Genomic DNA, 144,179 nt, shown 5'->3' with positions numbered 1-144,179 from the left:
ATCTCGACTCTTCCATGGCAGATCTTAAGCAGACCGGAGAAGAAGATCAAGGTGTGGCTTCGTTCATCTTGAAGACAGGAGAACGTTGATCCACTCCAACACGGGTTGAATCCATGCCTCTTCAGTTTTTATTAAAAAACCATAAGTGTTTGATAACAATCGTCCTTCTCTTTGCTTTGGTTCTTGAGTAAGAAAAGCCCATTAATAAATATGGATTAAAATTTTGAATTTAAATTATCCATTTCTTCTGTTTCACCTCTTGATTCTTCGATTTTACCCGGAACCGAACCAGGAACTATTTAATGCAAAAACTAAGAACCAAAAATCGTAACGAAACCTACTTTGACGGTTTTGGTACACCAGTTCGATGATAGTTTCTTGGTTCCATAGTGTTTCTTGCTCACATATAGAATTATATATATAGGTACGCAAGTGGAGTTTTGACAAATAAAATGTGCATTTGTGCAAGTGGTGCAAAAAGTGGCTAAGTTGGTTGAAATTAATGTTTCTAAACTAAATAATATGAAATTTAAACATATATATAAACAATAATTAAAGATCAAGGAGATCAGCTACTACCTAAAAGTTTTAGCAACACGAAAGTGTCGATTTTTGAAGGACTTAACACCAGGAGACTTGATACATATCGTCACGGGTGTAAAGACCATATCCGATCCTATCAAGAAAACAAATATGAGTATATATTAATGATGATCAAAAGAATGATGATGATCATCATTGAAAGGAGAAAAAGAAAGAAGAAAAAGATAAAGTTGATGATGTGAAACTTAAGAGACGATACGCAGCCATTAAAAATTCAGGTTTGAAAGTTGTTGGCGAAGCCTTAGGAAAACGTCTTATGGAAGTGGCAGATTGGGTCGGTCAAAAATCGGAGGAGGTTTTGGAACTAATCAAGGAGATTTTTTGATGATGGACAAGACTAGAACATACGGTTCAGTTAGGATACGGTTCAGTTAAGTACGTTGTTTGTGTTTGGATCCTTTGGCGTTAGTATATCTGTATATGAGTTTGTTTGATGAAATCTGCATTAAAACTATATCATGTTGGCTGCGTTTTTAAATGTTCTGTAATAGATAGATAGCATGTCCTTTTCATGGTGGTATAGTGGTAGGAAGCATGAGTGTTTCAATGGAGATCCAAGTTTAAGGATGATAGAGCATTCCCAACCTAATTCCACCGTATATCCATATATATCATACTAGCTTTAGAAACCCGTATATTACACGGGATAAGTTAATGTATGTCACACCCCGACTTAGGGCCTAGGTGTGACACCCGTTAGTTGGTATCTGTTTTGAAAATATATCAGAGTTGTGGGTTATTTAGCGGAAGTATTTAAAATATAATATTCATTTAATAAAATAATGGGTTCATATACCCATTTTCAATATTTGACAAAATATGAGCGGAAGCCTTTTTAATAAAATATTCATAAAATGTCAAGTCAAAATACCCTTTTGATATTTCAAATACCTATCTTAAAAATATAATTCATTAATAATATTCCCAATAAAATAACTGAGTCATTAGATCACCTCTAATGACTATATCTCCAATCTTCTATCAGTCTTGTCTGTCAGTTCTATTCTTTATGGTTCTTTGAAATATGGGGAAAAATACGTCAGTACACAGCCGGTGAATGACGCTGACTCAATAATACCATTGTGAATATCAATAATAATGCCTTTGTGACAATACTCATTAGGCACCCAACTCAATTGGGTTAAAATTACCCTAAGTACATGTACAATTAATCATATACACAATATCATTTCTCTGAACAGTCCTGTAGACTTCCAGAGGCATGTTTGATGATATGCATGGCCTCGGGGAACTCCGAGTCACCATGTATGAATGGATCCAGACACATGTATACTCTTAATTTGAGTAAGCCCGTTTCTTATTATTGCAACACAAAGTTTTAAGGATTCGTAAATCCTATGTAAACAGTTCAGACTCTAAAAGAGTTATAAAAGTTTAGGGCGTATTCACCTGTTATGGTTGTAATCAGTTTCTGACACTGATTCCTGTATATTAATCAGTTTCGGTTACTGACCCCTGTCTGTAAATCAGTTTCTGTTACTGATTCCTGTTTCTGTTTTCAGTTCTCTGATTGATTGACTGTTATCTCGAACCTATAGTACGAGATTAACATTTGTATAAATATCTAGATCTACGATCTATCTTCAGACCATGTAGTCTGTTTTGTATAGTTGTAACCTTGACAAATCCTTTGTTTATATAAAACATTTGGACCTTTAGTCCTTTTGTTTATTTATCAATTATATGTCAGGTTTCTTCTTCGGGAAGAAACATTTATATCAGGTTTCTTCTTCAAGAAAAAATATTACTTTATCTATAATCTGTGTGAATGAATAGTATATTTCTTAATCACTAAGAAACACTATTTAACTATACTTTTTGCATGTAAACGATTATGTTTCTTAACAATGAAGAAACAATATTTAACTATAATCCTTGTTTATGAAAAGCTATATTATGTTTAACAGTGATCAAGGTTCGGGCTATACCCCCGACTATGGTGTAAGCTATTATAATAATAATAAAATAATAACTTAATCAGAACTCCTACCTCGTACGTGTGTTTGAGTTGGTTATCTAAGATTGTTCGGGTGACACTTCTATTTTATATCGCGTACTACACCTTAAACCGTCAGAGTTTCGGAGCTTGGCACGTTCCACAAAGTCGGCACGTAAACCGAGGCTAGTTTGTGAAATTGTGTGTTGATGTGTGAGTTGTGAAGTGCCGATCACCTCCCCTTTTATAGCTGAAATTGGGATCCATCGCGTAGCGCGATGGTCCCTTGCTTTAAGCCATCGCGTAGTGCGATGTCAGGGGATTGACGCGTGGCTACTGACTCAGCACTAGCGTCTGCCACGTGTCCCCCTGACGCGACACGTGTTGCTGCGTCATCATGGACCGTCACGTAGCGTGATGGTCTTGCTTCTGGGCTCATCACGTAGCGCGATGGGTTCCAGAATTCAAATTTTTATTTTTAGTCCCTCGTCTTCGATAACTTGTCATTTCTTGATCATACTTCCATTTTCCAAAAATACTAAAGCGGCCCTTATGCGGCTCATGGCGATGCAAGCATGCGAAGTGCAAAGTGACCATCAAAACGCCACGATCACGCCCATCGCCCGAGTCCGATTCCGAGTCCAAACGCGTGCGCATCGGGTGCTTCGCACCCTCCGCTAGGACTATGGAGAGTGATAGCTATGTTAAAACATTTATATGGAAACATGCTTCTTTATAAAGAGCTTCTATTTCTTTTCTTGTTTTCATGTGGTATGAAAGTTATCTTCTTTATTTATATCCATATGGAATGCTTCCATTTTCTTCCATCTTTCCATGTGGGATGGAATTTTCTCATTTCCTTAGCATAAGAATACTTAATTTTTCTCATTTCATTTTTCCCATGACTTACCTTAAGAATATTTTTAATCCTTCAACTTTTAAAATTGACAACTTTAACCCAAAATAAATATGGGTTTTTCCTAGATGTTACAATGTATAAATTAGAATGAATAATTTAATACAAATACAAACAAAGATAATCAAGTCTTTTTGTATTATAAATATAGTCGCTTTATATCATCAAATATATTTGAATATGAAATCGAGAATGGGCTGTTCTACCATCGATATACAATAATGAAGCAATGTCACTGGAAGCAACATTTAAATCAATAAGGCCTTTAGATCTGAAAGACGTAGCTAAAGTCTTTCACAAAAATGTTGTACACTCCCATATCTTGCCATTAGGCCTGTAAACAATCCGATCGATCACGACCATGGGCATGTTCGTGTTCGTTCGTTTAACTTTAGACGAACACGAACCGAACTCGAACACTTAAACGAACATAAAATATATGTTCGTGTTCGTTTGTTTAAAATGTGGGCCTATTCGTGTTCGTTCATTTAAAACCTCAACGAACAGTTCGTGAACGTAAACGAACATAAACAAGCACTTATACGAACATAAATGAACATATATGAACACTAAATGAACATATATGAATACTAAATGAACACAAACGAACACTAAATGAACACAAACAAACACAAAAGAACAATCATTAACAGCAGTCATTAACAGCATCTGATCATCCAAAAATTACATCCAAATTGTTTTTTATGAGTACATGAAAAGAATCCATCAAGATTCTATCAAAAAGTTCATCATTCCAACAGAAAAATCAACCGTTCATCCTTGTTTCATCCAAAACGTGTTATCCAAAGTCTTCTATGCTAACCTATAATAAAAAGAGATATATGCTATTAGTGGTCCTAATGTACATATTATATTTACGAAACCAATAACACAATAATTTTATACTTCACTGTGTTTTTCATTCAAGCATGATGTATGCAATATCGCCATTTTCCTACAGTTAGCAATGAAAAAATATGTTAGTTGTTGAATAGTAATGAGATTATAATTGAAAGAATAAGCAAATCACCTTGGTTTTCTTTTTATGTAATCCATAATAATGACGATACCAATCAGCTCCACAAACAAGTGTATCTACCATCTTCGTTCCTAAACATGAACGATGCGGGTCGATAACCCTCCCACCAGCGCTAAAAGCTTATTCAGAAGCAACAGTTGTTATCGGAACGGATAAGATATCAGCCGCCATTTTAGACAAAATTCTATACTTATGCCTATTCTCCTTCCACCATTTTAATGCATCAAAATTTGTATCAGCCTCACACAAGTATATTCCTTCATCCAAATAAGTGGCTAACTCTGACTTCGCGCGTTCAACAGTATTAACACTTCTAATATGTTGGGAGAACTTGGCACTACCTGTGTTCATACTAAATCGAGAAGTAGTGAAGCTAGAGCTGTTAGAAGTACTAGCTCTGATCCCGGTTCCACTGTTGGATTGAACAGTATTGGATTCTTTATGCTCCTCAATATATTCTTCAAACAAATCATCTAAAGCATCACGAACAAGTTGAGCTTCTACTTCCCACAAACCTTCAGAATATATTATCTTGAAAGAAAAATTAATTAACTCCATTTTATATCTAGGGTCCAAAATAGCACCAAAAGAAATCAACAGATTAGAAGAACCCCAATACTTATCAAATTTTCCTTTCATCTTAAGGGCCATTGAATTCATGCAATCACCCTCCTTTAAAGCTACTTTATCCAATGCTTCCTTTATAACATATAACTCGCTGATAAATAAATTAGAAGTTAGATACTCAGAACCTACAATATTAAAGAATAATTAAAATAAAATATCTAGATTAAATATTGATTAACCATCACATCAGTCATTATATCGACATGTTAAAAAAATGATGATATTATCTGTAATTGAGAACGCTTACCTAAAATTATTTTGGTAGCCTCATTGAAGAGTGAAAGGAACGAGCACACACTTTCGACTTTATCCCAGTCATCACTACTTGGCAATGTCTTGTGTGTACTTTCTCGGTCAGCATAATTAACAAAAACTTTTTTAAATTCCAAGGTCGTGGATAACATAGCATAAGTTGCATTCCACCGAGTAGTAACATCCAAGATAAGATGCTTTTTTTTCAATTGCAATTGTTTGGTGAGCTAAGTAAAGAGATGCAATCGTCCCGGAGAGGCACCCATATGTTTCACGCTCTCACGAACTTTGTGAATTATATGCTGAATTTCTGATTGACCGTCTTGAACTAACAAGTTGAGAATGTGCGCACAACAACGAACGTGGAACAATTTCCCATCGAGAGGAAGTTTCTTTTGAAGATTTAAATTTTCCAACAACATTCGAGCTACCACATCATTAGTCTTGGCATTGTCAACAGTCAACGTAGCCACCTTCATCTCAATATTCCAATCTTTTAAACACTTAAATAAGCAATCATAGATGTTTACTCCGGTATACGGCAGAGGCACATCTACAAAACTTAATATGTATTTGTGAAGCTCAAAATCCGAGTCTACAAAATGGCATGTAACTACCATGTAATGTATATTCTGAAGAGATGTCCACGTGTCAGTTGTGATACTCACACGCTTGGCATTGTTCAACAATTTTTGAATTCTTTTCTTTCCAAGATCGTAACTAGAAATACAATCTTGTCGAGATGCTGCACGTGAGATCTTTTCAAATTCTGGATTAGCTTCCTTCATCAACACGTTAAAAACTCATACTCAGCAAAATTAAATGGTAGTTCATGCACCATAACCATATGGGATGATATCTCCCGTATCTTAGCATTGCTAAATTTCCAGTTTTGGACCATTGATGAAGAACCCGATGCATTTCCAGAAGATGCATTTAACTTTAACTGTCCTTTAACATCAGCTTTAAATTTCGGACAATTATTGTCCATGTGCCTAATTAACGGTGTAGTGGAGCTATCCTTAGGCACCTTCAGTTTCTCATTACAATGCATACATTGAAGGAGTTTAGTTCCATCAGCAGCAGTTATTTTACGAAAATGATCCCAAGCGCGTGATGTCAACTTTCTTTTCTGTTTAGTGTAATGCACTTCATCTTTATCATTGTTTCCTTCCTCTTCTACCACGTTATTTTCTTCAGTGTCATTCGCCTTCTCATCTTCATCATTAACTATTATGACACCATCGCTACTAGGTGCCTTTTCCAACAATGGAGTATCCGCACTTGCTTGAAATTCTGTATCATTTGAACCAAGTCTAGACATCACTCAAGTCTCAATTGATAACCTAAAACATAAAAAAAAATAACAAAGTCAGATTATGATTCAAATAAGCATAGTTCTTTTAATATACAAAGTCATTTCAATACTATAGAATAAATTAACAGTTTAGGACAGGAACAAGATACTAGTCATCTTACCAATCATCGGTTAAATCATGTGACAACTTAAATAGTTTAAACATTTTAAAGTTGCAAATTAAAACAAAATATATAGTATTTTGTCTATTAATATGTGTGATTGCAAAGTTAGTATCAAAATAGATCAGATATTAAAACCTATTGCAGCATTTAGACGAAACCTAATGCAGCATTTAGATGATGCATTTTATGACAGTGAGCATGTTTGTGTTCACATTAGGAAGAATATTCTCATCTAGTTTGTGAGATAAATGTCAAAAACTTACTTTATGGCGCTGGATCTGGAGAATCGGATGTGCGAGAGCGGATCCGGATCTGGAGAATCAGTTGAGATACATGTGGAGAATCGGAGAATCGGCGCATCAACTGGAGAATCGGATTGGAATTTTTGAGTTGTGGCTTGTGTTTGTGAGAGAAAGGTGGAGAGCAGAAGCCAAAAGCGGCGCAAGTAGGAAATTAGGTTTATTGCCTTACTGGTTTAGATTTACTCTATTAGGGTTATTTAGATATTATAAAGATACACATATTTAAGTAATATAATTTATATTTATAAAATGCAAATGTGTAAAGGTTTAATGTTATGCATTGATGCTATAATTTATATTTCATATTTTTTCTATAGCATATGTTATAAATGAACATAAACAACATAAATAAACGAACATAAACGAACAATTAAATGAACATAAACGAACGTTCACGAACATAAATGAACGAACGAAAGGTGTGTTCATGTTTGTTCGTTTAATTAAACGAACACAACTTTTTGTTCATTTTCGTTCGTTTAATAAATAAACGAACATAAACGAACTTCCCGCCGAACGGTTCACGAATATTTCACGAACGTTCGGTTCGTTTACAGGCCTACTAGCCATAGACAAAAAAGACACCAGATTTTTTTTAAACAACTTTCATGATGTCCTTATAAAACACTGTTGTTCAATTGTCACAGTAGTCTTATACTAAATGTAAAAAATAGAAAATTTGTCTATGATTTTTAAGACTTATTAAACATTGAATATTTGTAAAAAGAATTATTATAGTTTTCTTCAATATGAAGATGTCTAATAAATTGAATGTTAGTGTACTCTTTAAACATAAACACTTTTATATACATTTTAATTTTAAAGAAAATATTTTTATGACACGTAATTATTATATTAATATTTTTTTTATATTAAGTATGTTTACAATATAATTTATGACATTAATAATTCAATCAATTGAGATTGACCAATTAATATGGTATGCTAAATTTATAACCAATACTATATGATGAATCAAGACATTTTTTTTTCTTTTCCATCAATAGAAGAAAAATGATTTAGGAGGGAAATTGATAATACATTAACCTCATAGTGTCATGTGTTTAGAATTATTTTCTTTTATTAGTATAGGTAGATAATTACATTAAAAGTCACTGTTTTTTCTTTCTCCTATTTAATTAAATAATACTTTTTATATATTTATCATTATCTATTCACTTTCCTCCACACAACCACTTTTAAAAAAATATTAAAAAATTATACGGTATGAACAGTAAAACCTCAAATTTAACTTTCTCATATAACATTTTCTCTCTCCTCTACTCATAACTATGCCATATAATTTACGAATCTCTCTCACATATTTTTAGGAAACCATAACATATAATTTACAAATCTCCCTCATATATTTTTAAAGAACAGGTTGAGAATGGTGACATCATCATCAAAAGTGAAACCGGAAAGCAAAGGCTCCATGCCATTTTCATCCATGGCCAATTGTTGACTCATTGGCTTGTTTTAAACAATTGTGCTTAAAGCCTTATCAGCTTTGGCTCGTATGTTAGCGTGCGAGTTGCTCAAATATTTAGATAAAGGGGTAAACCACCTATAGAATCAAGATATGCAAGTGCATACAAAAATAAACTACATTAGTGACTACACACATTATTAGCGGTGCATTCTTAATTGTATGCGTAAACAACTAAAACAAATCATTACATAATATAAAATGGAAAAACGATTAAAAACAAAAACCAAAATAAACCCCATAAATAAGGAACTCAAACTAGTAATTTATAATTTAGGATGCAATGTGTGTTTTGAAATTCTATGGTTCTAAAAAAAATAAAAAAGAAGTTTATGAATGCAAATAAAAATGGTACAACTACAAATAGTCTCAAGTATTGTTGAATTTGGGATTTCAATTTCAAAGTCTTAGGTTTTCATTCATGCTCACAAGTAGCAATCAATCAATCGATGTGGTATGATTTTCAGACGAATTCACGCCTTATTATTTCTTGATCCTCTCACTCTACCTTCACAAGACCACGAGTGGGTAATCTAGACACCACTTTCTCGCTTGCACTTGTCGTATAATCAATCACCAATACTAATATTAATAATATTATTAATTTAATGGAGGCTATGCTGTCATTAAAGATTTAGGGTTGATGGTCGTCGATGAAGCCGTTGAGAAGCGTGCTCTAAAAGTAGTTGATTGAGCCGGTAAAAAGTCGGTCGTAGTTCGAGAACTGATCAAGGAGGTTTTTACAAAGGAGACTATTGATACTTTGATAGTATGGTCCATTTAGGTTTCCACACATTACAAAAGTAATTCAATGAAATTTAGAGCATCTTTGGGATTGAGTTTGAAACATGCTTATTGGCTTATTGGTTTTTTCAAAAAGCCATTTTGAAAAGCCAGAATTTGAGGCTTTTGAAAAACTGTTTTTTAACCTTTTTAAAAAGCTAAAATAAGAACGTTTTTCATGATTACCAAACACATTTTATCTTAGTGGCTTTTTGAAAACCCTAATAAGTCAATAAGCATTTTTCAAACTCAATCCCAAACATGCTCTTAGTTTTTGATAAATAGTCCATGTGCTTCTTCTAAGTCTATATGAGCGTTGTTTGATGCGTACCTGCATTCTTCACGTTATTTCTCAAAACTAGATTAATGACATCATGTTGGTTGCCTTTTATAAATGTTTTGAAATAAATAATCTAATAAAGTGATGTTCGGGTATTTTTTACATATATTAGTGTGTTAATTATGTAGTATTGTTTAGTATATTGTTAGAACTTTGGTACTTAATACGTGCTTTTGTGTTTCAGGTCATTGATCGTTAAAGATGCTAAATTGGAGACTTTTACGAGCATGGAATGATATCTCGGAAAGACCGGAGCATAAATTGAAGTCTTAGGAAGTGTTAGAAGGATTCGGGAGGAGTTTGGATGAGAAATCTAAAGCCGATGCTAAAACTGAACAAGATGGGTTCACAAAAAGCGACCAGGAAGTAAAACGAGCATATCCTGGGCTAGAAAATGAGTTACGGAATCCATAAGATATGAATTTCGGGTTTCTCGACGAGAGGAATCCAAAAATGAGGTTACCTAGCGCGATGGTATGGTCATATGACCAACGCGCTACGCAATGGTCCGCACAGACGGGAAATTTAGGGTTTTATGTTATATTCGTTTTGACGACCCTAGACGCCATTCTTCACCTTCCAGGAGATTTCCAGAGCAGAAGAGCAAGTCCCGATCATCCCCAATCATCTCTAAGTGTCCTACATGGCCTACCAGATCATAACCAAGGCCCGAGAGATGCCGATGCGCGGCTAGTTTCTTCGAGTTATACCCGGGATGTAGAGTATTGTATCTTTCAGTTTTTCTCATGTATTTAGAATGAATTGATTGTAATGATCTTTGATTAATCTATGAGTATTGATGTCTAGTATTATTGTGCACTCAGTCGGTTTAGGTTTATTTCGATCAGAACGATTATTGTGCCAGTTGCTATGATAATCGCTTATAGGATTGTTTTGACTAGTTGAATGTGATGAAGCATACGCTTTCCCTTAGTTGAGTCACACTAACAGAGACTGTTTGATAACCAGTGCCGTGTGTTAGTAAGCGTAGATGCCTAAGGTTTGTCTAGTTAGTCAATCGGTGTTAATCAGTGATTGTTAATCTGTTAAGTTGCATGAGTTTGCTGTTAGGTTAATTACTTGGATTCCCGGGTGTGATTTGTCTTTGTTAATTGATTGAACACGTGATTACTTGCTTGCTTGTTACAACATATAAACCATTTGCTAGTGTAATCAGCACTTTAATTGAATTACTTCATAAGTTTAGAAATTGATTTCACTTCACACTGACCACATACTCCTGGTGGATACGATACCTGACTTACTCTAGCTGTGTAGGTTAATTAGGTTTTTGCATGACTCAAACGACGGTCATCATAAAGTGCTTCAAGTTTTAAGAACATATTTTAAAACACAAGTGGTAGGGATGGCAATAAAACCCAAACCCGATGGGAAAACCCGAAACCCGATACAATTGGGACGGGTAATACCCGACCCATTAGGGTTTGGGACGGGTTTGGGATTGTGTTTGAAAATTTTCATGGGTTGGGACGGGTTTGGGATTTGTAATATACCCGATTACCCGACCCGATTACCTGATAACATTGACCTATTTACCCAATTATATACCTGACATAGCTTTATATATTTTTATTTAATATATATTAATATAATAAAATATTATATTTGTATAGATGATTAAGATAATAGTCTCTTAAAGTTTTCAAATCCTAAATGTCTTTATTCTCTTCGTCTCGGTTCACACCACATTCCATCAATTATTCTAATTTCCGATTAACAGTTCGTAACCTTTTTGGTTAAATATAGTTTGCTTCTTTCTTGTTTCTTTTAAGGATTCTTTTTTGTTTACTTCTTTCCTTTTTGTTATGAAAATTTGAAGAAATACTGTTTGTTGAAACTTATTTATAGTAATTATTTGAAACATTTATTTTTTTGGTAATCGATTAGTTATATTTTGTCGAAATCCGATAGAAAATCGACGGGTTTTTTGGTTTTTTTGTCAAAATCTGATAAGAAACCCGAAACCCCGATGGGTATCCCCGATACCCGATGGGTAATTACCCGATAAATACCCGACGGGTTTGGGACGGGGTTCTTTAATCGGGTCCGGGTCTGGGAATGCCTAGACCCGTCCCAAACCCGACCCATTGCCATCCCTAACAAGTGGAGATGCTTGTTGGGTTGGGATCTAATCCCGACCCACCTGTTACAAGTTCGTTAACCAGGTTGGGTTCAATTCCTTAGTTTGCAAGTCTTGATGAATTAGGGGTACTGTGGAAATTATTGATTTTAAGATAAGTGATTTTTAGTTGAAATTATTTAAAGTATTAGAATTAATTTTGATGAAAATCCAAGGTTAGGCTTTAATTATATGATGGAATGACAATGCGATTATGTGAAAAAGAAAAACTCAAACGCCCTTTTCTCAAGTAGCTATATGTTCTTTTAATTAGGTTTAATATTCATTTAGAGGTATAATGTATCACATTCCCCCATCATATTTTACCCCATAACAACATCATACTTTTTAAAACATTTTCTTTCATTTTAAACTCTCCATATCTCGTTCATTATTTTTTATCTTTATTTTACTTACATTACATTACATTACGCTTATTATATTATTATTCTCGTTTTTATACAGTCACGTAAAATATTAATTCAACGACTATGAACAATGGCGGGTTTGACCCGCTTGATAAAAAACCCGTTTTAATTAGTGACGGATATTACCAAACCCGGTTGACAGGTATTTGTGCTTGTGCCACTAAACTAGCAAAATCTTTTTCATCTTTCAAAAATTTCGTACAAATAGCAGCAGCTATTTTGAGCAATCATCTCAACTCAAGCTTTGTTGAATTTGGGATTTCAATTTGAATTAGGTTTTCATTCAATCTCAATCCATGTGGTATGATTTTCAATCGAGTGAGTATAATAATTTTGTAATCACCAATATTAATCTTACTTATTAATATTATTGTTATTACGGCTAGTTGTTGCAGAATAATGTTCGACGAGGTTTGATTTCTTCAACCGAATCATCAGCAGCAAACGGTTATGATGCCGGATCAGCAGGACTACTTGACATCAATGGGTACCAAGACGCAGCAGATTGTTAACCCTACAACATGTGGTGCTTCTCCTCAACTTAATTATCTTTCCAAAAACCTAGGCTTATCAAGGCTCTTTTGCAATCACGCTCCAAAGAATAATAACAAGAGTAAGGGAATCTAAAGACTGAGCTCTTTTTCAAGCTCGGGGTTGACTCATTTGTTATTTATAAATTAATCAAAACTATATACGTTTTTAATTGTTTTGACCTAAGCTCAGCTCGGACTCAGCTTTGCAGTGTGAAATTAATACATTGAAGTCCAAATTCCAAAAGAGGTCAAACTTAAAAAAAAATTGCACAAGGCTTGAGCTCGGGCTCAATAACTAAAAGAGCTTTATTTGAGGCTTGGCTCAATTCAAGCCTTTTATCCGAGCTCAAGTAGCTCACGAGTAGCTTGGCTTTTTGCACCTCTAAAATTATCTATTGCTACTTGGTTTTATCACACATTTACTAAAACAGAATTTGAGTTGATTTAAAGATGATTTTACTTAACAAGTTGAAGCAGCATAGGATTTTTGTTTCCTATCAATCTTAATTTTAGCTGCATCTATACATGGATTTGGTTTTAGCATGTGCTTGTAGTCATGCAGACTGTAGACTATATACTGAAAATTGAAGTCTAAAATTGGTGTGATTAACTATTTTATTGTTTTGATTATCATCATTTAATACTGAAATGGAATTGTGTAGACTATAAAAACTATCACCCAAAGGGGAAAAAAGAGGTGCCAAAAGAGGAGGGTCAGAAATCAGACTCTAAAGGTATGATGCTAACTTGTTTTTGGAACTTAAGGAGTTTATATACTAGTTAATAAAAGTTTTCTTTATATGTTACAAATAAAGATTGGTGTTTATTGCTATTCATGAATAATTTGAGAACATTATCCATGATGTTTATTAAATTGTAGGTTCTTTTAGTATATGATTTGCCTTACTGCTTTACATATATTCTCTTTGGTTTCTAATGTATATATAACATTCAATAATGATGTAATGATGTATCGCTAGGGGACTCTGGTAAAAATGACGAAGGAGAGAGCTTTGCGAAGAATTATCAAAGTTTAATCCAACCTTTAATGTTTTTCGCTTTTGTATTGGCATCAATATTTTTGACTCCTCAGGAACAACAACAGGTATTGGTTCTTATGAGTTTTCATCACAAATACAAATACCATTTGCTCAATTGCTTAATTAAAATTTGTGATCTTTGCTGTTTGCTCGCCATTTATGACAATGCATTTGTTGAACTTTGTTTTTCAGATTAGTTTTCAAGAGTTCAGAAATGAGCTTCTGGAACGTGGTTTCGTGGACCACATTTTTGTCAGCAATAAATCCATTGCTAAAGTGTATGTAAAGGCTTCAAACGCCAACACAATTCAAACCGGTGATGAAGTTATTCAGGGTCCAAAAGATGGGAACGGGTCAAAAGGACATTCAGGCTATTATAAATATTATTTTAATATTGGAAGTGTAGAAACATTTGAGGAAAAGCTTGAAGAAGCTCAGGAGGCATTGGGAATTGGGAATAGATCCACATAATTATATTCCTGTCACTTATTCTTCTGAAACAAATTGGGTCGAAGAGATAATAAAGTTTACTCCAGCATTATTGCTTTTAGGAACTTTATATTTTATGGCTAAAAGAATGCAGATCAATGTTGGCGGGGGTGGAACAGGAGGGCGTGGAATTTTCAATATGGGCAAAGCACAAGTCACAAAATTAGATAAAAATTCCAAAAACAAGGCAAGCTTTCTTTTCGGTTACCTGTTTTCAATGATTTTAATTGTCTATGAAGCTCAATGTGGAAACCAGTTAACAGTTTTATTTGAATGGTTTTGAGGATCTTTTTATCATAGCTTTTAAACGTATGAGGCTTTATATCAAAATGCTTGATAGTTCTAGGTTTTACCATCCTCTTTCAAATCATGATGGTCAATCAGAAATTTTGAAGGTCTGATGGTTTTTTAATTTAAGTTTCTGTAAATTTAATTGCTTTCATTAAAAGTTTTGGAAGTTTGATGTTTTTTTATAGGGCAAAAAAGCTGTAACCTCAAGAGGATTAAAGAAGTAATTGAAATTAGTCAAATTTTTATCATAATTAACTAACTTTTTATGCTTTTGAAAAAGGCATCAAACTTTCAAATGATGTATGGTTTTTCTACAGAAAGAAAGTTGGTTACCAGAAATAAATATTTGACCAAACTTGATTACCTTTTTATGCGGTTAACCATTTTTATTGTTATCATGCTTTTTTTAAATGTGTTGATTAGGTATACTTTAAAGATGTAGCTGGTTGTGATGAAGCAAAGCAAGAAATCATGGAATTTGTGCATTTTCTAAAAAACCCTAAAAAATACGAGGAGTTAGGGGCCAAAATTCCTAAAGGGGCTCTTCTTGTGGGCCCACCAGGGACCGGAAAAACCCTCCTTGCTAAAGCAACGGCTGGTGAATCTGATGTACCGTTTCTATCAATATCAGGTTCTGATTTTCTGGAAATGTTTGTTGGTGTGGGACCCGCGAGAGTTCGAAGTCTGTTTCAAGAAGCAAGACAATGTGCGCCTAGTATAATATTTATTGATGAAATTGATGCAATTGGGCGGGCCCGAGGTCGTGGTGGATTTGCTGGCGGGAGTGATGAGCGGGAAAGTACATTGAACCAGTTATTAGTTGAAATGGACGGTTTTGCAACGACTTCTGGTGTTGTTGTACTTGCGGGTACAAACCGACCGGATATTTTAGACAAAGCTTTATTAAGGCCCGGTCGTTTTGACCGTCAAATTTCAATTGATAAACCGGACATTAAAGGGCGTGAACAAATATTTAGAATATATTTGAAAAAGTTGAAGCTTGATAAAGAGCCGTCACATTATTCTCAAAGGCTTGCTGGACTGACACCTGGATTTGCGGGAGCAGATAGTGCGAATGTCTGTAATGAGGCTGCATTAGTTGCTGCTAGGCGTGAGAGTGATGTGATTACAATGGAACATTTCGAAGCTGCTATCGATAGGGTTATTGGTGGTTTGGAGAAGAAAAATAAGGTATCTACTTTATTAGTGATCTTTCTTTGCATATGTTTTTCTGAATTTGATTTATTGACTTTGTTTTTGAATGATTAAGTCCCGATACTTTTAAAACCTAATGAGGAAGTCCTTTTGTTAAAGTTAGGGGTCATGCAAGACCTTTTTGTTAGTTTTTCAAAAGTGTAGGCATACATACGTTTGTACACATATTTATACATACGCATGCATATGTACACACACAGTCGCATACGTTCATTTACACACAGTCACGCATGTTCATATACACATATACATATACAAACGTTCGTCTACACATATTTGTACACATACGTTCATGTACTATATATACATACGTATATTTACCCATTCAAAAGGCTCAAATTATCATCTACTAATTCCATATTAAATGTTGTTACAACTAGCTACTTATAACAGTTTGTTTCACTGACAAAGAGATCGTGTTCTGAGGTGACACGCTGTTTTCCTATCCGTTTATTCAATTGTTGTAACTTGTAAGTTGCTGGATTATATTTTATTTACTTTGTGTTTGATAAGGGTAATATGATATAATGTAATGCCTTTTGCAATATCTTTGATGCACATGTTCTTTTACTAGTTGAAGAAATGTTGGAGCAAAAAATTTTGTTTGATAAGCAATTTGATTGATAGGTGATAAGCAAACTTGAAAGGAGGACTGTTGCTTATCATGAATCGGGTCATGCGGTTGCTGGTTGGTTTTTGGAACACGCAGAACCGTTGCTAAAAGTGACAATTGTACCGCGAGGTAGTGCTGCACTTGGGTTTGTGCAATATGTCCCAAATGAGAACTTATTGATGACCAAAGAGCAGCTTTTTGATTTGACTTGCATGACACTTGGTGGCCGAGCAGCTGAACAGGTGAATTCATTAAACGTATCGTAAAGATGTGATTTTGCATGATTAAGTACTAAATTTAAAAGAACTGTTTTTTTTGGACTAGGTTTTGATTGGTAAAATTTCAACGGGGGCTCAAAACGACTTGGAGAAAGTGACACAAATGACATATGCACAAATAGCAGTTTACGGCTTCAGTGAAAAAGTGGGTCTTTTATCTTTTCCCAAAAACGACGGCGCCTTTGAGGTAACGAAACCCTACAGCAGTAAAACCGCTGCAATAATTGACAATGAAGTGAGGGAATGGGTTGCAAAAGCATATAAACACACACTGCAATTAATAGAAGAACATAAAGAGCAAGTAGCCCAACTTGCAGAGCAGTTACTTGAGAAAGAAGTCTTACATCAAGAAGACTTGGTCAACGCCCTTTTGCGTATAGTGAACCCACAAATTATGACAAGTTTAAGGAAGGGTTTGCACAGAATGATGATGAAAAATGATTATTTCCCGCGTCTACTAACTACCTACTATTGACTTGAGATACTTGGACGGAAATCGTATTTTGAGGTGATCTGTTTATTCCTAAATTATGACCTTTTGCAGCAATAGTCTTTTAGAAGAATGCTAATTTTATTAAGTCTGTTCATATAGATCCTTCTAGTTTCCACCTATGATAGCTCTGTGTCTAACGTGTCATAAAATAGCTTAAAACGACAGGTACTGAAACATGTCATTGAAATAAGATAATATTTGACGCTAATTATGTATTAGAAAACTGAGCATTATAAAAGTAAAAAGCTTGTAGCCATAGCTGATATTAATTATGTATTAGAAAACCGAACACCTGGTAAAAGTGCGAACGGGTAATTTTTTGAATCGTAACACATTTGTACTAGTTAGGTGTAATGAACATTAATCATTTGAACTTGTTAGGTGTACAAAACATACATACTTTTTGAATAGTTAAGTGATTTCTTATATATTATTCCTAAACAATATTTCTGAAGGTATGAGCTACACAAAAACAACTAACGCGTTGTCTAGACACCACTTATGTGACATACAGGTGGGGTTGTATGACCCGTACGACATAGACAAAATGGTCATACGAACTGTATGAAAGGGAAAAAATATATGGATTTTATGAGGGAAAGTCATACGACTTGTATGATGTTTTTTTTACTGTTAAAGAAATGACAATGTGATGCCAAGTCATACTATTATATGACCATTTTTCATCATATCATACCACCAATATGATATGACAAACTTTGGTTATCTATTTATATTTATATTTATATGATCGATTTTTGTAATTGAGGGTATGATACGTGACATTTTCCCGTCAACATGCATAATCATATGTATGTGTATTCAAATAAGCAAGTAAATTGAAACCAAAACTATGCTATAGGAAATATTCATTCATAGAAACATCTCTTACAGCATTCACAAAACATAAACATAAACAATAATAGTAGAAAAAGAATGGCGTACATTGATTGATTGCAATTTATGGCTGGGAAAACTAGTTGGAAGAATGTTAAAAACAAATTAATATAAAGAAATTGTGGAATAATCTGCCTGCTGAAGCTCGTGGAAGAAAAACTCATATTGTTCTGAACCTCAAAAGGCACACTTCAAAATCAACTATTTTCCTTTTTCTTTCTTGTCGCATTTAGAAACATTTCCTGTGGACGATCGACGGCCCAGATTCATCGTATTCAGCCTTCGCGATCCACATCTACATTAATCATATCCAGTCTCACATATATTATTACAGGAGTGAGCAATAACCGGAACGAAACTTGATGAAACCAAAATTAACCAAAAATCTGTTATCGTTTTTTTTTGGCATCCTCGGTTAACCGAATAAAACATAACCGAACCACTCATATTTTCATATGTATCTAGCTTTTATACATCCATTTTATGCGATTCATGTATTTATACCTTCATTTAATGTATTTCCAACTAAACCAAGTTTGGTTTTGGTTATTAACTGAACCGAAAATCGATAAACCACCCGAAAAACTTTATGCCAAGTTTGGTTTTGGTTATCAACTTAACCAAAAATCGACAAACTAACCGAATAAAGTCATAAACCAAACCCATTATTGATGACTTCGGTTTAGGCTAATAACCAAACCAAACCAAACCAAACCAAACCAACCGTGTAAACTGTATATACAATTAAAAGACTGACAGACAAACAAACAAACAAACAAATAATAAGCATGAGAGTGACCTGTTGGAAGGTGCTGAGAGATGCCAAAATGGAGCCACCAATCCAGACACTATACTTCCTTTCAGGTGGAGCAACAACCTTAATCTTCATGCTACTAGGAGCCAAAGCAGTAATCTCCTTACTCATTCTATCAGCAATACCTGGAAACATGGTGGTCCCACCGCTCAGCACAATGTTACCATACAAGTCCTTCCTAATATCCACGTCACACTTCATGATACTATTATAAGTAGTCTCATGAATCCCCGCAGCTTCCATCCCGATCATCGATGGCTGGAACAGAACTTCGGGGCACCTGAACCGCTCTGCCCCAATGGTGATCACCTGCCCGTCGGGCAGCTCGAAGCTCTTTTCCACCGAGGAGCTTGTTTTGGAAGTTTCGAGCTCTTGCTCGAAGTCAAGGGCGATATATGCCAGTTTTTCTTTCATGTCTCGGACAATTTCTCGTTCAGCGGATGTGGTGAAAGAGTAGCCTCGTTCGGTGAGGATTTTCATGAGGGCGTCGGTGAGGTCACGCCCTGCCAGGTCCAACCGGAGGATTGCGTGTGGGAGGGCGTAACCTTCGTAAATTGGGACGGTGTGACTCACACCGTCACCAGAGTCCAGAACAATACCTGAAAATTGAAGAAAATAGCATTGCAAGATCATTGGTTTTTTGATTAATGGGTTGATTTGGACAAAAATAAACTGTATACAGGTTAAAATTTTAAATAGTCAAGGGGTCTATTCAAATTAGTTAACATGTCAAAATGACAAGTATTAGTAAACTTGTTAATTCGAAAAGGATTAACATCACTCATGACCATTTTTTGTTTCTAACAAACATAAAAATATATAGCATGTGAACATGTTTTAGTACATTTTTTATAAAACGACTCTTTTCAAGCCTGACTCTATTTTGATTAGAACCCATACTTTTTGACCTGAACAAGATTGATACTTTTTTAAAAGGTCCCCTGCATGGTCAAGTCACTAGAACCTGTCTGACCCGCCTACCTTGTTGGGCTTGGTTGGTTATCAAACTGAACATATTATCAGGCAACAGATTGAAAAAGCCTGATGATAATTTAAAAATTAAAAATATTATAGCTGGTTTAAAACAAAATACACTACTAGTTTGAATTAGTAATGTTAAATAGTCTTAAATATATAAAATATAGACCATGAAGTGATACATTAATCATTAAATGAGATTTTGTAACAAAAAAACAGACTGGCTATGTACCCAATTCCCCATCTGACCGGTCTGGTTCTGAGAACATTGATTAAAAACAACAAAAGAGCCGAAGATAGTTACCAGTTGTACGACCACTGGCATACAAGGAAAGAACAGCTTGAATAGCAACATACATAGCAGGAGAATTAAATGTCTCAAACATAATTTGAGTCATTTTCTCCCTATTAGCTTTCGGATTAAGAGGTGCTTCGGTTAGGAGAACCGGGTGTTCCTCGGGTGCCACACGTAGTTCATTGTAAAATGTGTGATGCCAGATCTTTTCCATGTCATCCCAGTTGTTGACAATACCATGTTCAATCGGGTATTTTAAGGTTAAAATACCACGTTTGGATTGTGCCTCGTCACCAACATATGCATCTTTTTGTCCCATCCCAACCATCACTCCGGTGTGACGTGGACGTCCAACAATGCTAGGAAATACTGCTCTTGGCGCGTCATCTCCAGCAAAGCCAGCCTTAGTTATCATTGTCATTTTCAGTCAGTGACGGACTCAAAATTAAAAAAAAAAATCTATTGTTACATATATTATTAAAATTTAATTGACTATGGGTTTTTATATATGATGTATTTTGTTCTATAAGGGGATTAAAAAAATTTTTTATCATAAAATGAGCAAATTAAGAAATATATATCTATACGATTTAATAAATTAAATAAAAAGCATTCATGTCATATTTCGCCTCCATATTCATCAAATTGAGGTCAAGGGCTCAAGACCTGTTGACGGCGGATTTGATGTGATTAAGTTATTAAATGTATATAATATATTTTCCACCTATAAGATATGCGCAAAAGTTTAGAGAATTTTATGTATTGAAATTTTCCACCGGATGACAGGTTCTAGGCTAGTTAAACTATGAAGCCATACCTTGACCATTCCAGTTCCATTATCACAGACTAGAGGCTGAATATCTTCTCCATCGGCCATTTTTTAGGACCTTATATTGCAACAACAAATAACAATTAAATTAAATCAATAATTGATAGGCCTATCATATGGATTTTAGGCATGATTAACCTCAACCGAGAAAATAAATATCGATCGTAGTAATTATTAAATATTTAGATACCTGTTGTGGTTTAACTAAAAAGTGCATAGCCCTGTCACATAGATGATGGGGTTTAACTAACTCATTATTTAACTGTCACGCTGCGGTTTAACTAATATTCAAAGAAAAGAAATAAGAAAAAATGTAAATAAATGTCTGTGTTTATATGTGATTAGTGAAGAGAAATTAACCCCACCCATCAAAGTGATAGCGGCCGTTAATGGGTTCAAACGCGTTAACGGCCGATATGACTAGGGACGTTAGCCCACAACGAATATAGAGAAACAAAATGAAAAGAAAATTTACCTGTTAGATTGGATTGTGGAATTGAAGGTGGATTGGAAATGAATGAAGTAAAACAAGGACTGATGAATTGTTGGGTTAAATCATAAATGTAGATGAAAAATGGGACGTACGTTTCCCATGAAATTCTGTTTCCACAAATGGATGGTTACACGCCCAATCAGGAACACCATTCAATTTCATTTATTTATTTTTTTGTGTATCCTTTTCAAATGCAATTTATATATTTCTTTTACAAAAGATTAGCTAACCTTTTCACATAAGTTTACTATTCGCTTTCACGACCCAACCCAATCCAAAAATAAAGTATACGGTCACAATCGAAAAATAGAATAATCAGTGACGACGGACCCAAGGGTAAGTCCGCCCCTTATTAAGTTGTACTAAACCGAGTCATAGATGTGTACTAGTCAACTAGTCTTAGATTATAGAAAATATTAGTCATGTTTCCATCTACAAGTATTGGCACATCTTTTGTACATTTTAATAAAAACATCCTCTCTATTCTCTACACAATATCTCACATATTTCACCAAACTAACGCCCGGAGCAAGTAATCGAGTTGGTGATTGGCGATGACACTGTATTATACTGTATCTGCGAAAAATAAGCACTTGCTGATGCATCACCAAGTCGACCCGAATAATCCTCCGATATATCCAACACGCTGTCAAAATCCTCTGGCAACGGTTCCATTTTTTTAAGAAACTTCAAAACTTGCGACATGCTCGGTCTCACGGCCGGTACGCTATGCGAACACAACAACCCAATCTTAAAAACCAACCTCACTTCATCGATATCAAAAGCGGTTGACCCGAGTTTTGGGTCAACCGCTTTCAGTAATTCGTTCTTAAACCAACAGTCCAATACCCACTCAACCAAAATAACCGACTCTTGTCGCCCTTGCAACTCCACGGGGCGCCGCCCACAAACAACCTCCAAACAAAAAGCCCCAAAGGCGAAAACATCCGTTGCGGTCGTGGCTTTCCCTTTTCTAGCTAATTCCGGTGCAATGTACCCTAAAGTTCCTGCCAAATGTGTCGTTTTTGCTTCGTTACCATTGCTGCTAAATCTTGCGAGCCCAAAATCGCCTAGTTTGGCATTTAACTCGGCGTCTAGAAGCACATTGCTTGCTTTGATGTCGCGGTGGATGATAACTTCGACCCATTCTTCGTGCAAATAGGTCAATGCCTCGGCTACGTCGATAATAATCTTAACCCTTTGTTTCCATGTCAGTATTAAATCAGATTTCGAATTGAACAATAAGCTATCTAAGCTCAAGTTGGGCATGTAATCGTAAACTAAAAACAATTCGCCTTTACGTCGACAATATCCAAGAAGCCTTACCAAATTCGGGTGACGCAACCTCCCAATTGTAGCGATCTCCGCCACAAATTCCTTCATTCCTCTCCCGGATTCATGCCATACCTTTTTCACCGCCACTTGAGTACCTGTCAGACACAATGTAATTAGTAGCACGTCCAATGGCAAAGCTTAGTGAGGGCCTGGGCCGGCCCCCCTGGTTTTTTTTTTTTTTTTTTTTTTTTTGCATTAGTGTAAATTAACCAGTTTTCGACTGAAGATTCCAAGCTTCTCCACTGAGAACGTCAGTGGTAACATTATGTAAATATGAGTTAAGTATATAACCGTACCTAATTCCGGCAAAGTCCCTTTATAAACCTGACCAAACCCGCCTTTCCCAAGAAGTTCACTTTCTTTGAACCCTCTAGTTGCTTTGTACAAATCTTTGTAACAAAACCGGTGAGGTCCATACTGAATCTCCCAGCTTTCAAGAACTTCTGCGAATTTACGCTTTCGTCTTCGATACAAACGAATTCGAATAACTAAAACCGAAGAAACGATCAATAACACAACTAAAGCTAACCCAACTGCTAGAACCATGTGTTTCCTTTTGTTTGATCCTGTTATGACCGGTAAAGGAGGGATCTTCGAAACATCGAATTCTTGAGCTTTTCCATTAACCCAAAAGCTCCAAGCGAGAACGTAAAACCTTTGGAGAAGCACCCCAGTTGCCGAAGTAAAACCGACGAACATTTCATCGAATAAATACGGAGATAAATCTTTTCGTATAGAAGCAAGTGGTTTTATAGGCTTTTTAATATGTAACGGGGCAAGTGTGACATTTAATTGTTTGTTGACACCATCATATTCAATCCAGGCTCGAATTTCCTTCGAGCCTGAAAGAATTATGGTTTTAAAACGCCCGTCTTTATCGTCGTAATACCCTGCCGTCGTAGCGAAAACCGACACAACACTATTGATATCTAGACCAACGTGATTGCTATCTATGTCAGCTAGCTCAACATTTTTAAACGTGTCGAGTTCTAGTGCGACAACATGGTTCGACACGTTTCCATCGTTGGTCCGGTTAAAAAGTCCTAAATGTTCTGAAGATGAGGCATCGATGACTGCTTTGGACGGGGCGATAGCGAACGTCATGCCGTGGAACGTGTAACGTGAGTTTGACGGTATGATACCGAATACGAAGGATGTGGAGAAGGAATAAGCGACTCCAGAGGTGGAGTTTTTGAAAGCGAAAGGGCGGGAGTAGAAGGTGTGACCGACGCCGGCATTTGGGTTTCGTTGGTGTGGATTACTTGACCGGTTGGTGTGATTTGTCGGACGCCAACGAGCTGTGAGTCGTTGAAAATGAAGGAGAAACCGTTATTATGTTGTGCAGAGACGCAGGATATTACTAGTAATAATCCTGTGAGTAGAATCAGCAACATAGTTGGAAGTTGGAAGTTGGAAGTATGAGTTTGGAGTTTGATTTGGGATTTCTGGGTTTTGATTGATGGGTTGTGATTTTGGTATTGGGGAGATCGAAAACAGTGAACTCATCCAGTTTGACCCGTCTATGCTTTGCAGCTGCCAATAGGATTATTTGCTTGTAATTTCAAAACAACAAATCTCTTGGAATTTAAAATTCTGTTCATGGGTATAGCTTTTGAATAATGTCAAATTACACATGATTTGTCAAATAATAAAATAAATAAGGTTCGTTGTTTGAAAGAAATAAACAAAATTAAAGATGAAAAGAAAATAAAATATATAGTATAGATAATAAGAAGTCTATAATCTTAAATTTATAAATTAGAAAAAATCTCTTCATATACAACATTTGTCAAAATTATTTTGACTTATTACCCGTGGATAATTATGATGAATGAGATAAGAGTTAGAGAATTAAAAGATAAATTATAACTCATTTGTTAAAATTGTTTTGACCCATAACCCATGGATATGTAGGATAAATAAGATGAGAAATTAGATAATTATAAAGAAAATTATAACTCATTTGTCAAAATTATTTTGACCCATAACCCATGAAAAGATAGGATGAATGAGATGAAAGATTAGAAAGGAAATTATAACCCATTTGTCAAAATGGTTTTGTCCCATAACCCATGGATATGTAGAATGAATGAGAAGGGAGATTAGACCAAAAATGAATGTGAGATTGCCACATCATCTTCATTATTTTCTTTTATTAGTATTGTTAGATTAGATGTTAGATATGAAAAAGTTTGAGCATTCTCATTCTAACAATAATCAAATTTTACGAGTAGAGTTTTTAAATTTAAAAAGTGGTTTAAGTTATTGTAAGTAAATTAAAGAGAACATACACTAACTTTTTTGTATATTTGAAAAGGTACAGTCTATCCCTTATAATTTTTTAATATTTGTTAAAAGTATTTGTGATTGAAAAAAGAGATAAAGAGTTATGATAAAGCCATAAAGGTATAAAAAATATTATTTAATTAAAAGATGAGAGAAAATATAATTTTTTTAGTGTAATTTTGAATTTAAAAATATTGGAGGGAATGTGAATGTCCTTAAAACACAAGAAAGATAAAAATGAAAAATGTGAGAATGATTTGTGGTAAAAAAATATTTTAAAAATCATAACTTAACATATAAAAAAAAAGCTAAAAAAATTAAAATGTTTATCCCGTCATTTACGTTAAAAAAATGGCGAAAAGACACAATGGAAAAATAAACAAAAAACAAAATTATAAATAAAAAAAAGACACAATAGATCACAAAATATGACACAATGCCAAACAAAATATAATGCAATGTTGAGTAATATAACACAGTAAAAAAATACAGAATGTTAAGGAAAAAAGCATAATCAATAACGAAAATAAGCACGAAACACAATGATAAATACAAAGACATAATGATTTTTTCCTCAACATTGTGTTTTTTTAAAACGAGGAAGACGGTGAAAACATTTTTATGTTTTAACGTTTTCGTTTTTTTATTAAATTTGATGTATGATTTTTTTATTATTTTTTTTGTCCCCATTTATAGAATAACTTGAGACGTGACCCTTGCTATTTATTGTGGGTTTATAAATTTGAAACCTAAAATATTTGAGACAAGTAATCAGTATCAAACTTTGTATGAGATTACTTTTAGATTTTGGTTACATGTATTGTATTAGGTGATACACAACCCAATTATTCAAAACATGCATACCTCTATTAGAAATGTACCTGTAAAATATTATTTTAATTTCAATTTTATGTGTCTTTATGTAATAATAATCTATAGTGGCATTTACATATTTTCCCTTCCTAAACTTTGAAATACATATCTCCTCAAACCATGCTTAAAGAGTATTGTACATTTTGCATTAAAAACTTGCATTTTGGGGAAATATGTAATTTCCCTTGTTTAGGAAGGGAAAATATGTAAAAATCCCTAATCTATAAATTCATCAATTTTTTAAGTTTTGTAGTTCTCTTTTTTTTTTTTGAACGACTAATTTGAATCACTCACGGACCACTGGAGTATTATCGCGCCACCAGTGGTACCACGCGATCATATCCACCACCAAGCCACTAATTCAGGAGGAAACTTAATATTTGAGAAAAACCCCCTCTTGTGAGATTCAAACCTAGGACCTTATGGTCACTAAGTCTTATCCCACTACCAATATACTATTTGACTAGAAGTCCTTTGGTAGTTTTATATCTCTAATATTTTGTTGGTAATATAACACCCGATACCCCTAGGTAACAATCCAGCATATACCAGTTGGGTATTGAATTACGTATAAAACATGGTTTTACGATTGGATATTTGTTAGGGATGACTATTAGTGGTATCATTGTGAATTTGTGATTCTATATTAGTGTGCTTTTGTGTGCGTGCTACGAAAAATATCGGAAACTAGTTTTTAACCCGGCGCGTTGCGCCGGGCAGGTTGGTAAATCCGAATGTTGGTAAAACACAAGCATTACCGGTCCTAAGTGTTGAGGCGGTAAGTTGATATGAATTCGGTCAGTTTTTGTTACATGTGTTATTGTACAGAAACTAAAACAAAAAAAAGTTACAAAATTTGAGATGGAACATTGGGATAGCGTTGGTCGGTGAAACTCGAGCGTTGGTAAAACCCGAGCGTTGTTGGTTCCTGGCGGTGAGTCTATGCAAATTTGGTTGGGTTTTTCACGTTCGTTATAAAACCGGACTTAAAAAAAAGAATTGTCATTCGGTCAGTTTTGTTACGGTACTATAACTAAAACAAAATGCGTTAAGTCTACGCAAATTATGTCAGTTTTTATCACATCCGTTACGGCATATTGGTATTGGAACTAAACTAATAAAAAACAAACATAACAAAGATAATTAGAAATATAATTATCAAAGTTTAAAAAAAAAAAAAAAACTTGGTCCAATGAAATGTTGTCAAATGGACCAATTATATTCCAGCGTCGCTAAACTTCTCTTTTATATATATTAGTAATGTTTATTGCTAGAGCAATGTCTTCTTTTTGTCTTGATGTGCTGATTAAATGAAAATGAATCAATTGATTTGATTTGATTTGTTTTATTTTGTAGTAAGAAAACATGAAATTACGTTTAAAATTGGCAATCAAAATAATAATGGGGGTGGCGGCTTTATCTAAGTCGTACTTTCTTGATTTACAAAAAAAAGGACTCGAAAATATCATTAATCACGTGTTTTACCAAATTTTTGGAAGTGGTTATCAAGACGACTCAAATTGTTGGATAAGGTTTATCATTTTTATTAAACGACCAACAAGCTGGTGTTTTTTAAACGACTCAAACTGGTGTTTTACCGATAAGACGACTTAAATGGTGTAACCTACAAGATGGTGTTTTAACCAACCAACTCAACCGAAATTCTCGGCGACACAAGACAAGACGGTGTCGGAGACGCAACCCGATTTGGTGTTTCAAGACGAGACAGAGAAGACACAACTCGGATTGAGCAAAGCCAAACGAGGGCGGTCCACACAAAAAGAAAGATGTGAGCGCGCCTCGGACTAAAAAACAACTATGCTATGGACCCCTGAGGTGTATTTGAACCTTGCACGGGCGTGGACTGCGGTCTCGAAAGATCTCGAATGCTGTAAGTGTTTTAATATATATTTTTTATTTTTGTATTAGTTTTTCCATAAACAAAATATCAACGGTTACTAATTTATTTGATATCTAACTATAACAAAATATCTCAAAATTTTCATATATTTTTTTTTATAATATGTTTTCCATTTAGGGTGATTGCGAAGTTGATTCCAACGATTCATGTAGATAAAGTGTTAGGATTTGTGAAGGCCTTTGGGTCGGGTTTGTTAATTGACAATTAGAAGACTAAAGGGGGCGGCGAGTTTAATTATTGAGCAAGGCCTATTGGAGTTTTCTTGGTCCCTACTCTACTAAACCTAATTGTTCTTTATATATATCATGGTCATGTATTGTAGTCTTTTGTACCGTGCTTAATAAAAAATACCCTAGTTGCAGCTCGTAGACGCAGGTCGCCTTGACCGAACCACGTAAAATCTCGTGTCTCTTATTTATTGCTTTCGTTTGTGCGTGTGTGTTTGTATTTCCGCTGCGTACCGACTCTGTTTAATACCTAACATAAAGGTCCTCAAGTACTTTGGCTCTTAGCCAATGCCATCGCAATGATATCCGCATTACCTACACCATTACTCTACGAGTTAAAAAGCCTGTTGTAAACCTCCTGAAAGAGTTGACATTTGGCGTTTATATTAGACCATTTTTCCAATATAAAATCGGGCTTTCGGTATTCTTCCCCTTTAGCCATTATCTTGAAAAAAAGTTCTCGGTCTATTGTTTTTATAGTCACCCTAAATGGAACGTCGTGCTTCCTGTATGATCTAGAAGTAGCTGACGACCAAAAAGGTTCAAAACCTCGTCCTCAATTGATCAAAAAATGCACGGTTTGATGCTCGAAACATCGACTTAAACGATGACGAAGTCGATGATAACAAGGATGAGTATACGGAGTTGCCTCGACTGGGCGCTAGAAGAAGTCGTGGAAAGGGGAAACCGGCGGGTGCGAGTGTGAAAATGAGAGAGGAATTCAACGAAATGAACTACCTGCCGATATACACAACCTTAGGAGTCAACGTTTTCAGGTAATGCAACAAAATTCTAAATCCAACAAGGTGCTCGCCGAGATATTGAACGAGAGGCAAATTGACAAAGATCTCGCTTTCCTTTTGCAGAAACCTTACCGAACATGTTCGGAGGCTTGCCGAAATAAAAAGGGATAAAATTATTAAATAATATAATCTTGATCAGAAATATTTATTTTTAGTACTAGTCATGTTTTTAATTATTATTTTAATGTATTGTTTTAATTTTATTGTAGTTTTTTAATTTATTTTTATTTAATGGAATTTAATTTGTTTCGTTTTTAATAATAATAATAATGGGTCAATGATTGAAACGAGCTACATCTACTACACGCATTTTAGCTCAAAAAAAAAAAGAATATATGGTAACGTGACGTCATATGACACAAAACGCCTTTAAAGACTCCATACACTACACACAATAACAAGTTTTTAGAGTGTGTTTTTGGTATGCCAAACGGCACCTGCAAACCAATAATCGATCTTTCTTTCTCTTTTCCTAATCACATCCTCTTAAAACACAACTTCTCTCACCATCCTCCTCTCTCCTAATCCCTCTCACATTCTTGTTTTTATGTATGAACTAGGAGCATCTACAAGTCTACAACGGTGCCAATGTGGGACCGTCTGGATCTAGCTTGAAAAAAGCAGACTGAAGTTTGTCAAACTATGGTATTGCTTTTTGGCTGCAAGTTGGAGATAAAGTTTGCAGATACAAACGAGAGACGAACTTCACGTGGTCACTATTCTTCTTTTTCTATAATAAACCGAATATGACAGCTTTCTTGCTATATCCACTAACCAAGAAATATTATATTTAAATATTATGCTAGTGAAAAACAATTTGTATATATAACCATTTCTATAATGATTGGGGCCTATTTAGTTTACTACAAAAATAATTTATTATATACAAACTACATAATTTTCAAAAAATACAAGTATTAACGAATAGGTTAAAGAAACTGTTTGGGTTATCCATTAAGAATACAAGAATATTATTTATTTCTATAATTTAATTCGATACATACGAAATATTAAAAAATATTATAAAAGTAATTTGATTTATGTTAAATAATTGTAAAAGTAGATGATGATGTGGATAGTTAAGTGGAAGTTTGTTCTTGTGAAGAAAGTGTGAGTTTATATGAAAAGTTTAGAATATTATGTGACGTTAATGTAACGGTTTTATAAAAGTTTTTGTTGTGAATGCTCTAATTCTCACTCTCTCCTCCATATCACTCTTTTTCAGTCTTTCATCCACATCATTTTCTCTCTTCTTAAAAGCAACCTCAAATACATCTTTCGTGGATGCTCTAATACACGTTTTTTAGTAGTGTCACACCTAGAGGTACACAAACCAGGTATTTTTAGGAACCAGAACAGGGTCTGGGCATGGTCAACAATGTCAAAACCGAGTCGGGTATGAACTGATTCTGGGGATAGTTGGCTATTTGACCGGGTTTTATAGGGTTTCGGGTAGGGTCTGGTCGGGTTTTGACAAGGTAAAGGTGGAACCGGTTCCTGCAGGTCCGGGCTCGTTCCAATTTCGGGTACAGGTATGGGGATAAACCTAATACTAGGTCATACCCACAAATCGGATTAGGTAGAAACCGATTAGTGGGTCGGGTACACCGGGTCAGGGCCGGAACCAGGAATTATGTGCACCTCTAGCTGCACACTCGCACCTCTCATACCAACCTAAATTTGCCCTAATACTGCGGCCTGCTACCATCCTTCCAAAAGAAAAGAAATACTCAATTACTAGGTTAGAGCCCGTGTTCTACACAGATGAAAAATATAATAAAAATAAAAAATTGTTATATATAATACATTAATTATAAATGAACTAACAATATATCATTTAGAAGTTAAGAAATTTAACACAATAACTACTTAAATGGAGTTGGTAAGCATCTTTAGTTTGAAACATGAGGTCTTGGGTTCGAGACTTGTATCACACAATAATTTATTTTTCAAAATTTTATAAAATGTTATCTTCATATGAAGATGGTTGTATTTGAAGAGAAACTGGGTCATGAGTTATAACATAACTAAATGGGTTCATGCTCCATTTTGTGTTTGGAAGAAGAGATGATAAAATAGGAAACTACTCACATGGCATCTATGTGGCATCCTATGTGGAAGGCCTAAAATGATACCATGTGAAAAAATCATGTTGCTTTAATATATAGTTAGATTAGATTAGATTAGATTAGGTTGTTTAGGATTGATCAAATAAATGTTCTTTGTTTAAATCGCATAAAAAAATTAATAAAAAGGACTCTTATTTAAGTCGAACAATTGTTTAAATGCTGCTAAAAAATTTGTTTGAACATATTTTTCCCATATAAAATTTTCATTAATAAATGTCTTACCTTCAACACTCAAATGTCAAACCGGAGTGAGTGGAGGCCTGTAACTATGGGCCGGGCTTGTTGTTAAATTAACCGATCCAGTCCAATTACAGAGATTTGGTAACTTTATAGTAGTATTTTCAGGCACACCTTAAAATTTTGACAAAATGAATATATATGCTACAAAGTACACACAAAGTTCGAATATAAACTAAATTCTAGATAACGTTATATACTTCAAGAAAAAACGGTCTAACATACTTATACACACACGCAGTCATTTAACCAAACACGAGCACATGATACATAAAAAGTTATTTATATATATGTAATGACATATAATAATCCATTGGATCCATACGATTGGATATTATACATGGTTTCATGGTGTGGCCAACCATGACATCTAGCCAATTCTCGGCGCCTTAACCACATTTTGTGACGAGTCGACAAATAACCTAACTCGAGTTGACACAAAATCCATTGTAACAAAACTGTCATGAGGAATCACATGAACCTTAACCCTTGGCATCTCTTCCTTTATTTTCTTTTCCGCATCTTCGGCTTTCATCCCCAAAAGTTCCGGCCAGCTGGTCTTCCTTGCTGCAATTTATTCATTTGGCAGTGTCATTATACACAATTACGTTTAATTAAACACATGTTGTCGAATGGATGAAGGGAAACTACAATAAATTAACTTACTTGGGAGGGTTTGTTGTGGTTCCACAACGGGTGTAATTTCCTCTGCCATCGCAATGTCACTTTTGAAGACTATAGAGGTCTAACATACTTCTATATATAGTGTTGTAGCTATAAACAATGCCAAAAAATGTAATCTACTTATGTTCGGTGAAACTTCCGAGAAAAAAAAAGTTATATTTTTTAACTAGTTACATGAAAACATCTTAATCTAAAATATATTACATTGGTATTCTTGAATATGTATAACTTTTGATGAGATGATGTTGCAAGTATGCTAAAATAGGTGAGGGTTTTCCCTTTGATCGATGTGCTGAATTTAGCTATCGTTGGTCGTTCAAAAAAAAAAAAAATGTATGCTAAAATGATGAGGTGGATATATAAACTCTTTATTTAATACAATCAATTTATACGAGACGAAGTTTTACGTAAACGGATGATGATTTCATTGATTTGTATGACATCAACATCGATACAAAAATTGTTAAATAAACTTGTATATGGTGATTGTGTAAAAACCAAAGTTTATAATTGAGTGGATGAAATTTTTTATTTCATATGAGGGGGGGTTCTAGATTAATTAATTGGTATATGGAAAAATAAAATCAAATAAGGTTAGTTAGCCAATTATTAAACAATATAATATATATAATATAATAAATATAATAAAAGGAACCGATGGTGAAATCAGAATTGCCGGCCAAGAATATGATTATGGACACGAGGGAAAAAACAAACTCTAAGGATAACGTTTAAAATATAAAATGAAAACAAGATAAAACTAACCACGTAATTTGCAACAAGTTTATTCATTACTCTCAACTACTTATTCACATCTCCCCTTCCTCCTTTCATTCCGGCTCCTCTAATATCTGAGCTAAATATATAAAGCTAAGCTTGTTAACTGTGAAAGAGAGAAAGATAAAGAAACATCAAAGTACTTCTCTCTATAAATAGGGAAACATGAAAACATGATAAGTGCTCACTCCACATTATAACTTTATCTTTAGCTCTTTAAAAAAATGGAAAATTCATTGTAATGTAGCTACTGAACTAAAAAGTCTCAAAGTGCTACATACTATGTCCTAGTGTCATTTTTTTATTGTATCTGTAAACACTTTTTATTTTTAATAAATTAACAGAACCACTTTTATTGCATAAGTTAATTTTTAATTTTATTATTATTATTATTATTTTTAAATTAACAGAACCACTATTTATTGTATTAAGTTAATTTTTAATTTTATTATTATTACTATTTTTATTAAACTAATATACATGAGCCATTGGAATTGGAGGTATTTGTTATTAATTTGGGCTGGAATTGGAGGTTATGGACACGGTTACCTAGGGCTTACAGCCCATTCAGCAAGAGCATCCAAAGTCCAAACAGGAAAAAAAAAACAAAAACAAAAGCATAACAGTGTTCCCAAAAATTTCCGACCAGGAGTCGACTAATTCTTGATTAATCGTTAGTCTTCACTTTACCGAATAATTTTGGGCTAATCGGCCAATAAATCGGTCAATGGTCAAATCTGGCCGAAATCAGGATTAATCGGACTTAATCGGCTTTTCTCATGAATACGGTTTCTATTTATCCTAGCTATATGCTAATTATGGTTTTGCATTGTGTATATATCTATATTGATTAAATTTTGGTGCTCAATATGAGGTGATTAAAGCTTGCTGTTTATAAATAGAAAACTTGATCATACTATGCTAAAACTACAATTTAGTTGTTTCATGGGATGCTCTCCTACGAAATTGTAAGAATCTAAATTCAATATATTACTTTTAACATACACAGAATTAATGGATATCTACCCATATTTAACATGATTGCGGCGCATTTCTATTGCGTTTGCATATAACATACATAAGCCTTTAATTTTCTAAACCTTATACGCACAGCTTCCATCATCGCTCCGAGCCGTTGGATCAAAGTTTTCAGCAGAAGGATCAGTGCAACCTTCGCAAACAGGAACATGAACTTGTTGAGCAGCTTTGCCTGTATAATTCTCATACTTAGTGACCAAATCCGAAAACATGTATACCATATGTAGTTTTCTATAATTCTAATGACATATATAATGAGAAAATTTTCCCATAAGTGTTCAGAAAAATTTAAAAACTCTAACCATAAAAGGCTCCATTTTTAATGGCATCCTCATTAGCATCTCCAAGTGCAGCTTCATTTAAGTACTTGTCTGCTAACTGGACTCTTTTCACATTTTCTTGTTCCTTAACAAGCATGTTTCCATACTCAAGAAGCTTGTCAAGAGTCATCTTTGGTTGTTCAAAAGTAGGAGGTGCTTCCCTTGAGTTCACAAGTCTTTTTCCAATATTTTCTATCCCGATGCCTGAAATCCATTTCCTAACTTCATCGTCGTACACTCTTGCTCTCAAAGCGCCAAAGAAGTCTGCAAACACACATTGGTTGATGCTCGGTTGTAGAAAAGTTTGAAACCGTTTTTAATAGGTTTCGTAGTGTTACGAAGACATTCTTGATGCACTAGCTAAACAGGGCGCCTCCGAGAATTTAAATGTCTCGGCTGAGTCGAAATAAAAACTCAAATCGGCTATGGGTAAAAAAAGATTAGGCTCAATATCTAATAAGAGGATTAAGATTTTTAAATATTTTATAAAAAAAGTTTAAAATAATATATAAAAATATATGTAAAAAAATTTTGTGCCCCAGAAAATTAAATGTCCCAACTAGTCGCCTGGGTTGCCCAACCCAGCAGCCGACCCTGTTGCTAAATAACCAAGTCTAGAGGTCCAATTCATACGATATATAAACAGAGCATGCAAATCATTTATCGAAGAAAAATGGATAAATGATAGAATTTTACCTAAATCTGTTAATTCAAAAGAATGATAGAATTTATTTTAATTATATACTTCTTGAATCATACTTATATTTTTTATAAAAATAAAGGAGAGAAATTGAACAAGTGTTGTGAATCGGACCAGCCCAATCACCACAACCCAAACCCTTTTAAAATTATTTATTTTGATCGGGTCTTTTCTTTGTGACTGGTGGCCCACTCATTGCACCATCTAAGGTGTGGTCGGTGGAGCAGACTAATTATCAAAAATAGACAAAAGGAAATCTTGGTGAGGTCGGCCCAACTGATTTGACCCGTTACCCACTACATTTGACTACCTCCGTTTACGACTAGGGATGATAATAAAACGGGTATTAATAATGTTAGGCTCTTTGTAAAACAATGTTCTATACCCGGCTTAATACCCATTGGACATCGCATATACCATTTAGTTGTTATACATCTTACTCTTTTAGTTATATAAGCTTATTACCGGGAAAACTAAAACTATAAAACAAAAATGTGTTAAATAGTAGTATTTTGTTCCCAAGGAATAAAAATAAAAAAAATAAATAAATTGTTTATAGCCATGGTTTGGATAAATGGGCACATGATTTTTGGGTTTTCAGGTTGGGTATCAGTTAATATCGTATCTTTCACATACGCATGAAAAATTAACACTATACCCGAACGCGACCCCTATTCGATGTCATTTGCCCTCCATTTTATAAGACATTTGGCTTACCTATGGATTGTCCGGGGAAGGTGTCAACAAGCTTGACAACATCCTCCTTAGGAACATTATCAGTTCGGAATATACCCATGCAAACACCAATCCGATCTTCGCGAGTAGGGGCCCAATAAAACTTCTCCATACGCCCATCACGAATTAGAGGTGCGTATAATGTTGAAAAGTCGTTACCAGTGACGATAATTGGGACTCGAGGGTTTTCTTGCTTGTTGTACATGCCTGGAAGCTGAACATTAGTCGGGTTATCGGCTATGTTCATAAGCGTGGCATTTACCATTTGGTTGTTAACGGTGTATTGTGTAGTTCCACCCATTCGGCCCGCACCCGCATCAAGATCATTGATGAATAGCACACACATTTTCCCTTTAGCGATCATGTCTGCAGCCTCACGGTATCTTTGCCTGATTAGCTTTGCGGGTTCTCCTGCATTTCCGCTTTCTAATTCACCCGCACTCATCATAATCGGGCTGGATTGGGTCAGATAGGTGACACAAATATTAGTCTAGAGATAATGAAGTTGCATGATAAAAAAGGTGACAAATTGACTCATTTACAAATTCAAAGTATTAGAAGGATGAAAACCTACTTGATACCCATCTTGGCGAATACAAGCTCACATTGGAATGATTTTCCTTGACCTTTGCCTCCCCAAATGCCTAAAATCAATGGAACCTGCGGTTGAAATTTTGTACATTGTTTCACTTTCAGTACTTTCCGTGACACAATTATACCTTTTTTTTTCCGGGATCATCATAAAACATTCTATTCTCTACTGGTTACAAACTTGAGGTTCAACTATGATTTTATTAAAAAAACATATTTTATATAAAGATCCAACAAATGTTGGGAACAGAAGGTTAGCAGACCCTCTTGCCCATTGGTTCCGTCCCAACTTATTTTTAGCTTATATATGTTTTAATTGGAATTACTTTTGTCTAGAGGTGACGATTATGACTCATTAATTACTTATTATAAATCAGGGGCGGATTCAGTGTTGAGTCAGGGGGCATATGCTTCCCCTCAAATTCGTATTTTCTTCAATAAACTTTTAATTTATTAGGTTCAAAGATCCCAAGTATCTCATTCATGTTTTTTAAGTGCCCCAAACACCACTTTTCAATGCCAAATTTTCAAAGGCAAGTTTAATTTTGCTTTCAAAAAATAACAATTAGGCTTAGATTGTTTGATTGTCTGTATCAATTAGTTATTAATATAGTGATATATTCTTGAGTTTAATTGAACTGCTATAAAAATAGACCAAAATATGATAGTATTCAGAGTATCATTTTTTTTTTATAATTCTACACTATTTAACTTTTAATTTTTTTTTACATACGAGCTTTGAGTTATGACAAGTTGACAACTATGAAAAAGTTTTTATCAATTGTAATATGTATTTTGTTTATTGTATTTTGATGAAATTTATTGCTTGCATGCATGTCTATATATGGTTTATTTAATGTAATTTCTTTTGACCTGACTCATTTTTGTTTGATTTGACCCATTCTAGGTTGACCATTTTGGCACCCACTAACAAAAATTTCTGCTTAGACCATCTCCGACGATTTCTTGTTCAAACTAGCCACATCACTACTACATCAGCTTTCTTAAAAACCACTTTTTTACTCCAACAATACACCTTCTCAAACCATCATTTCCACATCATCACTTGCTTTTACATTTATTTTAACTAAGAATTTTACAATACTATAAAATCCTTAATTTTTATAATTTCTATTTAAATAAATAGCAATATAATAAAAATGGAGTAAAAAATTTAACCGTTAAACAAGCTGTTACGTAAAAAATAAACAAACAAAAAAAATAAAAAAATTTGAAATAAATATAAAAAATATTTATATAGGTATTTTTAACATATTTTATAAAAATAAATATGGGTATATATATATATATATACGTGTGTGTGTAGGGTGTAAGATGTGATGCCCGGGACCCACATTAGATGGTTTTTGATGGTTTGAAAAACCAAACCTCAAGCCTTGGTTTTTTATTTAAACCAATACTCCAATGGTCTAGTTGTTTTTGGGTTTGTTTGAACCAAACAAAAACCACCAATATAGATGGTCTTATAAATATACTGATGTTGGTAACTTTGTCGAGTCAGATGAGTTGAATGTAGGAGAAAGAAAGTATACTTTAGCTCTATTAGAACTTCGTATATTGTGTTCACAAAAAGAGAATATTATTGTGTAGTAATATATAGTTTTGTACTAAGGTTAAAACCTTAATACTTAAAAAGGAAAATTTAGAAAAAAATGTGTTTAGGGCTAGCCAAATAGATTAGTCAGCCGACGGTATCAGTTAAATTACAGATCTTGTTGTTTTGAGGACACGTGATAATTCTTGTTCGTTCCATAACTTACTGGATGATAGATTTTAAACGGCCGGTCAGACCGTTCTTAGAAAGGCCATTTTAGGCATTTGTAAATTTGGAGAGCAATTTAAGTAATCTGGTTGGTCAAATGGCTCTTATGGCAAACCCCACCCATATAATCTACTCATTTTCCAAATCTTGGTTACCTTAATATTTGGCAATGTCATAAAGTTCTTAGTGATATGAACGACAAGCTTGTCCATAAAAGCCGGTGCAATGTAGAACCCATCCATTGTATTATCCAAATTATATCTGCAGTTCATGTATACAAGATTAATAACACTTTCAATTATAATTAAAATATATGCATAAAAATAATAATTAAATCTGTGGCACTTTTAAGTTTATCAGAAGGGGAAAGTTAACGTATAAATTAATTAATGTGTTAATAGTGAGAATCAAATAGTATAAGTATTATATATACATGTAGTGTAATTATGTAATTACATCATAATGTAATTGCAGTAATGTACTGTAATTACACCATACTATAATTACAATATGTTGTGTATATAATTATACTACTTGATTTTCACACTTAGTACGTTAATTTAATTTGTATTTGATCCAAACCTTTATTAGAAATACTTACTGTCGAAGACCAGCACTTAGGTACTCATAGGAGCTCAAGACAGGGTAATGGGTGCCACTATCCATGGGGGCTTGGAAAAGAGAATCAACCATTCCTTTGCCACGTGTAATGTCTTGTTGATCATCGGATTCATCGAAGGCGAGTCCTCTCCATCGATCCTTGTTGGTCTGCTTCTCTTCATCAACCTCAGCCGCAACAACATTAAATTTCCCACTTGAAACCTTTGTCTTCTTCGGTTTAAAACTCGCTTTCTTTATATCTCCACCAAAGAAAGCTGATGTTAGATGCAGTGTTCTTCCAGCACCGTACCCGTTCAAGTTCAACTGCAATAAAGATGCCATTACAAATTTAGTTTTAGGTTTACCAAGTTAAATGTATAACTTTCTATAGAAATGGGTTGAGAAAGTCTCGTATTATTTGTGAAATTGTGACAGATTAGACGAAAGTACGTTGGGAACAAGAGAAATATGCAATTTAAGTATAGAACAAGTTAGAAAATAGTAGATTAAACCAAAGAAAGGTTAAACAATATTGGAAAATGGAGGTTGAAACCATAATTTCTAGGGAATAAAGCTGGCCAACAAATCATGATTTACACAACATTTACATTTAAAATTGATACACCATGAAAATTGCTATATTAGACGAGAGAAATTAATAGACATAAATGATCTTAATTATCAATTTGATTTATATTTTTGTTTATTTCGTTTATGGAAATTAATTAAAATGCGTAGTTTTTAAAATGAGATATAAATTAGAGACGATTTATCGTTTTTGTAGGGTCAAGACGATAGATATAGAGAGATATAACAAACTCTATAGGTACGAGATTGAAGGTAATAGGCATGCCACTAATAGAGACGCATACATGACTTAACGTATGAACATCACACATTTTTTAAAATCTTTTTTAAACTTATTTTAAACCATTATTTTTGTTATATGTTAATTTTTGTTTTTTATATATTTATTGTATATATTTAATATTTACTATAGCAATTAAAACAACAAATTAAAAATAAAAAACCCAAAGTCATTGAAAAGTCAAAGGATAAAAAATGATAATTTGGTGAAGACATTTTACTTTCAAACTAAGAAAAGTCAAATGATAATTTAGTAAATAAAAAATACAACAGATATTTTTCTAATTAAGCGTGCATATTAGTTGGTTTTTTTGGCATGTGTAGAGAATTTTTTTAAATATATCATCACTATGCTAATACAAATCTAGTATCACAAAGTTAACAGATTTAGTTAACGTGTTGGAGTATGGTATTCAGTTAAACCCTTTATTTTAAAGTGTGTAACTTTGTCCAAATATATATATATATATATATATATATATATAAAAAGCATAAATCATTTAAACGTGTACGTACGGATGTACGAACATACATATACTCGACACTAAGACACTTAAGAAAAGGTGGTAATTATTACCGGTGTTTGGATCACAGCTCCGGCAGTGGTAGCCATTGGCAGTAGTTTTAAGAATTAAGCAGCAAGAAAAAAAGTAGTCTTTTTTATGTTTATTAATAATAAGAAAAAATGATTGCTTTTGAAGATCGAGTTGGTTGGGTTGATCATAAACGATGAAGGTGAGTTACTATTTATAGTAAGAAACCACGATGAAGATACGAGCTTTTGATTCTTCCAGAAATAGAAAACATGTGGTTTGGGTTTGCAGAACTCTAACAACCACACGATTTGGGCCAGATATTGTGTAACGAAAGTAAAGTAAGCTTGACAAATATACGTCGGTGTTGGTATTCATCACATCCGTCATTTCGATCAATGATCGTTTGGTTTTGATGATCATTTCATTTTAACAAACGTTTGGTTTTATTGTTAAACCATTCCAGTTAATTAAATGGATGGTTAGTCTTGGAGATTCCTGTTCTTGGGTTTTACCTTTAACAATGTATGTAACATCATATCAAAATAGTGTGTTCCTTACAAATCGTTAAAAGAAGTTACAGTTTTGTTTAATAGATTTTTTTAACTTTGTTTAACTCTTAACACAAAACGGAAGCTAGCAACATGCATTGTATGGTTGCTAAGATTTTAATACGAGCTAGTCTTGTGATTTTTGCAATTTTATTTAGCATAATGTTTTAACCTTGTCAAGAATATATATATAGTCATATGATCTTGCATAGATTCATGCATGATTTTGACTGTGCAATCATAATATATATTAATATAAGTTTAACTTTAGTTAGCGAATTAAAAGGCTACAATTATATTATAAGAACACTTATTTTTGACAATGGAGTCATGATCCTTCTCTCTTTCCTTAACCGAATTATGAAGATAATATGAAAAGTAGGCTCAAAATACTTGTGTATTTGATAATTATATCATGTGAAAACTAGATATAGTTAATTTGGATGTTTTAAACTATTATTATAAAATGATAATTAAATAATTTTTAACAGGCCGGCCCAAACATATAGAATAATTATTTCTCTTTAAATTATATTTTCAAAAAATATTAACTGTTCAACACTCCTACTAATCATAGCTAAACTATTTTCCTTTCATTGTCTTCATTCATTTTATTTTGGTAAAAAGAAATGAATATCAAGAAGCTTCACGCACATGTGTAGCATGGATATAAATCTCTACATTTTGTCAAAAACAGATTTGTCTGTTTGCCAAATTTTTGTTGTCCCACCTCATCCATATCCGGCTTCTACTATATTCTAGTTTCTCCTGTAAATTCATTTTTAATTTTTACAATATATATTATCAAATATATAGTAAGATAGTTAATATTTTTGTAAAGGCATTTATTATATGGTATAAAAAATAATTTATGTAAAAGATGATGATAATGGGAAAATATAAGGTTTAGGAAAATGTATATAGGGATGACAAGAAAACAAGTACTTTTGAAAAGTTAATAAAAACCGATTTAACAGTTATTTGCATATAATCAAAATAATTTTATGTATGTTTGTTGCTCTGATTATATAATACCCTTTATAATTTTATATAAAGCGGAAACGGTGACTTCTAACTATACAACAAGGGACGATATATATCCGGCGATATATAAAGTTATAATGTAAGTGACACATGGCACATGAAGGTTTAATGGACTGCCATTCGCTGGATTTTATTCATTTGCATGCCGGTGAAGGCTGCATGAGTAAGAAAGCATGCTTCTAATAAATGTATAAATATAACTATAAATAATAATTAAATAAATAATCTTTCAATCTTTCTTATGTAGCACTTGATCACGTCATCGTACCATGCTAGATCCTTAAGGTGCCACGCCATGTTTGCCGATTATACCTCATCTCGTTTTCGGAACTAATAATAAATGATGTCTAGCTACTCTTTTAGGAAATTCTTAAAATAGGTAGGTATGAAAACAAAATTTAAATTTTAGATATTATTTTCAAAGAATTTCAAAAATAGATCTTATAAACTAGTCGTGACGAGTAGATTATGTTAACACATGATCAGTTTGCAGAACCAATTAAAACATGCTACGTGGCCATAAAACTAACCGTGACGAACACATTCACTAATCATTTAGTCACCACAACTAAAGAAGTTGCATGCCTCATAATCAACGCCCACGAGTACTGCATAAACGTTTAGTCACGACGAGTACATTACAACTTCCGAGACACGAGTAGTTTACTAAACTAACAATGACGAGTTGTTTTGTTTACCAAATACACCGAACCGGTTAGTTTTACAAGAAACTAACTGGACCGGTTAGTTTGAAAGGTCAATTAGTCATTTCGAGTAGATCTTGGTCAACGACTAGTTCTTCCGGTATATATTTCCGATGCAAGTAGTTTATTACCACTTAACTCGTCGTGACTAGTTTGATCTTACAATCTACTAGTGGCTACTCGTGTCACACCTCAACTTAAGACGGAAATTCCGGGGTATGAGCCGATTGTTCACAGCTCAAAGGTACTATCATAAATAAAATGACAATATCTATTAAATTAATTATTTCATATTAAAGTGCACACATTATCCAAACATAACAAATAATCCAAAACAAGTAAAAATAATCCCAAACAAAATTTAAATAGTAATAGTCTTCATTAAGTTCCCTAAAGTCTTTTCTAGATGTATTTCACGTCAAGCTTCAAGTCACACGATAACCTGCATATACGTAGAAAATGAAATAGAGTTTGTCAACAACACATGTTGAGTGAGATGATCACCAGTTTTCATGAAAAATAATAGTATATATATATATAATATGATAAATGTTAAATGCGCAAACAAACATATGTGAGTAATAGTCAATCAAACCATAAACAAACAATGTGTCAATTGGCCGTTGCCTTGCGAATTAAGCATTGGCTACTATGACTAGTATACAAAAGTGATTGTCGGTTTACCATAGTCTTGCGAATTGGGCATTGGCTACTATTAAAAAAGTAAAGTGGTACAAAAACGGGTAACGCACCGAAATACCCGTACTGATACTAGTACCCGTACCATACCCAAAAATTTGGTACGGGTATTGGCACACATTTTTTAAAATCAATTTTTGGTACGAATGTATGTACGTGTACATATACAGATACTTATCAAACTCGTTCCTTGTCCAAATCCATGAAGTGAAGGGCTCAACTTTAAAGGCGAATAGTAATGTAAATTATTATGCAATTTATTCAACCTTAATACTTCCTAGCATAAAATATACATAACACAGTTGTTCTAGCTCTTAAGCATGCTAACGTTCTTTTTCAATGTTGTTGTCAGTTGTTTATATAGCTTCTGATTAAGTTCTTGTTCAATGTGGTCAATTATTTGCTGGTTATTCGACTGGCTTGCTTCATATTGATGGTTATCATACAATTTTAGTTAGGGTGAAAAAGTCCTACTAGGACTTTAAGATTTGTTGTCGATTAGGCAACTGGCCGGGCAAGTGAATAATTCAAATGGTCTAATGGTTGCGACTATTTGTATGGTGCTTATGTCCTTCATATAAGATGGTCATATTTAGGCTAATATTCGATCTTTCAACGTAATGTGTGCATGTATGTTCATTCTATGTCAAATTATACATCTTGCTATATAATGGTTTATGTAGCTACTTGTGATGGGTGCTGTGGTTTTATAAACATCTAAACTTTTTCTAGAAAAGAGGACCACACAATCTTAAAATTATCTTTGTGTTCTTTGGGTTTTGGAAAAGGTTGAGCTAACCTTGATCCATATAACATGACTATTGCCAATTTTTAATGCCTATATATTTTATATCTTTTTATTTAGTTGATCTTTAAAGTTCACAAATGACGCTCTTAATTCGTGACCTGATGAGTTTACAAATATTAAATTTAACAGTCATACTTAATTCTAAAGATTTAACTTTTCAACTAACAAAATATGACTTTTAAGACATTAATATTTTATGATACTAAATAAGCCATGTATCTATAAGTTAATTATACCCTTGTCCATATCGTTATCTATTGAGACATATTTTTGAGACATAGTTTTTTGCGTTTTAAATTTTGGGTTCCTTTGCCGGGCAAAGTACAAGAATAAAAAACTCAACGTGGCTACTAACCTCATGTTTGAAAGAGATATGGCTTTTCCTTTCCGATGACTACCATATCACAACATGCTTATTCACTATTCAAATACACTTAAAATTATTTAGTTCTAATACTTTTTAATAACCGTTTATATTAAAATTTGGCCGACAAAAGTTATATTTATTGAATAGATTATGGTATCGTATAACTTGTATATATCTAAAAGGAATTTAGAGTGTAATTTATTTAAAAAAACACCAAGATGGTAATGAAATAATTAATGAAACCATGCGCATGCAAGTGTCCCAATAAGCAGCCATCTATGACTACCATGTCCCTTGCATTTTAATACTAAAAGTCCACCATTTCTACACTCTGATTCAGAGCACTTGGATATTTGATCAACCTCTCTCTCTCTCTTTGGAAATTTGGTATGGAAATTAAAAACCTTGAAAATACAAGACCTTCACAAGATTTAGCAAGCTCCAACAATGGTGATTTTGTGCAAGAAAGTAGGTCTTATTCATGCACTTTCTGCAAAAGAGGGTTTTCAAATGCACAAGCACTAGGTGGTCACATGAATGTTCATAGAAGAGACAGGGCTAGGTTACAAGAATTAATCCAGGAAACCCTAGTTACTACAAATGCTATGAACATGGATTCAGTTGATCAAGTTGAAGTCAGTGAAGCAAATAGTCATGAACATCCTAGAAAGAAAGATGATCATGGTGTTAACAGTGATCAGAGACCACTATTGCAACTATCTTTGTGTACGGAGTCTTTATCTACAAGTGATAATTCTAGCATCAGATCGAATAAGGTTTCTTCTTTACCGTCGTCACCAAAAGAAGTTGACCTCGAGCTTCGGCTAGGGATCGAATCTAACAAAACGTCTAGAGATCGTGTTATGCGAGACTAAGGATGGTGAAATGATATGATAAGAGCTTTAAATTAAACAGGTTCAGCACACTCTTGTTAAAGACTCCCTTTTCTTCATATATAACCTAAATGCTATTTGATCAAGTATACTTAATATTTATTTGCTACTCCCTTTTGTAATTCTTTAGTTTCTTGTCTTACATGTTCTCATGCATGTTGATCATGGAGAAAATCATGATCATATTATAAATGAATAATAAAAGATAATTGAAACACTAATATTATTGATCGATGAATGATATTTTCTTGAGGTTACAATCAGATAATTCTAATTATGAAAGTCTTGTAAACATAATAATGTAATAATATCCAAGCTAAATTATCTATTATATAAGTTTTCATAATCCAATTTTTGGTAGATCAAGCTAGTAACGGTCATGATCATCATGTTCATTCATTTGACTAATAAAACAAGATCTCCGGTCTTCATTTATGTACATGCACCTTTCTCAAAAGACATTGAGCCTTTCATAGTAAAGACACAATGACAACCCCATCCGGGTCGAACGGATGTTCTCTCCGGTTTTGAACACGAACGAAGCCACACCTTGATCTTCTTCTCCGAGTGCTCGAGACCTGCCATGGAAAAACGAGGGAGTGAAGGTGACTGCTAAGAATTTTCTCTTTTTTACAGACACAAAAATTATGGTGGAGGCCAAAAGTCCAAGAGAGGATCCCTTAAATGAGAGATGAAGATCCCTTATATAAAGGACTCCATGACTACCATCATGAAATCCTAGCCTTAATTGGCCAAGTCCGGTTAGGGGTTACCTCCACAACCCCCGTCCCATTTGGCCTTGGTTAGTAAATAATACTAATGTAACAAATATAACATGTAATGTAATAAATAAAGGTTGTACCAGGGGTTTAGGACCCTATCTCCACGAATCCCCCCAGTTCAATGCTTCACCTGGGCGTGCAAGCGTTTAGGTGGAGCTCTGGACTTATTAGGAGTACTTGGGGGGGGGGGGTGAAGATTAACGGTTTTTCCGACCCAGTGCCTCCCGCGTGTACTCTTTTGCATGCAAGTTTACTTTGCTTTGGGTTTATGTGAGAGGAACAAACTTATATTTGTCTTTGGGTTTAAGAGGTTTTAAATCATGATGGTAAGTTTGGGGTGTTGCGGAGCATGTCCTGTCACACCCCGACCAAAGGCGGAACATGTCGGGGCGTAACGTATTGATTGGACAGTAGCTTGAAAGACACTAATTAAAGCAACAATAATTATTTAACTTTATTAACATTAAATAAGTACAAAAATTCAATAAGTAAATACATCATAACTAGTAATTTGAATAAATATCCTAAGGTCAACTAACTATCTTCGATCTTGAATATATCAAATACTTGAACCTGTAACAAGTATAAAAATAGAGTTTGTCAATACGAATGCCGGTGAGAATACATAAATTTTAGTTGTATATATATAGGGTTTGGATCAAATACAAATGAAATTAACGTGTTAAACGTGAGATTCAAGTAGAGTAATTATATATACAAGTAGAGTAATTATGTAATTACATCATAGAGTAATTACGTAATTACTCTATGGTGTAATTACATAATTACTCTACTTGTATATATAATTACTCTACTTGATTATTATGTTTAGCACGTTAATTTCATATGTACGTTAACCCTCCCTTATATATATATATATATATATATATATATATAGGTAAATCACAATTTCAATTTATACATTAACCCTCTCCTATATATATATATATATATATATATATATATATATATATATATATATAGGTAAATCACAATTCATTGTAAATGGTGAGCATTACAACACTTATGAAAATGTAAACAACTAAATAGATGTGGACTCATTCCTATTGATACAAAATCAATGTACTTGGATAAATGTATGATCATACTAGATGAGAATAGATGAGGATGAGATACCAACCATCAAACATAAAATAAACACTTAAGCACATAAAGCATAATCATAAGGCATGCAAGAATCCCAGATAAACATAAATTGAATTGTGTTTTGAATAGATGAGGAAATAAAACATGAGTAAGTTAATAAGGTATACATGCTACCCCAAAATATAAAAAGATGGAAAGGGGGGGGGGGGTATGTAAACCCACCTTAACGAGTGGATTAATGAAGACGAGATAACGATAAATTTAGATAAACGCGGTTGAGCTCCTCGGGATATGTCAACAAATGTTCCTAGTTGTTAACGATAATATTAATTAATTAATGAAATAATTATAAGAACAACACTTATGACGGATTTGGATTCGATAGGGTTCTAAGTACAAGTTTGTTATTAGACAATTTATTAGTTTAGTTTTCAATATTGCGGTTTATAATTGGGTTGAAAGATTTAGACCTTTTAGGGTTTAGATTATTTTATTTATTAATTATTTACTTAATAATATTATTACGTTTACTATTTGTAAAAATATAACTAGAGAGTATAAAAAAAATGCAACGTGATGAAACGGATGCCAATCGGTTTAAAAGGAGTTTGGAGACTTTATTATTATTATTATTATTATTATTACGTTATATTTTATCCGTATTTATATTTTCAAGTTTCTTTTAAAAAAAATGAATAAGAGCCCCGGTATTATATATGTAACTATTTATATATTAGATTATCTATATGATAAGCGAGCTCTCGCTTGAAAAATTAGTGGTGATTGTTTGGCTAGACGAGTAAGAATTATTCTTTTTCATATAGTTAGCTTTTATTAGGCTTTTAAATTGAGGAAACATAAATTTATAATTATAATATATATATATATATACACAAATATACATGTACGGAAAATGTTAGTCGGTAACTTATTTTGCAAGTTTGACGGGGTTTCATTCGTTAAAACGAGTGAGAAATAATATCAAATTTCGATATGGTAAAAGAATATTTATTTAAGGAAAATGATTTAAACAAGAAATAAAAAAAAATATCTTACAAAAGTAATATTTAACAAGCTATCCGAATTTACCCCAAACCCTAAGAACCCTAATTCATTCAAACCCCAGTTGAAGCGTGTATGCCCTCTGTCATTCAAAATTGACAGAGGGCTTTTAATAGACGCCCTAATCCGACCAAGAAACATGTTTCAATTACCTTAGGGAATAACGAATTGATGGAGAACGAGACCTAGGTTTATCCGCAAAGAACACGAGATCAAAAGGGTTCTAGACGGCTTCTTTATGATGCAATTAGATTAGGGGTTTGGGTTGCGCTACTATGAGGATGGTGTGGGCGAGTTTAATTTCATTTTGATCACGTATTTATAGTGTTTTTGGGCCGAATTAGATCCGCGGTTAGTTAAACAAAATTAGCTGTTAATAAGTTGTCTTTTACTATGATTAGTACGTCGGTGGAATCGCGTTTTAATGGAGAATCATTTTTGTATAGTCAATTTCATGATTTACGGCAGATTAAGCGAGTTACCATTTGAGGGGGGGGGGGTGTCGGCTGGATGTGAAGGAGAGGAGGGAAAAGAGAAAAATATTTACAATAAAGTCCTTGATATTTGAGGTTGGGTACATAAATGGTTAAAGTAATAGTAGAGGTTGTTTTTGGCATATCTTTGTTAGTTAGATTAAAAAAATAAACTATAACCGAAACTAATTTGAGCGTCGTGAAATGAAATGAATGATCGATAATAAATTTATTACTTTGATTTAATAAACGATCAACAATAGACCGAATAATAAAATTTTAAACGGGTCGGGTTTTTGAATAAAAAAATCCGAAATGTTACAGCATTCACAACTTTTTAGAAATTTCGTCCCGAAATTAAAGAAAACCATAATATAAGGAAGGAAAATAAGCGTCAAGAGAAAATTCATCATTTTTTTTAAATAGCACAGATTTTCAAGTGACTCGAATAACGCTACAAACGAAAAATATGATAAGGACACTTATATATAGGATGTACCAGCGGCGTATCTACCATGCCCTTATCACATCGATATTTGTACCGTTTCCCAAAATCATCCTAGGTTCTGGGTGATGACACACAACCGTATTCACTATGAGTCTCATGCGAGGATTTTGATAATTATGCATGCACTCATAATTATTTAGGTCGTCGCATGATTCACATAGCTCGTCTCGTCGTGTGGGTTCGAAAACAAGGTAAGAATTTTTTTTTTTATTATTATTTTTAAATCAAAATTTAAATAGCATTAATTGTTCAAGAGAAATGAAACTAAATAAATACGTGAAATTTTGATGATCATGAATAACGATTAAAAATAAATAAATAAATAAAATATAACGAAATTGTTGAAGCTAACCATTGAAAATAATAATAATAACAAAAGGGAAACAAATTAGATGGAGGAAATTTTGAAATTAGATAAGTAATTTACACATTCGATGTATATAATACTTGCGAAGATAATCATATTCACGAATATGTATTCACATAGATAGGTTCACACAACAAACAAATCACATGGTTAAAGAAATATAATAATAGATGAGGCTTGAGGTCAAGATTATAAAAAAGGATGAGAAAATAGTACCATGAGAATGAAGTGAGTTTGGGGAATTTGGGTAGTCATGTATTAAAGTATCAAAATAAAATTTGTACATATGAGTCCTATTAGATAACTATGCACAACACATGTTCATAGTCCCAATTTCCCAAAACAAAATGTTTGTAGGAAATCGGTCATAGGTAGTTAATGATGCAAATAGGGTACTATTAGATAACCATGCACATCCATGCACATAGTCCCGGTAAATAACCGGTCATAGACCACTTGAAATGTGATAATAAATTGCGTAACAATGTAATAAACGATATAATGGGAATAGATGAGAAAGTGAATTGTAAATAACCATGATTCTCATTCATAGCAAAACTTTATTTAATTATTTATAACAAAACTTGAGATTAAGTCATTACATTAGGTTTTAAACAAAAAGAACTCGATAAACGTCTCTTGTGTAGCATGTATTCTTGAAAGGTGAGGCTTAGACTTGGTAACCGTTGATGTAACACACTTGTCCTTGGCTTCCTTGTGCAACTTGGTGAACTTGAGGTTGGTTGGGTGGGTTTTGGTTGGCTTGAGTATTGGGAATAGGTTGGGCTTGAATTGCTTGAATGGGTTGGGCTTGGATTGGTTAAGGTTGATTCACTTGGGCATGGTTGAATTGGCTTGGGTAGAATGGGTTGAATAAACTTGCGCTTGATAAGCTTGATAATGAGTTGCTTGGGCTGGGTAGGATTGGATTTGGTTCCTGTGTGCAAGTTTTGGGTATGCATTACGATAATGGCTTGGATCTCCACAATTGTAACAAGCCCTAATAGTTGAGGGTGCTTGGGTAAACGGTTGAGCATGAGGTGAAACTTGGAGTTGGATTAGAGGTGAGGTAAATGGTTGAATCATGGGTTGATTGAGTTCACGACATGTGGTAAAAAGGTGACAAAAACGACCGCAATGAGTGCATTGACGACACTTGAGGTTAGGCGAATGGTGGAATTTACACGTATCACATAAAGGGTGGGGTCCTGTGTAAGGCTTCTTGGTGGGTTAGGCTTGCTGGGTTTGCGATTGGGCCAAGACGTAGTTTTGGGAATTTGACTTTCTTTTGTTGTTGCGGTAATGGGGTGAGTTGTTGTTGTGTTTGGAAGATTTGGGCTTAGAGGATTCGGTCTTGGATTCTTTGGTGGGCTCGGATTCGGGCCTATCGTTGGGCTTCTAGAAATTCTTTCGCGTCAAGATCCCGGCCTTAACGTTGTTCTCGGTGAGGGTGACGGTGTAACGCCCGTTAATTCCGGTTTCAAGAACTAAAGCTTGTAGGGTATGTATAACTCTCGAGACTTAACCGACGTTTCTCGGAAGCCTTTACGTCATCCCAGTACGTTAAATAACCTAACTATTCCTTCCGTTTTGCCTTACACCTCAATCTGGAGGGACTAGAGTGTAATATCTTATGTTACAACACAACAAACCCTAGCCCCCTTGTGCTGTTTGCGATCGGCAGAAACAACAAGGCCAAGACCCGCGATTTTTCTTTTTTGCAGCCAATTCTAAACCTTAGAACTTCAATTCAAGGTATGTACTACGATTCCCCAAGTCTTTTTCACGTTAATTGATCCTCATATTGCGCGTATTGATCGAAAAACGTCTTGTTGTAGGCTAACCTGGTGGCTGCCAATTGAGCGTTTCCGGGGCTGTTTTGAGTGAGGTTTTCGCATCAAAATCCCACTAGGTATGACATGTACATCATATTATAATTTCATGGCCAATGGAGGTGTTTAGGTCGGTCAATCGATTTTAGTTCGAAAACTAGGGTTTATCGAGTGTAGAATTGCAAATTGTTGAGTTTGATGCGTTAATTGATCGGGTGACCGACCGAATCAGGTTGTACAGCCCTAGGGGGGTTTAAGGGCTGTGGAAAAATTATTTTTTTGATGCTTGGGGCTGTTGTGGTTAGTGCTTCGTTAATCGAGTCGGCGGTGCGCGAATTTTCGTTTAAATGTTAAAGTAAGAGTTGTAAAAAGGAACCGTCAACCCTATCAACTCGGGTGACATAATCTTGATGAATGAAAAGATTTAAAATGGAATTTGGTCCATTTGGGGCTGATTCGTTTAACAAATGGTTTTAAGGTTTATTACACGCGCATTCGACCCGATTTGATTATCCTTGGGCCTTGGGTCAAGCTGTTGGGCCTTGGGCCAAAGCGTTGGGCTTGAACGGCCCATTAGGCAAGAGTGTTCTTACGGTCTAGGTTAGTAACGTGTTGTGTATAATTTACAGGCCCTTGCTTGTGATCGTGCACTTAGGAATTTCCTAGCTCGTTGCAGGTGTTCGATTGATTTCAGGTGAGTTCATGATGCCCCTTTTTAACTCTTTAACTTTTGGGCTAGCATGCACACCTAAGTGTTTTCCTACTTGATTAAATGTTTTAAACGATTTATATAGGCTTGCTAGCATATGGTAGGCCTTGGGATGTTAAATATATATATATATATATATATATATATATATATGTATATACATTATTGCTTGGCCTATATCTGGCGATGTTGTAGTCGTCTCGACTATTGATGTTGTGTATGCCTACTTTGTGTTTGCATGCACTGATGTTACGTGTTTGGGTTGTACGTTTGCTCGACCCTGATGTTATACGTGGATGTTATATATATATATTGTGATATATATAGAGATGTAATTGAAAGGATGTTTACATATACATTTTGTATATGTATGTATGAGGATGTTTAGTTCTCGGTAATGAAGATTTGATGGATGTACCCTTTTACTTTTTAAAACTTTTGGTTTGATTATCTTAACTATTACTACTGATGTTATTTACTTAAAACTTGATCTCACTCAGCTCAAGCTGACTTTGTGTGCATATTAGTGTGAGTTTCAGGTTAGGAAGAGGATGCCTTATCGCTTGGACGTGCACGGAGCTACTTGGACGGTGAAGGGCATACGGGAACTGAAGTTTTACTATTAAACATTTATTATTAAAAGTTTTTATTTAAAGATAACTATGTTGATTTTGGGCAAAATTCCCGGGTTTTGGGAACTTATTTTATTATTTATGTTTTCCACTGAATTATACTCTGAGATATTTGTTTTAATGGAAGAAACCGTTTTCGTGTTTAATTATTTTCTTAAGTGTTTTTTATGATTACCAACTGTGGGGTTCCCGGGGTTCGGGGCCTTATAGACGGCTAGGGTAATGGCATCATCAAGATCCTTCGGGTCACGAATTAAGACGGAATCTTGGATTTGTATTGGCAACCCCGTGATGTACTTGTCAATGGTACGCTCCAAGGGAGTGACCATGTGCGGGATGAGGAGACTCAATTTGTGGAATCAGTCGTTATAAGACACATTGTCACCACCTTCTTGTTTTAAATTCCAAAACTCTTCTTCCAACTTTTGGAGCTCATATTTCGGGCAAAATTCCTTGAGCATGAGTTCCTTAAGTTCATCCCATAGCAAGGCCATGGCAACCTCAGCCCCAAGGGCTTTCTTTTTGTTATTCCACCAAGTAAGGGCACTCAATTTGAAAATGCTTGAGGCGTATGTGGTCTTCTTCTCTTCCGGGCACGCACAATGGAGGAACACGCTTTCCATGTGCTCAAACCATTGGAGGAGGGTGGTAGCACCCTTGGTCCTGAAGTAGTCGGTCGGGTTAGCATTCTTAAATTGCTTGAATGAGCAAACAATTGGGTTTGGGTTTACGGAAGCATTCACGGTTTGGAGTTGAGAGATGAGTATTGCGAGGGCTTCTACGATTCCTTTCGTAATACGGGACGACATGCTGCGGCCAGAGTTGCCGGTGCGACGGTTACGGTTGATGGGCGGGAAGAAGACATGCTACAAGGACGAAATTTTGAAAATTTATTAGAATTTGGGATAAATTGTATAACTATGCAAACTTTCTAGTTTTTATGAAAATTCATGAGGGTACAAAATAAAATTTTTTTTATTAGCCTTAACTTGGAGTATAGATAAAATTGATAATTAAATGAAATGGTAAAATTTAAACGGTGGGATCATATGTACATGAAAATAATCAAAAACTAACAAGGGCTATATTTAATTTGAGATATGTCATTTTGGCGGATCACCTATAAATCATCACCAACTTCCCTCTCTCCCAGAAACCATTTCACCCTTAACTATTTTTTCATTTCAAAAATTTTTTCAGTAAAAGTCTGTTAGGCCCCTTTTTGTATAATTAAGTCTTTTGTATTAAAATATTTATGTATTTGGGTTTTAGTGTTTATTTTTGTATTTTGTAGCCCAAGGGAAAAGGCCCAAGGGAAATTATGTAATGAAGCCCATTGGGCACTTGGAAACAAACTATTTCTCATGCATGCTCCTCTATAAATAGGGAGCATGCAATGAGAGAAACAACCTTTTGCCATAATTCTCTAACACTCACATACTTACTTTCTAGCACTCTCTCTCTCTCTCTATAAAACCCGAAATAATATCTCAAGATCCGAGACCTCTTAGGTGGCTTAGTGTGATTTCCGCTAGCACTAAGCTCGGTTGATCCAAGAACGTTGTTAGATCCACCCGCGACGGGACCTACAATTGGTATCAGAGTTTCGGCTCACTAGTTGAGGGTTTTTGGATCACAACCTTGGGTTTTGATCTTGGGAAAAGAAAAGAAGTGTTCTTGACAAGAAAATTCACAAAAACAAGAAAAATACAAAAAGATTCTGCCTTGAAGTTCATAAAATGTCTTAAAATGTGTTCTTGATAAAAAGCAGCAAGTGTACTCGTTCCAGATCTAAAGGTTTGGGTTTAAAAGTGTTAAAATTTGGTGTTACGGGTTTTTAAAATTGTTAAAATAGATAAGGTAAAATTTCGCTTCGCATGGCATAAAAATCAGTGTACCAACCTTTGACCAGAACTGACAAGATTAGGTGGACAGATCCCAAGAAAGATTGCTTTTAGAAACTGAACTTTTTCGCATAAGAAAACTTTTTCGCTTCGCATAAGCTTTTCGCATCGCCTGGCATTTCGCTTCGCATAAGATTTTCGCTTCGCTCAAGATTTTCGCTTCGCATAAGATTTTTGCTTCGTATCACTGTTCACAGTGTCACTTCGCATCACTGTTCATCAGAGTTTTTTGCTTCGCTTGGAAAAACTTTTTCGCTTCACATAAGCCTTTTTCGCGTGAAATTCTTATCTGTGTCAGAATTTTGAGCTTTTTAAGAATTATTAAGTTTTTGAGACCATGGTTAGCACTGATTCTGAGTTGTTGAAGGGGTATTTGCTGTTAGAAAACCAAGTGGGAACTCCTACAAAGCCTCCAAAGTACATGACCTTAGATGATAACTTTGCCGATTTTAAATAGAGGTTCATGAACTATATCTCGTTGACTGAATATGACTTAATGAGAAGTTTTGAACAAGGTCCTCATGTTCCCATGACTGTTACACAAGCTGGGGAACAACTAAAGACTCCTGAAAATTATGATCAAAATGATAGGGACCTGTTAGCACAAGACAAGAAAGCATTTCTCATATTAACCGTTTGTCTTTCAAATGAGATTACTGAGACTCTACGTGAGCACAGAAGTGCCAAGGGTTTGTGGGATGCTCTTGTTGAAAAGGTTGGCGGAAATGCTGAGATTAGGGAAAACAAGAAAGCCCTATTGAAAGAAGAATTCAATTTGTTCAACCATCGTCAAGGTGAAGCTGTGTTGGACTTGGTTAAAAGGTTTGAGAAGCTGATGGTAAGAGTCAGAGCTGCTGATGTCAACATCACCAACTCTGAGGTTAATCACAAGTTAATGAACTCTTTGCCGTACAGTTGGAGCACCAACACTGTGACAATCAAAAGAACCAATAATCTGAATGCCATGCCAAACACTGATTTGATTTCCACTATCAAGTCGTTTGAAATGGACGAGCAAATGAGGATGAACAATCATCTGAGCTCTCTGAATCAAGCTGGGATGAGTACTGCATCTTCTATGCCAACTGCTTTATTAGCAAAACTTAGCAAAATGTTTACCCTGTGACTACTCCAAAGTACTCATCATCTGTTGCTCCACAAGAAACTGCATTTATCTCAACCGGTAATCAATTTGCTTCATCTGGTTCCAGTTCATTTTAAAGGCAGTCGATAGTGAGGTTGAACAAGCATTGAAGGCACATGGGATCACCTCATCCTCAAAACCTCAGCCAAATAGAAGCTCAAGTTATTGTGAAGCTCTCCTAATGCTGAGTGATTCCAATGTCTCACTAGTTCATGCTTTTCTGTCAAGTCATGAAGAGTTGATGCAAGGAAATCTATTGCCACCACAATTTAAGATTGGGGATATGAGAGACATAAATCAAAAGGATCTAGACAAGATGGATATTAAGTACCAAATGGTAATGGCAGTGCAAAGAGCTACAAACTTCATGAAGATGTATGGGAAAGACAGCTTCAAGTATTCTGACAGGAAGAGGATTGGTTTCGACAAGTCAAAGCTACGATGTTACAACTGCGGTGAGATGGGTCACTTTTCCCGAGAATGCACGAATCTATCAAAGCCAGCCAATGATATTCGTGTGACTGAGGAGGAAAATAGTAAAGCTGCTGGAAAGAAGCACGAGGTGCAGAAGCTAAACAGCTCAGCTCCGAGAATTGGAGGTCATCCACACAAGGGCAGTTCGAGCTCAAACACAAGAGCCCTTGTCTCCCAAACGGAGGTCCAAACTGGTATGGATTGGGATGATCAATTTCAAGAGCTGCAGAATCCTCTCAACATGGCAGGCATGGCTTTCACGTCAAACAATGAAGCGTCCACATCCTCAGCTGCAAGTTCCGATGCATCACCCATCGATGAGGTAAATCACAATCTTTGCACTCAAGCTTGTATAAACAAGGTGACATATTATAGATATCTTCAGGATGAAGTTTTGAAAGAAAATGCAAAACTTCGTCATTTAAATGTTGAATATGTAAAAGCTGATAAGATTTACGTTGAGAAGATTGAAACTCATCGTGATGATGTGGCAAATCTTAAACTTAAAATCTTTCAAAAGGAGCATGACGTTATATATTATAAAAAACATAATTAATGAATTAAAAGATGAAATTTAAAAGTTAAAAATTGATGCTTCTGATAAAAAGGAAAAAGAAAAACAAGTTGAAAGATTTGAAGCATTATCTGAGAAATTAGATGATCTTATTGGAGTCCAGAGAAGTACTAAAGTTAAAGTGGGGCTGGGATATGATTATTCAGCAGTACCTCCACCGATGAATGATAATTACACTAGCTTGCCCCACTTTTGCTATAATACTTCTATCGAGTAAGAAATGGCATATGGAATTGGTAGAATACCAAAACCAGTTAATTTTGTTCCTGCAACATCAAAAACTGCTGCTCCAATTCAATCATTTAATAAGTCTAATGTCAACGTATCTTGTGGAGCAGGTGATATAATCTATGGTGATTTTGGGAAGGTTAAACAGGGTTGTAAGCAAAATGGAGAGTTAGAACCCCATTTTGAGTCTTGTGTGGGTCTAACAAAGTCAATTAAAAATCCTGTTTGTAATAAAGTTTGTGAATCTATGTTGGGAAGTCTAATGTCAGGATCAAAAGCTGTATTTTGTGAAACTTCTAGTGATGACAGTTGTAAAAATGTTTGTTATGAAAGTGAATGTTCCTCTTCTGATTCAGAATGTGAAACTGTTTTTGACGAAACCATTGAAGCCAAGGTTGATGAACAGACTAGTCCTAGTTGCTCATCAATTGATCATGATATTGAAAACTTGAGAAAACAAGAATCAAATTTTGAAAAAGAAAAACCAAGCACTTCCTGTAAATATATGCCACCAAAGAAAACTTCATTTTCTCAAAATACAAATTGTAAAAATAGTTCTCAATTTTATGATCAATTTGATAGTGCTTATTACTACTCTCGACAGAAACCTAGGCAATCAAATTTGTGACATTTGTCAATTTCGGGTTATTTTATACTTGTATTCTTAATGTAAACCCGATCCGTTTTGTATCTCGAACCTTTCGATATTATCAAAATGATGAATTTTATGTTACATATTTGTTTTATAGTTGTTGGATCTAAAAAAACACCCTTTTCGGTTCTTAAAATGCTTCGAAAACGCTCAAATCGAACTCCAGGGACTAAAACTACCAAAATGGAGACTTAAAGGAGCCATTTGTAGTTTGTGCTTTCTTCGGTCTATAACCAACCCATTTTCATGCAACACCCTTTATGAAAGACCCATTCAACTTACCCTATATATACACACCCATCTTCTTCATTTGTGCTTGCTCATTTCCTCATTTCTCTTTCAAATTCTTGAATTCTAATGTTGTTCTTCATAAACTAATCTTTTATTTTAACTAACTTCTCAATACTTAAAGCTTGATGTTACAACATATATATAATATACACTCTTTTTTACCTTCGGTCTTTCATTTCTCCGGTCTCAGCTGGTTGAAATGTCTGGCTAGTAAGGCAAGGTTACATGGAGGACTTTGTAGTCCTTGTTTATATATTTAACAAATGTAACCATATAACTTGTTATACTTGCTTAACTTCTGCATATTTTAGTTTATTGTTCATATTTGTCAAGTTCCATGGTATTGGGTATGTGGTGACTAGCCTCGGTTTAATCCCGAGTTGAGAACCGAACCAAAAACCGAACTTTTGTTTAAAAGCTTTATTGTTAACTTTTTGAATGTAAAACTTGAGTATTATTATTTATAAGTTATTTTACAAGTTCCATGGTAATTGGGTATGTGGTAACCATCCTCGGTCTATTCTAAGTCAAGGACCGAACCAAAAAAACCGAACTAAACCGACTTCATTCGCTTAAGACACACAAGTGTGTTTTTAGCCACCAAAACTCATATTTTTCTTCAAGATTATATTTTAAATCAATTTTAGTTAATTTCTAAACATACTTGGCATGTCGATAACCAACTTAATCTTATAACAAGTTCGGACCGATAAAGTCGTATACTCGCTTAACGAACGTTAAGGTTCTTCACAATAGAACTACGTACTTGGTTAAGTCTATTTTGATTTTTATGGAGTTATATCATAACATTTATTATTTTGGGGGAAGTTAACTTTGAGCTTGGTCAATTATCAAGTCTCGAACTGACAAACCCGAACACTCGTTTAAACCTCGTTTTGGTATTCTTATAACCAAGGGGTTTGCAATATTGCATTTTAACCCACATTATTACTTAACATAGGTTGAGTAAAAAAAAAGAAAAAAAAAATGAACAGAATACCGAGACCCGGTTTCGAGTAAACTTATTTTACAAAAGTCGTTTCTTTAATTTCTCAAATATTTACATTTTAAATCCTAAACTTTATTTATTAATTTATTTGTCATGTATTTTATTTTAAACCCTTCCAAGACTACCTACTAACACAAGACCCGTTTAATATAGGTCTTGCTCGTTAAACCGATCTCTCCGATTATTCACGACACTATCTTTCAAGTTACTTGTTAATGTGAGTACTTTTTCATCCCCCGTTTTCCATATTTCGTTTTGGGGGTGACATTGCATACTTATTCAAATTCAAATGATTTATACTTGAGTCTTAAACCACAACACTTATTGTATATGTTTACTTAAATAAATGCTTGATTTTGTGTTATATGCTTTACATGATTATGTGCAAATTCGTGAATGCTAAGGCGGGTAGCCTCTTGAATGCTAAGGCGGGTAGCCTCATCAAAGTATGATCATACGTTAATTCCGAGTATATATGGTATCCCCATATAGAAAGGTGTCGTCAATGTATTCTTATTGACGATTTCATTATTGTCGTCAATATATTCTTATTGACGGTTCGTCAATGTATTCTTATTGACGGTTTTATTATCTAAATTGTTGCAATTATTTATTGTTTTCATATACTAGTTGTGGATTTCATACTATATACTTATTGTCCAAAACTATGAAAATTGCTCACCAACCTTTGTGTTGACAAATTCTATTTTATGCAATGTTACAGGTTTGATGTTAGCTTGATTGGATTACTTGAAGAAACTTATCATCTTGGCTTTAGGTTATTAGAAAATGAAAGAACAAGTTATTTGTTTATCTATCTATTTGGCATTTTATATGAACAACTGTTGTGTTATTTATGATGATATGGATTTAAATGAGTTGTTTAAATATTGTAACTTTATAGTGTCGTTGTGCAATGAGCAATCATGTCGCGCCTCGACGTTTCCGCCTTCATTGGTCGGTGTGACAAAATTATTTTGCAACTCATCATTCAAATGTTTACAATTATCGGTCAGATAGAGGTTGCCAAGATGTTAACCAGTCCACCTCATCCTATCCCACATATCTCAGCAATCAAGATATCTATAACTGCAACCAAAGAAAATGTTGTTTTGTTTGTGAAAATCCGTCTCATCTTGCAAGACATTGCAAGAACTGGCACAAGCAACAAAGAGATTCAAGAAGTGCGTATGGTCAGGCATTTCCTAAGGTTGTTCCTAAACCTAAGAAAATGACTCATCAAACTCATTCATCTGCCAGTGAGATAGATTCAAAATCTGGAAAAGTGCAAAAACCAGGAAAACCATTTTGGCTAACTCAAAGAGAACGAAAAAGGTTAGCAAAGGGTTTAGAAGCTAAAAAGCTGAAGGGCCCTTTAAATGTTTTCCACAAGAACACACCGAGGATTTTACTGTTAAGTCCAAACCCAAGAGAAGGCAATCCAGAAAACCATTTCAAAACCGAGGAAATCGTAATTCATTTTTCTCGAGGGATTGCTCTTCTGATTCCGATTATCTAAAAGATTATATTTTCAGGAATCATAAAATTAAGCTGGGTGATTTTCTGTTTAATTTTCCCGAGACAAGCACGTCTCGGGAAACCCTCCACTAACAAGCTGACCATGTGTGTAGGATCAGCCTGGAAGGCCTGTCAATAGTATTTGGTACTTAGACAGTGGCTGTACCCGACATATGATAGGAGATGAGTACTTGTTGTTTGACATCAAACCATTCGACGGTGGACATGTCTCCTTTGCTGGTGACGTAGGAGGAGAGATAACGAAACAAGGCAAGGTCTCAAATGGTACTTTGACCTTTGATGATGTCAATCTGGTGGAACAACTCAACCACAGCCTGCTCAGCGTATCTCAAATTTGTGATAAGAAATTCTCAACCCTGTTCATAGAAAATGAATGTCTTATATTGAAACCATGTTTTAAAGTCCCTGAATAGTGGATCATGTTGCATACTCCGAGGCATAACGATGTCTACATTCTGGACATGAGAAGCAATTATTCCATGTGTTCTGCTTCTTGTTTGATGTCCAAGTCCTTGGAGAACGATTCATCCTTATGGCATCGACGATTGGGTCACGTCAACTTTAAAAACTTGAATAAGTTAGTTAAAGGTGACCACGTGAGGGGTTTACCTGTAAAATCTTTTCATTATGCTGAAAAACGTTTATCTTGTTCTAAATGCAAACAGCACAAACTCCCTCATAGACCCAAGACTGTCAATTCCATAAACTCCACTCTCCAACTGTTGCACATGGACCTCTTTGGTCCAATTCAACCATTGGCAATAGGTCGAAAAGCCTATTTTCTGGTTATTACTGATGATTTTTCACATTTCAGTTGGACATTTCTGTTAGGGCCCAAGGATGAGACATCACAATTTCTGCTCAGGTTTATCGTGCTGGTTGAAAATCAAACAGACAAAAGAGTGAAGTGTATCAGGAGCGACAACGGAACAGAATTCTGCAACAAAGTTGTGAATGAATTCTGCCACAACAAGTGAATCCTTCGTCAATTCAACGCACCTTACACTCCCAAACAAAATGGGGTGGCTGAACGACGAAACCGTACGTTGGTTGAAGCCGCTCGAACAATGCTGTCATACTCCAAACTACCATTGATTTTATGGGGTGAAGCCATCAACACAGCTTGCTTTACCCAGAATCGTGTGCTTCTGAACAAAAGACCGAACAAGACTCCGTATGAAGTCTTATATGGAACGAAACCAAGCGTGAATTTCTTCAGAACGTTTGGATGTCCCTGTACCATACTCCAAACCAATGCTGGAACAACCTCCAAGTTTGCTAAAAAGGCAGATGAGTGCTATTTTGTTGGTTACTCTGCTGTAAAAGTGCTTATCGGGTGTACAAGAAAACTAGAGTGATCTTGGAGTCTTTCAACATTGATTGGCAAGAATTGAACCCTACCGATGCACACAATGGTCCTGACTGGATGTTTGATTATGAAAATCTGTTCAAGCAGTTTCGTGGGATGTATGTGACACCAGTAATACCAACAGTTTCCCCTGTTGTTTCTACACCAGTTCAACCTGCTGATGGTCAATCTATCTTTGATGCAAGCTGTATTGAGAGGTATTGAAGATGTTAATGTAGCTGCTCCTTCAATTGCACTTAATGTACCACCCATGGCTAATCAACCAGCCCCGGTCAATAACGTGCAGCCCTCTGCAGATACCACCGAGATGCCTGTTGTTGAAGACATCACTGATTCGGATACTGACTCATATGTGTTAGCTATCAACGAAGAAAATGTTCAAGTCGAACATGCAGAGCCACCTCCTTCAGAACCTAGTGTGGTGGAATCCGTCCCCACACCTCCCTCAGAAGAAGATAATCAAGTTCCTGCAGTGAAGGTTGATGCATCAAATGTGCAGGTTGATCCAAGTCCAAATGAAGCTTCTGATAACACCGACTCAACCTCTGTTCCAGCCGTTGTTATCCCATTCTATGACAACCTATGGGAAGGTCCAATTGCTCCAGAACACTTGGTTGATCAAGAAGAAGGTGCAATTAATCCTCAACCAAATGCTTTTGTCCCGGCAACCATAGTCTTTCATCCCATAGAGAGCTTGACCATTCAGCTAGAGGCAACACCAGTCGAGCATGTCGACCAAATTCCACAGTTACCAATTCACTGTCGACATCCGACTGAGAACATAATTGGAGATCCACCCGCTGGCATCCAAACACACAGCACCTCTGGTAATATTAACAGATGTCTTTTTGCTTGTTTTATTTCACAGGTGGAGCCCAAGGACTAAAAAGTTGCATTGAAAGAGAACTCCTGGGTTAAAATGCAAGAAGAGCTGCTACAGTTCAAGAAGTTGAATGTTTGGAGGCTGGTGAAGAATCCAGAACATAAGAAGCTGATCGGAATGAAATGGGTGTTCCGAAATAAGAAAGATGACAAAGGGGTGATCATTAGAAATAAAGCCCGGCTTGTTGTGCAAGGTTTTTGGCAACGTGAAGGACTTGATTACGATGAAGTCTATGCACTGGTAGCCAGATTAGAAGCAATTCGTATTTTTCTGGCATACACCTCGTACATGAACTTCAAAGTATATCAGATGGATGTCAAGACTGCTTGCTTGTACGGGAAAGTAAAAGAAGAAATCTACGCCAGTCAACCTCCAGGTTTTGAAAATCCAAGTCATCCTAATTACGTTTACCGACTTGACAAAGCACTTTATGGTCTTCACCAAGCACCTCGTGCATGGTATGCCACATTGGCTGATCATTTAGTGAAGAACGGATATAAGAGAGGCATTGTTGATCAAACTCTCTTTGTCAAGAAGGTTAAGGATGATTTGATTCTCGTTCAAGTGTATGTTGATGATATTATCTTCGGGTCCACGAATGAGATTCTGTGCAAGGAGTTCTCTGAGATTATGCAGAAGCGATTTGAAATGAGTTCCTTAGGGGAGATGACTTTCTTCCTGGGCTTACAAGTTGAACAGAAGAAGGACGGTACCTTAATTCATCAAGAAAAGTACGCTCATGACATTGTTCAGAAATTTGGATTCAAGGACTCAACAGCTTTCATGACACCAATCGCTACGCGACCTGTTCTCGCTCCTGATCCATCAGGAAAACCAGTCGATCAACACCTTTATAGGTCAATGATTGGTTCCCTAATGTATCTCATTGCAAGCAGCCGGACATTATGTTCACTGTTTGTCAGTGTGCCAGATATCAGTCTGACTCGAGAGAATCCCACATGATGGCTGTCAAGCGTATTTTCAGATACTTGAAGGGTAGACCGCGTTTGGGTCTTTGGTATCCAAAGGAATCTCCATTGGAACTACTTGCCTACACCGAAGTGATTATGGGGGATGCAACTTGGACAGAAAATCAACATCGAGTGGATGCCAATTCCTGGGAGATCGGTTAATCTCATGGCAGTGCAAGAAACAAGTAAGTGTGTCCACTTCCACAGCAGAAGCCGAGTACATTGCCGCATCCAACTGCTGCTCTCAAGTGATATGGATCCAGCATCAGCTGCTGGATTACGGTTTGAATTTCTATGGAACCACGATCAAATGTGACAATGAGGTTGCCGTTGCTATTGTTAAAAACCCGGTCCAGCACTCAATGACTAAGCACATCGACATCCGAATACACTTTATTCGTGATTGTTTCGATCGTAAGCTTGTCGAAATAAAAAGGGTCCCTTCTGACTATAACTTTGCAGATCTCTTTACCAAAGCTTTTAGTCGTGCCCGATTTTTGTTAATCGTTGAGTCGTTGGGCATGATTTCTTTTGAGTAAATTTTATCTTTAAAATTTAAAATTGTAAATATTTTTCAAATATGTCACAATTTTAGAGGGAGAAAATGAGTTAGACTTAGCTCACCAAAAAGATTTTCAATTTACTTTAAGAAAAACCAAAATCAAGTCACTTGACTTATCAAAAAGATTTTGTTTTTATATATAATACTAATTTCATATTTACTCCTATTTAAGAAAATCTTAAGAAAATTTAAAAAGATTTATCCCGTTTAGAGGGAGCTCCTTCGTAGAGGGAGTCGGTTATTTAAAATTTTCAATTAAGAATTTGATCCGACCCTGTGGAAAGTGATAGTACATGGGTAATTAATGATCCTAGCGCGTTAAAAGAGTAGAACAAAAGACTACAAAGTTATTCATCGATGTGTAGATAGGCTTGACAAACAAGTAAGTGTTGGGTGATATAAACTTAAACTCCTGCAGTTGCTAGTGGCTATACGTTTAAGAAGAGGTTGCATGATTCCGTTAAAGTCATATCAATGAAGGATGAAATGCAATTACACATATCATACCCAAGCCTCTCTTTACCTGATCACAGTCGTCTTATAAATAAGTGTCAATTTTAATTTTTATTGAGTCAAGATAAGAGTCAAGTAAAGCGTCAAGAAAAGCAAGAAAAAGAAAACCAAAAGAGTCAGAAAAGCAAAAGAAAAGGAGTCAGAAAAAGAGTCAGTTATAGGAATTTTAACTTCTGCTTTATTTCTTCATTTATTTTCGACTCAAGCCTTGAACTTTCTACGTTTGTAGTCATACAAGATCTGATCGTTAAGGCCCTGAGTCTTCTGCTTTGTTTTATTTTCTTTCTTTTGTTCAAGCCTTGGACTTTCTCTGCGTGATAATATGGTATTATCCGACCTGATTGTTATTGCCTAAACTTCTTCTTTATTTTAATCTTTCTAGATCGAGTCATCTATAAAAAGTCAAGTGTGAAGTATGCTAATATGAACTGTGATCAACTAAGAAAGGTTTAAGTCAAGTTGAGGTGATATGTCAACACAAACTAGGCCTGAGATATGATGGAATCAGTAACATGTCTGATTAAGTGGGGACCACATAAGTATCGTGCCTAATTAAACCTTAAATGTATCATGTTAACATCAAAACACTTGTCAAGTTAAATAGGTGAACAATATCTGCAGTCAATGATGAATTTGTGTTACAATAATTTCAAAATGGTAGCGCGACCTAGGGCTTTGCAAATCAATATGATTCAATGTCGCGATTGTTCTTTGTAAACTAATCAAAGAAACGATTCATGTAAATTAATTCAATATTATTGTTAATATCAAAATTTGTTTTAATTTTATTTTATTTTATTTTATTTTTACTTTTAAATTTTTATTTTTTAATTTTTTTATATTTTTTATTTTAAGTATATCTTTTTATTATTATTATTGTCTTTGTTTATTTTGTTTTATGTTTTTGTTTTGTCAAAGAGATCGATCTTGCAAACGTTAATAATCACAGACCGACAAAAGAAAAATCAAATAAATAAACAAGTGCTTGGATTCGGTGGGTAAATGTTTTTCGGGTTTGAAAATGAAAATATAATTTTAAAGACCGAGGAACGAGAGTGTATTTTCGGTGAATACTCGCGATGTTTTGACCTTATAGCTAGGTAGGCTGACCCTATATATAAGGGGAACCTAACTTATCTTTCACTATTCAACCACTCTTTTACTTTTCACTCTCTCTCTCTCTCTCTCTTTCTTTTACTCTCAAACCCTAACATCTTCCCACTTAAATCTTCATATCCGGCTCTCTTTATCAAGATTTGATCATGAATCCAGAACCTACACCGTCGGTATAACATCATGACACCATCAATCGTTCATTCTTCCTGATTCTGGGTTCACAGAGATCGAGGCGGCGGTTCATGCCAACCGTCGGCTAGATCTAAGTGAAAGATCTTCATATGTGTTGTTATTTTCATGTTCATAGACTGTTATTGAGACTTTAGATATGGATTATCATCATTAATTGTTAGTTTTAGGTTTGTTTTGAAAAGTTTGTAGATCTAGGTTTATTCAAAGTTTGAAGGGTTCAATTAACCAAGCAAACCAAAGGGTTTCTCTATCAAACCCTCCAGATCTTCAATTCGAGTCTGGCGACACTCGTGAACTGAAAAGGAAGCAAAAATGGACTAAGTAATCTTTTTCGCGTGGGCAAGGTTTTCGCTTCGCGTGGACATGCGAAGCGACATACTTCTGTTTCGCTTCGCGTGGACATGCGAAGCGAAATACCATCTGTTTCGCTTCACGTGGACATGCGAAGCGAAATATCATTTGTTTCGCTTCGCATGTGGTGCGAAGCGAAATAAGAACCATGCGAAAAATCTTTACTTAGCAAATTTTTCAGGTTTCTGGACTAGTAAGGCTACTGGACTGTTTGAGCATTATTGGACTGTTTTGCCGTTGGACTATTTTGGACACATAAGTACTTTATATTATGGACTAATTGACTTGTAAATAGAATAAATTCAGCTTAACAACTTATTAGAACTAAAACGCATATAATTAATCAACTATAAGTAATAGATTAAATTAGTAACTGGTAAATATGACAAATGTATATAACTTATCTTGTTTAACTTTATTTAATGATGATTCTCATGATCTAAATGATTGATTTCAGGGTCACAATCAATTTTGTGCTCTCGAGCTTCCAAAAGGCCAAAGCTGACAAGGTGTTTACATCTATAGTGAAAGGGCTAAGACAGTCACCCCTTTCACATGCCATCTCTGCCAACCCAGCTATTTATTCCAAGTGGGTTTTGGATTTTTGGGCTTTTGCCAAGGTTGCTGATGATGCTCTCTCATTTACAACCAAACTTGCTGGGAAAGAACTGACGATAACTGAAGGTGATATAAGAAGGGTGTTAAAGATCAAGGATGAGCCTGATTATACGTATGAGAAAGGAGACAGGGCAAAGTTGGAGGATTTTGTGACACAGATGGGATACGACACTGAATGGAAGAGCTTGGAGAAGAAACACCTCCCACCATATTGGAGGTTTCTCTTCCATATTGTGACTCATTGTTTTGCTGACATACGTGGTGGATTTGACAGCATGAGAGTCGATTGGGTACGGATTATGTATGCCTTGACAACACAGGAAAAGTTCAACTATTCGAGAAGGATATTCTTGTGCATGTTTGCAAATGCAAAGAACGATTCTACATGGCTCATGTATCCAAGATTTGTACAGATGCTAATTGACGATATGATGCCAGAGGTACCCAGGCCTCCCCACAAAAAAGCCAAAGACAAGAAGTCGCTTCCCGAGCCATATCATGTGCATGAGATCAAGTGATATATATTTGGTGTGTTGTTGAGCACCAAAGGGAAGGGGTATCAATATGTTGGACCAAGGCCAGGTCCCAAGTTTGGGTTGTTCAAAGAGACAGAGCCTGCTAGGGATGAGGCGTCAGTTGAGAGTGGAGAGATCTCTGAGCCAGATGTTGAGGCTGAGGAAGCTGACTCGTCTGATGAGCCAGCTGAAGATAGAACGATGGCTAAGCATGATTTGAAGAGGAAGGCTACTGACAAGCCTTCTGTTGGTAGTGCTTCGGGCAAGGAGAAAGTAACCGAGGAGGAGAAAGAAGAAGATCAACCGCCCTTGAAGCGTTTGAGGAAGCTTGGAGACTCCCAGAAGTCCTCTGATCTCGTTGTCAAGCTTCCCACAAAAGGTAAGCCCTCTTCCACCTATGAACCACCCGTAGTTACCAAAGAAACCTTGGCCAAAGTCCTTAAAGACCTAAATGTAGGTAAAATCCAAATTCCAGCCTATAGGAAACCCAAATAAAGAAAGAAAGCCAAGGCCAAGAAAGCCAAAACCATGCTTCACGATTCACCTTACCAATCACCTGAGCCCTCACCAAAAGATCAACCCATCTCAACCTCCATACCACAAATAACACCTTCACCACCTCAAGACCAACCACAAACCTCCCCACCACAATCTCAACCACAACCAACTACACCTCACGAACAACCAACCCAAACCGAACCCGAGCCATCCCAAACCACAACACCACCCACACAACCAACCACTGAACCCACAACCTCTTCAATATTCACATCATCCATATTCAGCTCACCAATACAAACTACAAGCCTGTGGAGCCAAACCGTTATCACCTCCCCACCTACAAAAGCTCCACCAGCATTAAACTTGGAACCCATACCATACACTTCCATATTCTCAAAACCATCTACCGTCACAACTTCACCCATACCAACACAATCACCAATCACCTCAACACCACTCACATCCACAACATCACCTCAACCATACCAATCCATTGTCCTACCTGTGCAAACTACTTCACCACCAATCATGTCCACTACCCCACCAACCACTATCTTCTCACCAAAACCCATTACCAAAGGGAAGTCTCTGACATCTCTAGTATACGCCGATCCTATCCTCGATAGGATCGTCGCACTGGAGGAATCAAATGCTAAGAGGGCCGAACGTGAAATGGTGCTCCTCTCATTTATTAAAGACATGAAAAAGAAAGGGGTTGAGGACAAGAAGGAGAAAGAACAACTGAGGGCAAGGGTTCAGACTCTGGAGGAAGAGAAAGAATTGAATGAGGCTAAAATTGAGAGTCAACGCCTCCTGATCAACACTCTCCATACACGAATCCAGAACCTACATGTGCTGATGAATCATGAGTCTTCTGAGAATGCTAATCTGAGGGCAGACCACTCTAGGATTGGTAATAGAGTGGCTAAACTAGAGAGGAACTTGCCAGCTGCCAATGCTCTTGAAGAAAGGATGAAGAAGATGCTTGAGGATGCCACTACAAAGTGGGATGTTGAAAAGGAGGCTACAAACTCTAGAGTCTCCTATATAGAAAATCAGCTAGCATCCTCTGCATCTCTCGATACACTGGTTGCTGAAAATGCAACATTCTGAACTGAGATGGAGGCCGTTCAAGCCAAGATCAGGGAGCATGACTGTCTAAATGAGCTGTAGCTGAAGACGAATGAAGACTTGGTGAGTAAGTATCAAGCTGCCTCAGACCTCATGGCTATGTGCAATGATGAATTTCACAATCTGGAGGGCAGACTTGATGCAGTGTTCAGGAGTTGGAGAAGGTCCAGTGAGACTTCTTAGGCTGGTGGATCTCAACCCACCGCAGGTCCGAGTGTGGCCGTGCGAGCTGAAAGGGTTGTTGCATCAGAAGGTGAGGCAACTGTTGGTCGTATCGTACAACAGGGTGGCCAAGCCGTTAGCGGTTTTAGCACCAGCTTGGGTCCTCAACATGTTGAACAACCACAGGCCCAAGCTAGTGGTGGTGAGGAAGGAGAAGATGATGATGAAGACAGTGATGATGATGAGGACGACGATGATGTGGACGACAATGTTCACGATAGCTTTGATGAGGAAGATGATGATAATAATGATGACGGTGGAGATAGTGGAGACGCTGGAGCTAGTGCAGCAGGATGTGGAGGTGGAGGTAACACTCAATCACCTCCACACACTCAGGAACATATTCAAGACCCTGCTGCACATGACTCCGCCAACAAAGTCAGGGAACACGATTCGCGAATTAATGATATGTATAAAGAATTGTTTCCTGAAGATGTTTTTGCAGGTAGCGTTACAGGGATGATGGATGAGTTTATTGAAGCTGGGAAGAGCTTGGGAGACTTTATTACAGGTACGGAGGAGGCAGTAGACACAACTGACGACTACATTAACTACCCGCCAAATCCTGACACCCTGCCAGCTCAAGCTTCAGAGGCCCCTGCAACAGAGCCCGTATCTGATCCAGCCGCAGACTTGACACACCAACCACCAAAGAAGAAGAGAAAGACCCATATTGTGTCAAGTCGTGCTTGTGCCCGCATGCTCAACTACCCTTATCATGATGATACACTGATTGTATACGCAAAGTATGATAAGGAGAACAGCTGTTGGGCTATAAGAAGATACAGCGGAGACCTAATCTATCTCAACCACCACGAGCTGAAGTCGTTACCAGAGCTCGACATTAACTATCTTCGAAAAGCTATAGGTCGTGGTGAGTATGAGGATACATTGGAGGGCTGGGTCAAAACTCACTTACATCGTCAATCAGAAGTGGGATACAAGGATTTTGAAGTCAATAAGGGTCAACAGTTCAAGAACCCACGGGAGATTGACCCAACTACCGGAGAGCCACGTATAATGTGGAGATATAGGGCGCCAAAAGACTGTCACAAGATATATCATGGCCAGCCCCTCCTACCCAACAGTCTCAGAGACTTCATTGGTTGGGAGTTTGATAATACTACCAGTGAGGCCATCATCCACTGCCGTGACATACACGAGATTCGAGTATTTGACAAGCATGAGCTTATGGGACTACATATTGAGGATGTGAAGAAGCTCTACAACTCGCCGCTGAGAACCGTCGAGGACATCGGTCGTCAGAACACCGACCGGATAGTTGAAGCCTTCAACAAGTTCGTCCGAAAGGATGAATGTTTAGTTTACGACACCAATGGATTTCAATACTAAAGACTAGAGGGAGATTGTTAGGCCCCTTTTTGTATAATTAAGTCTTTTGTATTAAAATATTTATGTATTTGGGCTTTAGTGTTTATTTTTGTATGTTTGTAGCCCAAGGGAAAAGGCCAACGGGAAATTATGTAATGAAGCCCATTGGGCACTTGGAAATAAACTATTTCTCATGCATGCTCCTCTATAAATTGGGAGCATGCAATGAGAGAAACAACCTTTTGCTATAATTCTCTAACACTCACATACTTACTTTCTAGCACTCTCTCTCTCTTTCTAAAACCCGAAATAATATCTCAAGATCCGAGACCTCTTAGGCAGTGCCGGATTTGGGCCTGTGCAGGGTGTGCACCTGCACAGGGCCCGTTAAAACCAAGGGCCCATAATTTTTTAAGCATCGTATGCATTTTATACCCAGTTAAAAGCCCAGTTCTCCTTTAAAAGCCCACTACAACTAAAATTAGTGAACTGAACTAATGAAGTTGATAACCAAATTATAAACGTGAAGTTGCTGTACTTTCAAATTATAGAGTTTTATTTAAGATAATCATCTCATGGCTTCATTGCTCATATAAAACTTTTAGTTATTAGTTTATATTTGGTTCACGAATAAACTATAATTTGAAATTATATATTGTATATTGAAATTATGCCTTGAAAAACTGATAGTTGAAATTATTTGATTAGGTATTTAGGAAATTATGATTATAAAAACTAAAAGTAGATATTTAGGTAATTACAATTGCTTGATTATTTGAATTTATAGGTTAACAATTTCACTATATTTTGTGTATATAAATATATATAAAAGTTCATATAAGGCCCATTTTTTTTATCGCACAAGGTCCATGATGGCTTGCGTATTCTCAGGGACGGCCCTGTTCTTAGGTGGCTTAGTGTGATTTTCGCTAGCACTAAACTCGGTTGATCCAAGAACGTTGTTAGATCCACCCGCGTCGGGACCTACAAAGTCAGACATCTGTTAACGGTTTTTGTGGTGGGAAAACGAAATTTGCAACCAAACGGACACAAATTGGAGGGGTATATATTATCGCCTTCACAGACGTTTTAAACATAAATTTGCCATCTAATTGACCGCTGGACGCATTATGGATCAGCTTGCAGACGTTGGGGGTGCCAGTGGGTTAATGTTGAAAGCAGTGTTGCGAAGTGTATCCATGTGTTCACCATTACAGGGTGCAAAGTGCAAAAAGTAGTTTATCTCTAAACTTTTGTAAAGAAAAGGACCACACATTTAAAATTATTTTTGAGTTTTGAAAAAGATTAAGCCGATTCTAACTTATATGACATGTTTATTTCCTATTTTTAGCGCCTTTATAAAGTTCATAGATAACCGTCTTTATTTGTGACTCGAGTTTACAGCACTGAATTAGCAGTGATCATATACTTAATCCAAAAGATTAATTTTCTACCAACGAAATATGACTTTGAGAATTAATTAATATTTTAGCATACTTAGTTAAGACATATAATTAGAAGTTAATTATACCTTTGTCCCTATCCTTATCTGTGAGACATGTTTTTAAAAAGTAGTTTTTTTGTGTGTTAATTATTGGGTTCCCCTCACGGGCAAAGTACAAGGAATAAAAAATCTCAACATGGCTACTAGCCTCATGTTTGAAAGAGATAGTTAATGGCTTTTCCTTGACGATGACTACCATATCACAACTTGCTTATTCACTATTTAAACCAAATACACGTAAAGTTATTATCAAAGTATGACCGACACAATTTGTAAAACTACGAAAACTTAATGGTCTCGTATGACTTGTAGTTGTTAATTTGTAATAAAGCCATTATGTAAAAGGAATTTAGAGTATTATTTATTTAAAAAATATTATGAAGATGGTGATGAAATTAATGAATCCATGCGCATGCAAGTGTCCTAATTAGCAGGCATCTATAACTACCATGTCCCTTGCATTTTAATACTGAAAGTCCACCACTAATTTGATTCAGACTACTTAGAAATTTAAAACCTCTCTCTCTCTTTAATTAGGAAATTGGCATGGAGATAAAAAACCCTGAAACTACCAACAATGGTGATATTGTGCAAGCTGAAAGTAGGTCTTATTCATGCGCTTTTTGCAAAAGATGGTTTTCAAATGCACAGGCACTAGGTGGCCACATGAATGTTCATAGAAGAGATAGGGCTAGGTTGCAAGAATCAATCCAGGAAACCCCAGTTACCACAAATGCTATGAACATGGATTCAGTTGATCAAGTTGAAGTCAGTGAAGCAAATAGTCAAGAACATCCTAGAAAGAAAGATGATCATGGTGTTAACAGTGATCAGAGACCACTATTGCAACTATCTTTGTGTATGGAGCCTTCATATACAAGTGATAATTCTAGCATCAGATCAAATAAGGTTTCTTCTTTAGCGTCGTCACCAACAGAAGTTGACCTTGAGCTTCGGCTAGGGATCGATTCTAACACAACGTCTAGAGATCGTGCTATGCGAGACTAAGGATGGTGAAAATGATATGATAAGAGCTTCAAAACAGGTTCAGCACACTTGTTAAAGACTCTCTTTTCTTCATATATAACCTAATTAATGCTATATTTGATCGAGTATGCTTAATATTTTTATATGCTTCTCACTTTTGTAATTCTTTAGTTTCTTGTATTACATGCTCTCATGCATGTTGAACATGGAGAAATCTTGACCTTTTTTTTATGCAGATGAAAAGTCTTAATTTGTGAATGTGAACTACGAGTTTCGTACGAGTTATTAATAGCAACATGCTTGTAACTATAATTCCACCTTTGTTCATTTTAATTATTTAAAATTTTAATTGGTTGAGTCGATTATTTTTGTGAAGCTGCTAGTATTAGAATTTAGAACGCTTACTTGATTGGTAAGGTGTTGCGATCGAGGTTGGACTTCTAAAGTTCCTGTCGAGATGATTCCGTGATTTGTGTTAGTCTCTAATTGTTCATCAGATTCACATTAACCTATAATAATAATAGGTTCTTGTAATGTCCTTTACCAACAAGTAATAATATTCCTTGTGGTTTGATATCGTATCATACAATCGTTAACTCAAATTGTTGACGGTCGAGAGTATCAATACAAATCAAAAGACTTCAATTGTTAGACAGATATGTCCACGGGGAAAAGAATTGCCGATAATCTGTCAGTGAAGGTCCCTGGAAGATCCGAGGATGAGTAATAGTACAAGTGTGCGGACTATCAATTGATGACTAACTGGTGAATTAGTGACAACATGCTCACCAATGTATTACCTACGGATAATTCACTGCACTGATCCTTTTTCACAAATGTATCACAGATAAGTGACGATTTATTCTGCAAATTGAAAGTTTTAATCAAAAAAGAAAGAAAAGTAACAACATTTAGTAAGTAAAAGTCTTTTCAGTTGGAAGAATTATGTCGTATATTGATATTTGATATTAATTACAAAGAGAAATGTACATTATAAATAGGAGAAAGCCCGAGGCAAAAATTAGGAAATACAATTAAGAAATAAATGGTTGGAAATAATGTTGATATACAAGCAACAGTCCTCAAGGTGAAACAGGAAATGACGTGTACTCCTCTTCAAGTTGAGTAATAGGATCTCCGATGCTCAACATGTCAAGACAATTGTACATTGAAGATTCTTTTGTTAACAACTTTTGTTACCGTATCTGCTAACTGTTCTTCTGGTCGAACATGACAGCTCTATAATCCATGCATCAAGGTTTTCTTTGATAACGTGCCTATCAACCTTCATAAAATTTGTACAATCGTGTTGAACCCGATTCTCTAAAATTTGTATTGCAGTTTTGTTATCACACCTGATCCCACTAGCTTCGGTCTAGGGATACCCGATCTTAGTTAGAAGGTTACGTATCCATAGTACCTCCTCCTTGCCTCGTGCAATCCCTCGGAATTCCTTTCCTTTTTTACTTCTCCATGTAACTAGATTTCTACCAACTAAAGTAATATCATGATGTTGATCTTTTTTATCTCATACCTAGTCTGCATCGATATGCACTTGGATCTTTAGAAATTTATTTGGTTGAAAGAAAACCTAAGACCCGTTGTCCCTTTGAGGTGTATGATAACATCCATATTGCTTCCATATATGTGAGTTACTTGAGGTTTAAGCATAAATTTGATGACTACCTACATAAGCAATATCTGGATGAGTAAGCGTGAGGTATATCAGTTTACCCACCAAGCATTGGTATCTTTCTTTATTTGTCAATTATTCTTCTTCTGCCATATGGAGTTTGTGATTACCATAATTGGGGTGTCAATAGGACTACAATCGATCAATCTTGTCTTAGCAAAAATGTCAAGAATATATTTCTCTTGACATAAAAGATTCATTGTTTATACCTTAGTACCTCAATAGAGTACTTAAGTCTTTCTAAGTCATCATTTCGAATTGTGTGAACAAATGTGCCTTCAACCTCTTCATTTCGTCATCATTGTTTCCTATAATGATCATAATCATCAATATATATAATTAAACAAATCGCAAGTTTACCTCTTTGTTTAAGGAAGAGCATATGATCGCATTTGCTTTGTCGAAATTCATATCCTTTTAGTGCTAGAGTAAGGATGTCAAACTAAGCTCAAGGAGATTTTTAAGCCTATAGAGAGATTTTTATACCAATATACTTCCTCCGTATTGAAATTTTCAGTGAATCCAAAGATTTAATATATATATATATATTCATATTAAAAGTAACAAAATATAATGAATTAGCTTTTTTAACAGAATTTCACATTCTCTAAATCTACTCCAATAACACATATGCAAGTCTAAGTAAGAGATTTGAATCATATTCTATTCTTGAAAAAACAAGTTGTTAACTTGTTGGTAGTAGGTAGTGTTAAAGAAATCGTTTTAGGCGGCCGAGCACTCGCTACTTGGTAAGGTACCAAAGTGATTATCTTCAACTCCAAGTTGGACCTAGTTGGTCAAGTTGATTTTTGTTGGATTTTCACCATTTTTACGAAGATATTGTGGAATACCATAATTAAATTATTATATGTTTACAATATTAACTTTTAAAACACTTTAGTATTTAAATATTGAGTCATTTGATTTATGTTTATGCTAATGTACTATATTATAAACTAGTATTTTACCCGGCGCAGGTCTTTGCTTTGAGGCGGTAAGTCGACACGAATTTGGTCAGTTTTGGTTATGTGCGTTATGGCATCAGAACTAAAACGAAAACAATTTAAAAACTGAGGTGGACCAATGGGGTGTCGTCGGCCAGTAAAGCTCGGGCTTTGGTAAAACCCGAGTGTTGTCGATCTCGGGCGATGAGTCTACACAAATTTGGTCGGCCTCCATCACGTTCGTTACGATACCGAAACTAAAAAAACAAAAATAAAAACAAAATTGGTATCATGTCAGTTTTCGTTACTGTACCGATGCTAAAACAAAATGCGGTGATTGCACGCAAACTCGGTCATTTTCACTTAACAACACAACTACCCGGTTCACGTTAAAGTTAATGTTGAAAGACAAACCATTCTATTATACACAAAACCATAAATAACACAATTAAAAAAATAAAAGAACGACTTGCTGCAACCGAGATTCGAACCTGGTTCGCAAACCAAAACAAAGAATTTCACCTACCAACACAACCACCAAACCAACACCAACACATGTGCTATCATTCAAAACCATTAATACATATACAAAAACAAAAAGAACATATTTTTGTGACACCAAAGTTCTTATCTATACTAATTAAATAATAATAGTAACTTATTATTATGAGACAATGTGTAGAGAGCCGTTATCATAGCCACAAACATTGCTCTGGGGACGTTATGAGGAGGGTTATGGGCTTGGGTGATTGGTGCATAGTATCCTCCGCACTCACTGATGGGTTAGTTAATATCACATGCTTAAAAGAGTTAAAAGTACATGGTTTTATCTTGTTTCATGTCAAATATATGTACTTTGATAGTGTGTTTGTGAATTGTAGGTGTTGCGGGTAAAGGACACAAAGATGCGGATTTAAGCATGTTTAAGGGCCAAGAGTTTAAAGGAAATCTGAGTCAGCGTACCCTACGGCTACCTGGTCGTACCCTACGGCCCCTGCAGTTTCAATATGCGAACCTTCCAAGTTTGACCAAGTTTTTATGAGGAATAATGCCATATTAATGGAGATCTTTGACCACATGATTAGGGGGTTATGAGAGCTTATTTGAATATATTTGAATGATCCTTTTTGATAATATATATATCAATCTTCCATCATCATAATTTTCATCATCATTTTGGGGGCATCAAGAATCAAGAAGCAAGATCTTTCATCATCAAGGTTTACCACCAATTGAAAACTTTATCTTTATCAATTGTAAGAACCATGTTGAACATGTTTGGCTAATTTCTTATTGATCAACCCGGGTCTAGGGTTTATGTTTGCATATGACAATTTTGATTTGTGTTTGTTGAACTTAAACTTTATATGCTTCATCATCATTGTTGAACAATTAGGGTTTATGTGGTATTTTTGTGTTTGAAGAACAAAGTTATTATTGTTGAATCTATTGTCAATTGTCCGTTTTTGGTGTTTTGATAATCATATACTAGCAATTGGTTTACGAATTTCATATTATATAACTTGATTTTTACTAAGACAAATTCCTAGTGCGTGTTCCTTGCCCGGTTATACATCGAAAGGTCAATACGGCCGAAATCCCTTGTTTTGTAATTATCCTTTGTTACACTTATTTACCAAATTATTTCTAAGTATTTTCCAATAACAAACCGAATTAAAATATAATTTACTACATAGCTCGGAGCACGGGGTGGTCATTTTTCCCAATTTTTATTTACATCAATCAACTAAAGTTACTTCGTTATTATTTAACACTCGTTTTATATTTATAATCATTTACAATCTAAATCATATTTGGTCTATACGACTTTACACAAAGCTTCATAATTATTAATCAACTAAATTTATATCACTGACCACGAACTCTTCGTGGTTTGACACCCTTCTTACCCTAACTAGTTTAAGGTATCTAGGACACATTTTCTCTATCTTTGACCGGTCCGACGACGACCGATCACTCACTCCAACCAATCATGTTATTCTCAATAAACTCCAACGAATCAAATATTATATTATTTGTATTATAAGAATTAATTAATTATTAAGTAATAATTGCAATTACTGCACCATTTTTATACCCCTTTTGTGACACATATGCCACAACACCTGATGGTGGTGAGTTACCACTATACGTGATCTGATATTTGATATAAATAAGATTTTTTAAAATTTAATTTCTTTATAATTAACCATGTTTGATTAAATACTCGTACCTTCCGGTTAACGATCCTGACAGAGCCTAACAAATTCTGCAACACTAGTGGTAGGCCTTGGTAACTCAAAAATAGTAACACTTAACAGAAAAAACGAAGTTTTAATTTCATAGCATAAAATCCTTTCATATAAATATGCTGTGTGAAAACAAAAGCCATGTGTCTCCCACATAATAAAAAGACACTCACGTGGTATGATGAACTCCACACAACGTTGTTCAATCCTCACCACTTGTTCACATGTTTTCTACTTTACCCTCCCAAACCCAAACTCTTAAGTCTTAACAACAACACATGTTTGTTGGTCGTGCTAGCTAGTCAGCCTAATTAGCAAACTTATTATCAACTATGGGTATGGTTTTCGGCAAAATCATGGTGGCAACACCTAAATATGAAGTCCTCCAGTCGACCCCTGACTACGAGATCCGTCAATACTCACCGTCGGTGGCAGCTGAAGTCACCTACCATCCATCACAACTCAAAGGAAACAAGGACGGCGGGTTTACCATACTAGCAAACTACATCGGTGCACTTGGGAACCCACGTAACACAAAGACGGAGAAGATTGATATGACGGCACCAGTGAAAACGAAGGCGGAAAAGATAGACATGACTGCACCCGTGATAACTCAAGGTGGTGGGGTGAGTTGATATAAACGTATTTGAGTAAACGATTAATTTTGAAATTAACTGTTTGGTTTTGTTAAGGGATGTGATCCTCATACACTACCCATGTTGACCCTATACGGTTCGTATATGCCTATACGGGCCATATATGTTACACATGACTGACAAGTGTACGGAGCGGACAAAAAAGCTTTTTGCAACCTATATGACCGTATAGACTTATACAAGCCGTATAGGTATTTAATTGCTCATATAGCACCCGGTACACCATAAAACCCTATACAGGTCATATAGGGCTATACGGGCTGGATAGGAAACTTTTGCAAAAAAAGCCGGCATGGCTTTGACCACTATTCATCGCAACTTGAAAATGACTTTACGAGCCCATACGAGCCGTATAGTTCTGTTATATTATTCATCATTTCAGTATAAAACATAATTCTATATAAAGTGAAACAAATCATGAAAGGGTCGAAAAGGAGAGCATCTAAAATTGCTAAAAAAATTTGGTGCAAGTCAAATAATATATTTGGATGATGGCTTCATAAGTATAGGATGTTGAAGTCATAAATTACATAAATATATGGTCATAAAAAACTTGTGTCCAAAAAATTGTCTATATGGCCCGTATAGGGCTATACGGGGCACTACAAACAATGACCGATAACGCTTGACACAACTGACATGACTCAGGTGCTATACGACCCATATAGCCCTATACGAGCCGTATAGGCAAAAAAATGGTGTGTGAGGATCTATAATGGTATATGAGGATCCTAAGCTTTTATTAGCCAAGAAAATAACTTAACAATGGGTTACAACCCTTATTATGACTCGATATATATAGCTAAATATAAACAAGGTCGGCTCAACGTATTTGGAGGCCTAACACTAAGCTATTAATTAAAAAGAAAAAAAAGGCTTATTACAACCCTTTTTTCTTTTCTTTTTTTTTGTGCGTATAGCACTTGAGATTATCCAAGAATTATGGAATATGGATAATATATAGTGATAATGGACATGAGACATTCCTTCTTACCTTGTGACCAAACACTAAGCTATTAATTAAAAAGAAAAAAAAACTACATTCAGAAACTCATAATACAAACTCCTATTTTAGATAGAGGCCTATAAAACTGAGGCTTAAAACCTTGTCCTGACTTGACTTAACTTACCTACGAGATATCTCTGAATATAAACACGTTTATCTTATAACTAGGACCTTGATAAAATAATAAAAACAATTAAGATAAGTAATGCAAAATTGATAATTATCTATTAACTCTCTAATTAACTTTATAAAGGAAAGTGGTCACTCTAACTCTCTAATTAACTTTATAAAGGAAAGTGGTGAAAGAGTGACGATGCGGTTTATACTACCGGAGAAGTACAAGAAGGCGGAGGATGCACCGGTGCCATAAAGTGGATGAGAGGGTGGTGATAAAGGAGGAGGGAGAGAGGAAGTATGGAGTGGTCGGGTTTAGCGGGGTGGCCAGTGAGGTGGTGGTGAAGGTGAAGGTGGACAAGTTAAAGAAGGATTTGGAGAGAGATGGGTTTAAAGTTACCGGAGAGTTTGTGTTGGCGAGGTATAATCCGCCGTGGACGTTGCCGGCGTTTAGGACTAATGAAGTTATGATTCCAGTGGAATGAATGAAGTTGTGTGATTGTGTTTCATTGTTATGTTTTGTTTCACAAAATGTACTTGATATGTAGCTGCAAATAAACTGATGATGTTAAAAATACACATATCGCCAAATTAAATCCAAGTGTCGATAGGGGTAGGAGTGAAAAAACCTTGTGTACTAATTGTAACTGGTTGTTGTTAAACGACCAAAACCAATATATATTGCCAGTAACCGGTTTTTGAGTGGAAGATGAAATCCTTAACCTTGGTAGGTTCAGTTTCCGTTATGGTTCGGTTAATCGGTTACGACTTGCACTTGATCTAGATAGGAGTGCGCACAAATCATGTCAGCTATTACCCTTGTAACGTGTCAAGTCCCGGATCGATAATCAAGCATGAATTAAACGACTAACTTTCGTTTATATTAATAAGAAATTCTAACTCAAAAAACTGATTACAACTCTCAAACCCTAACTCGGTTTGACTTTTAATCAACCTTAACTCGGTTACATCTAGATGAACCCGAACTCGGTTACATCTCGTATGTGTCTCTAGATAAACCCTAACTCGGTTGCATTTCATACGTTCTTTTAATATCTAACCATAACTCGGCTTATAGAACTAACCTAACTTGCTAGCTAAAACATTACCTGTTTTAATTACAATACAATTAGGAAACATATTTTAATTGAAAAATATAATCAACTATGACCTACTTGTCACTGACTTGTGACTTGGAGCCTTAAATTACGTCCAATAACGTGTCTGGTTACATTAACCTACCACTGATTATATGCAACATGCTTATACATAATGTTATACATGTAACTCGTTGAACTTATAAGTTTATACAGCCGTGAACTCGATTCATTATCGTGGGTGCATGGTTCTATCAATGATGTGCATGCATGTGGTCATCTTCGCAGAGTGGCGGGTATAATTGGGTGATGTATCATGAACGTAAACGTGTAAAAACTACTTGCTTATAAACATATAGTCATATAGACTTGTAAACTTATAAGTGTTGAAGAGGTAGGTCCCAGCAGAGACCGGTTGGTCCCGCAAGACTCACCTTGAACAGGGTTGTCTGCGCAAAGACCATCTGCTCCCGCAGGACCCACCATGCTCATAGAATCTTACGCGCAGTACGCAAGCTGTACACGCAGGGAAAGCCTCCCAATGGTGAAGTACCCCGCCTGTTCCCGCAGTTGCGGATACAAGCCATCAGGGAAGGCTACCCGCAGACAGCAAGGCTACACGTACAAGATTAGCTACTTCAGCAGTCACGTGAAGGCATGAGCAAGGCGGGAACAATCCCGCCCAAATGAGCCAGTCTGATTCTGAAAGATCTTTTGTACCATACCTACCAAGGTATGGATAGGACAGACGATCTGACCAGAACAGCCCATGGGCCAATCACAGGGTGACAGCTCACCGACAACAGTGCGAGGAGGAGCACCCTCTAGTACTGTTTGTCACTATTAGCCGCTGCCTACTCACCAACTCTCACTGTGGAGCAGGCGCAGCCTACAGTTGGTGGAATAGTATTACTGTTGGCCGTAACCTATTCACCAACCAGCATGGCCTGCGTACAATCCACAGTCAGTAGGACGTGCATGGTCTACAGTTGGTGGAATAGTGCAGCCGACTTTATTACTGTTGGCTGTAACCTACCCACCAACCAGTATGGCCTGTGCGTAATCCACTGTTGGTTGAACAGGAATACTATTCAGCCGGCTGTACCTTCTAGAAAACCTACCTTCGGCTATAAATACTCCAATATCTTGGAATGGTAAGATCATCTACTATCTCGTATAACTTACTTGATAACTGCTCTTATAGTATTCATATACTTTTATCTTCAAAGAGCAATATAGACTGATTCTCACGCCGGAGGGTGGTCACAAGGAGGAACCCCCCCTTCTCAGTGACGAGCTTACGGTGTCTGTTTTGCAGGTTCCCGGAAGTACAACCTACTCTGCTGGACCTAACCTTCGTGGGAAACATTATCTAGCCCCCAGATTACCCATAATCTGCCCGGGGTCACTTAGTGTTTCTTCATTGGCGCCATCCGTGCATAAAGCTAGAACTACATCTTTCTCCAGTTTTTCAAAACTTCCAAGATGACTAGAGAAATTCCGGTAACCACAACCCCAGCCACTGGGGTAAACACCGGCAACACAATGTTTACAAACACTACCCCAGCCACCCAAGCTGGGGCAAGTGAAATACATTTTACGAACACTACCCCAGTCACTCATGTAGGGGCAAGTGGAGTAAATATTCCACTGGGATTCACTGATGCCCAGCTGGAAAAACGACCTCGAGCCCCTCGCCAAACACTTGATCAAGTGAAGGCATGGGCCGAGGCACGTCAAAGAGAATTTCAGGCTGAGTTGGACGAACGCTTGCGTTCAGTCCAACAAGCTGAGGAATTCGGTAGTACTCGCCAGCACCTCAACATGAGTAGTGAGTACGAGTACTCAGACGGCGAGGGGGAAGACTCCGACACCGACGCGAACCCTCGCCATAGGGCGAAAGGGAAGCGTAAGGAAACGGATCCCCAGCCAAAAAGGAACTTTGGGGAAGCATTCCAACCAGTCACGGAAAAAAGCTCTCGCGACTTCTCCAAGGCCTTTAGACCTACTGCTACAAACGCAGGAAGGTCAAAATTTGCAAGGGACATTGCAGAAGCAATCGCCCCGAGGAGTGCCAAACAAATGTCCAACGTTGGCACATACGATGGTCTATCCGACCCAGATGACCATCTGAACAGGTTCATTGCGGGGGCAACCGTCAGTAACTGGACGGAACCCACGTGGTGCTACATGTTCCAGATGACTCTGGTAGGAGCAGCCAGAGCATGGTTCGACCGTTTACCGGTCCACCACATTTATGACTGGGCAGACTTCCAGAACAAGTTCAGTCAACAGTTTAGTCAACAGAGGAAGCACACTGAGGAGCAGTGGACGATCCTCAACTGTGTCAGAGAAGAGGATGAATCCTTACTGGACTTCATCACCCGCTTCAACTCCAAGAAGGTGAGTCTGGGCAACATCAGTGAAGACCTCGTTCGCGCCGCTTTCATTCAGGGCGCTGAATACCCAGAACTCATCCGCACTCTGACGGGTAAAGACGGTATGCCATCCACGTGGGATGCCATAATGACGGCAGCCAAGCGCTTTGCCGAAACAGAGAAACAGCTGGGAAGAGATCTCCCCCACAATACAAACCTCTACACGCAGAGGACAAGGGAGAATAATGTAAGAACCGCCCGGCTAAACAAAAAGAGGCGGCAAGGCATTTGGCAGTCAAGGATAAACTTTGACGCCCCCTCAAGCTCTCGCCCTCTGGTTGGCGGAAGGGACAAAACGCACCCTTTGAACCGAAAAAACCGCTGGACGCCACTCACCAAGAGCGTCACGGAGATATTTGCCACGGAAAAACTGCCATGGCCAAAAGCTCCAGTGATCCGACAGAAACCCAATGCGGATCAAAGCAAGTCTTGTGACTTCCATGGGACAAAGGGCCATAGCACTGAGGAGTGCACATCCTTGAGGGACATCGTCGAGACATTCGTCAAGGATGGGAGGCTCGCACACCTCGTGGCATCTATCAAGAAGGGAGGAAGGAACGACAACAGGTACAGGGGTAACGGACGGAAGCCCGTCGACATTAGCATCAACATGGTCCATGGTAAGGTCAGAGGAAGAAAGAGACCAATGACCGAACCATGCGCATGGAAGGAAGCAGAAGTGCGCTTCCCGCGAGTGCCGGGAGGCCCAAACAAAGAAGGCCCCATTGTCATTAAAAGCCAGCTGGGGCACTACATCACCTCCCGCACCCTCGTTGACAATGGCGCATCGTCGACAGTGATGTACAGGCAGTTCTTCGACAAGCTCGATGATGAAGACAAGGAACGCCTGGAGACGGTCTATGCTTCAATGGAAGGGTTTGACGGCAGCATGAACACTCCCTTGGGCATCCTATCTTTCCCCGTCACTCTCACCGATGGGAATTATTCACGCACGGAGGATGTGGATTTTGTTGTGATGAAAAAACCACATCATACGTATGACATCCTATTCGGGAGAGACGGGATGGCAAGATTCAACGCTGTGGTATCCTCAGTCCACGGCATGATGGGATGGCCAACAACTGAAGGCGTAGCGATGATCACGGGCATTCCCCAGGTATGCATCGCATCTGTCTCCTCTAAACCCAAACCGAAGATGGCCAAACAAACCATCACTGAGCCTGAACAGTGGGCATTCAACGGGAAATATCCCGATCAGGCCGTTACCATTGGCCCGACAATTGTTGATCCAACACGCACCTTACTCAAGCGCTTACTGCAGCGAAACGCAGACATCTTCGCGTGGACACCAGCCGACATGACTGGTGTACCCCGGGGAAAGGCAGAGCATAAGCTCAAATGCGATCCGGCCGTAACGCCGATCGTACAAAAGCGCAGAGTAATGGGGCCCGAGCAAACCAACGCGTGCAGAACCCAAGTCAAGGAACTCCTTGATGCGGGCATCGTGCGCGTTAGCAAATATCAAACATGGGTTGCAAATCCCGTAATGGTACCGAAGAATAACAAACAATGGCGCATGTGCATAGATTTCAAAGATTTGAATAAAGCATGCCCCAAAGATTGTTATCCGTTGCCAGAAATTGATCTCAAGGTGGATTCGGTGGCACCATTTCGCCTTAAATGCTTCTTGGATGCGTATAAGGGGTACCATCAAATCCACATGGCTGTGGATGACCAGGACAAAACCGCCTTTCGGACGCCCGATGGCACATTTTGTTATAAAATGATGCCTTTCGGACTTAAGAACGCGGGGTCCACGTACCAACGACTAATGGACAAAGAGTTTCACGCCCAAATTGGGAGAAACTTGGAAGTCTATATGGATGATTTGGTCATCAAAAGCCCCGAGCCAGAGACGATGTTGAAAGACATTGAGGAAACTTTCAACACACTCAGAAAGATAAACATGAAGCTCAACCCGAGCAAGTGTTCATTTGGGGTGGAAGAAGGGAAGTTCTTAGGGGTCATTATTACTAAAGATGGCTTCAGAGCGAACCCTGAAAAGGTCGAAGCCATTGTCAAAATGGAATCACCTACCACCATAAAACAGGCTCAAACACTTAATGGACGACTAGTCGCGCTTAACCGCTTTTTGGCAAACCATGCGGATAGGTCGTTCCCTTTTGTGTCAACACTAAGAAATTGTTTAAAGAAAACGCACTTCCGCTGGACACCAGAAGCGGAAGCAGCTTTCCAGGAGATTCGATCACGCCTGATCGAACTCCCAACACTCACAGCACCACAAGCGGGAGAGGAGTTAATCCTATACCTCTCCGCAACAGATAGAGCAACCGGGGCAGTCCTGCTTGTAGAACGAAAAGGCATCCAGATGCCAATCTATTATGTTAGCCGCGTGCTGGCGGACGCGGAAACCCGGTACTCTACCCTGGAAAAACTGGTCTTGGCACTTATACACGCTTCACGCAGGTTGAGACGATATTTCCAGGGTCACCCAATCACTATTCTCACCAACTTCAAACTCTCAAATGTTCTAGGCAAACCCGAGTTATCGGGACGCCTAGCCAAATGGGCAATTGAATTGGGAGAATATGCGATTCAATACAAGCCAAGACCAGCCATTAAAGGCCAGGTCCTGGCTGATTTTATTGCCGAAGTCCCCGCTGCGCGGGAGAAAGAGTGCCAGGAGGAGGTTCAACCCTCCCCAGCACACGAAATCGATGAGGTCTGGCGACTCTATACTGATGGAGCAGCTAGTAACGAGGGTTCAGGCGCAGGGTTAAAATTAACAAACCCAGCAGGCCAGGAATATACTTATGCTATTCGGCTGGATTTCCCAAGTACGAATAACGAAGCTGAATATGAAGCATTCCTGGCCGGATTGAGGATTGCGCGTAAAATGGGTGTAAAAAATTTGGAAGCCCACGTTGATTCCATGCTAGTGGCAAACCAAATAAACGGGACGTACACGGCTGTGAACCACACAATGGCCCTGTACCTTGCCCAAGCCAAAGCCATCATGCGCGATTTTAATGATTGTAAAGTGATACACGTCAAGCGCAGCGAAAACAAATCTGCGGATGCGTTAAGCAAGCTTGCATCACTGGCCTTCACCCACTTGGGAAAGGACATCCGCGTGGAACTCCTCGAAACACCATCAGTCCCGCACAAGGAAATTTGTGTCATCCAAACCGGTACAGAAACATGGATGACCCCAATAATAAAATACCTTGAAGCAGGAACGTTACCAGAGTCGAAGTCACAGGCAAGAAAACTACGCTGTAAAGCACTAAATTATCAGCTGGTCAATGACACCCTTTACAGACGTAACTTTCTTGGCCCGTTGTTAAGATGCGTGGACAACCAAGATGCAGACTACCTCCTGAGGGAGGTTCACGAAGGCATCTGTGGAGTACACGCAGGCCCCCGCGCTGTGGTAGCCAAGCTAAACAACGCGGGATACTTCTGGCCGGGGATGCATATGGACGCGTTGGCATACATCAGAAAATGCAGATCTTGCCAGCTTTACGCACCCAACACGCATCGCCCGAAAAATGATCTTGTTCCTGTCACTTCCTCGTGGCCATTTCAGAAGTGGGCCATCGACGTGACAGGCCCATTTCCAACAGCAGCTGGGAATGTTCAGTTCCTAGTGGTAGCCATTGACTACTTCACCAAATGGATAGAAGCGAAACCTTTAGCCCAAACAACCGCAAAGCATATCAAAAAATTTATTTGGGAATTTATTATTTGTCGTTTTGGACTTCCACAGAATTTGGTAAGCGACAATGGCACCAACTTTGCTGACAAGAAGCTGCAGCAGTGGCTGAAAGAACTTCAAATCACCCACACCTTTACCTCAGTGGCACACCCGCAAGGTAACGGTGAGGTGGAAAGAGCAAATAAGAGCATCGTCGAAGGCATAAAGAAAAGACTCTTGGAACATAGATCCGGTTGGGTGGACGAACTTCCACACGTCCTTTGGGCAAACAGAACGCTGAAGAAGACCAGTACGGGAGAAACCCCGTTCAGTCTCACTTATGGCACTGAAGCCATGATCCCAGTCGAAATCGGTTTACCCTCGCCGAGGGTCTTAATCCAACCAGAAGACAATGATGCGGAAAGACGGTTAGACCTTATGCTAGCCGAAGAGCGCAGAGACTTAGCCGCCGTGCGTGAAGAAAACTACAAACGACAAATGCAAAAATACTACAACACGCGGGTAAAACTCTGCAACTTCAAGGAAGGAGACTACATACTGCGTAACAACGAGGCTTCGAACCAACAACGCCCAGGAAAGTTGGCCCCGATTTGGGAAGGGCCATACATTATCAAAGAGGTTCTGGGAAAGGGCGCGTACCGGCTCGAAAGGCTCGATGGCACTCCCATCCCTAGAACATGGAATGGAGCTCAATTACGCAAATGTTATATGTAGATCAATTCCAACTTGTAAAGAAAAGGCCTAGAGCCACTTCTAATGGAAATGATTCTCCTTTCATGATGTATTGATAGCTTGTAACCTATGAACTTCCCTTACAGGAAGAAGAAGTTGCGTGTGGAAGGCGGCAATACCCGCATAAACACAGCGCCAAAATGTTAAAGTTCTAAGGAAAACCTACACGCAGGTCAGATGTAGGTAAGTTTAGCCATCCTTGTAAGTGCAAGTGACGGTCTTACCCGCACAATCACATTCAAGGAAGCCAAACTTAACTTACCATCTACCACGTTAAAAGGTTAACTTATGAACACATAAAAAAGGATAAGAAAAACCTACACGCAGGTCAGATATAGGTCTAAAGTTAAAGCCATCCTTCTAAGTGCAAGTGACGGTTACACCCGCACAATCACGAAAGAGGGAGCAAAAACTTTAGTCCATTATCAACCACGTTCAAAGGTTTAACTTAATGCCTTAGAAATTTTGAAAAACCTACACGCAGGTCAGATAGAGGGTAAAGGTTAGCCATCCTACCAAGTGCAAGTGACGGTTTTACCCGCACAATCACGAAGGAGGAGGCGAAACTTTAACCCATCATCAACCACGTTCAAAGGTTCTTATTCTAAACACTTGGGAAATTGCTAATTTAAACTAAGTATGCAAGTCATAAGTTTATAAAGCAAAGAACCCAAGGAAGGAAATAACAATCTTATACGCAAAGAGATTAATATTTCATAATCATTTACAAGAATGGCTGGGTAACTACCCGCCTAAAAGAAATCTATACAAAGCTAAGTCTATCCTACCAGCGGGAAGGGATCTTCAGGATCAGGCTTCAGGGCCACCTCCGCTTGGGCCAGCACCATCAGAGCGCGGCTGCCCAAGGAAAGCCTTAAGGATGTTTAGCCCATCATCAGCAGCAGCAGCTTCATTCACCTTCTCCACCACTGGATGCGGGAAGGCAGCGTACTGGTTCACAGCTTGGTCATAAGCAGCTTCAGTGTTAACATTGAATAAAGGGAAGTTGGAGGGCGGAAAGCCTCTCTCAGCAAACCCTAGACCAAGCAGGAAGCCAGTCTTCTGCCCATCCTCATGAGAAGCGTTGAGGGCTGCGCTCATCGCATCGTCATAAGAGGTCTCTGAAAGGACCTGACGCACAACCTACAAAAGAATAAAGTTAGAACATTTTCTAATTACGAGCAGAAAGCGTAAAGAAAAAGAGGATACCTGAGGCAACGCTTCTCGAAGCAACCATTGGAGGGTAGCTTGACTTTCTTTACAAGCACGTTCGGCTCCGCTTTTATCAACGTTGGCAAGTTGAACTTCCTTGGCGGCAGCTTCTTCGACGCTTTTGAGTTTCCTTTCAGTACGGTCAAGCACCCCCCTCTGGTCAAGGATCTCCTGCAGCTTCTTGGCATCTTCCATTGCCAAGGCGTCATGAGCATGCTGAAGAGCCTTTAATTTGCATTTAAGCTGCTCATTCTCTTCGCGAAGTGGCTCAGCAACAGCTTCAGCCTTGGCAGCCCTCTCAGTTGAGTTTCGCGCAGTCTCCTTGGCCAGCCGAAGCTGTTCATTCACAGCTTGGGCAGCCTTGGAGCGGGCCTCGAGTCGCGCCTGGACTTCAACCTCAAGGGCCTTGAATGCCTTCTCCTTCTCGGCTGCGGCAGCGGCCAACTGCCGGTTCTCCTCCCGAAGAGCCCGCGCTTCAGATATATCTTTGGCGCGAGCTGCTTTTAACTTGTCGTTTTCACGACAAAGCAGCTCGACGCGGGGCTGCGTTCGGGCCTGGAGAACCCGAAGCTCATTGGTTAGCCTACCCTCTTGGTAGCTAGCCATGGCTTCCCCCAACGCACCAGGAGGAGCAGCGTGGCGAGCCCAGTCCACGCACTCCACAGGGGTGCGAAGGGTTGTTCCTCGGCGTATGTTCCATCTTGGAACATACACTTCATTGGAATCCGACACTGCAAAAGAAACAAAGGCAGTTAGGAAAAGATGATAAAAATATGTAAAGGAAGAAGAACCCTACGTACCTGTAGGGTCAATAACAGGCCGATAGCCGCCAAACCCATCACCTGAACCTAAAGGAAATCCATCCAACAGGTCAGGCAGACGGGAAGGTGGCATAGATCGGCGGGAAGCCTGGCGCATACCTGAAGGTCCGGCCGTCGGTGCCGGTGGCGCAGGTATAGTGGCAGCCGCTGTGGTAGCCATGGTTGGCGCCACCTCCTCAGCAACAGTAACCGCCGGCTCCGTGAAAGATGCTGTAAAAATTGCACTCACGGCCGGCGGAGACACCTTCTCAGCTGGAACAGCCTCAGGAAGGCTGGAACCAGCGGAAGCAGGCGTAGACGCCTGGGTCGATGCCTCGGGAAGGCTGACCGAACCTACCGTCATTGGCGGGGGAATACTTGCTCCAACTCCACCCTGGAATGCGTCAACATCCACACCTACATAAGCAAAAGTGTTAGAAAAATTTATTTTAAACAACAAATCTAGACAAGAATTATGGGGGCACTTACGGGGTTTCTTGAGCTTGAACGCACGGACGAGCGGGGGCGAACCCGATGGAGCCGGCCTCTTGACACCGGTAACCGTCGTTGCCGCTGCCTCCTCGGAGGTGACACCTGCAGCCTCCGGAGCGGTGGTCTCTTCACCACCGGGCTTCCCCGCCACCTCTGCATTATCTGACTCCGAGTCAGATAGGACTACCGGGTCGGCCGTAGAGGCCACCTTCTCCTTGCCCTTCCCGACGGCAGCCTTTCTCTTCCGCACCAGTGGAGGACCTTCTGCGGATTCCTCAGAAGAAGAAATGTCATGAACTCCAGCAGCAGGCACAGCTTTGAGAGGTTCAGGGTAGAAGATAGGCTTACCTGGCCGTCGGTGGCTCAGGATCTCTTGGCCTGGCGGGTAAACCTCCACGAACCGACCCGCAGTCTGCTCGAGGATGGGCAACTCGTTCTCGTCCAGAGCACGAGTACCCATCCGCGCAGGACCATCTTCCTCCCGCGGATTCAGGAGCGACTGAAGATCGTTACCCTCTGAAATCAACAAGAAAGTTAGAAAAAATCGTAGTCAGCAAAAAAGAAACAAGACATACCATAAGGGGTAGAGTTCGAACCATATTCAAGGACGATCGGAACCTTATCCGCATTCGCCGCCTTCCACACCCGGCTCATCCCCAGCATCACCATCGCCGACTCCGGAAAACGGAAAACCGGGGACTGGACCCGGGAAATCTTCGAAAACCATTCCGCCTCCTCGTAGTTAAGGGCGGGAAGGTTCGGAAGCGCCTGGCCATTCTTAAACTTCATGGCGATGGGGACGGCGCGAGCGGATATGAAGAAGAACTCTCTTCTCCATGAGCGAAGACTCCGCTCGGTGGTACAAATCTTTAAACCCTTTATACGGGTTGTAAGAGTGTACCACCCCTGGATGCACCTCCAAGTGTAGAAGGTCATCAGACGGTCAACAAAGGGCTCAAGGCCCAGTATCCGGCACACCCACTCAAAGTGCCGGACCTTGGCAATGGCCATGGGGTGCACCTCTGTCAGGTGCACACCGTGCCTCTCCAGGACACGGTACACAAACTTTGTCAACGGAAACCTAAGGTTTCCGTAGACAAAGAATGCAGCATAAACCCCGATCTTGCCACTAGGGGCATCGTACACAGTATGGTGGGGTTCAGGAAACTCAGGCTCGAGAGACTCGAGCATGAACTTCCTGACGATATACTGGTACAGATCGATAGGAAGAGAACACTGGCACTCGCCAGCAGTCTTCTGATCATCAGTATCATGAGAAGACATGGTGGAAAGAAGAAAGTGATTTCGGGAAAATGCTTGCCTGAAAAGGGGAGTATTTGCCGGAAATCACTAAGAAGAAGAAGAAAGGTGAAAGTGTGAATTACAGATAACTCTCTCCCCCTTTATATAGTAATCGCAATTAATGCGGTGAATTTAATGCGGAGGAGAGAGAAATCAAAGGTGCAATGAAACTATGACACGTGGCAAAAAGCAGGCTGGCAACAGCTGTTGAAAGGACGTGTGCCAGTAATTTCGCGGCCACGCGCCTGAAAAATCACGCCCACGCGCCTGAAAAAACGACTGGAATGACCATGTTCTGTCACGTCACCATAACTTCCTGCACGTCCTGGCACAGTCAGAAGAAACTGTCGCACGACGTTTCAGAGGTTTGGACTGTTCTTATCTTTTCACCAACTCTTCGAATTTCAAAATTCAAAATTCGAAAATATTAAAAAGTAAGCGGGAAAATATCCCTTACCCCTTGGCAAACAAGTAACCGTAAGACGGCTGCGGGTACAGTGTTAAGGCAAAACCCTTCACATACCTAGCACCCGCAGGGAATTGAAGCCAAGGAAAACTTGGCAAACAAGTAACCGTAAGACGGCTGCGGGTACAGTGTTAAGGCAAAACCCTTCACATACCTAGCACCCGCAGGGAATTGAAGCCAAGAAAACCTTGGTAAACAAGTAACCGTAAGACGGCTGCGGGTACAGTGTTAAGGCAGAACCCTTCACATACCTAGCACCCGCAGGGAATTGAAGCCAAGTACCCCGGCAACCAAGTAACTATAAGACGGGTGCGGGTACAGTGTAAAGGCAAAACCCTTCACATACCTAGCACCCGCAGGGAATTGACGCCAGGAATACCTTGGAAGTAAAGTAACCGTAAGACGAGCGCAGGTACAGTGTTAAGGCAAAACCCTTCACATACCTAGCGCTCCGCTGGGAATTGAAACCAAGAAGGATCTTCTGGGCAATGCTTGCGGAAACGGAAGTAACATCCCCGCATAGCGGGAACGTCGAGAACTACGTTGTTTGAAGCTCCAAGATGGAATTGGTGGTCTTAACATAATTGATCACTATGTTCAAAACTACCAAAACCTCATGGAAAATACATACAACTGGGACTCAACGCTCCTGACTTGCGAGGAGGTTACAGACCTACCCGCATCATACCCAGAGACCAAGCAGGAAACTCGGGCATTTCTGCAAGTGACAAGGACTTCCCATGGAAAACCTTACAAAACCCTTTTCAAAACCCTTTGCTTAAGTCCAAAAGTTCACCTCACTTTATTAAACACGCATGAGAAGAACATTGGACTGGGGGGACTTGAAGAGGTAGGTCCCAGCAGAGACCGGTTGGTCCCGCAAGACTCACCTTGAACAGGGTTGTCTGCGCAAAGACCATCTGCTCCCGCAGGACCCACCATGCTCATAGAATCTTACGCGCAGTACGCAAGCTGTACACGCAGGGAAAGCCTCCCAATGGTGAAGTACCCCGCCTGTTCCCGCAGTTGCGGATACAAGCCATCAGGGAAGGCTACCCGCAGACAGCAAGGCTACACGTACAAGATTAGCTACTTCAGCAGTCACGTGAAGGCATGAGCAAGGCGGGAACAATCCCGCCCAAATGAGCCAGTCTGATTCTGAAAGATCTTTTGTACCATACCTACCAAGGTATGGATAGGACAGACGATCTGACCAGAACAGCCCATGGGCCAATCACAGGGTGACAGCTCACCGACAACAGTGCGAGGAGGAGCACCCTCTAGTACTGTTTGTCACTATTAGCCGCTGCCTACTCACCAACTCTCACTGTGGAGCAGGCGCAGCCTACAGTTGGTGGAATAGTATTACTGTTGGCCGTAACCTATTCACCAACCAGCATGGCCTGCGTACAATCCACAGTCAGTAGGACGTGCATGGTCTACAGTTGGTGGAATAGTGCAGCCGACTTTATTACTGTTGGCTGTAACCTACCCACCAACCAGTATGGCCTGTGCGTAATCCACTGTTGGTTGAACAGGAATACTATTCAGCCGGCTGTACCTTCTAGAAAACCTACCTTCGGCTATAAATACTCCAATATCTTGGAATGGTAAGATCATCTACTATCTCGTATAACTTACTTGATAACTGCTCTTATAGTATTCATATACTTTTATCTTCAAAGAGCAATATAGACTGATTCTCACGCCGGAGGGTGGTCACAAGGAGGAACCCCCCCTTCTCAGTGACGAGCTTACGGTGTCTGTTTTGCAGGTTCCCGGAAGTACAACCTACTCTGCTGGACCTAACCTTCGTGGGAAACATTATCTAGCCCCCAGATTACCCATAATCTGCCCGGGGTCACTTAGTGTTTCTTCAAGTGTGTAAACATATTGAATTGTAACGTTTAAGCATATATAATATATGAGCATTTAAACTCGTAAAGAGGTAAAGCCTTTAACTCTTTAAGCTATCTTTCAGTAAATTTGAATTCATAACGATAGTTTTATTCGATGCTAGCTTCGTAATTCATGAATTGGTTTTATATCAGTTTTTATGCACTATCAGTTTCTAGTTTTTCATAAGATAATCTATGTGATGAATTTGTTATTAGTAGTTTGAGTTGTTCAAACTACTACGTACCATCAATGAAATTAACATACTAACTTATGTTGATATCATTAACTTAATTTAATATATATTCCATGCTTGTTTTACCAAACTAAATATAAACGAAATCAACAGACTTATCTAATCTGTAACCACAATGTGATTTTAAAGATTTAACGTGATAATAAAATAATGACATCCTATGTTTATATCAAGATGCCTGATTCTTCCCTAAAGACGTGCTTAAAGCAATTTCTTATTTCTTTATATACATTAAATAACATATTCAAACAATGCTTTTTAATATTTCACATTTCTATATGTTTCATTATTTAAAACCAATATACATACATCTATATATATGATTGTTTATTGGATTACATTGTTTATTGTTTATGTTTCGTATCTCAACAAACAAGGACGGGAGGTAATATTGTTTATCGATGGTTTTAAGCCAGCCAAAATATAAACAAGATCACCATGTACCCCCTTCATTTTCTCTCTTCCACTTCTCTTCCTCTCTCGTATCCTCTCATTCCTCAAGAACAAAAACATCTTTTTACCCAAAAACAAAAACAGGCACAAGTTTTCTAATCCAAATTGAAGGTTTGGTCGTTCAAGAAATGTGTGAAAATGGAGCGGAGACCGGGGAGAACCGTGACGATGAATTGGGACGACTTAGATGACTTCAATGCGGACGATGATGAATTTTTCGAAAGCACAAACCGTCTCTCGGTTGTTGTCCCTCTTGACATGCCGTTACCTGGTGACGACGGTGGCGGCCAAGAATTTAGCGATAGTCGCGTGTCTTTCTCTTACAATCTCGCCTCGAATTCGATCAAGGAACCGCAAAACGCAATGCTCTCTATGGGTCAATATGACATGTGGATGGTAGCACCCGAGTCAATCACTGATAGGCGAAGGCGGCTCCTACAAGGCATGGGGTTGAATAGCAATAAAGATTTTGCTAGGTTATCTAGCACAACTAACAACAAACTTGATAAAGTGTATACGAAAAGGCTAGATTCGATAAAACCTGTTGTTACTCCTATAGACACGACCGAATCAAATGAAAAAGCAAATGTGGTGGATTCATCGGTAAAAGAATGTCCACCTAGTGTGGAGGAATCAAGACAGGCTGAGCCTGAGTTGCAGTCATGCGATAAAACTAAAGCTCAGCCTCAACCACATGCTAAAACTGAGGTTGAGGCTAAGCCTAAGCCTCAACCTCAACCTCAACCACAGCAACAACCTCAGCCTGAGCCTGAGCCTGAACCAAAACAACTTCATGTTCAGGTTCAGGCTCAGGTTTTGTCTGTGCCTACCATGTTAGTTCGTTCTAGATCAGATAGTGATATAGATACAAGCTCCTTTAACACAAAACGACGAAAAGAGGATATGATTGGATCAATATCAAAACAGTGCCTTACGAGGACATCATCGGAACTTGTAGCACCATCCGTTGGACTATCGTGTCAATATGCCAACATTCTTAGAGTTTACACCCCGAACACTAAGCTACCAAAGCGTTCCATGACATCTACCACCAATAACAAGAACAACAATGACCCGCGCGCTACCTCTAGTGCACAATTGGATTCTTTCTTCTTGATCAAGAATCTAGATACCGGAAAGGAATTTGTAGTGAAAGAGTTTAACGATGAGGGAATGTGGAATAAGGTTAGTGATCTACAAACTGGAAAGCAACTCACAATGGATGAGTTTGAGAATACGGTTGGGCATTCACCGGTTGTGAAAGAATTAATGCGTAGAACGAGCCGCAAGAGAAATGAGGGTATCAATGGCAAATTAGCCATGACTAACTCTTATCTTAGCAAGAGCTTTAGATATAGTAAGAAGAAAGGTGCTTCACTTTTGAAGAACCTAAGAGGTTCAATCAGCATATCAAAAACAGAAAAAGAGAAAAAAGAAAAAACAGAAAAAGAGAAAAAAGAAATAACAGAAAAACAAAAAGAAAAAACAGAAAAAGATCAAAAGGATGAAAGTGTAATTACTGATGCTAGTGCTACTGCTGCTGCTACTACTACTGCCACAACGGCTGCTACACCATTGTCTTCACAAACGAGTGGACAACACAAAACGAGTGTAGAACAGACAACTTCTACCGACAAGAACGCGAGTTCAGAATGGGTTAAAGCCAAAGCTTATGGAAAACCATTTAAGGAATTCTCGGCATTGCATCTATGTCAGAAAATCGAGGCCCACGACGGGTCGATTTGGACAATGAGATTTAGTTCTGATGGACAGTATCTAGCATCCGGTGGCGAAGATAAAGTTATTCATGTTTGGGAAGTGCAAGAATGCGATGTTCACTCGATGCGGTCAGGAGATGACAAGGGTGGTTCAGGTACCCCTGATTACAGGCCACCTTTACCTGATGGTTCAATCGCAGACAAGAAGAAAAAATCAAAGAATAATAAAAAGAAACCGGATGTTCCCGAGTATGTAAGGGTGCCAGAAAGCATGTTTGGCCTATCAGAAAAGCCTGTCTGCACATTCAATGGCCACCAAGATGATGTTTTGGACCTATCTTGGTCAAGATCTAAGGTTAGTACTTTCCCATCCTGTTTTATGATTTTATATAAAAAATATATATATATACAATTTTAAACAGAAACTTAAGATCTTTGTGGGCAGCTGCTGCTTTCATCTTCAATGGACAAAACTGTAAGATTATGGGATATGGAAACCAAGAACTGTTTGAAACAGTTTGCGCATAGCGATTATGGTATACACATAACTTATATGCATACATTCTTTGGTTTATGATGATCTAGTAATTTCAAGAAAGTGTCCCTGATTATCAAGCATAATTTATGGCAGTGACTTGTATACAGTTCAATCCAACGAATGATGATTACTTCATAAGCGGTTCGTTAGACAAAAAGGTTAGGATATGGAGCATACCAAGTCGGAAAGTTGTCAATTGGAACGATCTTAATGACATGATAACTGCTGTAGGTTATTATCCTAACGGCCAAGTATGTCAATCCTTAAGATATCACATTATTACCTAATTTGCCAATGTATATGCGTATTTCAAGTCGTTAACTAATCATAACTATTCAAGGGTGCAATTGTTGGATTACACAATGGTTGCTGTAAGTCGTATAGCACTGCAGGTATGAAGTATGAACTACTCATTAATTCTTTCATCAAACATATAATAAATTGTTTCAAATTAATCTTGTAACAAATTTATCATGTATCTTGATCATTTAGATAGCAAGCTAGAACAAAAGGATCAAATTGAGTTGCATACTAAAGTGGTAGTGGATCCGAAAAAGCTAACTAGTTTTCAGGTGACATTAACATTGATGCTACATTTTATTAACTTGCTATAGATTATAGATATTAATCCACCTAATCTTTGTGACATGTAGTTTTCTCCTTCGAACCCATCTGAAGTGGTTATTACATCTGCTGATTCCCGAATTAGAATCATAGACGGGATACATGTCGTTGAGAAACTCATAGGTGTCGCGTTTTTCTCCATTCGTGAAAAGCGTTGTTATGTTGAATATGTATTAATATATTCTTATGTTATAGGTTATAAAAATACAAGCAGTCAATTTTCAGCTCAATATAGTGCAGATGGGAAGTATGTAATTTGTGCTAGTGAAGATTCACAAGTATTCATTTGGAAACATGAAAAACCAAAAAACACTGGTGGTGCTAAACCCAAATATGTCACCACTACTTCTTATGAGCACTTTATATGCACAGACGTTACTGTTGCGGTACCGTGGCATGGAAGCAACAAACATCAAGGATTAGACAACGAACCACAACCCAAATGTGACTCCAAACGGTCTGGTCTGCTTTCTGCAGACGATAATGTGCAAGCTAAGAAATCATCACAGCTGCCACCAGTTCCAAAAAAGGGTACGAATGAGGACTCGGAGCAGCCTTCTAACACCGATACAGGTGTCGGTGAGCCTGATGATGTTTCGTTGCTGTCCGCTGGTGTGACTCCTAACAACAATACCCAGTCGACGGCGTGGGGGTTGGTGATTGTGACCGCAGGGTTGGATGGTGAGATTAGAGTTTATCAGAATGTTGGGTTGCCTGTTAAGGTCGGGAATCTGTTTTAAGATCTCATTTGAGTTTAGCTTGCATGTAGTAGGTTTATGATTCATATAGTGTGATGTACATTAATTAGTTTGTGAATATTCACTAGTTCTTTTTTTTCTTTCTTTTAAGTTATAATCAAGTTGATAAGCCATACAGTCCATAGAATTTATTTATATAGGTCTAAAATTTGCATAAGAAAAGTATATATTATTAATTTTTTAAAGATTGGAGACAGACGTAGGTAATAATTAGGGGTAGCGCGTCGGTAGTGTTGGGTCGTTTTTTATATTTCGATACCTCTGAAAAAATCTAACGTTAGTCATATTTGTTTAAAGTCCAACAAAATTAAAAGCTAAAACCAATTAAAGCTTAACCAAATTAAAGCCCAAACCATGTAAAACCATTGGACCTCCAGACTGCAGCCAAGTAGCTGGTGGTCGGTATTCCCCCAATCCTCTTCCACGGTTCGACTTCTACTTGTTCAGTTTAGGTATTCTTCTGCTTTTATCTAAAGTTGTAATTGCAAATTTGTTTATATAAATTATTAATTTGGAATTGTTTATAGACAATTGAATATTTGAATGATTGATTATGGTGTATTGACTATTTGAATAATGTAAATTGGATTATTTTGGTTTATATCTAAATTGAAATTGATTAGGGAATGAAGGTTTATGTGTAAATTGGAATTGATTATGGGTTTATGGTTTAAATTTTGTTTTCTTTTAGGGAACTTGAAAGATGAAGCAACAAAGTCATATTAGCAATATTTTTAAACAAAGATTCCAAGAAAATAATGATATCTGTCTAACACCAAGTTCAAACATGTATGAAATATGACCCAAAAAAAAATCATTTACGTTATATGAGATAGGGTAAAAAAATTTTTGAACGTTGCTCCTGTGGTTTTGATCTAGATCCGTCACTGATAAAAATCATAGCCCAAAATTACTAACTATAAAAAGTAACTAAATTACATATTAATCCAAACTAGGTGACAACCTGCTGCGGAGGCGGGCACGAATTCAATTGTTATCAGTTAAATTCGTACCGGTACAGACATTAAACGCAAAACACAAATTAGTAAATGTAAAGCCCAGACCTGGGTGCTCTACTTGTACGTCAGATTTACCCATAAACACAAATCTAAATATCAGAGTAAATTAAAACTTTTCGCGGAAGACTTAACATTAACCATGTATCACATAAACATTAAATCCTGTCTTAAAAGAATTTCAAACTTGTCTTAAACATAACATAAAGCATCATAACATTTCTTCTCAAGATGTCAGTATCTCCCTCAAGCCAACTGCCTCATCCAATTTGTCTGTGTGCATATTAAAAGTCAACTACGCTAAGTGAGTTCTAGTTAATTAGGCAATATACTTTACATTCATATACTTACATATATGTATCCGAAGATACATATTATACACTTAACCATTTTACTTTTCTTTCATACATACAATCATACTTTCTTGCTTTAAGTTACTTTGTACATACATAATTATTTCTATGTTTTAAAGAGTTATAATCTCACATATATAATTAGAGTCTGGTCCTTATCCTCTCAGATATTATAAGGTCTAGTCCTTATCCTCTCAGATATTATAAGGGTTACCATGTCCGAGTACTCTTCGAGTACTCCCAAAGTACTCCGAGTACACCCAACTCCCCAGTCAACTGTCTAGAATCTGCCTAGCGATTTTTGCAATCTTGGCTATGACTAACCACCTAGATGTGGTTAATAACTTTGATGTTAACCATCTCCCTTTAAAAAACATCACTTAATTTTCATTAGTTTTTCATTCGCGTACTTGAAAAAACAATTTATTAGAAACAAGCTAATAAAAACACTCTTACTAACAATTTACTATCTCACGAATTTTATCGAAAGTTGAAACTACCCGAAATCATCCATCTTGAATTAATCTCACTCAAACACGTTTTTTTATGAGATTCTTCTCTCATCTAGAATCAATAGTTTTAAAATGCTTTGGTGATATTTAAGATGAGTCATTTCTTAGTTTAGTATCTTTACTATCAACATAACTTAATAAAAGAAGACAAAATGGTAAAAGACGTCCTTTACGTTTGACTTGATTTTCATTAGACGTCCTTTAATGAAAGAAATAGCAAAAAGCATAATTCATGTTTAAAATTTGTTTCACGTTACGTCCTTTATCACTAACCCAGTTAAATTTTTTTGTTAAATCTGGTCATGTGCCTTGCACATGAGGGTATTTTTGTAATTTTATATATAAATTATTTTATATTAAAACTAAATACTCCCCCCCCCCCTCTCTCCTTCTTGCATCCACCGTCACCACCCACCTTCTTCTTTCAACATCAAAAACCCCACCACCTGTTGCCGACTGCCACCACCGCCCACCACCTACCGCCGCCACCACCACGTGTGGCCGACCGCCACCACCTGTTGCTGTGCTCGTATAACCTGAAATCCTCTATTACAAAGCTTATAGGTTCAAGCTGTGGAGGTTGCCGTCGTATATGGTGTGGGGTGGTGCTTGGTGGTCGTCGGTTCCGCGCTGCTGGCCGGATCTGGTGATTGTGAGTTGCGGAAAGGGTGACCTAGAGAGAGAGAGAGAGAGAGAGAGTCTAAACAGGTGGTGGCGGTGGACATGCGGGATTAAGAGGCAGGTGATGGTGCCGACGGCGGGGATGTTGAGGAGGTACTGGATGTTGTCGTACCATATGTGCTCGATGATATCGTCGTCAGTGTCGGAGGATGATTGTGGTGGTGAGAAGATGTTGGCGAAGGTGAAGGATGATTGTGGTGCAAGGTTCATGGTTGGGGTTCATGAACCTTTAATCGACTGGGGGATTCAGCGTGGCATGAAGCCAATTGTTGAAATTGATTTGATTTGAATTGAATCTAGGGTTAGGGTTTACAGTTGAGATTGAGGTGGAGATGTTGGTCGGGTAGTGGTGGCAGTCGGCAACAGGTGGAGGTGGCGGCGGTAGGTGGTGGTGGCAGTGGTGGCAGTTGGCAACAGGTGGTGGGGTTTTGGATGTTGAAAGAAGAAGGTGGGTGGTGGTGATGGTGGATGCCAGAAGGAGAGAGAGGGGGGAGTATTTGTATGTTTTAATATAAAATAATTTATATATAAAAGTACAAAAATACCCTCATTTGCCTTGCGCATGACCAGATTTAACAAAAAAATTTAACTGGGTTAGCGACAAAGGACGTAACATGAAACAAATTTGAAACATGAATTATACCTTTTGCTATTTCTATCATTAAAGAACGTCTAATGAAAATCAGGTCAAACGTAAAGGACGTCTTTTGCCATTTTGTCATAAAAGAGTATGATATTTGTGTAAACCCCCTCAGAGCTGGCTCTAAGAAATCAAAAAAATTTTTGGCTCGAAAGCGAAAATTTTTTTGGACCTTAAGTAAAAGGAGTATTTTGTTAGGTTTAAGTTTTAAACAATTTAATTTTGATAAAGCTTACTTGGTTATTATTTAGGTTACATAAAAAAGTTTTGTATAAAAATAGAAGACAGAATTACAAATTTTGTCCTTTAAAAAAAGCCAAATTACGGTTTGTGTCCTTTTTTAAGTTTCCTTACAGGCGGTATCCTTTAAACATTTTTTTCCTACACGTTATGTCCTTTACGCTAACTGGGTTAGAAAAACTCAGTTAAATACCCTCACGTGAGGCGCATGTGAGGGCATTTTTGTCTTTTCGCCTGTACCTGCAGATTAAATACAATATACCTTTATTTTTAAAAACAAAAAACCTTCTCCATCACCATCTCCACATCTTCCTGTAGCTTCTTCAGCCTCCATAGCCGCCACCAACAAGCAACCACTAACCCACCACCAGCTAAGTACGCCGCCAGGCGCTACCACACCACCATCTAGTACGCCGCCGCCACCATCAAACCCCACTGGCCGCCAGCGGTCTTTCTCCCCCCTCTCTCTCACACACACACACTTGTCGGAAAAACGTGGACCACCTCCGGCTGTGAGGACTTTCAAAACATCACCAGCTACCGTGAGGGGTAATATTTTGTACGAACCGCAATACCAAAATCATCCATAGTCAACCCCTAACCCCATCATCAATGAATCACAGATCTACAAATCCGCGTATATAAATCATAGATCTGCAAATCGATTTTCCCTTCACCTGACTTTCTTTCTTCTTATCAAAATGGTATTAGTTTAAGGCAATGGTTGGTGTCCGACCACCAAAAACCTCATCGTGCATCATCTTCATTTATCACAGCAGCGGATCCTTTAGATCCGGCCCGAATTCCGACTCTATACCATATCCAAATGCACACCCAGGCTAGCTCCGGACCCATGTCAAACCTCTAGAAGTTGAATCATCGTTGGTGTGGTTGTGGCGTGGTCATAGTCAACGATGACGGTGGTGGTCACTGGTGGCCAGATTTACTGTTTTACCCAAGATGGGCTTTTGTTTTAGCCAGATTTACTGTTTTACCAGAGATGGGCTTTTGTTTTAGTCGGATTTAATGTTTTAGTGGAGATGGGATTTTTTTGGTCGCCGGATTTGATGGTTCGCGGTGGCGGTGGTGATGGTAACACGGACGGTGGTGGTGGTGGTTGAATGAAGGAGGAGGTACAGGCGAAAAGACAAAAATGCCCTCACATGCGCCTCACGTGAGGGTATTTAACTGAGTTTTTCTAACCCAGTTAGCGTAAAGGACATAACGTGTAGGAAAAAAATGTTTAAAGGAAACCGCCTGCAAGGAAACTTAAAAAAGGACACGAACCGTAATTTGGCTTTTTTTAAAAGACAAAATTTGTAATTCTGTCAAAATAGAATTAAACATGTCTCAAATGAGACTAGAACTCATAACCTTTTGGTTGGAAGTAATAATACACCTTTGCCACTAGACCAAGCTAGTGATTATGTAATTGAGTTTAAACACTAAATATACATATTGTTTTAATAAAAATACATATAATTTTAAAAAAATCGGGGCTATCGGGGTGTCGAGCATGTGGCCGTCGACCACCCGGCCACACCTTTTAGCCGGCCCTAAGCCCCCTAATACCATCGCCTCTGTGCTCATTTTTTACGACATGAATCAACAAGAGCAAGAGAGATCTAGTCTTCTTTACTCAATCACAGCCGCCAGAAAAACATGCCAATCAATGGTGGCAAACCCCCTAGCACCACCGTCGTCGCCATGTTCGTGTTTCCGACATGAATCAATAGGTGCATCTCCGGATACACATAATTTAATTTCATGACGGAAGTTTGGAATTTCAATATGGAGAGTAAATTGATGAAAGATGTGTCCTGAGTAGGGGTGCAAACGAGCCGAGCTGTTTGCGAGCTACTCGAGATCGGCTCGTTAAAAAGCTCAATCGAGCCGAGCAGCCCGAGCCCGAGCTCAAGCCTAAAAGTAAGCTCGTTTAATAAACAAGCCCGAGCCTGAACTTCACTTATCGAGCTCGAGCCGGCTCGCGAGCCTTACATTTATATAATTTTTTAAAATATATATTTATAATTATTAATATATATATATATATATATATATATATATATATATATATATAATGTCATAAAAAATAACTAAAAATAACTAAATAATATATATAATTTTATACATAAAATTCTAATATAAAAATAATTATAATTATATAAAAAATAATTGATATATAGTAAACGAGCCGAGCCGAGCTCGAGCTCTATACAAGTTAAACAAGCCTAGTCGAGCTCGGGCTCGGCTCGGCTTGTTTGCACCCCTAGTCTAGCAAGAGAGAGAGAGAGAGAATATTTAACGTTAAATATTTAAAGTTATTGAAATGCCTCTGACTTAACATTAAATATTTAACGAATTAAGTTAGCGGGTCAAACATCATAAATTTACTAATATTCATAATAAAATAGACGAATATCAATATAAGTAAAAGAAATACACTTTTAAATAATAAATTATTCTAAAAATTGCTTATCATAAATTTAAAAATGATATTTGTTCTTTAAAAATGATAAATTTAAAAATTGCTTATCAATCCAAGTTGATTACCGACAAGATGTGATTCTGGCTAAGGTTGACCCTCATTGATAAGAAACTTGCCTCGGCGATATATCTTGTAGTGAGTACTCGGAAAGTGCTCGGTATTATAAACCTACTTTTACGACATTAAATTGATAGCCCTTATATTTGGATTAGCAAAATAAAATTTTATCTAAACTTTGTGTCTCTTTAATTTGTTTTTGATCTTTTAATTTTATTTGTGGCGTGGATTTAAAGACAATTTTAAATAGGATAGTGGAAAGGCATTCAGAAAACACTTGGGCCCGCTACATAATGATATAATGATACGAACTTCTCATTTCATTTCTGTTCAGATTGTGACATACATCAGGCGTTTGGTCGCAACTAGCCTAGGGTCATGGAAAGCGACCCATTGCATGAATCGGCCACTATTTCAAACATGAGGGTCGGATCATGGATCACAAAAGTAAATACGAGGGTCGGTCGAATCTTGTGGGTCAGACTGTGTTGAAAGTAAAATCAGGCAAAGTTTGCTAAATACAAGAAAAACATAGTAATTTTAATGCATTTGGGTTCCTAGTCGTGCATGCTGTGGATTTTCTGAACAATGTTTAGCGAATCATGCATGGTAATTTTTCGACCTTAATACCCATAGATCTATAAATTGTTATTAGTGCATGAAAGAGAGAAAAATAATTATATGTGAATATGACAAAGATACAGACAAAGAATGATATGTGGGTTTATAAAAATTAAATAAGTTTTAGGGAATAACATGTTTTCTGGTAAAATTATATAAATAGAGATAGTGAACAAGATATGAATGCTTAGGTAAAGCAATTTAGTGTATATGCGTAAACTTACTGACTTCAGTCCATTTTAACATCGTTTTCACTTTTAACACTTCTTATTTTTACCCACTATATCTCGTTACATATATAAGGATCCTAAGAGAATTATTGACAAATTGAGAACTTTGAGAACCATTTTGGACCACAAAAAAACCTTCTAAAAAATATTAAAAAAATTATAAAACTAACAAAACCGAAAATTTTAAAAAAGTAAAAAAAAAAACAAAATTCTTATATTTCATTCCGGTTTCATGAAAAAAAAACCGAATTTTTTTTTCTTTTTAATTCGTATTATACCTATACACATATGTATACTTTTATTTAATCTCTAGTTACGTAATATAAACATATGTACATTATCATTTATTTTAAATTATACATATGTGTATAGGAAAAAACATGTGTGTACATATTATACATATATGTATAATAAAAAAACAGATTTTTTTTTCTTTTTAATTCGCATTATACCTATACACATAAGTATACTTTCATTTAATCTCTAGTTATGTAATGTACACATATGTACATTATCATTTACCTTAAATTATACATATGTGTACAGGAAAAAAACATGTGTGTACATATATGTACATATTATACATATATGTATATGTATAATTTAGCTAAACCGAGAATTTTTTTTTACGTTTTTTTATTTTTTATTTATTTATTTTTTTTAGAAACCGGGATGATAAATAAGAACTTTGGTTTTTTTACTTTTTTTATTTTTGTGTTTTTTTTTATTTTATGATTTTTTTTATTTTTAAGTTTTTTTGTGATTCAAAATGATTCACATAGTTCTCAATTTTCAAAAAATTCTCACGTAATCCTGATCCTATATACATATTTAATGATGCAAAAGCCATCAAACTATTACTTGGACCATTTGAAAAGAGAAATGAATTTAAAAGTGATGAAATGGATGGGTTTGGTCGTGTTGGATATTAGGTCTAGACAAATGATATAAAGTCAAAGATTACGTGCTAACTGCTAAACGATGGGTTGGGTCCTACGGGATAATAGGTCACGACAAAAAATAGGTCAAATTGTGGACAATTTTATGGGACTCTCAATTCTAGGTGGCACCCATCTATTTTTATTTTCTTTATGAAAATAATAATCCTGGGTCTTTTTTTTATAAGTTAAATAAAAGGAGTTAAATAAATAATCTTCAACTTTGAAAGTGTAAGATTAAACTATTAGATTTCTTAAAAGTTGGAACTAGAAAAACTAAAATAAGATTCTTTTTTTATGGCTGAAATAAGATAGTGGTCGTGACTCATAAAGTACGTCTGTGATCAAGTTTAGCAAATGAACTCTACTTGCTCTTCAGTGGATACCCTTAGGGGTCGTGTGCAAGAATAAAACTCTTCAAAAAATCAACTTAGGTGTTGAAGTAGAAACGGAGTTGATTCGATAAGACACATGTTTTAGTAACGGTAAAAGAAAGGGTGAAAGATTGTGACCAACACGAATAGACAATATACACTAATCTAGTAATAATCTATACACTTTCTTTGTCGGTAGAAAAGAAAACACATCTTGCCTTGATAAAAAAAAAAAGTCAAGTAATGTGAATGTGACCTTCCTGTCACAATTGAATTATTATTGTTTAGGTAAACAGTAGCTTTTTTTCATTATTTTTTCTCTTCATATAAGTTTTAACGTCGTGATCCGAGGTTTTTTCCAACAGTTGACTTGTCTAAACACGTCATCAGGGACCACATAAGTTTGCACAAACAACGATGGTGGTCAATGTTGATATGCACTTTCCTCAACACCTTTGTCTCTCTTGTTTCTTGATTCAATCTCTTTTCAATTCACTGTTGCATTGACAAACCCTGTAAATGGATCCCCAAATCGGGTTATTCGATCCGGTTAACTCTCGCAGCTTTACGGGCATTCAGTTCGACCATCAAACCAGTTCTTCGGCTCCGGTTGCTCGTTCGAATACGAACAACGAGCTACATGAAGATTGTGACCTGTCAGATGCAATATTGGGATATATAAGTCAAGTGCTGATGGAAGAAGACATGGAAGATAGATCTTGTATGCTTTACGAATCACTAGATCTTCAGGCTGCTGAGAAATCATTTTATGATGTTCTTGGCAAGAAGTATCCTCCATCACCATCTTATGATGAAGGTTTGTTTTCCGTTGACCAGTATATTCAAAGCCCACAAGATAGTTGTTCATTAGATCATAATATTAATACTAATATGTATGCTGATGAATCACAAAATGTACCATCTATGTCAGTAAGTTCATCAAGCAGTGGAAATAAATCTAATGATGTAATTAATTTGTTGGATTCTCCTGAAAGTATTTATGATAAGAATCAGACGATGATGAAGTTTAATAAAGGTTTTGAGGAAGCTAATAAGTTGCTTCCGACCGATAATAATCTGTTAACCGATTTCGATGGTGGAGTTTGTGAAGTGCCAGTAGGGGCAAGGGTGAGAAAGTGTTGTTATGTGGAAGGTGAATATGAAGATGAAGATGAAGGTTATCAAAGGAGTGTTAAACAAGCTGCGGTTTTTCAAGATTCGACGTTGAGGTCGAAAGAAATTGATTTGATTCTTTTGTGTAGTATGGGGAAAGGTGAGGAGGCGTTAAGGTTGCTTCGCTACACTTTAAGGACCGAAACGAGTAAAGATAAACAAAAAGATAATGTTCCGAAAAGTTTGATAAGAGGTAGAGGGAAATCACGTGGTAAGAAACCGAAAAGTAAAAAAGAAGTGATAGATTTAAGAACGCTTTTAGTGACGTGTGCACAAGCGGTTGCTGCTGATGACAGAAGGAATGCAACTGAACTTTTGAAACAAATTCGACAGCACGCTTCACCTTTCGGTGATGGGAATCAGAGGTTAGCCCATTGTTTTGCTAACGGGCTGGAGGCCCGTTTAGCTGGCACAGGTAGTCAAATTCATAGAGGTCTAGTCAGCAAGAGAGTATCTGCTGCTGATTACCTTAGAGCATACTATCTATACATTGGTTCATCTCCTTTTAGAAAGATTTCAAATTTTGCTTCAAACAGGACAATACTGAGCATGTCAAAAAACGCGACGAGGATACATATTATCGACTTTGGTATTCTCTACGGTTTTCAGTGGCCCACTTTGATTCAACGCATTTCACAACGAGAAGGTGGGCCACCACGAGTCAGGATAACCGGGATTGAGTTTCCACAGCCCGGGTTCAGGCCTGCAGAAACGATTGAAGAAACAGGTGCGCGATTAAAAGAGTATGCTGCCAAATTCAATGTGCCGTTTGAGTATAACCCGATTGCAAAAAGATGGGAGAATGTGAATATTGAGGATCTAAAGATTGATAAAGACGAGTTCTTGGTGGTTAATTGTATGTACCGATCGAAAAACTTGCTTGATGAGACAGTAGGAGTGGACAGTGCAAGGAATGTGGTTCTTGATTTGATAAAGAAAATAAGCCCGAATATATTTATTCACGGGATTCTTAATGGGTCGTATAACGCCCCGTTTTTTCTGACTCGATTCAAGGAAGCGCTATTTCATTTTTCAGCATTGTTTGATATGCTGGAAACGAATGTGCCACGTGAACGGTCCGAAAGAAAGCTGCTTGAAGGGGAAGTGTTTGGTAGAGAAGCTTTGAATGTGATAGCATGTGAAGGGTGGGAGAGAATTGAAAGACCCGAAACTTATAAGCAGTGGCACGTTCGTAATTTACGAGCAGGGTTTGTTTCGGTTCCATTTTCGAGCGATATAATAAAACTGGCGGAAGATAAAGTCGGGTTGTATCATAAAGATTTCATGATAGATGTTGATAATGACTGGCTTTTACAAGGATGGAAAGGAAGAATAATCTATGCTATTTCTTGTTGGAAAACTGCATAATTGTCAAGTAAGAATTTCAAATGTTAGTTGTTTTTATTCATAAGTTGACTCAAGATTTAGGAGAAATGATTGTTGGACTTTTTTCTAAATTGTGAATTGTGATGACTTTGAATAACAGTTAACTTTTTAATATGATTTGATGAAAAGAAGAAACCACATGTTGATGTGGAAGCCATTAAATTTGTGTTTTGAGTGCATGTTATTCCACTTAAACCATGGCTCATTTGTATGATGAAAGTGGGCTATTGTCCTTTGTGGTTAGATATTTGGTTCTGGCCTACTAAATCATGTTCAAGGTCAAAGGGTTGGTTGAACTCAACAAAACAAAAGTGTTATTTTGGAAATAGAATTTAAAAAAAGTGTTGTTGAATATAATAAAAATCATAGTTAATCTGTATTCAGATTTATTATCTTCTTACTATTTTTCTAAATTCCAATTTCTAATTCTAATTTTATGTCAATTGTTTACCTATAAATAGAGCCCTAGGTTTATTCTATAGGAGAACTTGATTGATGATTTAGAAAAGAATTGTAAGCGTGAACCTTACCGACCGAATCTTTTGGTTTGAAAGCCTTTGAATAAAATCACGTGACCAACCATTCACATAGAAATTGCATTTACGAGTTTACGACTACTAGTGTGTTGATATGAATAGTTTTCATGAATTTTTGAAGTCCACGATGGGCCTCCCAAAGATAATGGCTAAGTGGGCTTAGAAACCAAATATGGATCAAAATATGTGGCGCTCCTTTTAATTCTGGCCGCCGGGGTACGGAGGACCTATCTTTCACTCTTTCCATTAGGGCCGTTCCAATCGCTCGTCGCTTGAACTCGCTCGTTCGGAAATTGCTCAAAAAATGCTCGTTTATTTTTTCGCTCGATTGTAACGAGCCGCTCTGCTCGGTTCGGTTTGTAAAAGAGCTAAGCAACAAGCAAAGGTCTGCTCAGTTCGGTTCAGCTTGAATATTTTTAATTTATTATATATATAATTATATATGAACAAATATATAAATATATGGACAACACACATAAATATAAGCATACAATTTTTTAATCCTTTTAAAAAATTTCCTACTCTGACAATTTTATAGTTTCATTTTTCGATTCAGGTTTTCAGAATACTAGAAGTTTGTTTACATGATCATTATATCTCACTTCAAACTTATTTCTCATAAAAATTTATGACATATTACTCGCTTTTGTCTAAAACTACTAATTTGTTTACAAAATATATTAGTTACAACCTTCAAACTTGTTTCTTATTGAAAATTTTAAAGTGAAAAAGAAATAAATAATGCTCGAAATTTGCTCAATGTTCGATCGAAAAATGCTTAGCTTGTTTACAACTGAACCGAACCAAATGGTTGAAATTCAAACCGAACGAAAATCGAAACAAGCCAAAATCGAATCGAGCAATTTTCAATCTAACATCGAGCGATTTACGACCAGTATTTCTTTCTTTTTCACTTTAAAATTTTCAATAAGAAACAAGTTTGAAGGTTGTATATAATATATTTTGTAAATGAATTAGTAGTTTTTTAAACAAAGTGTAATATGTTGTAAATTTTTATGAGAAAGAAGTTTGAAGTGAGATACAGTGAACGTGTAAGCAAACTTCTAGTATTCTGAAATTTTGAATCAAACAAATGAAAATATATTATTGACGGAATAGGAAACATTTGAAAGGATTAAAAAGTTGTATACTTATATTTATGTATGTTGTCTATATATTTATATATTTGTTAATTTATAATTATATATAAAACAAATAAAAATATTTGAGCCAAACCGAACAAAGCAGACATTTGCTCGTTGTTTGGCTCATTTACCAACCAAACCAAGCAGAGCTACTCGTTTACTATCGAGCGAAATACGAACAAGTGATGAACGAGTTCGAGCTGCGAGCGGTTTGGACAACCCTACTTTCAATGCAAATTTCAAATGATCAAACTTGAAAATTTTATGTTGGATTTATATATGTTCGACAACAAATATAAATGTTACAAAGGTCATACTTTGTTAGTTGGGTTTAAAAGCTAACTCACTTTAAATAAAAAATTGGCTTTTGTTGGGCTGCTAGTCATTTTTCCATTACACTGATTTATAAAGTAGTACAAACTAATTTTGTTTTGTCTGCTTGCTAAACTCTGTCTTTTGTTTGACATTAAAAAAATTGTGATTTTGTCCCACAAATTTTATAATACCTCAATAAATTTAAAAACTTGGACATGCTATTTCTCCTAGATACAGTCCATAAACAAACCAATAGAAAAACAAGGTAGACTAGTCATTTAGACAAAACTCAAGGCATCGGTAAACAAGGCTACACACTCGATAAAGATATGGTAATATTGAATCTTACCACATGTATATCATGACCCGAACAACACCATTATTTTCGGATAACACATCTCTTCCAAAATGTATCCTCTAGTAGTCTCCGATGGTTTAGGTCATAACTAAAGGTCTAGAGCAGATATCACAATTTAGTGCGCATTCTATTATAAGAATGTCTCTTGTGTAAATGTCTTATTAATATGAATAATTAGTATGATCTTATGTTTTACATGTGATATGTATTTTTTTCGTTTCATACGTCCTAACTTTACGTGATGTTGCATTATAAGGTTATATTCTTTTAAACATTACACCGAACACGATCGGTTTTTTATTTAAATCTTAAAAAAAAAGTGTAAATTTAACACAAACTTTTCCAAATAAATCCACGATTGCGGTCGGTGTTGCAAAGGAGAAACTTAATCTCACATAATGAAGTTCGGTCAAACGTGGATGGCGTTTGGTGTTCGCTACCTTCCAATCAAGAGGTTGTTAGAATGTTTTTTTATTTATTACTCAATTGAGTAAATTTAATAAGATTTATCAATTAGTTGAGGAATATTTAGATGTGTCTTTAAAATTTGCACTATTATTGTAAGTTAAGTTTGTAATGCTCATTTTTTCTTATTTGAATAAATTTGGATTTTCTATAAATTTATTAATGATTAACTTGTAAAAATTTTACCATAATTAACTGATAATACCTCATGATAATATGTTTTAATTAAGTCATAGAAATATATATACTTTATGTATTATATGTACTATATTTTTTAACTTGAAACAATACAAACAATTATATCATATGTAAATCTTCTAAACTATTCTGACTTCAGTTGATTAATATCCCATATTTATTCCCAAAAGTTTTATACATGTAATACCACCATTTAAAAACTTATATACAATTTTATGACACATTCATTTTACTCTTGTAATTTTAAAACAAGAATTTTTATTACATTATTATCTTTTAACATAAGCTGTAAGCAAAAACACTCAAATCCATTGTCTTTTTATGTACAGCTACTCTTTTTAAACCATTTAATAATACAATTATAATCACATTTATCATCAATTTAAGCGTATATATATTGACTCCTGGATTCTTAATCTACTCAATATCTTCATTCACTCGCCCTCTACAGGTACATTGCATTCATATTTAATAATACCTACAACTTATCTTTTGTGATAATATATATTTTTTCCATACAAGCTAGGCTATAGTCTTTGGTGAGCAATGGAGTTTTTGGAAGCCAATGAGCTCCCATGTCAGTACTGTTTTTGCTGCTTCCATTGTTGCATTCTTATTTTTCTCCAATAAGCCTAAAGGTTCATCATCCATCAACTCCTATATATATATATATATATATGTATTCAATCAAAACTCAAAAGCTAGTTAGTTTAATTTATAACATGCATGGTTTGTTGTGTCTTTAGGCAGCATAGATCCTGATAACTTCAAGGAATTCAAGCTTGTGAAACGCACGCAGCTTAGCCAGAACGTCGCCAAATTCAGATTTGCACTTCCTAAACCTACTTCAGTCTTGGGACTTCCTATTGGACAGCATCTTAGTTGCCGGTATATTATCTATATATCACTCTTCAAACTTCATAAGAATATATATTTCCCTCAACACTAAAATTAAAAGAAAACGCATGTTAGGGGTACGGATAGCCAAGGTCAAGAGGTTATTAAACCATACACCCCAACGACTTTGGATACCGATGTTGGATATTTTGAGTTGGTTATTAAGGTAGGCACATATTAAAAAATTTTAAACCTTTTAAGTTGATTTGATACAAGTATGCATGAATTATATTCATGAATATGCTGAAATTGTGTTGCATATATATAGATGTATCCGCAAGGTCGTATGTCTCACCACTTCAGAGAGATGAAGGAAGGTGACTATTTGGCTGTGAAAGGACCTAAGGTTAGACAATTTTAATTATGCTTATTATAGTAATTAATATTATTGCTTCTATAATATATGATTGTTTATTGGATTACATCGTGAAAACAGTTTTGCATTTGAATATGTTAGGATACTCTTTGCCTTATACTACTAATGATATTTCTAGCTAATTAAGTGTTCTGCAGTTTGCAGTTACTGCTAGTCTTAGAAGTTAAACTTACTGCTAAGTTTGTTATTTCCAGGGGCGGTTCAAGTATCGGCCTGGTGATGTTAAGAGCATTTGGAATGCTTGCAGGGGGCTCAGGCATCACTCCGATGTTTCAGGTGTTGAAACTAAATATTTTCCTTTAAAACGAGGCGAATAGATAAAAAAAGTTTATAATACAAGGTCTAGAATCAATTTATTGTGTGTATTTAATCCTAGGTTGCGAGAGCGATTCTAGAAGACGAATCAGACAAGACCAAGTTGGATCTCATCTATGCTAATGTCACAGTTGATGACATCCTTCTTAAGGCAAGTACTTAAGGTTATTTAATTATCATCATCTGCTCTTGCTTTCATTTAATTAACTCATTGACAGGAAGAATTGGATGCACTTGCTACCAAATACTCTGGCCGCTTCAAAGTTTACTATGTATTAAATGAGGTATCTTCATAGAAAATGATTAATGAAAAACATTGTTTTTTTTTTTCACCTATAAAATGTTTAGGATGATTACGGTCTGTTTTTTTTTGAAGCCACCGGAGGGATGGACAGGTGGCGTCGGCTTTGTAACCAAGGAAATGATCGAAGAACATTTTCCTGCGCCTGCTTTTGATATTAAGGTATGCTTTCATGACTGGCTGACTCATTTCCTTTTGAACAATATTTTTATTTATTTTACCTTGTTGACCCGTTAGAATAAGACGAGGTTAAAATTCCCATATTTTAATCTTTTTAAATTAAAGAAAAAGCGAAATCTAAACAAGAAACCAATGACTCTGCAGATCCTAAGGTGTGGCCCGCCACCGATGAACAAGGCCATGGCTGCTCATCTTGATGCTTTGGGATATGAACCAGATGCACAATTTCAGTTCTAAATCTAAACCTGCTTATCTGAGATATTGTTGTTTGAAATCTTATTTGAATAAACTTGTTATATTATGGTAGGACCTCCCGTTAACCGTCTAGATGGGTCCGGTTTGAGACATGTGATTTGTAAAAATTGTTGGACGTTTTGAAATCATACCTCAGTTTTCAAATATGTTTTCAGCTTATTTTATGTGTGAACGAGGAGGACCAAGTCTAAGGACACTAACTCATAATTTGGTGATCCACATTGATGAAATAAAAGATATCATTTGTATTAGACAGAAAATATAAAGTGTTTCATATTTTGCATATCTCCAAAAAATCAAAATTCCTAACAGACTATATCTGACCTTTATTTATGGAAGGCAATTAGTACACATCTTTATTAATTCATTTACAACTATATATGTTTGGACACTTTAACCTTTATCTTTACCATTTTAATGGTGTGAGGGTAAAATTGTCCAAAGACATATAATTGTTGTGTATGAAGTAAAAGAAGTTGTGTAGGTCAAACACATTTTGTTGCAATCAATCCTAAAGCTTCCACAAAATACTTTTTTGGATAGTGGTTACCTTTGACTGTGATACCTTGACTTCCCAATATAGAGTCAACATATAATCCTGATCCATAGCAAGTGGCACAAAAGATAACACCCTTAGCTTCACAACCGGTAGGCTGTTTTTATTGCCAAGACTACTAAATATTCTTTCTACTGCCATCAGTAAAACTGCAGAAGTTCAACAAAGTATCAGCTACAATTCATGGGAAATCGCTTGGCATTCATATACACAAGCCACTGCAATAAAATGGATCTGTGCATATATTTTATTACAAACGATTATTTGATTCTAATTAGACAATATCAGTAAACCAATTTATAGTTCTTCATCCTCAATTTATCTCAAATTTCACATCACTGTGGTGTTATTGTAAAGATGACGGTGAATGCGTAATGTATGAAAAAGATTATAATAAACTATAAAATAGTATCAGGTTTGAATATTGCATAACTGATCTTGTGCATTTAAAGTGACGCATCAGTGGACATAATAACTAAATGGTCTAAACATGTTGCACAAGGTTAAAGGTGGAGACTTCAAAACATGTATCAATATAGCTCGAGGTATTTCAGTATTCATATGTACTGCAACACGCAGGAACACATTTGTATCAAGATACCGTACTATGTTGATTCATCATAATATCTTGTCATAGCTTATTTTCCAGCTCTTGAGTTACATGCTGATCTGAAAGTAATCTTATTTAATTAGTCAAGAAGCAAGAAACAGGCATGCTACTATTTCTCAAAAGTATAACTGAAGTGATATCATGGAAAATATGTTACTTATTTTGGTAGCATGTTACCTACTTAATTACCTCACTTAGGTACTTTGTTTCAAACATGAATTCGGTGGTTGTAAATTGTATTATGACAACAAAGAGTATTTGTGCGTTCAAGAAAAAAACATTCCAAACTTACCATATATTATCATGCATCTGAATGGGCCCAACCAAACAACTCCTAAATGTATGTAGAAAATTAAGACCATTATCTTGATTGAAGTATATAAAAAACTACCCACTTTCACCAACATAATAAGAAAGTGAAAGAAAAACATGAATTATTATTATTCTGGGATGGATTTTGAGATGGGATAATGTCAGTTGCCACGTCGTCATCTTGTTTGAGTTTTGTACCACCGTCTCCGGCAAGACGCAGTCGGCCATCTGCCCTCTGTTGTTACCATCCTCATCCTCGGCCATCTAGTGCGACAACAATAACCACCTTAAGTAACATCCTAAGTTCTGGCGTCATTGCTTGTCTTCGCGCTCAAAGGCATCTTACATTTACATACATGTTTATTATCCTCCTCAGCTAGCCTATTGCTGTACTGTTTCCTAACTTTAGTTATCATTATTGTTTAATTAGTGCGGATGTGGCCTTAGAAGCTGCACGAGCTGCAATTACCGGTGGAATCTCCGTGGTAATATTATATGCTTCAAACAGTATGTAGCTAGCTAGCTTGAAATTACTTTTTAAAAATGAATGGACAATTTTATTATATTATTAGGGATGCTAAGTATTTTGGTTATGTGTAAACATACAAGTAAGTAAATGAGTTTGTTGAATTGCTTGCAGTTGGAGATTGTGGTTTCTACCCCAGGTGTCTTTCAGGTTGTTTACTACTTCCTCCTTTTTCTATGCTTTACTAGTTAAGGTTATCGTTTTTAATCTGCCTGCAGGTTTTGCATCAATTGGTGCAAGAGTTTCCAACCACAACTCTAGGAGTAAGTGCTTTACAATTGACAAGTTTAATATTTATAATAATAATAATATTTCAGTTTCTACATTCAAATATTTCTCTGCTAAGTGTATAATCAGATTAGCGTTTATTGCATGATTTGATGATACGTTGAACTCTATGAAAGTCAATGCCTAAGAATGTTTCACATTTGACAGGTTGGCACTGTTTTGAACACTAAAGATGCTGAAAATGCCAAAAATGCTGGAGCAAAATTCATCATGAGCCCTGCTTTTGTAAAGGCATGATACATACTCTTATTTTTTATCGTCTCTTCTTTCAAAAACCTCTTTTCATCAAGCATAATGAAGCAATATAAATGTAAATACAAAGTCAGTTGTATTTTTTTTGTTGGGACTGAGGAGGCGAAACTTTTCAATAGTAAAGGCATATTTGTGTTTAGTTTTAAAATTTTATATCTTTCTTTAGTGATGTATATTAATTGCAGGGCATTCTGGATCAAGACAGTGATGACTTGCTATATATGCCTGGTGTCATGACACCAACAGAAGTAAGCAAGGCAACCATTTATATTTACTTTATTACAAAGAATCCATGTTTAATTAGCCTGATCTGATTCGTGTTTAATCTGTATATGCTTATCCCAACACCTATATTAGTATTTGGCTGATGCAAATACTTTGTGATTTTACAGATATTGTCATCATATAATGCTGGTGCCAAAATTGTGAAGGTGAGGCTCACTCCTTTGTTTAGTTTATTATAGTTTTTATTACATTGTGTTGTTTGCGTATCCTTGTGATAGGTATATCCTGTTTCAGCAATTGGTGGTGTTGGTTACATAGCAACACTAAAGAAGCCTTTTCCTCATATTCCTATGGTTGCTTCTCAAGGAATAACAACTGGTAGGTGATGGGATATTCTCTCTCTTGTTACGAACTCATTTTTGTGAATCAAGTAAGGACTTGTATTGTTTGATACTATTTTTATTTATGTATATAGATTCAGTGGGTGCATATATTGATGCGGGAGCATCAGCAGTTGTGTTATCTGATGCTATATTTGACAAAAAGGCGATGTCTCAAAGGAATTACGGTTCAATATCTCATCTTGCCCAACTTGCAGCTTTGCAAGGCAATGAAGCTGTAAAGAGGTATTCACCTTTTATTTACCAGCTTGTGTGCTTTTATTTATTTAATTATACTCATACAACAATCCAAAAGGTGAACGTGTCAAATAGGTTGACGAGTTAAAAGTCGCTCACAAATAAATCCATGGACCTTTAAAGCATAGCAAATGGGTCCTTTTTAAAATTCTTAGGGACTTAATAACATAAACAAAGGACCCTTTGGTTATTCTTCGAAATTGATGGATTTAACATGCAAAAAATAATTTCTTTGTGTTCAGTGAAGTTAATTGACTTTAATGTTAGGTTTTAACAGTTAAGGGATGTAATTATCCAAAAAAGACAGGAAAATTGGAAATAAATAATCCCACCTTTTGTGTATTGGCCGATAATAATCTCACCTTTAAAATCACTAGCAATGGTCCCACCTTTTAACTATTTTTGTCTCACTGTTCCTCCGTTAAAAAATACTTAACGTCGTTATGTTTTTTCCCTAGTTTCAAACCGATGTTTTAGGGCTTTTAATCGGAAGAACGATATGAGTCGACTGATGTAAAAACTTATTTCAAAACGGTGATTCAAATGGCTTGATTTTTGTTAATTGGAAATTCAAGCACCCGAATTGAAACATTGTTTCGTCGTTTGGATCACCATTTCGAGATAAGTTTTACATCGGTCGACTCGTATTGTTCTTCCGATCAAAAGCCCTAAAACGTCGGTTTGAAACTAGAGAAAAAACATAACGACGTTAAGTATTTTTTAACGAAGGACCAGTGAGACAAAAATAGTTAAAAGGTGGGACCATTGCTAGTGATTTTTAAAGGTGGGATTATTATCGGTCAATATACAAAATGTGGGATTATTTATTCCCAATTTTCCAAAAAGAAACTGGTTTTTGGATTCTGGCTATGTATAGTGAAATTGAAAAGCATATGTAGAAATGAGAATGGTATGTATGTTTAGGGGCTGGTAGGCAGTCTAGTGTCGAATCAATAAGAGGTATGACTAATTAAGATGTAGTCTCTAAATCATTCACATGTCTCTGAAACTTAACCATTAAGAGGTTTCATGAGCCATTAAGAGGTGTAACCGAACCCACTCTTACCTCTGATTCAGATGTAGCATCTTAATGGACTCATTAAGATATTACCAAACAGCCCCTTAGTTAAGAAATGAGAATGGCTTTTTGGTCAGGATCAAATTTTATTTCGTTAATATTTCATTTTGTGCAAATTCAATATTTTGTGATGCTCTAAGTTAATTCTAGCACGGTGCTAATCTTGATATTTGCAGGAATGAAAAGATCTAGCCGACTAGCCCCCCTAATTTCAGAGAAACATGATCCATATGAAAAGGCTGTAAGAGTTTATTGCACATGCAAAGTTTGTTTTATATATTTGTCAACTAGGAGTTAATTTGGATATCTAAGTCAGTTTTAGTTTTGTTGAATAAATAGATTGTGTGAAGGTGGGGCATTACTTATCAAATATTGTCAAGGTAAGAGGACATCTTAGTTACATTTCTGTTTCATTCAACTAATTTCCCTTTTTTTTTTTTTACAAATTTTGTTTTATCTTGCAAAGGTAGAAGATAAACAGAAGCAGATGCGAAGTTTAAAATTGCTCAGACACCAAGTGTTGTTGCCTTTTGCCACCTTCAACCAAGAATATGCATTTTTACTTGGAAACAATATGAATGTTGAGACCGGATGAATTGAGTCGGTCCGGGTGATTAATTTAATTTCTAGTTTCACTTGAATTTGAATACGGCTTGTTGTCGTGTTGGTTAATTTTTTGTCCGATTCTCATCTGACATTGTTTTGGTTAATTTTGAGTGTAGGGTTGTAGATCAAAAATTGCTCTGTTATGATATATATATATGTTCATGTTGATTCACATTACAAAGTTGTGTTAATGTTCACATTACAAAGTTCTTCTGTATATAGTCCAATTGATAGAAACTGAAATTACTGAACTTTTATTACTTAAAATGAAAGGATAGGAACCCAATATGTGTGAAACCGATAAAATTAATGGTAAGCTTAAAATTACTTAGCTATTTGATCATTTGAACTAAGCTTAAGTTAAGTGAAATAACTAAGCTAATATCTATATAAGGTAATAAATAAATCTTTAAGGTCTAGTTTGTCATAAAAAGATTGAGGTTTACATGTGAAAATGTATGCGGGTAGCATGTAAATGTATGTATTCGTTAATTTGTGGAAAAGTTGAAGTTAAAGTATTTAAAGAATATTTATTGTTACTCTGGATGCATTATTAGAATTAGTATAGAGTATTATACTAAGTTTTGATTTGGCAAGATGCCATTTTGTATCTAGGAAGATATGCATTTTACATAATTACATTATTTCATATATAAAATTTGTGAAATTATTTGATGTTTAAAGATTTTATATAATTATTTTATTAACTTATAAAAATAGTTAAACATAAAATGATGATATTTAGTTTCCTAAAAATACTTATATACTGTGAAACTAATTAGTGGAGAATAAAATACGAGTTATTTTATTTAGTTAGTGAATTTTATTTAAAATTTGTATTAAAATACCCCAACTAACTTGGGTTTTCCCAACTATTCTATACAAATATACATATTTTTATACATCACCAAGTAGTTATTTAAAAATCCACTATATGCTAAATTTAAATAAAGTATATGTTTTATGGATTAAAAAAAACAAGCAAGGTTGCACGATTTAGAGACTTAGAGTGGAACAATTGGTGTATTTTTGTGTTTTAGTTAGTTTGTTTTGGGTAAGGCTTTTGCTTTCAAACGCGTCTTGTTTGTTGCTGAGTTGAAATTGTTGTTTAGTGTGGGCTCTAGCTTTTGATTATAGCTCTTGTTAAATAATATATATATATATATATTTAGAGTTTTGATCAAATATAAATTAAATCAACGTTTTAACTGTAAGAATTAAGTAGTACAATTATATATACAACATAAACCTAAAACCTTAAACTATCTTCAATGCTAAGTGGGCCCTTAGACGCCCTTAACCGCTACATCATCTGCTACATAATATCGTTACAAATCATTCAAAACTTCAATTTCATTTTCAACTCTAGATATATATTATATGCTTACCCTCTTTAATTTTCACGATTTCACCTCATCACCTACTTATTATACACAATATTTGTATAAAACTTTTTTTTTACTTTGGACTTACTTTTTCATAAACGCACACACCCTTTGTAAGAGCACTTATCCTAAGAGCAATACACTCCAATAATAAGGGCATCCAAAGGCCCTCAAGGACTTATATATTGAAAAAAAGAAAAAAGCGTACACACACTTTTAAACCTAGTCATAAATGTTGAATGTTTATATTTTCGTTTGTGGTAGAAAAGACTTTGGCATTGTCTTGGACACTCAAGGGATGAATGTCTTTACTTGAAACTCCATCTCTCTCATCATTTCATTTCATTTCATTTCATTTAAAGAAAAAGCCAAACAGTACACCATTTTCTTTTCGCTTTTCAAGTTTTCATCTTTTAGGCTGGATTCAATACAGCTCTAAAACCCCACAGATTTCACGACAAAGGTGAACACACAGATAAGCAGAAGCTGATTTATTTGTTTGTTTACTTTTTTATATTGTGTTTCGATTTGATTCAATCTTTCTTTGATTCATCTGCAGAAAGAATCTTGATGAGTTCATCAGATCGGTTGCTGTTTAACAGGCAAGCAAGTGTTCATCATCTTCTTGGCGGAGGACTCTGTAAGTCTTTCTGATTTCACTATTTCGATTTAAATTTGTGGGTTTTTGTTGTTGATTGCTAAAGATCTCATTTTGATCTTAAAGAATTTGAAAACGTTTACATTTTGACCTCTGGGTTGTTTTTCAACATAAGTTTTGATCAAAAGTAGATTAATTTTGGTGTTGTAGAGAAGGTGTATGTAAAATTTGAATATGGTATGCAATTGGGCTGGCTTTAGAGGTCAAAAGATTCACGGGTTTTTGATATTATCGGTCAAGATCTCATTTTTATTAGGGGTGTTTATGTGATATTGAATAACTAATATATTGCATCAGATCAAAGTTTGATTAAAATAGATTTTGTGTTTGTGACAAGTTTAGTTCAGATTCTTTTTGAAAGTTATTTGAAGTGTTGTATGCATTTGATCAGTTGCAGATGTGATTCTGTGGAGAGATAAAAATGTTACAATGACAATTTTGATAATAACTTTAGCTTCGTGGCTGATGTTTGAAAGATCCGCCTACACGTTTTTATCATATGTCTCCAATGTTCTGTTACTCCTGCTTACAATTCTTTTCTTATGGGCCAAGTCAGCACAAATTCTCAACAGGTAATGGTAATTATATCCTCCACACACCCCTAAGCTTCGAGTCATCCTGTTGACTTTTCAGGTCAAACGGACCAATGTTCAACTGCAAAATTTGATATAGTCCAAGAACGTAAAGTTCGTTTTTAATTCTGTAAAATTTTTTCCTAAAAGCTACAAGGGTAAAAATTTATATGAAAATTTGTCACTAGATTCATACCAATCCTAGAGTTGCAACTTGAAAATGAGTCCGCTTGACCTTGACTTGGAGAGAGTAATAGTATATGGTTCTTTATCAGGATTTGATTCATATAACAATATATACTAATTTGTAAGCATGATGCCAAACAGACCTACACCACCAATACCAAACTTGCAGCTTTCAGAAGAAACCATAAGTGAGGTTGCAGCTATAATTCGTGACCGAACAAACACGTTGCTGTCTGTATCCCATGATATCGCACTTGGTAAAGACCCAAAAATGTTTGCTAAAGTAGCTGCATATTTGCTTCTAAGTTCTGTTATTGGAAGCCTAACTGATTTCCGTACATTGTGCTACACAAGTAAGTTGCTCTTATCTTGTATGCAAAAGGTGGCAAAATGGACGGGTCAAGCGGGTTGGATAATTTCTGGTATCTAATGTCTTGTAAGCATTTGAATAATACATGTTTATAAATTACACATTTTGACCCGTCACCCAACCTGCCCATTTACCGCCTCTACATGTAAGTATAGATCTGAGTTAAAAATTTGTAATTTTGTTTCTTGCGCAGGCATTATTGCGGCTCTTACGGTTCCTGTGGCATATGAGAGATATGAAGCATATGTTGATTCAAGCTTGATTAAGGGAAATGTGAAGTTGAAGAAGTTGTATATAAGATTTGATGAGGAATTTATAGAGAGAGTAAAGAAGTGGATTTTGGAGAAGAATAAACTCAGTTGACCAATTCTTTAGCTGCTCTATTTGTTTTTTGTGTGAAAAATGGAGGTTTTGGTGTTATGGAATATCTTGAGAAATGGAAGATGGATTTTTTGAATTGAAACTACTGTTTGATCATATATATGAAAGAGTAAATTACAATACATATCAACTTCTTTCACTATATTGGTCACCTTGGTAATTTTGACGAAAACTTAAGATTTCGAGTTTTATAACAGTCTAAGAAATGACTTTGGAACATGACAATAGTTGAGGTTTATATGATTTTCTATGTAAATTTAAAAATATGATTGATATGAAAGTACGTGATGTTACACTACTGCAACTAATTTAGATAGAGAAACTGTTAGCATATGAGTTATAGTCATTCTACATAGGTGGCGGATGCATTAACATACTTGAAAAGAGTCTGTTCTATAGGCTTATACTTTTGTATTCTTGATTCCTATCAAGATAGAAACCCATGTCTGGTTGATGAGCCATAACCATGCAACCATAGTGCGATTAACCGAGCACTGTTGTCTTGAGCATACCTTAGTAGATGATCGTTGACAACCCATCTAATGGGTCTTGACATGATTTACATGGTTGTCTGACATACAACAAGAAATAAAATCTTTTTTGGTTCGGTTATGAAATTTGATCACAAATTGGTTATAAATCATGTTTCCTTGGTGTAGGGTTTCAATAATTTAAGAATATTTATTCCACGTTTTCATTTTAGTTATCTGGAATATGTAGGTTCTCAATAGTTTAATAATCTTCTAATTGTACCTTTTCTATTCGAGTTACGAAAAAAGTGTGCAATTTAGAGATGCGGAATTGCGGACCACCTATTTAAATGAAATGCTTGAGGACTATGTTTTCTTATATCATGTTAGTGGCTTTTGAACCCATGCGTTACACGAAATTTGTCAAATGATAAAATTAAATAAGGTTTGTTATTTCAATTAACATGAATCTCAAAATACTTATGAATTAAGGTACTAAAATTGCATAGTTAGTCAAATCTCGGGTATAAAAACGACACTTAACTCAATAATGAAAATAATTCACGCTATGGTATAACCCAATTGACAAAATGATTTTGACCTATGACACATGAATAGTTAGAATAAATGAGATTAAAGATGAGGAATTAGAAGAGATGTGACACCTAAGCATCAACATTTTTTTTATTACTTTAGTAAAGATAAAGATTGTTATTCTAGTTTCGCAGGCGCCATAAAACTTGACATTTTACCAGTGGAGCACGCAGACATCAATGTTAATGTTAATGTTATTTTACTTGTACTAATTATTTTTTTTTTCAAAGGGGCGGCCGACCCACGTCAGCTATACCTAGGTCCGCCCTGTATTTTAGCATTTTGCATGCAACAGACAATCTTTGCACTTGCTCTTACTTCCTTGGATCATTTGACTCTTGTTCTACCGTTTTTAAATATGGATTCCCAAAATATGATGGATTTGAGTGTCATGAAAGGCGACAACATTTTGGGAAGCTTTAGAGGAAAGTCACGAGTGTTTAAGACAATCAACTTGAGGAGCTCATGTGTTTTTGTTGGTTATTTGGAAATAGAAAACCGGTTAACCGAATTGACCTGAAAATTGAACAGAAACCAAACAAATTTGAAATCGATTATGTAAAACCCAGTTTGAAATCGATTATGTAGAACCCAGTTTGGAACCGATTGAAACCGTAGGTTCGGAACCAGTTTGCAATTTTCTCCACCAAAACCGGTTAACCGAACCGAAACCGATCCAAACCCGAACCAAAACTGATCGTAACCTGGTCAAGAAACCGATTTCAATCGAACCGAAACTGATCGTAAACCGGTTATGATTTTTGAAAACGAATGGATTTGAACCCAAACCGGTTTTGAGTTTTAAACCGGTTTGTGCACCTCTACGTGGAAACATACCGATTATTTTTTGGAAGCATAATGAGTAGTTCTGGTTTCAATCCTTTTATTAGATTTTTGGCATGATTAATGAATGATATGTTGTTGTTGATTGATTTTAGGCATGATAATGCTAGCTACTCGTCAAGTTGTTGAAATTCTTTGAAGATAGATATTAATAAAATGTGAGTAAAATTAAACGAACAATAATAATTCTTAGTTGATATAAAGTTGGAGAGAATATGTGTACCAAAATAGTATGTAGTGTGAGCTGACTAGAAAAGTTAAATCAAACAAAATCATTTTTAATAGTAAGATGTGTCGCCGTCCAAGTATGAGACACGTGGCATTGTTATTCTAATCTAGCTGACTTCTTTTTTTCTTTTTTTTTTAAGAAAAAGAATCATTACCGGAAACATTCGTCTTTCGATTCGGAAAAAACCCTTATCTTGCCTGAAGGCACTACAGTGCGGTTTGATAAAAACTGTTCAGTTTGAAGATTCCGATTAGTGAGAGGTGTCTATTCGCCTAGTCTTCTGTCATTTCTGAAACATAATAATGGGCAAGAATCAAATCTAGTTCGCATGAAATGGCACCCGCTAACTCCTAAATAATATATTTAAAAAAAAAGTGAGTTTGTTTTCATTTCTTCCTCTTCTTCTTCTTCTTCCCGATTTGCCCCTTCCTGCTGCATAAAATAAAACCCTACTCATTCGATTCTTTCTTTCTGCGTCAGTTATAAACACAACACAAGACCAGAATAGAATAGAATGGTTGGTGGTGGTAACTCAAAATCTGACATCTCTTTCGCCGGTACTTTTGCTAGCAGTGCCTTTGCTGCTTGCTTCGCTGAGGTAACTCTTAATCCTTCATCTGTTGTTGACGATTCAATTTTAAGTACCTTTTTCACCATATACTATACTTTGTTCCGATCGTTTCTGGTCTGATTGTTTGTTTAGGATTTTGCATGCCATCTGTGATGTAAATTGTAGTTGAGTTTTTATATCGTTAATTGGATTTAGATCAATGCTACTGTTGCAATTAAGTTTCACAGCATTCATTCTGGTCTGATCTGGTTTCCGATTTAGGTCTATCACTAACTGACCATAATTCTTACTTCAGAGATTGTTAGTTGGTTGTTTAATTAACTCTAAATGGCACCTATAATTTGATGTTGTTGGTTAGATCTGCACAATTCCATTGGACACTGCGAAAGTGAGGCTTCAGCTGCAGAAGAAAGGGATCGCGGGAGATGGAATGGCTTTACCCAAGTACAGGGGAATGTTGGGTACCGTTGCAACTATTGCAAAGGAAGAAGGCCTTGCTTCTTTGTGGAAAGGAATTGTACCTGGATTACATCGCCAATGTTTGTATGGAGGTTTAAGAATAGGCCTCTATGAACCGGTATTTTATTTTTATTTTATTTTATATATTATGATCATCGAATTTAGGCATGCTCTTTTTTGTTTCTAACAGATTAAGAACTTTTATGTCGGTGATAACTTTGTTGGAGATGTTCCTTTGACCACTAAAATACTTGCTGGCCTGACAACCGGTGCTCTTGCGATTGCAGTAGCAAACCCTACTGATCTTGTAAAGGTCCGCCTACAAGCTGAAGGAAAACTGCCAGCTGGTGTGCCCAGGCGTTACACTGGAGCGTTAAACGCTTATTCTACGATAGTCAGACAGGTAGATGTTTCGGATCCTTATCACATTTCCATTTATTTATAACATGTTTATTTTTTAGTTTTTGTAAATAACCGGACCAGTTTCTAACCAGTTTGTTTATATCAGGAAGGGGTTAAAGCTTTATGGACTGGCATTGGGCCAAATGTTGCGCGTAATGCTATAATAAATGCTGCTGAGCTAGCCAGTTATGATCAAGTGAAGCAGGTAATATATTTAACACATGTTTACATAACTAAAGTTATGTCTCTGTATATTGAATATTTAAATATATCCGTGAATGCAGACAATTCTGAAGATCCCCGGGTTCACAGACAATGTTCTTACCCATTTGTTAGCTGGATTAGGAGCTGGGTTTTTTGCAGTTTGCATCGGGTCCCCTGTTGACGTGGTACTTATTAATATGCAACCATTAGTTATATGTTAGTTTTGTACATGTTCATGAACATAATACTGTGATACTAGTTTTATGTTTTATGTTAAAAAGTAGGAAAATGGGCGGGTTGGGTAATGGGTTAATGACAGGCACTTTATAAATGAAATGGGCTTTTTACAATGTTTTGAGTTTTTTGCAGGTTAAATCAAGAATGATGGGAGATTCAAGTTACACAAGCACAATTGATTGTTTTGTCAAGACTTTAAAAAATGACGTAAGCTTTTGTGTCCAATTTATAAGGAGCAATTAGGTATAAAATGATAGATTAAACTGAAAAAAATGTTCATTATGGCACCAGGGACCTTTGGCATTCTACAAGGGGTTCATTCCAAATTTTGGACGGTTAGGTTCTTGGAATGTTATCATGTTTTTAACCCTTGAACAGGTAGGCGTTGATAATAAGACTTTGCTAAACACCATTATCATAATTCATAAGTGATTTGGGAAATAATTTGTTTTTCTTTGGACAGGCTAAGAAGTTTGTTAAAAGCATAGAATCGTCTTGAAAGCAGGAAAGCAAATGACTATCCATTTATGAATAATTTCCCAACCATTTGTAAGTTGTGATTCTATTAATAGATTCGAAGACCTTCTCTGAAAATGAAATTCAGTTTACTAGTGTTTCGGATGGTGTATGGGAGAATTTTTGTAATGCTTCTTAGTGGGAACTTCTCACATATTGGCATTTGTTAATGGAATGATGTTCTACTTTGTTGTATTATGTGTGTTGGATAAGAACGCAGGTATTTGTCTACTCGTTTAACTTATAAAGTGCTTGAGCTCAGCTCATTTCGAGTTCTATCTCTAAAGCTCGAGCTCGCCTTTCCTATTTTTTAATAATATTTTATAAACATTTATAATTTTATATTAAAATTATAAATGCATGTAAAATAATATTAAAACATAGGTCTAACCAATCAATCACATAAGTTTGTAATTTCACTTGAACCTTTGACAAATTAATGGAGGAGTTAACAGCGTTCACTCTTGAAGGTCTAATCTAATAGTCAACTAAGTACAAAAAACCCAGGAGTAGTTTTAAATAATAATGTTTTGGAATCTATAATATATTATATTGTTTCCGGTTTAAAGTCCCTATCTTTTAATCTCATCCGTTAAAAGCCATGGAATTTCTTCTAGAAGCAGCAGTTAAATGGAGGTTATTTAGCTTCCAACCACCCACGTCAACAACACCCCCATTATATATAATATAAACTTCCCTTCCTCCATAACCTAATTGGGCTGAAATCAATTTATCACTTCCGCCGTGGTATGTTGCGGCATCAATAACCTCCTCATTAAAACTTGCATCATACATATCTGATTCTCGCTCCGATTAATTTAGGTATCATCTCCATCTCTCTCTCTCTATTAACACTTACTTTTTCCTAATCAGTTGCTTTTCTAGGGTTTGCTTTCTCCATTTATTGTTCAAATGGGTGATCGAAGTCACTCTGTTCCAAAGCTAATATGCGATTGATTGAAGAAAATCAAAGGGTGAAAGTGATGGTACTCACAGCAACAAACAAATGAAGTAGAGGTAACAATAAACCTTTTAATTTAATAACAAGAATTCAAATCCTATCATTTCTCAGATTCTCGTCAATTTTGACCTTGATTATTTCTATAACCTATTTGTATGGCCATTTGAGTGTTAGAGGAGGCTATAACAAATGTTTGATTATCAAAAAAAAAAAGTTGATAAACCAACATGAAATAAACTGCTTTTTAAGGTATCAATTATTAAAAACGAGCAACATTTTTTAATTTTGTTTTTGTTTTACATACTGATATCAATAGGCTTAAATTTCAGTTAAAAGTTTTTGAAAATGAAGAATATGTTTCAATTAAAGCTCAATTAGGGGCTGCTTACAAAGGTTTTGCAGATACAACTAGATTACTTCTTTTTTTGAGGCCCTTTTAAAGGGAAACAACATAATGAAAGTTCTTTTCTTTGGTTGTAATGTAATATAGCGTCGTATGCTATTTTAGATTATTCTAAATGCTTAACGAAGCATTATTTGTTTGATAGTTATAAATCTCAACTAATGCAGTCTAATGCTCTCCGTCTTTATAGGTCACAATAGTGTCTATATGATAGTCTTCATCAATTATGCTCATTTTGGTGGGTAAAACAATAATTAGCAATTTCTTCTCTTTGCATTTATTCATAACCACACAAATATTTAATTTACTATGCTAATCTGAATCATTTGTTTTGATCTATGTTAGTTTTTATCTTCTGAAGTTCACTGCTGTTGTTGGGCTCTGAGGTTGGACCCCAGTTTTGTGAAAACTTATGGAGGGATTAGAAATGTTGCTGATGCTAAAGTACTTTTTTTGATTAATTGATAAAACAAGTCTTGCCCATATAATAAATATACAAAGCACATCATAGCTGCATTCTTTATACAATAAAGCTTTATGATATTAATGCTAAATGACTCTTTTGCTCAGATAATAAGACTCATTCCAACCATTGTCCTACATGCAAACACCGTGTGGAACAGTTTGATCACCATCACTTCCCTAGATCTTAAATACTTTGGTTCACCAGATATAAAACAAAATAGCCATTATAGTCCAACGGGCTCACTGGAAAATTGCTGCATCGTGGGAAATACTGAAGCTGTAATTTTATGTATTTTCTACAGGGGGATGTTAGATTAAAATGATTTTATGATAAAACTAGAAATTAGATATCCAGATGATGTGGTTTTCAACGTGATTCCTGTCTATAAGCTGAAGTATTAACCTAACTGATATTTTTCTTTTTTCTTTTTTTTGTTTTACATAGATGAAAATAACATTAAAGAATTTAGATAACCTTAGCCCTCCTATGGGCTGCAATTCCAGCCCGGAGGCAAATGAAGGGAAACTGGGACAATTGGTGGCTCGTGTAGAAGTAATCAAAAAAGGGAACAAGGGAACGATCATAGATTGGATCATCTCTTAAATTCATACAGGTTTTTTTTTCCATTAGTCTTTTCTTTTTCTTCGCATTTTTGCTGAATATTGGATAATACATATTACATTTTAAGTATAAATTGGTCTATTTGACATGATGTATTTTTTAGTGAAAGTATAGTTTATATGCGTATATGGGTGTCTCGGATGATCCTAAATTCAAAATGCATTCTTGCCATCCATTAAGAAACTTTGGATGCCAAATAGAAAGTGTGTCATGAAACATGTAATTATTAAAGCCTTCATAGATTGAAAATGTCAAGAATCTTCAAATAAAACGATAGATATATAGAAGGTACTAACTAAATAACTTGGTTATAAAGCAGAAGGTATGTAGATAGCGATTGACTGTATAATTCATTGGAGGCTGTGTCATTCCTTCGCAGTAGCATACACAGTTCGAAAGAATTATTTATTTATTTTTTTAAAATAATTTTGTAATAATTATATACCTGTTTTTTTAAACAGGAAGCTTGGGAAAAAAGGTAGCACAACATGTCCGTTGAAGGAAGAGAGCGATTTTGGTTCTAAGTTTTGATGTACCTAAAGCTATATCATAGCTTTTTTTGTTTATTTTCTCTTTTATCTATTTGTCAAGTTATTTGTAGCACTAACAGTGTGCTATTATAAGGAGTACTGTATATGTGTGTTGGTTGGCATTTTTATTTTAAATACAGCATGCTTTCTCGGCTCAGTAGTTTTCGTTGTTTTCATTCTTTTAGTGTAGTCGGTCGACTTTGCACTTACAAGTTAAGTATGATATTTTTTTATCTTAACAATTATGTTAATGGCATTAAACTACCTGTCCACCATACAGGCATAAAACTAGTTTTATTTGGTTCCTTGTAAATGAAGATAAAATTGAAGAAAACAAGGGTCCAATCCAAAGATAATACAAAATTTATTATTAGTCTACTATAGATAGAGATGCAGTGTTTTTAACACAAACAAAAAAAAATAAAAAAAATCATCGAGTTGTGTTATGAATTAATGATTTTATGATAGTTAGTTATGTTTAAAATTTACGCTACTAAATATACAAATTCCGAAAGAAATCACATGTGATGGTAGCCAAAAATAAGGCTTGAGATTCCAACCAACCAACCACCTGTTACTTGATCCGCCACTCCCTACAGTACAGTACACACACTCCATCTATACATACATACACACACACACACCCCCACTGGACTGGAGGAGAACTAATGGAAGCAGCGGTGATGATGATGATGGGCTCGTCTTCTTCTTCTTCTTCTTCTTCACTGGTTTCTTCTTCTTATAAAAATAACTACATGTGTGGTTTCAATATCAAATCACACCCCCTTGTTCATCATTCTCCACCACCTCATCATCACAGAAACAACAAAGCACTAGTTGCTGGTGGTGATTTGAAGCTCTCAATCTCTTCATCACCCACCCAAGGCCTTCTTCTCTCATCATCATCTCACGCACACGCACAGGTATAACAACTTGGGAGAATTTATTTAATAATTAACATTTAATCCCGCACTCTATCAAAGATTTGATACACCAAAAGTTTACTTTGCCCGCCTATGGTCAGAAGGGTCGTCCAGATATTGACCAATAGTTTGATCCCCTTGTGGTCAGGACGCCCATTAATTTTCAAAGTTTTGCTTTTTTGGTCAAAACGTTCGGTTAGTGTTTTTGCTGGTGTGAAATCAAGTGGGGTGGGCGGTGTAGCTATAGCATAACTCATGAATTTTACTGGTGAAATTAAATATATGCAGGCAGAGGTCGATGATCACGAGTTGCTGATACAAGAATCGCCAAACGGATGCACGCGTAAGCGAATCCTTGTGTTTACCATTGTTGTTTCAAAAATTCAGCACATCCCTTTTTTGTTTAATTCAATGTATCAATGTTTTAGTTGAAGCAGAAACACAAACACAAACAGTTCGTGTGCAGTTTCGGTTACAGAGAGAATGCTCCTTTGGACAGAACTTTCTAATAACCGGCGATCATCCTATCTTGGGTTCGTGGGATCCAAACAATGCCATTTCGTTAACTTGGTCCGATAGTCATATATGGACTGCAGATATTGTAAGTTTTTCAAATTATTTTTACAAACTTTAATTAACAAGATTATTAATTATTAATTAATTAATTAATCATGATATTGGTTTCTCTTAATTAGGACATACCTGTAGGACGATGCTTCAAATTCAAGCTCGTAATGCAAGAAAGCGACGGTAAATTTGTGTGGCAGCCTGGTCCTGATCGTGTTCTTGAAGGCTGCTTTCAAACCGACAAGATTATTACTTTATGCGAGGATTGGGAAAACCCCGATTCCAGGATAGTAATGGAAACCGACCCCACAACGAATCAATTTGTTGAACCATCCCAAGAACCAGAAGGGTATGCAATATGTATGGAGGAAGAATTGGTGTCTGATGAAGTGGTGCCTGTTTTAATACCTGGTTTGAGTCAACTTTCGGTCAATCAAGGTCCAGAGGATGAACCTGAGCCCGTGAATGGAGCCGCTGTTGTGGCTACGGGACCTGATATGGCTCAGGATCTCACATTGCCTGAGGTAAATGCTTAATGTTATCTTTCTTTTCGGCTAGTTTAGTTTCATGAGAGTTCAGAATAATAGAAATAATAATAGATGAAGGCTTTTTCTTCTCTTTGTTTCAGTTTTGTTTCTTGGTATTAATAATATTGTTTTGAGTTTTGTTTTATAAGCCATGTGTTGATCATTAGCTTAATCACAACTAGTAGTTGCTATTCAAAATCCTTAGTAGTAAATTCATCATATTGCTGTAAGATTAGAATTTCAATCAATCAATCAATCATGCCCAGTAAAATCCCACCGACAACAAAGCTATAAGTAGGGTCTGGGGAGGGTGGGATGTAGGCACACCGTACATCTATCCAAAGGAATAAAGAGGTGGCTTCCAGAGAGACCCTCGGCTCTAAGTACATGTGTATGAAGCAAAATAAAGGAAATCAAAGTTTAACAGTTATATAAAAACTACTACTAATTATAATAATATTAATAATAAGATCACAGTTTAACAGCTATATAAAAGCTAATAATAATTATAATAAAAATAATATATGTAAGGGAAATACCATTATGGTATGTGACCTAAATAAGTTAAATCTAAGCCCTAAAGTATTCAATTCTCTCTAAAAATCCTTAACTTTAATTCTACTTCTCCACGAATTCCTATCCTCAACCATGTCCTCGAAGAGGTTTAGGTCTATCAAATCATGCCTAATCCTCTCATCCCAAGTCAATTTCGGTCGTCCTCTACCCCTCCTCCCCTCTATAGTAATGTTTTCTACGGATCTAACAGGATTCGTCGTCTGTCTTCTCTTTACATGTCCAAACCATCTCAATCTCCACTCTCTTATCTTGTCTGCTATGTTCGCCACCCCTAATCTCTCGCAAAACACAACGTTTCTTATTCGGTCTAGCCTTGTGTGCCCACACATCCAACGTAGCATTCTTATTTCTGCTACCTCCATCTTCCGCACTTGTGCCTTCTTGATGGCCCAACAATCTGTTCCATATAGCATTGCAGGTCTAATTGCCGCCCTATAGAATTTTCCCTTTAGTTTAGTCGGGAAACTCTTGTCGCACAATATACCTGTGGCTGCTTTCCATCTACACCATCCTACCTGAACTCGGTGGGTCACATCACTGTCTAATTCACCATCGCTCTGTACAAATGATCCTAAATACTTGAACTTCGTTACCTGCGGGACCACCTGCCCTTCAATTTTGATCCGTGCGTCTTCATTGTCGTTTATCCCACCAAAATCACAGTGGAGGTACTCCGTCTTAGATCGGCTAATCTTTAAACCTTTTGTCTCTAAGGTTGTTCGCCACTCCTCAAGCCTCATGTTTAGATCTTGTTTTTTCTCAGCAAGTAACACAATATCGTCTGCGAACATCATGCACCACGGGAGAGTCCCCTGAATCGACTTTGACAACTCATCCAAGACTACTGCAAAAAGAAACGGGCTCAACGCTGACCCCTGGTGAAGACCTACCTCTACAGGAAAGAAATCAGTATCCCCCACTGGCGCACGGACACTTGTTTCACTTCTGGTATACATATCCATAATTATCTCTATGTATTTCCTGGGCACTCTTCTACCCTCCAAGCACTCCCAGAGCACCTGTCGTGGCACACTGTCGTAGGCCTTTTCTAGGTCAATAAACACCATATGTAGATCACGCTTCTTCTCTCTATACTTTTCCATTAATCTTCTTATAAGGTGTATTGCCTCTGTGGTGGAACGCCCCGGCATGAAGCCAAATTGGTTGACCGTAGCCTGAGTTTCTCGTCTAAGTCTACCCTCAATCACTCTTTCCCATAGCTTCATAGTATGACTTAGTAGTTTGATTCCTCGGTAGTTACCACAACATTGGGAGTCTCCTTTGTTCTTATAGATAGGAACTACAACGCTGCTCCTCCACTGGTCTGGCATCTTACCTGATTTGAGAATACTATTGAACAGAGTAGTTAACCACATGACTCCTTCCTCCCCCAGACACTTCCACACCTCGATGGGTATATTGTCTGGGCCAACCGCCTTAGACCTTCCCATCCTCCTAAGTGCATCCTTCACCTCTTCTCGTGTGATCCGTCGGCAGTAGCAGTTATTCGATTGTTGTCGTTGAAAGTTTGTGTTGTCATGTTCTTCTTGGAAAGCTCTCCCATTGTTAAAAAGATTGTGGAAGTAGGTTTGCCATCTTAGCTTGATGTCCTGCTCCTTGACCAGTACATGCCCATCTGTATCCTTTATGAACTTCACCGGTCCTAGATCTTGCCTTCTACGCTCCCTGGCTTTGGCAATCTTAAACATAGCATGTTCCCCCTCTTTTGTTTCTAGACTTTCATACATCCGTTTAAAGGTCGCCTTCTTTGCTTCCGCCACTGCCTTCTTCGCCTCTATCTTGGCCGTTTTGTAGTTGTCCCTCAATTCCACTCGCTCCTCCTCATTCGTGCACCTCATTAGCTCCTTAAAACATCCTTGTTTTTCCCTTATCTTGTCTTGCACTGCGTCATTCCACCACCAAGACTCCTTATGCCCACTTGTCTTTCCTGTTGTGACCCCGAGAGTCTCCTTTGCTACTTGGATGATCTTTGTCTCCATAGCTTCCCATATATGAGTTGAGTCCCCATTTAGTCGAGCCCGCGTATGCAGCATGAGTTTATCCTTAAACAGTAGGAGATTTTCGTCCTTCAACTTTCCCCATCGAATTCTCGGTGTACCTTTCTTCTCTCGAACAGTCAGCTTATTTCTGAAGGCTATATCTGTCACTAATAGTCGATGTTGAGTCACAGCTGCCTCCCCAGGTATGACTTTGCAGTCCTTCCACCAACGTCGGTCTCCTTGCCTCATCAAAAGGTAGTCAATTTGCGTGTCGCGTCCGCCACTGCTAAAAGTGATTAAATGAGAATCTTGTTTCCTAAAATAAGAATTTATAATACCTAGGTCATGTGCCACCGCAAACTCTAGAAGATCTGTTCCGGTCTCATTCCTATCACCAAAACCGAAACCCCCATGTACGGCTTGAAAACCATCGTTAGCCTTACCAATGTGTCCATTAAAATGACCTCCTATGCAAATCCTCTCCCCCCTAGGTATGCCCCCTACCACTGCGTCTAGGCAATCCCAAAATTCTCTCTTTTCCTGATCCCCTAGGCCTACATGAGGCGCGTAGGCGGAGACTACTGCCACTACTTCCTCTCCTAGTACTAATTTCAACACCATAATCCTGTCATTATGTCTTATCACCTCCACCACACTAGTGTCTTATCACCTCCTTAGCCACTAGAAACCCTACTCCATTCCTAGCTCCATCAGACCCCGAGTACCACAACTTATACCCATTACACTCAGCCCCTCTATGTCCTTTCCACTTAGTCTCCTGGAGGCATGCTATCTGAACCCTACGTCTTTTAAGCACATCTACCAATTCTAGCAACTTACCATTTAATGTTCCTACATTCCAAGAAGCCAAACGCAATATACACTCCCTATCTTTACTCTTTCCTACACCCCTCGTTTCAGGACATGGTCTCAAGTAATAGTCATGGTTCCTACGCTCTATGGTTGCAACTAATCCCACAAACACAAGCAATAGAACACCAAATCAATAATAATAATAATAATAGTAACAAAAACTAATAATAATAATAATAATAATAATAATAGTGTGTAGCAATAACAATAATAGTCAAGAGATCTTAAAATGAAAATAAACTCCAAAGATCCGGATCACGTATGTTCTAATGATAATAATAATAATAATACTAATAGTAATAATAGTGAGAAAGGAACGAGTATACCGTGAAGATGATGAAGGCAGATACAGCTCAACGACAGCCAGGTTACAAGAAACCCTCAGTTATCAAAACCGGGAGAACACCGAGATATAACGAATCGAGCTAGACAACACAACAAGGTGAACCAACAATTCTGGCGACTTTTACGGCGGCCGTGGGTGGTGACGCAGCGGCAGGAGGCGGCGCGACAGCAGATCCGGCAAGCTGTGAGATCGGCGGACAGGAGTGGCAGCACACACCAGTGGTAGCAGCAAACAAATGAATTCCGGTGGCTGCAGCTCGTCGAAAATGGCGGCGGCGCGTCGGAAAAACAAACAGCAGTCGGTGGCAGTAGCAATGACAGCACCGGCGGCTCGAGGGTTGCGGTGGTGCTTGCGGTGGTTAGGGAGTAGCGACGGCAGCAGGGAGGTGGTTAGGGAGTAGCGACGGCAGCAGGGAGGTGGTTGTGTGATCCGGCAAGCCTTAGGGTTTCAACCTTCCTAACAAATTGATCAACACAAATGAAGTGATGCTTCTCACAACCTTCCTAACTGGTGCTTGCGGTGGTTAGGGAGTAGCGACGGCAGCAGGGAGGTGGTTAGGGAGTAGCGACGGCAGCAGGGAGGTGGTTGTGTGATCCGGCAAGCCTTAGGGTTTCAACCTTCCTAACAAATTGATCAACACAAATGAAGTGATGCTTCTCACAACCTTCCTAACTGGTGCAGCTGTAAGATTAGAATTTATGATGTTTTAATCAAGAAAAGGACCAAAAGCGCGGTTTTGGAAATCTCCTAGCTTGAAACTTGCCAAACAAATGATTCTTGAACCGGTCACCCGAAGCTTCTTGCATTCTTTTCGAACCAAAAAAGATTATTTTGTTCCCATCACCCTTGAATGCAGCAGTCTCCAGCTACATTCAATATTGAGTGATCTCTTTCTATTAATATATTAGGGGCAACATCTCCCAAGTCGAGAACTATGTTGTAAACGTGTATCTTCTGCAGTGAAAGCTGTACATTATGTTAAATTTGTCGATTACAAGAAAAGAATCCCATCACTTTTTTAAAATGTTATACTTTTTTTTTGTACTGAATAAACCAATTGAATCGATCTCAGTTAGAATCGAAAGATGATATTGCAAATGCCTCTGATTTGAATCCAAGACCAGAGATATCATTGGTAAATGAAAATCAAGAATCTTGTGAGATTAAACATCAAGAAATGCAAGTAACAGAAGAACAAGATCATGAAGCTACTCAGCCAATGACAAGTTTGCTTCATAACGACGTTCAATGGAGCAATAACGTCATGCAGAAATTTCTCAACATTTTAGGCATTCAATAACTTGATATGTTGTGTCATGTGTGTATATGATGATCAAACCATCTTGTATTGTGAGTTGTGCATGGTTGTTTGGTTAAGTTGGTGAACTGTATGCTATCTAACTATTGTCTGGTTTCATGGTGTTTGGTTGATACAATATGTATTGATGACATATGGATTTTGCCATAGGCAAACTAAATGCTGGGGGTGCAAGGGTTGCTTAATTAGGTAGCTTACTGCTTATACTTCAATTGTAGTTGATTAACACTTAAGTGTTTGTATGAAGAAACTGCTTATCTATAGAACAAGTTCTATTTGTTTTCTCTTGTAGGCTCCTTCCATAGTTCTGTTAATGAGTGAACAATTTTCTGGCAGTCTTTCTTTATGCTATGTTATTTTTTCTTTTAACCAGAAGACTTCCTTTGCTTTAGTAAAACTAGATGCTGATAACTGTTTTAAGTTGGAAACACCAGATGTTGACCATCTTGAAAACTATGAGATTATTGCAGCTTCTAAGTGAACACCTTGGGAATGGATGGATGCTTATGTTTCAGGGCCGTCTCCGAGATTTGGATGCTTTATACCCACAGGTATGAACCAGGTTTAAGTTTGTCGGAGAAACTGTACCCGGACTCGGAACAAAACCAGTTCCATCTCTACTTGGTTAAAAAGCCAACCATACCCGGAACCGGTTCCTACTTGGCCCGGTTCTTGACTTTGTTGACCAAACCCTGTTTGCTCACCTCCTCTATGCAGGACTCTATGGCTGTGGCCCAATTACTGATGCACTGGCCCAATAAGAAAACCTGTCACAAATATAAGATGGTATCTTCATAATACTCAAATGAATCACCCAAAATACAATAGGTTTGATTACAATACAAAACCATACAGAAACCTAATTCCAGAGATAAAAGAATTAGAGAGAGAAATTGTGATTGAAAGATGAAAAACCGTCACTTTCCAAGATCAAGATCTAGATGTTATCTATCTGTGTTGTTAACAAATAATGGGCCATATATAGGCTGCTCCTTATGCACTCTTGTTAAGTCCAAAACTTCAGCCCAACTTCAAGAAATGTCCACAGCATGTTTATAAGTAGGTCCTCACAAATAATATGCAAAAAAAAAATAAATAAATAAAAAAAATTAGAAATATTAACTAAAACTTTAATATCAAGAGTATGAATTGTATGTAGTCAGATGTTACCTTTTAACAAAACCCTAACACTAAGCCTGCAAAATATTTCATACTAATACCTTATTATGTTTTTTTTGTGTTGTGGTGTGTTGTTTTGTTTCTTGTTTCTATTGTTAATTTGGATAAATTGTAGCCTGTAGTCTGTGTTGGTAATTCCGGACCGTGTTCACAAGTTGGTGAATATAGAAGGACCTAAGTTGACAAGTTGGTCAAGTTGGTTTTGTTTCCTAATTGTAATATGATTATTATGGTAATGTCTTGGTCACTAAGTTAGGGTTAGATTATAACTATAGGGCTTGATTAGAGGCTTTAGATGTGTGATCAATAGAGAATTATTGTAACGAGTTTTTGAGTCAGTTTTCTCTTGCAATAATAAAGTGTTTGATCGATCCTGTGCCTTGAAGTGGTATCAGAGTGTCACACCCCGACTAGCACAATGCGGAAGCGTAAAACGAGAATGTAACAGACACATCTGGTATCACCACATTGTTTATAAAGAAACATTACAAACTAATTTACAAAATATTACATTTCTTTGTTCTATCATTGTTTTACAGTCTAGGTGATATAAACCAAATTAATTCGTTAACTATACAATCTTACTACTAACATCCTTGCCTCTATTCACATAGCATCAACCACACATCTTGGGCAAGTAACAGATCACCAAATCATTCCGATTTAGGTACACCTGAAAAGCAGTTTAAAACGGGTCAACTACTAGAGTTGGTGAGTTTCACGAGTTTCAAGAAAACAGTAATGAGTATTCACAAGTCAACACTTGTAATCATGAAATAAGTATGTATGTATGTAAATGATGTAATTATGCTAAGCTACAGTGAAGCCTTGACTGTATGTGCTGCGTGCATCCATTTCCCACGCTCCATCAACCACTGTGGCCCCTTTCCGCCCACAACATGCCCCGGTAGCTATGTCTAACACTACATAGCCTGTTTGTATAAATATGGTCATGTGCAAATGGCGCTATGTGACACGGAAACCAGGCCGATTCTGTTTGGGTTTGTCAAACCAATAGTACTATTCACAAGCCACCGGCTCGAAGTTAATCACTGTGATCGTGGGGACTTTCGTCTGTTAGCATTTAGATAATTCACATCAATACATGTTTCAGGTATGTATATGTAATCAAATATGTTTTTCACCCCAAAAGTTCATAAAACAGTTTAGAAGTGGGGTCATGAAACTCACGGTTTAGTAGATAATCAGTACTGTATCAACTCGTGATTTGTTCAGTCTGCTATCAGTAGTTCATATAATCAATATTATAATAATATTAATATTTTAATATTATTATAATCTCAATACTAAACTGGGTTGTATAACTAATCTGGGTGTAGCTGTAACGCCTAGAAAGTGGCAATAGACTTAGGTTGTGATGTTGTTCAATGTCTAATACTTAAAACTGAACTTGGCTCAGATTCCCGTTTTCCCAACTGGGCCAAGTTGTTCGTTTACGCGTTCAGAAAACAGTTATGGGAAAATAAGCTTAGGTAAATGTATTGGTTAATAACATGATTAAGTTATAAAGAAAGATCACATACTGGGGTCCCGGATTAGCCACGGGGCCCGTTTCCGTTTATTCGGTTTGATTTAAGAAGAAACGCGCACAATCCATCCGGATTGTCCAGGATTTTTATAGAAAAGTTTGTTTTTACTTAATTAGTCCAAAAATATGATTTTTGATCACTCTGGGTGTTTTGATATTCCCGCAGGTTCGTTAGTCGCGAACTTGCCGGTTTTTATAGAAACTGAATTTGTTTAATATTCAAATTAGCATAATTAATTAACCGTTAATCATTAAATTATGAAAATTTAGCCACTTATCAATTAAAATATGTAGATTTTTATAAAAATATTTCTGGAATTATTTACCGATTTATTAATTTATAAAAATTCATTTTATCAGCTATATTTCGCTTGAAAATCGTCCGTTTACCCCCAAACAATTTCCAAAAATTCCACAAAAATTCTTGAATGCTCAAATCATGTCACAAACAACCTATATCAATTCCAGAATGTAAAAAGCTCGTGCAATATTCTTTTCGGCCCAATTTCGGTTATAAAAATTCACACGAACGCAAATAAACAAAACACCTTTAAACTTCTCCAAATGATCCCAAAATTCATATGTGATCAAAATACATCAAATCTGAGTTCCCAGACAAATTTAATAATTTTTTAAGTATTTTAGCTATTTTTCCCAAATAAACGTCCCAATTCGGTAATAAATTCGCCAAGTATTCTCGGATGGTTGAAAAATTACCAAATTTAAACAGGGACTCATTGACATGGTCCCTGATGTCCCTGAAAAATTTCAAGCCCTAAAAATATGTACATCACAACCTTAACCTAAATAGCCCGTAAGCGAGTGTTTCGGCATTACCTTAGCGGGTTTGGCTCGTTTCCGACTTTTGAATCAAGTTTTCAGGTTCTTGTGCTTCTAAGAAAGCTAGGTACAAGTCCTATATCACAAACCAAGCAATTTTTCATCAACATAACAGCCCTTAACTTAGGGTTTCGGCTAGTGCACAAAAACGAACTTTTGAACCGTAAAAACGTCGTTTCAACCCTTTAATCCATGTTTATGGCCAAAAAAACTATCAAAACAGGTTCCTTACCGTGTTTATAATCAAAACATGTTTATGAACCATTTTTAGGATTTTTACACGGTTAGGAATGATTTTTAGTAACCAAGACATGTTTTTATGGTATTAATCAAGGTTAAACAAGTACAAAAGCTACTATTTAAGCTCCTTACCTTAGGGTTTGAAGGATTTATGGAAAATCAGCTTGCAGCTGCTTGGACCTCAATTTTTATAAACCAAAATGAATAAACAAGCTTGTAAAACAAGTTTTATAAAAAGGATGGGGGTGGGGGTGGGTTGTCCGATCGGAACCCATGGGCCTCCCCTTTGGGTTGTTTTGGCCCAATAATCTGGTTTCTCAAGCCCAAATACAAAAAGCCCGGTCCAAATTTAGTTCGGGTTTGGTTTTTTGCGCGAAAAACTTATCGGGTGCGTTAAACAACGCGAAAACGAGTGTTTTTCGGCTAGTTTTGTGTAAAATTATAAAAACATACTATATGTTTGTAAAAATCAAAAATATTTTCACGGATCGCTTAAAACATTTCAAACAAGTGTTTGGTAAGTCTTTTTCGGCTTAACGGATGATACAATGTTTGGTTTGTAACTATCTTTTGCATTTAAATCTATAGTGGGTAGTTAAACGAGCATGTTTTCGTTTAACTTGTTTGCTATCAAACTAAGACCATATTTCTAATATTTTAGCTTGTATAGATCGTATATCACTTATAGATGGCCCCCCGAGATATCTGGGTCATAACCCGACCCGTTCGATTAATCGTTCGTTTGTTACGCAAAAGGCGTTTATTTGCTTAATCGGTAAATACGTACTGAGGTGTACCTTGTTTTGGCTCAAATGTCACACAGAGCTTGGTGTAATCGTGGCCCAAGCTCGTGGTACCCGGGATTAATATCAAGATCCAGCCGCCGCATGAAAGCCTGTCGCTATCATGAATAGATCTAGGGCAAATCATTTTTGACAAGGAGAGATCTACAAAGTGAGATCTATGGTCAACCGATCAGAGACGCCAAGGAAGATCTAAGGACTGCCTACTGATTGCTTCAAGAAGCTGCGCAAGATTTTGTTTATTAATTTCGGGAACTACGGAACCAATGCCGAGTCATATTTGCTACCCAAGTGTCACACCCCAACCTAGGCGGAAATGTCGGGGCTTGATCCGATTGCTCACAGCTCGAAGATACTATCATAAATATAAATAACAATATCTAATTAATTATTTTGTTCAAATAATACACACAATAATCAAATACAACCAAACAATTCAAATAAATAAATACAACAAGTCTAAACCCATGTATGTCTTCATTATAATCCTAAAGTCTTTCTAAGTGTCCATACTTCAACTTCAAGCAACTTGCATATGCGTAGAAATGGAGTTTTGTCAACAAACATGTTAAGTGAGTTTATCACCAAGTTTTGACACCAAAAATAATGTTAATATAATAAATAAGCAAAACGTAATAAATGCGGTAATGAAATCAAACCATGAGCAAATAAGTTGTCAACCATAAGCATATAAGAATAAGACCGTTGCCAAGCGAATCGGGCGGTGGTCAATAGAATGAGAACCCTCTCCAAGAGGATATGTCAAACGAATGAATACAATAACACATAAGCACATAACAAGTAGATTCGATTAATCACACACAATTACACGTTTGCTATTTTTGATATGTATGTATATATAGATATGTATGTATAGTAGTATATACACATATGTCCCCAAAACGTTTATGAAAATCGAGTAAAATAGGGGAATTATAAAACTCACCTTAGATTAAAGGCAAACGAGTATAATTAAGAATAAACGAGTCGTCCAATACGCGTCAAACGAGATAAATTATCAGAACTTGAAACTTTGTGATATGAAACTATAAATAAAAAAGAACTTAATGCCACTGGAATCAATCCAAACGGATGAGTAGAACTCTAGTTATGTTGAATTAAACGTTTAAGCGAGCTGGTACTGACCAGAATCCGAACAGCGATTCGGAAGTCGGGTTTTGGGCAGTAGCCTTAAAATCACATTACGAGAATAAAAAGTCTTCTGGACCGAACGTTAAATCCGACCAGAAGCATGAGAAAACGCAAAGTAAACTTGTTGACTGTTTTGCCCTTTAACGGATTTTAAAGCAATTGACCAGTCAACACCCTTCAACCACCGAAATTGATTGAAGGTTATTGACTAGGGAATATGTATGAACGATTTTACAGTTAACAACTTACCCGGAAAGTGAAAGGATTGATGAGAAACGGAAGTCAAAGGTCCTTGAGTTTGCAAAGTCAAAGAACAAGTCTTGAATCTTTAACGAATATGCAAAAACCGAAGGGTTGGAGGATGAACAGAGGTAAGGACGGCTGGAGAATGTTCTTTAGGGTTAGATTAAAGTTTACAGCAGGGAATTATGATGTGTTTATATAGGAATAGCTAAAACGAACTTATTATGGGCTTTTTGGCCCGTTTAAGCAGGTAAATACGTTTTAAGGAAAGAATCACCAAAAGATTCATAAAGATCTGATCTTGGACAAGGGAAAACGAATTAAGAGTTGTATTTTAGTTATATTATGATTACTTGGTCCTTAATTCTCTCTAATATGCCTAAAATAAACGATTTTATACCTTAAACGAGTTAACGAACGAAGACGAACCAAGATTGGGTGCAGTGGGGCCACCGCGCTGCGCGGCCAGCAGGTAGGCTAGCCGTCGCGCGGCGCTCCGGAGGGTATGGGGTATAAGTTTCACAC

The 144,179-nt window shown here is 36.7% G+C and overlaps 10 protein-coding genes, 1 non-coding gene and 5 pseudogenes across 15 annotated transcripts; 12 read left to right on the top strand and 4 right to left on the bottom strand.

Moving 5' to 3' along the window:
* Positions 1 to 4,635: 4,635 nt before the first annotated feature.
* On the bottom strand, positions 4,636 to 6,718 carry LOC143633880 (zinc finger BED domain-containing protein RICESLEEPER 1-like; annotated as a pseudogene).
* Positions 6,719 to 13,547: 6,829 nt separating this feature from the next.
* On the top strand, positions 13,548 to 17,330 carry LOC143633840 (ATP-dependent zinc metalloprotease FTSH 8, mitochondrial-like; annotated as a pseudogene). The gene is made up of 6 exons (XR_013153746.1): positions 13,548 to 13,625; positions 13,872 to 13,996; positions 14,124 to 14,607; positions 15,135 to 15,902; positions 16,554 to 16,781; positions 16,864 to 17,330. The product of XR_013153746.1 is annotated as an ATP-dependent zinc metalloprotease FTSH 8, mitochondrial-like (transcript).
* Positions 17,331 to 18,167: 837 nt separating this feature from the next.
* Positions 18,168 to 21,201, bottom strand: LOC143633839 (actin-like). Its single transcript, XM_077102067.1, has 4 exons — positions 21,112 to 21,201; positions 20,304 to 20,697; positions 19,007 to 19,620; positions 18,168 to 18,502 (listed from the first exon to the last, which is right to left on the bottom strand). Exons 1-4 carry the CDS (start codon positions 21,169 to 21,171, stop codon positions 18,437 to 18,439), a joined length of 1,134 nt encoding a protein of 377 aa, XP_076958182.1. The 5' UTR covers positions 21,172 to 21,201; the 3' UTR covers positions 18,168 to 18,436.
* An 802-nt stretch (positions 21,202 to 22,003) lies between these two features.
* LOC143633838 (L-type lectin-domain containing receptor kinase V.9-like) lies at positions 22,004 to 24,345 on the bottom strand (annotated as a pseudogene). Its single transcript, XR_013153745.1, has 2 exons — positions 23,248 to 24,345; positions 22,004 to 23,046 (listed from the first exon to the last, which is right to left on the bottom strand). The product of XR_013153745.1 is annotated as an L-type lectin-domain containing receptor kinase V.9-like (transcript).
* Positions 24,346 to 33,913: 9,568 nt separating this feature from the next.
* LOC143633837 (ribulose bisphosphate carboxylase/oxygenase activase 2, chloroplastic-like) lies at positions 33,914 to 39,018 on the bottom strand. Its single transcript, XM_077102066.1, has 6 exons — positions 38,657 to 39,018; positions 38,211 to 38,316; positions 36,256 to 36,341; positions 35,664 to 36,136; positions 34,229 to 34,510; positions 33,914 to 34,098 (listed from the first exon to the last, which is right to left on the bottom strand). Exons 1-6 carry the CDS (start codon positions 38,995 to 38,997, stop codon positions 33,983 to 33,985), a joined length of 1,404 nt encoding a protein of 467 aa, XP_076958181.1. The 5' UTR covers positions 38,998 to 39,018; the 3' UTR covers positions 33,914 to 33,982.
* A 5,599-nt stretch (positions 39,019 to 44,617) lies between these two features.
* On the top strand, positions 44,618 to 45,103 carry LOC143633836 (transcriptional regulator TAC1-like). The gene has a single exon (XM_077102065.1). The coding sequence runs from the start codon at positions 44,618 to 44,620 to the stop codon at positions 45,101 to 45,103; it is 486 nt and encodes a 161-aa protein (XP_076958180.1).
* A 27,631-nt stretch (positions 45,104 to 72,734) lies between these two features.
* LOC143633878 (transcriptional regulator TAC1-like) lies at positions 72,735 to 73,196 on the top strand. Its single transcript, XM_077102100.1, has one exon. It carries the CDS (start codon positions 72,735 to 72,737, stop codon positions 73,194 to 73,196), a length of 462 nt encoding a protein of 153 aa, XP_076958215.1.
* A 5,135-nt stretch (positions 73,197 to 78,331) lies between these two features.
* Positions 78,332 to 80,322, top strand: LOC143633835 (heme-binding-like protein At3g10130, chloroplastic; annotated as a pseudogene). Its single transcript, XR_013153744.1, has 2 exons — positions 78,332 to 78,687; positions 80,016 to 80,322. The product of XR_013153744.1 is annotated as a heme-binding-like protein At3g10130, chloroplastic (transcript).
* Positions 80,323 to 94,776: 14,454 nt separating this feature from the next.
* LOC143633834 (uncharacterized) lies at positions 94,777 to 98,301 on the top strand. The gene is made up of 7 exons (XM_077102064.1): positions 94,777 to 96,754; positions 96,845 to 96,935; positions 97,031 to 97,188; positions 97,278 to 97,329; positions 97,430 to 97,509; positions 97,591 to 97,684; positions 97,757 to 98,301. Exons 1-7 carry the CDS (start codon positions 94,820 to 94,822, stop codon positions 98,299 to 98,301), a joined length of 2,955 nt encoding a protein of 984 aa, XP_076958179.1. The 5' UTR covers positions 94,777 to 94,819.
* An 8,687-nt stretch (positions 98,302 to 106,988) lies between these two features.
* On the top strand, positions 106,989 to 109,029 carry LOC143633877 (scarecrow-like protein 9). The gene has a single exon (XM_077102099.1). The coding sequence runs from the start codon at positions 106,989 to 106,991 to the stop codon at positions 109,008 to 109,010; it is 2,022 nt and encodes a 673-aa protein (XP_076958214.1). The 3' UTR covers positions 109,011 to 109,029.
* Positions 109,030 to 112,591: 3,562 nt separating this feature from the next.
* LOC143633833 (NADH--cytochrome b5 reductase 1-like) lies at positions 112,592 to 114,513 on the top strand (annotated as a pseudogene). The gene is made up of 9 exons (XR_013153742.1): positions 112,592 to 112,683; positions 112,792 to 112,933; positions 113,018 to 113,108; positions 113,211 to 113,288; positions 113,513 to 113,594; positions 113,695 to 113,788; positions 113,856 to 113,917; positions 114,010 to 114,096; positions 114,259 to 114,513. The product of XR_013153742.1 is annotated as an NADH--cytochrome b5 reductase 1-like (transcript).
* Positions 114,514 to 116,005: 1,492 nt separating this feature from the next.
* On the top strand, positions 116,006 to 119,046 carry LOC143633876 (uncharacterized). Its single transcript, XM_077102098.1, has 10 exons — positions 116,006 to 116,184; positions 116,278 to 116,332; positions 116,488 to 116,523; positions 116,592 to 116,636; positions 116,809 to 116,892; positions 117,099 to 117,161; positions 117,306 to 117,344; positions 117,417 to 117,516; positions 117,614 to 117,764; positions 119,031 to 119,046. The coding sequence occupies exons 1-10, from the start codon at positions 116,006 to 116,008 to the stop codon at positions 119,044 to 119,046; spliced, it is 768 nt and encodes a 255-aa protein (XP_076958213.1).
* Positions 119,047 to 121,392: 2,346 nt separating this feature from the next.
* On the top strand, positions 121,393 to 123,053 carry LOC143633832 (reticulon-like protein B12). The gene is made up of 4 exons (XM_077102062.1): positions 121,393 to 121,485; positions 121,895 to 122,075; positions 122,403 to 122,614; positions 122,825 to 123,053. Exons 1-4 carry the CDS (start codon positions 121,416 to 121,418, stop codon positions 122,992 to 122,994), a joined length of 633 nt encoding a protein of 210 aa, XP_076958177.1. The 5' UTR covers positions 121,393 to 121,415; the 3' UTR covers positions 122,995 to 123,053.
* Positions 123,054 to 123,379: 326 nt separating this feature from the next.
* LOC143633922 (small nucleolar RNA U3) lies at positions 123,380 to 123,593 on the top strand. Its single transcript, XR_013153757.1, has one exon. It is a non-coding gene; the product is annotated as a small nucleolar RNA U3 (small nucleolar RNA).
* A 2,016-nt stretch (positions 123,594 to 125,609) lies between these two features.
* Positions 125,610 to 127,594, top strand: LOC143633831 (mitochondrial uncoupling protein 1-like). Its single transcript, XM_077102061.1, has 8 exons — positions 125,610 to 125,746; positions 126,078 to 126,296; positions 126,369 to 126,581; positions 126,687 to 126,785; positions 126,865 to 126,969; positions 127,154 to 127,228; positions 127,313 to 127,399; positions 127,485 to 127,594. The coding sequence occupies exons 1-8, from the start codon at positions 125,663 to 125,665 to the stop codon at positions 127,518 to 127,520; spliced, it is 918 nt and encodes a 305-aa protein (XP_076958176.1). The 5' UTR covers positions 125,610 to 125,662; the 3' UTR covers positions 127,521 to 127,594.
* An 890-nt stretch (positions 127,595 to 128,484) lies between these two features.
* LOC143633875 (uncharacterized) lies at positions 128,485 to 137,788 on the top strand. The gene is made up of 8 exons (XM_077102097.1): positions 128,485 to 128,523; positions 129,247 to 129,345; positions 129,472 to 129,645; positions 129,812 to 129,919; positions 131,730 to 131,784; positions 131,870 to 132,042; positions 132,137 to 132,532; positions 137,403 to 137,788. Exons 1-8 carry the CDS (start codon positions 128,485 to 128,487, stop codon positions 137,628 to 137,630), a joined length of 1,272 nt encoding a protein of 423 aa, XP_076958212.1. The 3' UTR covers positions 137,631 to 137,788.
* Positions 137,789 to 144,179: the final 6,391 nt, after the last annotated feature.

The sequence above is a fragment of the Bidens hawaiensis genome, unplaced genomic scaffold (genome assembly GCF_021521415.1).
Source record: "Bidens hawaiensis isolate Kalapana, Puna unplaced genomic scaffold, B.hawaiensis_p1.1 tig00006913_1, whole genome shotgun sequence".
NCBI lineage: Eukaryota > Viridiplantae > Streptophyta > Magnoliopsida > Asterales > Asteraceae > Bidens > Bidens hawaiensis.
The sequence above is the reverse complement of the archived record's forward strand: the minus strand, read 5'-3'. Positions and strand labels throughout refer to the sequence as shown.

Bases quoted from the DNA above. Each gene is read 5' to 3' on its own strand.
- LOC143633875 (XM_077102097.1), top strand. From the start codon at position 128,485: ATGCGATTGATTGAAGAAAATCAAAGGGTGAAAGTGATG. The intron at 129,346-129,471 runs GTACTTTTTTTG...TCTTTTGCTCAG, and splicing joins GAAATGTTGCTGATGCTAAA to ATAATAAGACTCATTCCAAC. The intron at 129,920-131,729 runs GTAATCAAAAAA...AAATATATGCAG, and splicing joins AATTGGTGGCTCGTGTAGAA to GCAGAGGTCGATGATCACGA.
- LOC143633877 (XM_077102099.1), top strand. From the start codon at position 106,989: ATGGATCCCCAAATCGGGTTATTCGATCCGGTTAACTCTCGCAGCTTT.
- LOC143633831 (XM_077102061.1), top strand. From the start codon at position 125,663: ATGGTTGGTGGTGGTAACTCAAAATCTGACATCTCTTTCGCCGGTACT. The intron at 126,970-127,153 runs GTACTTATTAAT...AGTTTTTTGCAG, and splicing joins TCGGGTCCCCTGTTGACGTG to GTTAAATCAAGAATGATGGG. The intron at 127,229-127,312 runs GTAAGCTTTTGT...TTATGGCACCAG, and splicing joins TCAAGACTTTAAAAAATGAC to GGACCTTTGGCATTCTACAA.
- LOC143633876 (XM_077102098.1), top strand. From the start codon at position 116,006: ATGTCAGTTGCCACGTCGTCATCTTGTTTGAGTTTTGTACCACCGTCT. The intron at 116,333-116,487 runs GTAATATTATAT...AATTGCTTGCAG, and splicing joins TTACCGGTGGAATCTCCGTG to TTGGAGATTGTGGTTTCTAC. The intron at 116,524-116,591 runs GTTGTTTACTAC...ATCTGCCTGCAG, and splicing joins CTACCCCAGGTGTCTTTCAG to GTTTTGCATCAATTGGTGCA.
- LOC143633839 (XM_077102067.1), bottom strand. From the start codon at position 21,171: ATGGCCGATGGAGAAGATATTCAGCCTCTAGTCTGTGATAATGGAACT. The intron at 19,621-20,303 runs GTAACTATCTTC...TTCAATTTTCAG, and splicing joins TGCCAGTGGTCGTACAACTG to GTATTGTTCTGGACTCTGGT. The intron at 18,503-19,006 runs GTCACTCTCATG...TGATTAATGTAG, and splicing joins CTCTCAGCACCTTCCAACAG to ATGTGGATCGCGAAGGCTGA.
- LOC143633837 (XM_077102066.1), bottom strand. From the start codon at position 38,997: ATGGCATCTTTATTGCAGTTGAACTTGAACGGGTACGGTGCTGGAAGA. The intron at 38,317-38,656 runs GTAAGTATTTCT...CATGAACTGCAG, and splicing joins CTAAGTGCTGGTCTTCGACA to ATATAATTTGGATAATACAA. The intron at 36,342-38,210 runs GTAACCAAGATT...TTTCAACCGCAG, and splicing joins TGACATTGCCAAATATTAAG to GTTCCATTGATTTTAGGCAT.
- LOC143633836 (XM_077102065.1), top strand. From the start codon at position 44,618: ATGGAAATTAAAAACCTTGAAAATACAAGACCTTCACAAGATTTAGCA.
- LOC143633832 (XM_077102062.1), top strand. From the start codon at position 121,416: ATGAGTTCATCAGATCGGTTGCTGTTTAACAGGCAAGCAAGTGTTCAT. The intron at 121,486-121,894 runs GTAAGTCTTTCT...GCATTTGATCAG, and splicing joins TCTTCTTGGCGGAGGACTCT to TTGCAGATGTGATTCTGTGG. The intron at 122,076-122,402 runs GTAATGGTAATT...GATGCCAAACAG, and splicing joins TCAGCACAAATTCTCAACAG to ACCTACACCACCAATACCAA.
- LOC143633878 (XM_077102100.1), top strand. From the start codon at position 72,735: ATGGAGATAAAAAACCCTGAAACTACCAACAATGGTGATATTGTGCAA.
- LOC143633834 (XM_077102064.1), top strand. From the start codon at position 94,820: ATGGAGCGGAGACCGGGGAGAACCGTGACGATGAATTGGGACGACTTA. The intron at 96,755-96,844 runs GTTAGTACTTTC...CTTTGTGGGCAG, and splicing joins TATCTTGGTCAAGATCTAAG to CTGCTGCTTTCATCTTCAAT. The intron at 97,330-97,429 runs GTATGAAGTATG...TTGATCATTTAG, and splicing joins TAAGTCGTATAGCACTGCAG to ATAGCAAGCTAGAACAAAAG.